At 45.9% G+C, this 110,954-nt stretch overlaps 3 protein-coding genes across 10 annotated transcripts; 1 reads left to right on the forward strand and 2 right to left on the reverse strand.

Moving 5' to 3' along the window:
• Window positions 1-4,997: 4,997 nt before the first annotated feature.
• Window positions 4,998-18,696, reverse strand: LOC124024229 (serine/threonine-protein kinase ULK4-like; the record flags this gene model as incomplete). Its single annotated transcript, XM_046338227.1, has 15 exons — window positions 18,462-18,696; window positions 13,042-13,179; window positions 12,770-12,869; window positions 12,486-12,625; window positions 12,070-12,235; window positions 10,371-10,472; window positions 10,072-10,155; window positions 9,905-9,980; window positions 9,393-9,503; window positions 7,952-8,112; window positions 7,798-7,867; window positions 7,562-7,628; window positions 5,803-5,907; window positions 5,362-5,422; window positions 4,998-5,182 (listed from the first exon to the last, which is right to left on the reverse strand). Coding segments are annotated over exons 1-15 (1,572 nt in total), but the record flags the coding sequence as incomplete, so codon positions are not given.
• Window positions 18,697-34,940: 16,244 nt separating this feature from the next.
• Window positions 34,941-97,471, forward strand: trak1a (trafficking protein, kinesin binding 1a). Of its 8 annotated transcripts, none has more exons than XM_046338225.1 (17): window positions 34,941-35,133; window positions 54,367-54,561; window positions 71,620-71,696; window positions 71,921-72,037; window positions 73,024-73,124; window positions 76,960-77,068; window positions 77,476-77,554; window positions 77,913-78,043; window positions 78,325-78,399; window positions 78,981-79,118; window positions 80,468-80,503; window positions 81,792-81,868; window positions 82,109-82,342; window positions 83,292-83,599; window positions 84,682-85,407; window positions 87,162-87,264; window positions 96,376-97,471. In XM_046338225.1, the coding sequence occupies exons 3-17, from the start codon at window positions 71,646-71,648 to the stop codon at window positions 97,199-97,201; spliced, it is 3,111 nt and encodes a 1,036-aa protein (XP_046194181.1). In that variant the 5' UTR covers window positions 34,941-35,133; window positions 54,367-54,561; window positions 71,620-71,645; the 3' UTR covers window positions 97,202-97,471. The 8 variants fall into 8 exon arrangements, with proteins under 8 accessions (XP_046194181.1, XP_046194174.1, XP_046194182.1 ...); XM_046338218.1 differs by lacking the exon at window positions 34,941-35,133 and adding an exon at window positions 50,087-50,192; XM_046338226.1 differs by lacking the exons at window positions 34,941-35,133; window positions 96,376-97,471 and adding exons at window positions 50,087-50,192; window positions 87,889-87,986.
• Window positions 97,472-102,086: 4,615 nt separating this feature from the next.
• Window positions 102,087-105,521, reverse strand: LOC124024230 (cholecystokinin-like). The gene is made up of 3 exons (XM_046338228.1): window positions 105,423-105,521; window positions 103,886-104,146; window positions 102,087-102,436 (listed from the first exon to the last, which is right to left on the reverse strand). The coding sequence occupies exons 2-3, from the start codon at window positions 104,142-104,144 to the stop codon at window positions 102,297-102,299; spliced, it is 399 nt and encodes a 132-aa protein (XP_046194184.1). The 5' UTR covers window positions 104,145-104,146; window positions 105,423-105,521; the 3' UTR covers window positions 102,087-102,296.
• Between the last annotated feature and the right edge of the window lie 5,433 nt (window positions 105,522-110,954).

Below are 110,954 nucleotides of genomic sequence, written 5' to 3' on the forward strand. Positions count from 1 at the left end.
ACTTTCTCTACCTACCGCTCCCATTGGATGATCATAATGCTGCATAGAGACTAGACTTCTATGCCTCTGCTGCGTGTGTAACAGATTTAGGGGATTTTAATTCAACAGATTTGACTGTTGTTGTGATGTTGTAGGGGTCTTTCACATAGTTAGAATTGTGTGTGTGTAAACGATTGTGAGATGTTTTATTGAGACTACTACACTGTCTGCTCTGGTTCTAACAGTTAAAGTGATGTTCAAACTATTCAGCAGCTCATGGCTTTGACAGTTATATGTGACCACCGATCGAATCCCAAATGGCAGCCTATTTCCTACATAGTGCACTTTGACCAGAGCCCTATGCATTTGGGACACATACACCATTGATACATAGAGGACAAGCATAGGTGCTGTGACAACAGGGTGAAGGGGCCCGGGGCAGTGCTGCTGGACTATGCCAGTCTCAGCAGTGTGACAGACTATATCATTAACCTCAGCAGTGTGACAGACAGTACCACTAACCTCAGCAGTGTGACAGACAGTACCACTAACCTCAGCAGTGTGACAGACAGTACCACTAACCTCAGCAGTGTGACAGACAGTACCACTAACCTCAGCAGTGTGACAGACAGTATCATTAACCTCAGCAGCATGACAGACAGTACCACTAACCTCAGCAGTGTGACAGACAGTACCACTAACCTCAGCAGCGTGACAGACAGTACCACTAACCTCAGCAGCGTGACAGACAGTACCACTAACCTCAGCAGTGTGACAGACAGCGTGACAAACAGTACCACTAACCTGAGCAGTGTGACAGACAGTACCACTAACCTCAGCAGTGTAACAGACAGTACCACTAACCTCAGCAGTGTGACAGACTATATCATTAACCTCAGCAGTGTAACAGACAGTACCACTAACCTCAGCAGCGTGACAGACAGTACCACTAACCTCAGTGATGGGGGTCTCCTCTCTGAGCTCAGTGCAGTGGGATGCCAGCAGCCCCAGCACCCGCATCACCTTAAACTTCCTGGAATACACACACACACACACGCACACACACACGCACACACACACACAGGACACAGTTCTAACCATAAATATATGACACTGTTTTAACCTGAAATACAAAAACATCCATAGACATAGGCTACTAATGTCATAGTCTTCCTGGAATAGACAGACAGGTCTGGTGTAAATACATGGAAAACATACACAGAAATAACACTGCCCTTTTTACATCATTTTTCACTATTTAGTAATAAGTGTTGCTGTAATTATATTCATTTAATCTATACAACATCCTTTCTTAATTCCTTTCAAAAAAAATATAAATCACGTCAAAAGTGTTTTTATGATCCTGATGATGGACATCTCTCTACCAGTGATTTACAGCATATCCAGACCAGGCATCAGATCATTGTAAAGGCTAACAGTGATTTACAGCATATCCAGACCAGGCATCAGATCATTGTAAAGGCTAACAGTGATTTACAGAATATCCAGACCAGGCATCAGATCATTGTAAAGGCTAACAGTGATTTGCAGCATATCCAGACCAGGCATCAGATCATTGTAAAGGCTAACAGTGATTTACAGCATATCCAGACCAGGCATCAGATCATTGTAAAGGCTAACAGTGATTTACATCATATCCAGACCAGGCATCAGATCATTGTAAAGGCTAACAGTGATTTACAGCATATCCAGACCAGGCATCAGATCATCAGATCACTGGCGCATTGAGTGAGTGAGTGACCAGTGAGTGAGTGAGTGAGTGAGTGAGTGAGTGAGTGAGTGAGTGAGTGAGTGAGTGAGTGAGTGAGTGAGTGAGTGAGTGAGTGAGTGAGTGAGTGAGTGAGTGAGTGAGTGAGTGAGTGAGTGAGTGAGTGAGTGAGTGAGTGAGTGAGTGAGTGAGTGAGTGAGTGAGTGAGTGAGTGAGTGAGTATGTATGTATGTATGTATGTATGTATGTATGTATGTATGTATGTATGTATGTATGTATGTATGTATGTATGTATGTATGGGGTCGGACAGGTGGAAGCTAAAGGAACTCACACATCCCAGTTAGGTGCTAGACGCAGCTGCTGGGTCAACACAGGAACTGTCACAAATGGAGAGAACACAACAGCAGTTGGTTAACACTGCAATATATCTACTGTACATATCATTCTTAGTATATATTTCAGTGGATATATGCACAGATTGCATTTGGATTACTGATACAGTGTTATTTGCATTGTCAACTGGATTGGTTCTGACAGTCATGACTTCTTGACTTTATTTATTTATTTATTATTATTATTATTTGTGTACTTGATTGACATTTTTGCTGCACTGTTAGGAGCTGGTAACACAAGCATGTCGCTTCACCCACTATAACGTCTGTGTAGGTGACCAATAAGCTTTGATTTGACTGAACTACCAATGTCTAGGCTGCATCTCAAATGGTATCCTATGTCCTATGTAGTGCACTACTTTTGACCAGGGCCCATGCTATATAGGGAATAGGGTGACATTTGTGACGGACAATATGTGACGCACTTATATGTACATTGCCTTCAGAAAGTATTCAGATCATGGACTTTTTCCACATTTTGTTACGTTACAGCCTTATTCTACAATTGATTAAATAAATACCCCATAATCACAAGGCGAAAACAGGTTTTTAGAAAAAATTAAAAACAGAAATACCTCATCTACATAAAAGTATTCAGATCTTTTGCTATGAGACTGTAAATTGAGCTCAGGTGCACCCTGTTTCCATTGATCATCCTTTAGATGTTTCTACAACTTGATTAGAGTCCACCTGTGGTAAAATCAATTGATTGGACACGATTTGGAAAGGCAGACACCAGTCTAGATAAAGTCTCACAGTTGACAGAGCAAAAACCAAACCATGAGGTCAAAGGAATGGTCCGTAGAACTCTGGGACAGGATTGTGTGGAGGCACAGATCTGGGGAAGGATATCGAAACATTTCTGCAGCATTGCAGAGTTCCCCGTGAACACAGTGGCCTCCATCATTCTTAAGTTGAAGACGTTTGGAACCACCAAGACTCTTCCTAAAGCTGGCCGCTAGGCCGAACTGAGCAATCGGGGAAGAAGGGCATTTGTCAGGGAGGTGATCAAGAACCCAATGGTCACTCTGACAGAGCTCTAGAGTTCCTCTGTGGAGATAGGAGAACCTTCCAGAAGGACAACCATTTCGCAGCACTCCACGAATCAGGCCTTTATGGTAGAGTGGATTGAACCTGGGATCGAACCCGTTCCTGTAGTGATGCAGTGCCTTAAACCGCTGCACCACTCAGGATGATAGAAACAAGATTCTCTGGTCTGGTGAAACCAAGATAGAACTCTTTGGCCTGAATGCAAAGCATCACGTCTGGAGGAAACCTGGCACCATCCCTACAGTGAAACATGGTGGTGGCAGCATGGTGCTGTGGGGATGTTTTTCAGCGGCAGGGACTGGGAAACTTGTCATGATTGAGGCAAAGATGAACGGAGAAAAGTACAGAGAGATCCTTGATGAAAACCTGCTCCAGAGTGCTCAGGACCTCAGACAGAGGCGACGGTTCACCTTCCAACAGGACAACGACCCTAAGCACACAGCCAAGACAACGCAGGAGTGGCTTCGGGACAAGTCTCTGAATCTCCTTGAGTGGCCCATCCAGAGCCCGGACTTAAACCTGATCGCACATCTCTGGTGAGACCTGAAAATAGCTTTGCAAAAACACTCCCCATCCTACCTGACAGAGCTTGAGAGGATCTGCAGAGAAGAATGAGAGAAACTCCCAAATACAGGTGTGCCAAGCTTGTAGCATCATACCCAAGAAGACTCGAGGCTGTAATCGCTGTCAAATGTGCTTCAACAAAGTACTGAGTAAAAGGTCTGAATACTTATGTAAATGTGATATTTCAGTTCTTTATATTTAATAAATTAGCACAAATTTTAAAAATCTGTTTTTGCTTTGTCATTATTGTGTGTAGATTCATGAGGAAAAATAACAATTTAATAAATGTTTGAATAAGGCTGTAACGTAACAAAATGTGGAAAAAGTCAAGGGGCCTGAATACTTTCTGAAGGAATTACTTTTCCATGATTTTTTTCAGTCCAGTCGTCTTTCAGTAGTACAATACTGAATTAGTCAAGTTGCCAATACATCAGTCATAAACTCAGTCACGGCTGGCTATAGTGTCCGAATATGTCTAAAGAAATGATGTACTAAAGATACCATGAGGTCTAATGATTGTGGTGATGTCATTTTCAGTTCAATCTGAGTGAGTGATGGAATGCCATCTAGTGGTTAATAGTTATAGAAATATATTTACTACGGTTGAATCAATCCTCAGTCTGGAAATTTCATTAATAAACAAATGAAGAGATTTGATCTTAAAAATTTCACCAGATTATGTCACAACGTAATACCTCATCACTGTAACGAGGAAGTAACTTTATGATATCTGTGCGTCCAAATGGAACCCTATTCCCTATATAGTGCAATACTTTTGACCAGACCTCTATAGACCCTGGGACGTCATTTGGGACATCCTCCTGGTCTTTGTGCTCTCATAAATAACTAGGGTCATTGAACATATTACAGCTGAGCGGATCTCAGTAATAAAAAGTAAAGGAAATAGGAAGTTCATTTTATTATCTTGAGGAAAGCGTTAACTTCCTGGTCCCACCTAGCTGACTACTGTTTCAGCTTCCCGCTGATCAACAGAGGCCAACACGTACTGTAGCTATGCTAAGGAGCTCGGGTCACATGGTAAATATAGGAACCCTTTGACGGCGTTGTAGTGCCGCGGCCTTTCACCTTTCTAACACTTGAGAAGCCTCAGCAAGGCCAGAGGTTGTGTTGTGATTCTAAGAATTCTCTTCTGAGAGCCTAAGTTCTGAACACTTAAATTAGCCTAGAGGGGCCCATGTCTTGTTAAAAGCAGCAGCCCTGGGAGGAATGGCAGGCATGCTGGGCATGTGGTCAGACCGTCAGGCAGCGACCCTTCCCTTACCAGCTCGGAGTTGATAAGCCTGGTAGCTGTGTCCTTGTGGGCAGCTATGGTACACAGATAGCAGAGGAGGTTGAGTTTAGAGCGGACCGCCGCCGTGGTCTTATCAGCCTGGGCCTCCAGAGAAGAGCACAGCTGCTGCAGAAACACCCTCCAGTCCTCAGAGCTCAGACAGGACAGCTTCTCATCTATAGGGGGGGTCAGAGGAGCTCAATAATCACACAGCCCAAACCGTTTTAGCTTTCTGTCTAACCTGTGTGTGTGTATATTAACACCTGCTAAACACCTGTCAATTTCAGAGTGTGTCCATGTGTTACTCAGCAGCGGCACAGCAGTGGAGACTTTCCTATTTGTTCTTCTTCATTACCTGAGTATGCTCGGACACACAAGGTCTTCAGGTCATATCGCACTGGAGCGGTCTTCAGAATCTGAAAAAATATACACATCTTTGTTACTAGAATGTACAAGAGTTGTGGATTGCCCACCTCTGTTCTTAAGAACAAAGTCCAAAGCCGAGGACCCGTGATAGACAATGGGACGCTGGACTATCTGGTTCCGAGTCCACCGTCCATGGGGGACGCACAGCGGAACCGCGCACCTCCCTACAATCCCCCATCAGCATGGGCACTGGAACTATTGCTTAAATACAGGGAACGTTTTAATGTCACATTCACAAATACAGTGACATGCCTTTCATGAAAACTCAAAACCCAACAATGCAATAATTAATAACAATGTATTACTAGAAAGAAAACTTTTTTTTTTTAATAGGAGAAAGAGCACAGTTACATGATGTAGTTTGTGGTACCTTTGGGTTGTCCATAATAGGTGTGACTGCCAGGTCAGAGTCAGTGTACACCAGGTCCTTTATACAGTAACTGATGTCATTCAGACCACTGGCCACCACACTGTCCTGGAGATGACAACGACCACAGTGATGTCATCATTACAAATGAGCACAATTACAGTATGTGATCATGTAGAACATCAAATCTAATCTCATTTTAATTGTCACATGCTTATACACAACAGGTGTACACTAACAGTGTAATACTTACTTCCCCAACCTTCCCAACCATGAACAGAGTTTTTCTTTTTAATAATACAAAAACAATAACAAAGAATAAATCCACAATGAGTACTGATAACTTAGCTATAGAAATGCTACTAGTAGTACTGATAACTTAGCTATAGAAATGCTACTAGTACTGAGTCCATGTGTAAGGATACGAGGTAAAGAATAAATCCGCAATGAGTACTGATAACTTAGCTATAGAAATGCTACTAGTACTGAGTCCATGTGTAAGGATACGAGGTAAAGAATAAATCCGCAATGAGTACTGATAACTTAGCTATAGAAATGCTACTAGTACTGAGTCCATGTGTAAGGATACGAGGTAAAGAATAAATCCACAATGACTACTGATAACTTAGCTATAGAAATGCTACTAGTACTGAGTCCATGTGTAAGGATACGAGGTAATGAATAAATCCACAATGAGTACTGATAACTTAGCTATAGAAATGCTACTAGTACTGAGTCCATGTGTAGGGATACGAGGTAGTTGAGGTAGATACTGTATGTACATATAGGTAGTTAGAAAGTAGTCAACAGGCAACAGGATAGATAAGTCAGGAGTTACTGCAGATAGTTAAATAGTTAACCAATAGCTACCCGGACTAACTATTTAGCAGTCTTAAGGTTTGGGGGTAGAAGCTGTTCAGGGTCCTGTTAGTTCCAGACTTGTTGTATGGGAACCGCTTGCTGTGCAGTAGCAGAGAGAACAGTCTATGACTTGGGTGGCTGGAGTCTTTGACCATTTTTAGGGCCTTCCTCTGACACTGCCTTGTATAGAGGTCCTGGATGGCAGGAAGCTGGGCCCCAGTGATGTACTGGGCCGTACACACTACCCTCTGTAGCGCCTTGAGGTTGGATGCCAAACAGTTGCCATACCAAGCACTGATGCAGCCAGTCAAGATGCTCTCAATGGTGCAGCTGTAGAACGTTTTGAGGATCTGAGGGCCCATGCCGAATATTTTCAGCCTCCTGAGGGGGAAGAGCCGTTGTTGTGCCTTCTTCACGACTGTGTTGGTGTGTGTGTGTAATTCCTTAGTTATGTGAACAGCAAGGAACTTGAAGCTATTGACCCACTCCACTACAGCCCAATAATCAAACATTACTCACACACCAGACTTTAAAACATCTCATAAATTAAAGTGGCTAAAGCGGCTAAATGAAAGTGAAGTTTGTAATACATAAGAATGTCCAATGTCTTTATGCTTACAGGAAATCCATCTGGAGAAAAAATATGCACTTCACTGAGAATGCTGTAGAGGGCGCCAACGGTTAACAAACAACTGTAACCGAGAATAACCTTTCAAAATAATGAATTCTCAACTACCAGTTTCTGCAGTCTACAGGCGCCATGGTAATAGTCTGATTACTATTACCATGTTTCTGATTACAGACATCTCACAGAAAGATTACACTTCAAATGTAATTGTGGAGAAGGTTGCAGAGGTATGGCAGAGCTCTCCTTTGGCTATTTGATAAGAGAAGAACTCACTTGAGGTAATGGTGTCCTGTTGGGTGGATCTCTTGCAGTGCAACTCATTCTTGGAGTTGGACGAGAGCTGATTGATGAAAAAGATCACATAAAACATGCTTCATTTTGAGATTTTAAAAAACATTTTAAAAATTTAAAGACATGAGATTAGTATTTTCCAGTTTGACTTAGTCAAATTGTTGATCCAACACAATGTTCAGTAAATGATCAGAACAACTGGAGATGAACACTGATACCTGAGGAGGAATATGGACTCCCTGGTATCTTTGTCCAGTGCACTCTTTGGTCTAAGCTCTGTCATTTTGTCTAGGAGAAGAATAGAACTATGTTCAGACATAGCACCTACACTGTCATCAACATGTCTTCTTCCACCTTCCCAGAAAGCATTACCTAATCGGAATGATTTGTTGGGGTGCATGCGGACAGGCTCCTCTGCCCCTGCGGCCCCTCCCTGTACCCCTCTGTATCCCCCTCCTGGTCCCTGGGAGGTCGCTGAGACAGGTGTCACTGCTGATGACTGGCTAGAGGCACAGACACCACTCCTCCCCACACTGCAGCCAAACAAAAGGTCAGATATCAGCTAGTGCATATCAAATAGTAAACTAGTAAAACATCACCAGACTACAAACAGCAAGGAAACGCATGACCTTAGACTTATGTAACTACACAGTAATAAGACACCTATAGTAGCAACACTGTAGTTACAAAGAACCTGCTGTGTTATTACATGGTTATAGAGTTTAGAGGTATAGGTTATTACACAAGTGAAACTGTTATCTTATGCTCATGTTGCACTTAGTAAATCATATTCAACATCAGCAACACGTTTGTGTCTGTGTGTGTGTGTGCTCTGTGAAGTCCTTTGTCTTCCTCCCACTAACTGCTCACAGTACAACCCATCTGATCGGGCAGGTCCAGGCTCCATCCTGAACACACAGGCATGGTTTATGATAACATCAGACCAACATGCATTCTCAAGAAGTTATGTCATGAGAAAAGGCCGGGAGGAAGATATGCAACTGCACAACAGTGTTTGGCGTTGAAACAGGTGAGACAGAGCTCCTCAAAGTTTATAAATTACCTGTCTATGTACATTAAACTAACATTGGCAGACAAATGCTTGCTGTACAAGTCCATTTCCTACAATTGCAGAACAAAGGTTTAGACTATAAAGGGATACTTTGGGATTTTGGCAATGAGGCCCTTTATCTACTTCCCCAGAGTCAGATGAACTTGTTGATACCATTTGTATGTACAGTATCTGCATCCAGTATGAAGAAAGTTAGAGGTAGTTTTGCAAACTAATGCTAACAAGCAGTCTATGGTATCTGTTAGCCTTATAGACTTCTAGTCGTTGTGCTAGCGCTAGTTAGCAACTTCCTTCAAAATGCATGCAGAGATAGAAAAATGCTATTCACGAGTTTATTGCCAAAATCCTGAAGTATCCCTTCAATAAAAAGCTACAATTCAGCATGTTACAAATCAACTTGGATTTGATTTGAAATTTGATTTGATGTTTAACATGTAATCCATGTCCAAACATGAAAGACCCAACATCATGCTTTGTGTTGAGGCCAGGGGACACAATTCGAGGAAATGGTGCATACCATCAGGGACTGTAATGAGGTAACTCCTTTGAGGAAACGAGACTGAGAGGCCTGTATTCACAAAGCATCTCAGAATAAGTGTACTGATCTAGGATCAGTTCCTCCAGTCCATGTAATCTTATTAATTGTGATCTAAAAGGCAAAACAGATCCTAAATCAGCACTCCTACTCCGAGACGCTTTGTGAATAAATTCCCTGATGGTTATATGAAACATAAACATTACCTGGAGCTGAATGAGACATCTTCTTCTTCCTCCTCCTCCTCCTCGCTGGTGTGGACCTCAGAGAACACTCCTCTCCAGAATGGGTGGACCAGTAACTGAGTCCAGTTTATCCTGAGAAGAACAGTTAAAAACTGAAGTCTAATAAAACCCTCTCTTTCTGACCAAACTTATGTCGGCCCACTTGTCCTACACAGGTAGCCTCAGTGGTTAAGAGTGTTGGGCCGGTCACTGAAAGGTCGCTGCTTCGAATCCCTGAACTAGCAAGGTGGAAATCTGCCGGCAATTAAACCCCAACAACAACAACTGCTCCTTGGGCACCGATGACTTTGATTAAGGCAGCCCCCCACACCGCTCTGATTTAAAGGGCTTGGGTTTCTGTTGAAGGCATTCAGTTGTGTAACTGACTAGGTATCGCCCATTCCAAAGGTCATATGTCAAAGGGATAATATGAATTATCCATCATAGAAACTTCAAACCAAGAATCTGATTTGGTGAAGGGAGTAGGGACGTACCTCTTCTGAGGGTCTTTCTGAAGCAAACCTTGAAGCAGGCTTTGGAACTCTTGTGTAGGCTTGCAGGAAGAAGCCCCTTTAACAACAAAGACAATATGGACTATAATTAAGATGCTCTTGTGACAATAAAAACATATTTTGTTAAGCAATAAAAATGGGCATTTTACCCGTTTGCCTTGGAGATTGAGGATCCTGAAGTAATATCAGCTCAATCAACTCAGAAAACGTCTCGGAGAAGAATGGTGGTTTTCCTGACAAATGACCGCAAAACAAGACAGAAGGTCTATTTAGGTATGAAATGAGTACTGTTATTAATGTCAATAAATCAAGTGATTTGATAGTCTGACTGCCTGTCTGTTTGTGCTACTGTGCCAACTACTTGTCACTAATTATAATGACAATGAGCAAAGGAGTTGGCAAGAGGACAAACAGATCTGGGACACAGCCCAAGTGATTTGATGAGTACCTGAAAACATCTCATAGAATATACAGCCCAGGGCCCACAGATCACTACTGATACTGTGGTCCCCCCCTTTGACCACCTCTGGTGCACAGTATATTGGAGACCCTGAAGAAAGACAAAGACATCTCCATTATACAACATATTGAAAACCGTGATATGATACAGGCATATGATATATGATATTGTGGCGACCCTGTGCCACTTGAGCATGCTTTTGTGACTTTGGGCCAGAAGGTTGAGGGTTCATCAACCACCGCAGGAAAGCTCACTCTCCCTGCCTGTTTCATTACACTGGGGTCAGAAGTTGGATCCCTCTCCCTGCCTGTTTCATTACACTGGGGTCAGAAGTTGGATCCTCTCCCTGCCTGTTTCATTACACTGGGGTCAGAAGTTGGATCCCTCTCCCTGCCTGTTTCATTACACTGGGGTCAGAAGTTGGATCACTCTCCCTGCCTGTTTCATTACACTGGGGTCAGAAGTTGGATCACTCTCCCTGCCTGTTTCATTACACTGGGGTCAGAAGTTGGATCCCTCTCCCTGCCTGTTTCATTACACTGGGGTCAGAAGTTGGATCCCTCTCCCTGCCTGTTTCATTACACTGGGGTCAGAAGTTGGGCCTGTTTCATTACACTGGGGTCAGAAGTTGGATCACTCTCCCTGCCTGTTTCATTACACTGGGGTCAGAAGTTGGATCCCTCTCCCTGCCTGTTTCATTACACTGGGGTCAGAAGTTGGATCACTCTCCCTGCCTGTTTCATTACACTGGGGTCAGAAGTTGGATCACTCTCCCTGCCTGTTTCATTACACTGGGGTCAGAAGTTGGATCACTCTCCCTGCCTGTTTCATTACACTGGGGTCAGAAGGTGGATCCCTCTCCCTGCCTGTTTCATTACACTGGGGCCAGAAGTTGGATCCCTCTCCCTGCCTGTTTCATTACACTGGGGTCAGAAGTTGGATCCCACTTCTCTTCTGACACCAGTGTAATGAAACAGGCTGAGTTTGTCCTGCGAACAATGTAGCGACCCTGTGTAGCGACAATAGGATATGTGATAGAACATTCTAGTAAACATCCAATAAGTAAGGGATTATCAATGAGGGGCTATGTGTTCTATGGAAAATCAGGAACGACGCGCTAGTGGAGTGGAACTAACTTTCCACGCAGTTGCATTATTTTCCAGAGAATCCATTGAGTCCTGAGTTGATTATCCCTTTTATACCATGGCTATAATTTAACACATTTGCCGGTAGAAATGTGTTAATTTACCGGTAGAAATGTGTTCAACATCTACTGACGTACATTTACATTACATTTAAGTCATTTAGCAGACGCTCTTATCCAGAGCGACTTACAAATTGGTGCATTCACTACTGACGTAGCTAGCAAGTTTACTAGATAGCTACAGTAGTTGCCTTGGTAACCAAACAAACAGACTTCCTAGTTTAGCTAACCAAACCATCAGTCCTAGCTTGCTATTATGAGAATAGAATTCAACAATGCCAATAATGTTTTCAATTCGACTTATGCATTCAAAAGCAGCTCAAACATAGAACATGTAAGAATGAACTAAAGCCATTGAATTCTACCGTGGGGATATACCGTGCGTTATAGGGAAATTATGCACGCTCTAGAATGCCCTTGAAGCCAATCAGATACAAGTATTCAACAATGCCGTGGTATAACAATATGTACTGTAAGGGTCACCTTGGATTCTGCTCTTGATATTTCTTCTTGATGTGTTTTCTTTGCCATCCCCTCCACCGGTTTCCTCTGCTGTGACTAAAGCAAAAAACTCCTCCAGATTCTCCCCCTCAGCTTTAGACAGGCAGAAGTTAGAGTACTTCAAAGTGCCAGGGCCATCCAACAAGATCTATAGGAGGAAAAAACCACAAGGTCAGAATCAAATTCCATTGACTTCATGAAATCAAAACTGAGACACAGAATAAATGTTGGCTAGAAATAATCAGCATTGCTTAGTTGACAAAAGGAGCTCATTGGGTGTAAAGTGTTAGGATGGTTTGATCTATAAACTGTATTAAATGTCAGATGAGCCTCGATATAGAGTTGATTGTTTGACCAATTGAAAATGAGAGATTCAGGACATCTATACTGTACCGCACCTTGGAGGGAGTGAGGTCAGAGAACACGATACCAGCATCATGGATGTATCTCAAGCCTTTGACCAGATCGATGGCAAATTCCCTCACTACATCTTCTGACAGGCACTCATCCTGGGTGATGACTGACTCCAGTGAACCCCCTAAAATGTAGAGAAATGATGAATGATTATTATTATCCTACTATTATACACTATCAAATCACATTCATGCTTTGTAAAACATAAAGGTAAAAGGTTGACATAAGGTAACGATGGTATTCTTACAGAACCAAATAAGCATCTCACCTGTGCACAGTTCCACTACAAGCCAAAGATGGTTGCTGGTTTCATACCACTCATAGAAGGTTACCACATTCTCATGTTTAATGTCATGAGTTAGCCGTACCTGTGGATACACCATGGGCTCAGTCGGTGTTCAAATCAAATCAAATTGTATTGGTCACATACACGTTTAGCAGATGTTATTGCGGGTGTAGCAAACTGCTTGTAAAATGTTACTCAGTCAAACCAGTTGAAAGGGATGTGTGTACTATTAGGAAGTGATGCTGGATACTTACGCGGTTAGTAATTTCATGTCTTTTTGACTTGTCACTGCAAATAATTGCAACAAAATTGATGCTCCCTTTCCTCCTCCCCTTATAAACCACTGACTTGGGTCCTGTTCCAATTTCCTCATACAGGATGAAGTTCTCCATCTGCACAGAAGATTCTCAAGTTAGGGAGAGTGGTTGGTCACTTTCTGGGGGTGAATAGCACATGTGTATAGGTTAGAACTAGTAAATGGCATTTGCATTAAGCTAGTTAAACTAGGTCGCTAACTGCTAGCTAATTTGCTAGGTAACGCTAACTTGAACTGTTTTACTGACAGAAGCAAGCTGTGCAGACCAACTGTACGGTCCATGCAAGTTCTATCATAAAACCAGACAGCACATTCCCATAAACAGAGAAACAGGTTAATACATGCAAGAATCCACAAACTAACTGTAACTATATCACGGACTAGTTCAATTGCTTTATAATAAAAATACATTTAAAAGCGCTATTTTTACCTTCAAATCCCCCCTTGAACTCAAACTCAAAGCGCGAAGTTTGTTACCGGATATCACTTTTGGATCATTTCAATCCTACTGTAGGGGGGTAAAAATACATGGTTTTAAGAAAAATGAAGCTAATAATTTTATTTATCTTTTACATTTGATGGATGTAAAACTAATATTAAACTTTAAAAGTTGTATGAAAAGGATCCATAACAAGCATTTACTTGTGTCTTACTGTATTTCATTATTTTGCTTGAATACCTCTGACTGAGCTATTCCTTGGTTACCAGGATACAAGGAAGGACGCGGCGATAGTGCACACACAATGCAAGGTTACGCGTCTTCTTGTGTACAGAGACAGACAAAGCACAGAGTTTTCATACTGAAACATCTTTGGACAAAGCAGGCACACATAATGTTGACTGCCTACTCAAACTGTGGACATAGATCTAGCTAGCATTCGCAAATATGGTGATAGTTATTGGATCCATCCCTCCAACCTGGGTTAGACCCATACCCTAAAATATTATATTATATTTTATATAAATTAGCTAAATATTTTATTATATTGTTATATTCTGTGTAAAATAAATCCCTGGAACCTGATAGATTGTATAGTAGCTAACTCTCCCTTTCTTTCTCTAGTGCTCTGTCTTTTTGTCTGTCTGCCTGTCCCCACCCATCTCTGCCCACCTCCTGGTTCTCAGAAAACTCCTAACCTGACTTTGATAGCTATTGAGGGAAAACTGTAGAGGGAAAGCAAGGTTAAATGCACAGGGCAATGCACTTCAATCTGAACTGTTACTGAACTGGTGTGAACATGGAGGAGGTGAGGGCCCTGGCAGGAGTGGTGCCTGGAAAATAACCTCTTCCTCAACTTCAACAAAATGAAGGAGCTGATCGTGGACTTCAGGAAACAGCAGAGGGAGCATGCCTCTATCCATATCGACTGGACCGCAGTGGAAAAGGTGGAAATCTTCAAGTTCCTCTGCGTACAAATCACTGACAATCTGAAATGGTCTACCCACACAGACAGTGTTGTGAAGAAGGCGCAACAGCGACCGAGAGACTGAAAAACAGCTTCTATCTCAAGGCCATCAGACTGTTAAATAGCCATCACTAGCCGGCTACCACCCGGTTACTCAACCCAGCACCTTAGAGGCTGCTGCTCCATATACATTGACATGGAATAACTGGTCACTTTAATAATGGAACACTAGTCATTTTAACAATATTTATATACTGCTTTACTCATTTCGTATGTATATACTGTATTCAATTCTACTGTATTTTAGTCAATGCCACTTCAACTTTGCTCATCCTAATATTGATATATTTCTTAATTCCATTATTTTACTTTTAGATTTGTGTGTATTGTTGTGAATTGTTAGATACTACTGCACTGTTGGAGCGAGGAACACAAGCATTTAGCTACACCTGCAATAACATCTGCTAAATATGTGTATGTGACCAATAAAATGTGACTTGAATTGATTTTGAAGACATTAAGTGAAGCTTGTTGCCGGGTAGAGCAAGTAGATAAAGGTCAGATGTTCTTTTGAGTGGTCAAAGGGCCTTTTATTCTCTGGTGTTTTCAGACAACACACATACAGTAGGCATAATCTCTCTCCTTCTCTCTTTCCCTTACTCTTTCTCTCTGTGTGTGTGTGTGTGTGTGTGTGTGTGTGTGTGTGTGTGTGTGTGTGTGTGTGTGTGTGTGTGTGTGTGTGTGTGTGTGTGTGTGTGTGTGTGTGTGTGTGTGTGTGTGTGTGTGTGTGTGTGTGTGTGTGTGTGTGTGTGTGTGTGTGTGTGTGTGTGTGTGTGTGTGTGTGTGTGAGAGAGAGAGAGAGAGAGAGAGAGAGAGAGAGAGAGAGAGAGAGAGAGCATGCACATGCTTGCGTGTGTGACAGATACAGATCAATGAAATAGGCCATGGAGGCAAAATAATTACAATATAGCTTTAACACTAGAGTGATAGATGTGCAGATGATGATATAGAGATATTGGGGTGCAAAAGAGCAAGAGGATAAATAACAATATGGGGATGAGGTAGTTGGTTGTGCTATTTACAGATTGGCTGTGTACAGGTACAGTGATCGGTAAGCTGCTCTGACAGCTGATGCTTCAAGTTAGAGAGGGAGATATAAGACTACAGCTTCAGTGATTTCTGCAATTTGTTCCAGTCATTGGCAGCAGAGAACTGGAAGGAAAGGCAGCCAAAGGAAGTGTTGGCTTTGGTGGTGACCAGTGAGATGTACCTGCTGGAGTGCTTGCTACGGGTGGGTGTTGCTATGGTGACCAGTAAGCTGAGATAAGGTAGATTATAGATGACCTGGAGCCAATGGGTTTGGTGACAAATATGTAGTGAGTGCCAGCCAACGAGAGCATACAGGTCGCAGTGGTGGGTAGTATATGGGGCTTTGGTGACAAAACTGATGGCACTGTGATAGACTACATCCAATTTACTGAGTAGAGTGTTAGAGGCTATTTTGTAAATTACATCGCTGAAGTCAAGGATTGGTAGAATAGTCAGTTTTACAAGGGTATGTTTGGCAGCATGAGTGAAGGAGGCTTTGTTGTGAAATAGGAAGCCGATTATAGATTTAATTTTGGATTGGAGATGCTTGATGTGAGTCTGGAAGGAGAGTTTACAGTCTAACCAGACACCTAGGTATTTGTAGTTGTCCACATATTCTAGGTCAGAACCGTCCAGAGTAGTGATGCTAGTCGGGCGGGAGGGTGCGTGCAGCAATCGGTTGAAGAGCATGCATTTATTTTTACTTGCATTTAATAGCAGTTGGAGGCCACTGAAGTAGAGTTGTAATGGCATTGAAGCTCATCTGGAGGTTAGTTAACACAGTGTCCAACGAAGTGCCAGAGGTATACAGAATGGAGTGGATCAGAGAATCACCATCGCCAGACATCATGTATATATACAGAGAAAAGAGTCGGCTCGAGAATTGAACCCTGTGGCACCCCATAGAGACTGCCAGAGGTCCGGACAACAGGCCCTCCGATTTGACACACTGAACTCTATCTGAAAAGTAGTTGGCGAACCAGTCGAGGCAGTCATTTGAGAAGCCAAGGCTATTGAGTCTGCTGATAAGAATGCAGTGATTAACACAGTCAAAGGCCAGGTAGATGAAGACGGCTGCACAGTACTGTCTTTTATTGATGGCCATGACCAGGTCGGAAACCAGATTGCATATTGGAGAAGGTACGGTGAGATTCGAAATGGTCGGTGATCTTGGCATTCGAAGATTTTAGAAAGGCAAGGCAGGATGGATATAGGACTGTAGCAGTTTGGGTCTAGAATGCTTTCCAATCTTTGGGGATCTCAGACAACACAAAAGAGAGGTTGAATAGGTTAGTAATAGGGGTTGCAAACACTTTCGGCAGATCATTTTAGAAAGAGAGGGTCCAGATTGTCTAGCCCAGCTGATTTCTAGAGATCCAGATTTTGCAGCTCTTTCAGAACATCAGCTGTCTGGATGTGGGTGTAGGCGAAGGGGGTCCTTGGGCAAGGTGATGCAGGGGGTGCTGAGATGTTGACCGGGTAGGGGTATTCAGGTGGAAAGCATGGCCAGCCGTAGAAAAAGGCTTCTTGAAGTGATCGATTACCGTAGATTTATCGGTGGTGACAATGTTTCCTATCCTTAGTGCAGTGGGCAGCTGGGAGGAGGTGCTCTTATTCTCCATGGACTTTACAGTGTCCCAAAACATAGTGTTTCCACACAACCATATCTCCATGTCGGCCATCTGTGCTAATTAGTTATCTAGCCTAGCGTGTCTTCCTAACAACTGTGTAAATGTAACTGTGGAGAAAGTGTAGTTCGTCAACTGGCACACAGCTTATGGATCTGTGCAGTAGGCTAAGTGTTGTTTTTATTTGAAATATTATTTCTCACTGATATGAAGGATAAGGAGCATATGTTTTGAAAACCGTTTTGCAAGTGATGATTATTGATGCTTCTAAACGTTAAAGCACAATGTCGGAATTGTAGTTCACACATCCAACAAAGTGCGAAGCTAACTGCTGAAAACCCAACAGATAACAAGGGTTTTCAAGAGCTACAGCACCCTCCAGCTGTGAGGAGAGTGATGTCATCATGTTCGATGCGTTCAAGTGGAATGTGCCACCGGTAGCGATCAGCGTGGATTTTGGACACACTCACACCCGGCTTTCTCTTCAACATTTCCAACTTCATGAAATCTACTTGAATACGATTCTGTGTTATAGTACTGCACAATTATTATTTTTTAGCAATAACTTGGAGGCTTCTCTGAGACAGTGTACGCTAAACGAACCAAGAAAACGACACAGCATGCTGCGTGCGCTACTTTTCTTTCATCCATAGGCTACATTTGCTTCAGAAGTTTTCTCCCCAAATGTAAGCGACGGCGAAGGTGTTTTGTACGTTTCTTTGGTTGTTCATGCACTTTTACGTGTTGTACTATTTAGTATTTGTTCTACAAAACAGACCAACAGTTCCATGGACGATATTTGAGAAAAGCGGATGGTCTCCATTACGGAATACAATTGGCGACTGAATGAATTGAGGCCGAACACAGAAAGGAAACAGTTGATTCCGCTCTACGAACTGAAATCATTCGCATTCTTTGTCGCTATTCACGTGGTAAGTGTCATCACAGTTAATTGAGTATCGACTGCCTACAATTGGAAACATTGTGTCAATGTAAATAAATACTGATGTATGTAGCATTTGTGTTACACTACTACCTCATTTGCACACACTATATAGACTTTTTCTACGGTATTGTTGACTGTATGTTTGTTTATTCCATGTGTAACTCTGTGTCGTTGTATGTGTCGAACTGCTTTGCTTTATCTTGGCCAGGTCGCAGTTGTAAATGAGAACTTGTTCTCAACTAGCCTACCTGGTTAAATAAAGGTGAAATAAAATAAATAGTTCACTGACCGACATTTTGACAGGTTACTTTATGTGCACGAGAGTTCCCCAGCTTCTAGTTCAGTAGAATGTGATGTGACATTCTGATTCCATTTCTCTCCCTCCTTAAATCCAGATGAAAAATCGAAGCCGTGTGTCTGGAGGCAGGGTTTAATAAGCTTTCTTATACAAAGCAGATTGTGATCTGATTACATTGTGATCTGATTACATTCAAGCTTTCTTAACGTTTAACTGAACCAAACACTTCGGCCTAATGGCTTGCTTTCTTCAAGGTATATTTGGTCAGTTTTTCATGCAGTGGCTGGTGGACTGGGATTCTTCTTCTTGAGGGTCACCGTGGACTATAAATGAAGCAATCGAGAAGGCACATGATCTGCCTGTAAACATACTCCCTATTAGTCAGTTTCATTCCAAAAATACTTTTAAACATTTTTTTTGTATCACAATGACACCTTCCTTTTATTTCCATTACATGAGCAGTGAGGTAATGGTTCTTAACCGCTGCATAGCCTAACACATATTGGTTAACTTTGTTCCTTGTCTCCAGATGTGCAAGCGTTCCACATTGCTGGCTATGTTTGACCATAGTACACCATCCCAGACTTTAAAAGCAGATATGCTGAGACCACCTGGACTATTTACATTGACCCCCCCTTTGTTTTTACTCTGCTGCTACTCGTTGTTTATTATCTATGCATAGTCTTTTTACTTTAGTTTTTACTTTAGTTTATTTAGTAAATGTTTTCTTAACCAACAATGCAGTTCAATAAATAGAGTTAAGGGCTTGTAAGTAAGCATTTCACGGTAAGGTCTACCTCATTTTATCTGATTTTGATTTGCTCTTAGCTGTTCACACACACACACACACACACACACACACACACACACACACATAATTTCTAGCTGATACACTGGCATTTTGAGATCCAATATTCAAGGCCACATTAAGTTCAACCAATCATGTGTATCCTAATCATGCCCTATTGACCATTGTGAAACACGTGTCACATAGGTGCCCTTACTAAATCTCCCTGGTGTCTGAAAGTGAAAGCAGCCTATACTCTACTGGTGTGTGTGTGTGTGTGTGTGTGTGTGTGTGTGTGTGTGTGTGTCAGGATCAGCCGGGGCCATGCCATCCATTCGTGATTTATAATCCCTGTGTTTTAACAGATTGCATCCGAGCAGCTCAATAATTGTACCATCCCATTCCCTGCAGCAGAGAGAGATGATGGGTTGTATAACCAACCATACAGCTGAGCATTTGGACTGGATATTGTTCTTAGACATAGTTTGTTGATCTCAATGTGATTTAGTGTGGAGAGACTTTCGAGGGTCCATTGCTTTCCTACTCATTTCACAATCTCTGGGAAAAGCCACTGGCCTTTATTACGGTCTCTTGCATTTTCTCATCCTCTTAATGCATATGAGTGATGTCTTCTTCTCTGCTCTTCTGTGTTTTGGCCTGAATGCCTGGAGAGCTTGGTTGTGTTCCCCTGTTCAGACGTTGCGTGCATCAACCAATGGTTGCGTGTCGCATCATCGACTGTGCCGTTGGGCACCAGATTGCTACAACATATGATGTGGTAAACTGATGCCTATCCAGGCGTTCTTAGATCTGGTATGCTTCAGCAACACCTGGGCAGAGGAACTCTCCCCTCGTCTCTCTCTAGCTCCTCATCCCTCTCTCTCTCACCCCTAACCTCACTCTCTCTCACCCCTAACCTCACTCTCTCTCACCCCTAACCTCACTCTCTCTCACCCCTACCTCTCTCACCTAACCTCTCTCTCTCTCCCTAACCTCACTCTCTCTCTCTCTCTCACCCCTAACCTCACTCTCTCTCTCTCTCTCACCCCTAACCTCACTCTCTCTCTCTCACCCCTAACCTCACTCTCTCTCACCCCCCTAACCTCACTCTCTCTCTCACCCCTAACCTCACTCTCTCTCACCCCTAACCTCACTCTCTCTCTCACCCCTAACCTCACTCTCTCTCTCACCCCTAACCTCACTCTCTCTCTCACCCCTAACCTCACTCTCTCTCTCACCCCTAACCTCACTCTCTCTCACCCCTAACCTCACTCTCTCTCTCACCTCCTAACCTCTCTCTCTCTCTCTCTCTCTCTCTCTCTCTCTCTCTCTCTCTCTCACCACTAACCTCACACTCTCTCTCTCTCTTTCACCCCCAACTCTCGCTGCTCCTATTTATGGCAGCCAGTATCACTCAATCACTATAATTAGGTGGTTCATGTTGTGTCTGTATGTCCAGTCCAATCCTGCTAATGCAAATGTGTTAGGCTGGATTTGTTTGGCCTGCATTCTAACTTGCCTAAAGCTGAGGTATAGACATGCCTAATGGACTGATGAAAATAAGACGATCCACTCTTGCTCTTGCAGTCACTTCTCTCTATTCTTACATTCAGTAATTATGAAGCATGTTTTACTAGTTGAATGTCTACTGCCTAAGTAATCAACACTTACTGGGCACAGTTCACTATCTATTTAGTCTAATACAGTTCGGCCTCTCCATTTAGTCTAATACAGTTCATATCTATTTCTACAGTCTCTCCATTTAGTCAGGCATATCTACATCTCTCCATTTAGTCTAATACAGTTCATATCTATTTCTACAGTCGGTCAGGCGCTACATCTCTCCATTTAGTCTAATACAGTTCATATCTATTTCTACAGTCGGTCAGGCACTACATCTCTCCATTTAGTCTAATACAGTTCATATCTATTTCTACAGTCGGTCAGGCACTACATCTCTCCATTTAGTATAATACAGTTCATATCTATTTCTGCAGTCGGTCAGGCACTACATCTCTCCATTTAGTCTAATAACATCAATTCATTCTCTCTATTTCCCAGTTGTCAACAGTCGGTCAGGCACTACATCTCTCCATTTAGTCTAATACAGTTCATATCTATTTCTTAAACTAAGTCGGTCAGGCACTACATCTCTCCATTTAGTCTAATACAGTTCATATCTATTTCTAAGTCGGTCAGGCAAACATCTCTCCATTTAGTCTAATACAGTTCATATCTATTTCTAGTCGGTCAGGCACTACATCTCTCCATTTAGTCTAATACAGTTCATATCTATTTCTACAGTCGGTCAGGCATTAATCTCTCCATTTAGTGTAATACAGTTCATATCTATTTCTGCAGTCGGTCAGGCACTACATCTCTCCATTTAGTCTAATACAGTTCATATCTATTTCTACAGTCGGTCAGGCACTACATCTCAACATTTAGTCTGACTAACAGTTCATATCTATTTCTCAGTTGTTGGGAAATCAGGCCCTACATCTCCTGGTTTAGTGCTGGCAGCAGTTCATATCTATTCCACAGTCGGTCAGGTACTACATCTCTCCATTTAGTCTAATACAGTTCTATATCTATTTCTGACAGTCGGTTCATCTCTCCATTTATTTACAGTTCATATCTATTTCAGACAAGGCAGGAGGATCTCTCCATTTAGTGGGGGACACAGTTCATATCTATTTCTCATCGGTCAGGCACTACATCTCTCCATTTAGTCTAATACAGTTCATATCTATTTCTACAGTCGGTCAGGTACTACATCTCTCCATTTAGTCTAATACAGTTCATATCTATTTCTGACAGTCGGTCAGGCAGTACATCTCTCCATTTAGTCTAATACAGTTCCCATATCTATTTCTACAGTCGGTCAGGCACTACATCTCTCCATTTAGTCTAATACAGTTCATATCTATTTCTGCAGTCGGTCACTGTTACATCTCTCCATTTAGTCTATTATAAATGTCCCTGAAATCTATTTCTGCAGTCGGTCAGGCACTACATTCCTAGTGGAAAGTCAGGCACTACACTATTTCTGACGGAGAAAATCCATTACAGTCGGTCAGGCACTACATCTCTCCATTTAGTCATTCAGCTCTATAAATAGTCAGGCAGGCTAATGTATCTAGTAATGCATCTATTTCTTCGGTCAGGCACTACATCTCTCCATTTAGTCTAATAAGTAGGCTATTTTGTCAGTCAGGTCAGACCTATCTCCCTTTGAGGTTGTTTTCCCTCATATCTAGGTCTGCATCCAGGCACTACATCTCTCCATTTAGTCTAATACAGTTCCTATTTCTGCAGTGCTCTGTCAGGCACTACATCTCTCCATTTAGTATAATACAGTTCATATCTATTTCTGCAGTCGGTCAGGTACTACATCTCTCCATTTAGTTAATACAGTTGACTGTCTATTTCTGACAGTCGGTTCAGGCATGTGTTTCCATTTGTTTCTAATGAGGGTCAGTGGAATACATATTGGATTTCTGCAGTCGGTCAGGCACTGACATCTCTCTTTTTGTAAAATAACAGATATCTGATTCTCTTTTGGTGCTGTAGTCCTGGTAGAGGGATCATTACACTGAAAGGCAGTTATTATCATTCAAAGAATCTGAAGCAAAGCAATTTCTGCCTCCAGATGACTGCACATATTCATTCATCCCTCGTATAAATGTTACACTAAATGGTTATTCTTATTATTTAAGTTGAATGTCTTCAAAGTTTTTTTAATCAAATTGTTTTGTTCCCATCTGTCTAATCTCACAAACATTCACATTTGAAATATATATGCATGTTTTGTTGATAGTTTATAGTTGATATCCTGAGGCACCATTAGCCTAATGCTAGCGTTAGCCATGGCAGAAATGACATGGAGACTCTTCCTTTCAGCAAGTCCAGATTAACTGCCTGCCTCATTATGGTGTGACTGAGTCTCCTGCTGGAATGAGGCATGCTGGGGCTCTGAGCTCAGCTCCATTCCACTCCTTTGTAAATAAAGCTTTTGTTTTTTGGGGGCAATATGCATCCCACTTTCTGCCTTTCTACCCAATCACAGCTACAGACTGCAGCTTCAAATATTGCTCAACACACAGCTGACTGCTTGAACAGGAGGGACAACCCTTTTCCTCTAGTTGTTGGGAAATGTAGGCCCTGTGTCCTGGTAGTTAGCTGCTGGCAGCAGAACACTGTCCGAGGGTCCAATTAGAATGAGCACGTATAATTTCTAGTTGACCTCTTGCCCCCCCACTTCTATATGACAGATTCATCGCAACATTTATTCCATGGCAGACAAGGCAGGAGGACAAGTGGGGGACACAAAGTGATGATTAATCATAGCAGAATGAGCAGTTTCACTGTAAGACTCTACACAGCCACAGATAAAGGATCCCACCATCCCACCACCTTTCCTCAGAAAGTGTTCCTCTGTGTGTGACTGAGGCTGTCATCAGTAGCAGGCCTTTGACTTGATCCCATAATGCCTCCACGCACGTTGCTCTCTACTTTGTTCAGTTAGTTTCAGGGGGACTGTTAAGAAAGAGTTGCATTACTTTGGAAATGTGCCCTGAAATATAATAACAGGGAGCAGACCAGAGTTCCTGTGGAAAGTCTGACACCTCGCTGACGGAGAGAAAACCCATTACAGAAACTACGTATGGCCATTTGTCATTCAGCTAGCTATTAATAGTCAGGCAGGCTAATGTATCTAGTTGAATGCATCATTTTTCTGGTGATATAAGTAGGCTACTTTGTCATCAGGTCAGACCTGTGTCCCTGTTGAGGTTGTTTTCCCTCATATCAGGTCTGCGTCCCAAATGGCACCCTATTCCCTATATAATGCCCATAGTGCTCTGGTCAAAAGTAGTGCACTATATAGGGAATAGAGTGCCATTTGGAACACAGCCCATGTGCTAGTTGGAAAAGAAGTTGACTGTTTGAGTGTCTGACTATGGTTCAGCATGTGTTTGTTTGTTTCCAATGAGGGTCAGTGGAATACATGATTGGATTTCGGCCTACTCTTGACGTGACAGTAAAATGAATAGATTGTGCTGATCTCGGGTGGTGCTGTAGTCCTGGTAGAGGGAGGTCATTACACTGAAAGGCTGTTATGTTCGTAGTCTGGTTCAGACGGAGACCTCTGGTATGTAAGCATATCATACGTAGAATGTATGCACACATGACTGTAAGTCGCTTTGGATAAAAGCGTCTGCTAAATGGCTTATTATTATTATTTACCATGTGAATGTCTTCAAAGTTATTTTATTTTGTATTGTTTTGTTGGGGTCCCCATTAGCCTACGTCAATGGTGACAGCTAGTCTTGTTGGGGTCCCCATTAGCCTACGTCAATGGTGACAGCTAGTCTTGTTGGGGTCCCCATTAGCCTTGCTGGGGTCCCCATTAGCGTCAATGGTGACAGCTAGTCTTGTTGGGGTCCCCATTAGCCTACGTCAATGGTGACAGCTAGTCTTGTTGGGGTCCCCATTAGCCTGGAATGGTGACAGCTAGTCTTGTTGGGGTCCCCATTAGCGTCAATGGTGACAGCTAGTCTTGTTGGGGCTCCCCATTAGCCTACGTCAATGGTGACAGCTAGTCTTGTTGGGGTCCCCATTAGCCTACGTCAATGGTGACAGCTACATGTTCGTCTTGTTGGGGTCCCCATTAGTCTTGTTGGGGTCCCCATTAGCCTCGTCAATGTCTTGTTGTGTTTACAGCTAGTCTTGCTGGGGTTCAACATATAACGGAAAATACATCACTGTCAAAATACTTAACAATTTAGTTCATCAAGATAACTGGTGTTTATTACTGGAATGGTCTCAGGGCAGCCTGGTTCTAGATGTTCTGGTGTTTATTACTGGAATGGTCTCAGGGCAGCCTGGTTCTAGATGTTCTGGTGTTTATTACTGGAATGGGCTCAGGGCAGCCTGGTTCTAGATGTTCTGGTGTTTATTACTGGAATGGGCCTGGTTCTAGATGTTCTGGTGTTTATTACTGGAATGGGCTCAGGGTAGCCTGGTTCTCTGGTGTTTATTACTGGAATGGGCTGTTAGCCTGGTTCTAGATGTTCTGGTGTTCTATTACTGGAATGGGCTCAGGGTGGGTTCTAGATGTTCTGGTGTTTATTACTGGAATGGGCTCAGGGTAGCTAGAGATGTTCTGGTGTTTATTATTACTGGAATGGGCAGGGTAGCCTCTGGGTAGCCGAGTGGAATGGTCTCAGGGTAGCCTGTTCTAGATGTTCTGGTGTTTATTACTGGAATGGTCTCAGGGCAGCCTGGTTCTGGAATGTTCTAGCCTGATGTTCTGGTGTTTATTACTGGAATGGTGGTTCTAATGTTCTGGTGTTTATTACTGGAATGGTCTCAGGGTAGCCTGGTTCTAGATGTTCTGGTGTTTATTACTGGAATTCTGGTTCTAGATGTTCTGGTGTTTATTACTGGAATGGTCTCAGGGTGCCTGGTTCTAGATGTTCTGGTGTTTATTACTGGAATGGTGGTTCTAGATGTTCTGGTGTTTATTACTGCAGATGTTCTGGTGTTTATTACTGGAATGGTCTCAGGGTAGCCTGGTTCTAGATGTTCTGGTGTTTATTACTGGAATGGTCTCAGGGCAGCCTGGTTCTAGATGTTCTGGTGTTTATTACTGGAATGGTCTCAGGGCAGCCTGGTTCCAGATATGATTTTATATTCAGCCAACTTCTCTGACTTTGATTCCATCAGATATGGGACCAGGCTAGTCTCTGAGTGCATTGAACATGTTGAGAGGATCATTTAAGGTACTCATTATTTTCTATCCTTCTAGTTGCCAGTGTCTATCATTTGAGGACCAGTAGAGACATTTAGTCATGTAAGACAAACACAAGTGGATTCAGAAGAGGTCAATAATGTTGTCACAATGTGTTGTGTGTTCTTATCAAATGTATTTATAAAACCCTTCTTACATCAGCTGATGTCACAAAGTGCTGTACAGAAACCCAGCCTAAAACCCCAAACAGCAAGCAATGCAGGTGTAGAAGCTCAGTGGCTAGGAAAAACTCCCTAGAAAAACCAGAACCTAGGAAGAAACCTAGAGAGGAACCAGGCTATGAGGGGTGGCCAGTCCTCTACTAGCTGTGCTAGGTAGAGATTATAACAGTACATGGCCATTAAGGCCAGATAGTTCTTCAAGACGTTCAAAGATGACCAGCAGGGTCAGATAATAATCCCAGTGGTTGTGACTGTTGAGCTGTTCTCCAGGGTGTTATGAACCTTGTTTAGATTAAACACAATGCCCTCGTGACACTTTAAAGAGTTTCCCCTACAGTGAACTCAGGACCTGGTTGGCTGCAGGTAGTGTCCTGCACGGGTCAGTTCTTCTGGAGCTGCACCCGCCCCACACGCAATTAATTGTTCCTAGTTGATCCATGACCTGCCAAATAACATCGGTGTAATTGTTTTTATTACTCTAGAGTAGTAGGTTATTATACCCTTCCCTGAATAAATGAATTTATCTGCATGTCTATTCAACATTTGGAGAAAAGGAAAGCATGCTATGCCAGGTACGTGGTCCAAATTCAGTTCCCCGACGGGCAGTGCTGATGTGTCTATCCTGTATCTCTCTATAACGGACACAATCAGATTCATTCAGAATCACTAGGAGACTTTGCAGCATGTCTTAAAGCAACAGCTGACTGTCCTCAAGGGGTGTTGCTTTCTATGACTGTAATTCCTCCATGAAATAGCCTGCTGGGTCTTTGAGTCCACAGCAGGGTTGGGCTCATATTCAATTCATTCAGGAAGTAAACTGAAATTACAATTCAATTATTGAAAAAGGATCATCTAATTTTAATCACCTCAATAAGTTGAAAAGGAGAAGCTACTTATGTGGAAAGTTTTTAAATGTGTGTTTTTTAAAATTCATATCACTGAAATGAATTAGAATTGAGTCCAACACTGGTCCACAGTGCAATGAATGAGAGGGTTGAAAGGGAATATCTTTTGTGATCACGAGTCCTTTCTGAGAAGCTCTGTCTATGGATTTGTATTGATTTTATGGCTAGGGAGTGTCTGTCATGGGGGCAGTGTGTAACCACTCAGCACCAGATGGGAGATGGTAGGTGGTTATCATATGACATATGACCCCTTAAGGTCATAACACAATACAACCCCTGGGAAGCCTTTGTCTCCCGGGACCTTCATTTTAGGGTTGTCACGATACCAGTATCACGATACTCACAAGTATTGTGGCAAGGAAACAAAGCTTGAAGCGGATTTAATTTCTTGAGAAAACAGCATGATGTTGTCACCTATAGTCACATTTAGTTTATTTTGCAAGCTATAGCATCCACAATTTTACATAAAGTAGGGTTTTATCAGACCGTAGAGTTTAGTCTGGTATTTTCTTTTTTGTCATGGAAAATCTGTTATCGTAGTATAGCGATACTGGTATTCATTTCACCTTTAGATGTATCTCTATGATGTTTGTTGTGTCTACATCAGCCATCTGTCTGGACTAGATCAGTCCATGTGTGGGCACTGTCATAGAATCTCATTCTGTTGGCACGGTTACATGTTGTGTGTTGTCTTGTCAATGTTTTATTAGCCACTGGCTGCTGCTCTCAGATGATATATCCTCCTCCAGTCATGTTGGTGTGTCATGGTGTGAGCAGCATTCTGTCAGGGGTCATAGCCCAGGAACCTTATGGGTGGGGGTTTAGACACTTCTGTGTTCTAGTTCAATCACCATTTTAACTGGTTGAACTAAAAAGTGTGTGATTGTTCAGCTGCTGTATCTAGTTATGTTGTACAGTCTTTTATACCACATGAAAGGGTAGGCTGGGCGTGGTGCGAAGCCCTGGGTTACAAATACTTGAAAAAATTAAAATACTTTATCTGTATCTATTAGAGCTTTCCTGACTTAATGAACCAATAGGAAAAAGTCCTAAAACTGCAAACCCCGCCCAGGTTTTTAGGTCTAAATGGTCTAAATGGTGACTGGGCTTGGGTTTACATCCCAAATGGTACCATCCCCTGGTTATAAGTAGTGCACGATGTAGGGAGTGAGGTGTCATTTGGGATGCACACTTGCCCCGTCGGGATAAGAATGGACTGGGCCAGATAATGTGTTGTTTTGTTGACTCTGTAATGTAAAGATATTGTACCTTTTTTAGTTTTCATTATTTAAACACAACGATGTGGATCTTGAGCGATGGCCTCAGGTGACATGTCTGCCATCATTAGAAAGCTCTTTATTTAGACATATGAAAAGTACCAGGATTTAACTGAACTGGCAAAGGGAAGGCAAAAATGGCCCATGATTATGTCTACTTTACAAAATGTATATTATAAGCCTCATTAGTGTTACATAGTAGTAACAATTCATTGGAAACACTTCATTATATATGTCTTGGAGGAGACCCAGGAGTCATTATGACCTGACACATGACATGGGCCCTGAACCTCATCCCTACTTGTGTTACTAAGTGTGCCCCGAGGCTAACGGTCAATAAAGTACGGCCTTGCAACTCCCAATGTGCTTTCCAGCTATCGCTAAGTGGTGCCGGGCTGGTCAATGGAACTTCTAGGGAATGCTAATGTGGAGCAGTTTGTTTGTGTAACACAGAGAAGTCACAGTGGAGTTTCTGGGCTGTGTGTCCTGTTGGAGAGTTATTGTGTGGGTGCTGATGTTCCAGAACCATCAGACTGGAACAAATCCTTTCACTAAAGAAACAGCATGGTGTGGAACACACTTTTTCTGAGACCATTCCTGTACTGATCTCGCTCTCTGCACTCTTGATAACAATCCTGACCTTGAGTCTGTGATACAAGCTGCTTGACCCATGTACTGAGAGTCAGTGAGTCAGAGTAACTGACAGAGAGGTGTGTTTAAAGTGCCAGGCTTGGCCATCCATCTGTGTAATGTCCCTGGGGTTGTCCAGGCTGTCATAAAGGTAATGGACTGGGACAATGTGTTTTAGAGGGAGTAGATGAGGCATCATCACCACATGAAAACAGGGCATTGAGTTGAATATTGATTCATTGAGTAGAGCAGACATTTCCCCGTGTGTGTGTGTGTGTGTGTGTGTGTGTGTGTGTGTGTGTGTGTGTGTGTGTGTGTGTGTGTGTGTGTGTGTGTGTGTGTGTGCCCTTTTTTGTGTTTTGTTGATGACGTTTACAGTAAAGAGTCAGCTGCAGGATCCTGCTGCTGTGCATCTCTGGCGGTATCACTGCTGCGCTCAAACACTCACGTGTGTATTCAGTATGTGTAGACAGCTATAGCAGCAGGGATGTCTGGCACAGCAGCACCGGCCCTCTGAGCTCACGGCCCCCTAACATACAGGCTGATGATACGATGGTGATGTGATCAGTGTGCGCTTGGCTCGGCTTTCCCCACGTGGAGGCTCGCTGCCTGGGCTCAGTGTGGCTGCTGACGAGGGGAGGGGTACAGGCTGCCTGGCCCACAGAGTGTGTATCCCAGATAGCACCCTATTCACTACGTCATGCACTACATTTGAGCAGGGCCCTATGGGCCCTACCTGCACTACTATGTACTACATGGGGAATAGAGTGCCATTGGGGACAGTTGCTACACTACATCGCCCTCCAAACAAGGTGTGTGTCTGTTCTCCTTCCCCGGCACCTGTAAATATCCTCCTGTAAATTAGTGTCTCCCTGTATTTATATTTCTGGTCAATTTACTGATTTTATATCATTCCTTATTATGCAGCATTGTTGAGAGTGGACCTGTAAGTAAGCATTTCATTGTACTGTGTACCATGGTTATCCTGTGCATGTGACAAATGGACTTGACGTGTGTGTGTGTGTGTGTGTGTGTGTGTGTGTGTGTGTGTGTGTGTGTGTGTGTGTGTGTGTGTGTGTGTGTGTGTGTGTGTGTGTGTGTGTGTGTGTGTGTGAGTGAGATCTGCTTTCACATACACACATGTATGATGACCTCAGTTGACCTTTGTTTAGGTTTAGCAGCTGAATTAACAACACAAAATAGTGACAAGTAACAGCACAGCCTTGTCTACTGCATATAAACTCAGCAAAATAAGAAATGTCCTCTCATTGTTAACTGTGTTTATTTTCAGCAAACTTAACATGTGTAAATATTTGTATGAACATAAGATTCAACAACTTAGACAAACTGAACAAGTTCTACAGACGTGTGACTAACAGAAGTTGAATGTGTCCCTGTACAAAGGGGGGTCAAAATCAAAAGGAAAAGTCAGTATCTGGTGTGGCCACCATCTGCATTAAGTACTGCTAGTGCATCATCTCCTTATGGGCTGCACCAGATTTGCCAGTTCTTGCTGTGAGATGTTACCTCACTCTTCCACCAAGGCACCTGCAAGTTCCTGAAAATTTCTGGGGGGAATGGCCCTAGCCCTCACCCTCTGATCCAACAGGTCCCAGATGTGCTCAATGGGATTGAGATCCGGACTCTTTGCTGGCCATAGCAGAACACTGGTAATCCTGTTTTGAAGGAAATCACGCACAGAACGAGCAGTATGGCTGGTGGCATTGTCAGGATGAGTCTGCAGGAAGGGTTACCACATGAGGGAGGAGGTTGTCTTCCCTGTAACGCAGAGCGTTGAGATTACCTGCAATGACAACAAGCTCAGTCTGATGATGCTGTGACACACTGGCGCAGACCATGACGGACCCTCCACCTCCAAATCGATCCTGCTCCAGAGTACAGGCCTCGGTGTAACGCTCATTCTTTCGACGATAAACGCGAATCCGACCATCACCCTTGGTGAGACAAAACCGCGTCTCGTCAGTGAAGAGCACTTTTTGCCAGTTCTGTCTAGTCCAGCGACGGTGGGTTTGTGCCCATAGGCGATGTTGTTTTCGGTGATGTCTGGTGAGGATGTGCCTTACAACAGGCCTACAAGCCCACAGTCCAGCCTCTCTCAGCCAATTGTGGACAGTCTGAGCACTGATGGAGGGATTGTGCGTTCCTGGTGTAACTCAGGTAGTTGTTGTTGCCATCCTGTACCTGTCCCGCAGGTGTTATGTTCAGATGTACCGATCCTGTGCAGTTGTTACACGTGGTCTGCCACTGCGAGGACGATCAGCTGCCCGTCCTGTCTCCATGTAGTGCTGTCTCAGGCGTCTCAGTACGGACATTGCAATTTATTGTCCTGGCCACATCTGCAGTCCTCATGCCTCCTTGCAGCATGCCTAAGGCACGTTCACGCAGATGAGCAGGGACCCTGGGCACCTTTCTTTTGGTGTTATTCAGAGTCAGTAGAAAGGCCTCTTTAGTGTGCTAATTTTTCATAACTGTGACCTTAATTGCCTACCGTCTGTAAGCTGTTAGTGTGTTAACGACCGTTCCACAGGTGCATGTTCATTAATTGTTTATGGTTCATTGAACAAGCATGGGAAACAGTGTTTAAACCCTTTACAATGAAGATCTGTGAAGTTATTTGGATTTTTACAAATTATCTTTGAAAGACAGGATCCTGAAAAAGGGCTGTTTCTTTTTTTGCTGAGATTACCAGGTCTGTCCTCAAACAGTACAACTACAGCAAGATGTAGACTGGATACATAGTATATTTAACACATTTCAATGTTAACATTGAAGTAACTCACATTTGCCCAGTAAGCTCCCGTGTCTACTCTTGTTTTCTCTGGCAGAGCTCACAAAGGGAGGCAGCAGCCTGACCCAACAGGTCATAGTGAACAGTACCTGGGAGTGGCTGATCTATCACTGTGCATCGCTATGCAAGCTGTAATGAAGTCAGTAAGGAAATTAACTGCAGCTTAGAATGGAAAACTAACATCACTCTTGGGTGGGGTTGGGATAAGAACTAACATTGTAATTCATTATATTTATTGGTTGTCTTGACTTTTAAACGTATAAACTTATCCAATGTATTTAGTAGACTCATCATAGCAGGTAGAATGATCATAGACTCATCTCGCTCAAGTGAATAGAAATGCTGTGATTCAATTTAGTCTTGATAGCCTGCAGGAGTAGAGACCGACAGAGCCTCCTGCTTTAACCTGACCTCTGACCTCTGCTTTAACTACAGACAACAGGGAGAAATAGAGGAGGTAAGGAAAGGAGGGAAGTAAAAAGCAAAGTGGTCTGCTATTTATAGCAAGCCTTTCAACATCACTGGTCTTGAGTTCAGTCTGCGATATGTTGTGTAATGTCACCTAGCTAACCAGTAACCTCTTACTGTATCTAGGTAGATATGGTGTGTAATATTGTCTGTAATGTCCCCTAGCTAGCCAGTAACCTCTTACTGTATCTAGGTAGATATGGTGTGTAATATTGTCTGTAATGTCCCCTAGCTAACCAGTAACCTCTTACTGTAACACTCTTACTGTATCTAGGTAGATATGGTGTGTAATATTGTCTGTAATGTCCCCTAGCTAACCAGTAACCTCTTACTGTATCTAGGTAGATATGGTGTGTAATATTGTCTGTAATGTCCCCTAGCTAACCAGTAACCTCTTACTGTATCTAGGTAGATATGGTGTGTAATATTGTCTGTAATATCCCCTAGCTAACCAGTAACCTCTTACTGTATCTAGGTAGATATGGTGTGTGATATGAACATGTGTTGATGTGTAGTGTATATATCTTTGAAAGAGACTTTGGTCTCAGCATGACCCCCTGTTAAAATAAAGATGAAATATATCAGCTATTTGATCCTCTGTGATGTTTAAGAGATCATTGGCAAAGACTTACGACTTCGTTTCCCCCCTTCATTTAATCACTTTTCATTTTCAAGTTTGTTTGTTTTGCCGCGCTTACACCGGCCGGTCCCGTGATCAGCTGTGTGTTGTAGTGCGCATGTGAATGCTTGCCAGTATTTACTGTGCACAGGGGGACGTCGAGCACCTTGTGTTGTTAGTTGTTGACTTGGGTAAGGGTTTTGTTAGTTGTGGACCTGGGTAAGGGATTTGTTAGTTGTGGACCTGGGTAAGGGATTTGTTAGTTGTGGACCTGGGTAAGGGATTTGTTAGTTGTGGACCTGGGTAAGGGATTTGTTAGTTGTGGACCTGGGTAAGGGATTTGTTAGTTGTGGACCTGGGTAAGGGATTTGTTAGTTGTGGACCTGGGTAAGGGATTTGTTAGTTGTGGACCTGGGTAAGGGATTTGTTAGTTGTGGACCTGGGTAAGGGATTTGTTAGTTGTGGACCTGGGTAAGGGATTTGTTAGTTGTGGACCTGGGTAAGGGATTTGTTAGTTGTGGACCTGGGTAAGGGTTTTGTTAGTTGTGGACCTGGGTAAGGGTTTTGTTAGTTGTGGACCTGGGTAAGGGTTTTGTTAGTTGTGGACCTGGGTAAGGGTTTTGTTAGTTGTGGACCTGGGTAAGGGTTTTGTTAGTTGTGGACCTGGGTAAGGGTTTTGTTAGTTGTGGACCTGGGTAAGGGTTTTGTTAGTTGTGGACCTGGGTAAGGGTTTTGTTAGTTGTGGACCTGGGTAAGGGTTTTGTTAGTTGTGGACCTGGGTAAGGGTTTTGTTTGTTGTGTGGGAACATTTTTTTCTCAAGGCCAGACAAAGTTCAGGAGCCGACGTGAATGTCCCTTCGTCCATGATTGGTCAACTGTAAGTATTCTTCAATAAAGTATATGTTGTCGTTCAACGAGAGACGACTAGTTTTCATGCACATTTTTTTATTGAGAAATACTGAACCTAACATCTTAGATGTGGCGGCTAGCTACCAGCCCAACTGAAGCATGCTGACGCCTTAAGACCAACAGACATGTTACCTTCACAACGTGGCTTTAAGTTTATAATCATTTCCTACATTTCATGAAGAATTTTCTCATTTCACACTGTTGATGTTCTGTTTCTCAGTACTAGCAAAACTGGGACAGGGAGGTTGAAAATCTTCTCTGCATCACTGCATCCTAAGATGAATAGAAATAGTTTTTTATTTGATTTTACTGTCTCACTTTATCTTGACATTCTCACAGCTTAATATCAGTCTTGTAACTTCTTCTGAAGTGTGAAAAGGACATCAACACTTTTTCTGTTGTTGATATATCTTACCAGTCTCTCAGGTGGTTTGATAGGGCTATAAATACTCAAACGGACTTCTGCAAGTACCAGACAGTAAAAGAGAAAGTTGAGGCCCACCAACATGTATGTTCTGAGTGTAAAACGGGTCCTTCCTTCCTACACCGCTCCCATAGTACATCCTGCTGACTGCTACCCATCTTACATGGCCCTGTTCCATAAACAAGCCCTAGTCCATAACTCCTAGCCCCTATAGGCCCTAACTCCTAGGCTCTTGTTTATATACATGAAGTTCCTCCAACTGAGAGGTAGTTTCTGAACAGAGCCACAATAGAGGCTGGTTATTTTCCCTCCTGAACCAGGGGATACAGTGACCTGCTGTGACCTGACCTGCTTTCCTATTGATTATTTAAACGTCTGTCCTGTGGGTCTTTTGAATTTGCCTGGCAACCCAATTCATGTTTCTCTTCTCTCCTCCCAGGTTCCGTCTACAGGAAGTGATCTGGTCTGGTGGTGGTGTAGTCAGGTGGTGGTGGTGTAGTCAGGTGGTGGTGGTGTAGTCAGGTGGTGGTGGTGTAGTCAGGTGGTGGTGTAGTCGGGTGCGGTGTGGTCCAGGGTGTATAGCGCTGCTGCTTCTCTCCCTCCACCTGACGCCCTCTGCCCGCTGCTGGCCCTGCCCATGGCACATACTGCTCTCCTGTGAATCTCATCCAGCAAGCTGGACACCGCAGCTTCACACCACAACACCTCTGCCTCCACCTCCACCCCTCCCCACAGGGAAACCTCCAATCCACAGCCAGACTACCCCAGCGTGCACGGCCCCCGCGAAGAGCAGTATGTGAGTGAGGTCGCGCCCCCCGATGACATCACCACCGTCTACAGAGATGCCGGGACCATCACTGGTACGTGCAGCACAGCCCTGACAGTAGGAGACTAAATCCAATTCTGATTGACAGAAAATGGCTCTGACTTGTCTTGAATTCAGTGTAACTGAAAGACATAAACAGCCTCCACTGCATTGTTTATGGATTTCACTGATGGCATAGGGCCCTGGTCAAAAGTAGTGCACTATATAGGGAATAGGGTTCCATTTGGGATGTATGGTCTGGATAAACTACACTGCAGGAAGAGCGAGAGTGAGAGAGAGGGCAGTATCCGTTACACTGAAGCCTGCTATTGACAGGTATAATGCAGCTGGAAGGTAAACAAGTGAATGTAAACCCTCTCAATGCTTCTGTCTGTGAATAGAAATGAAAAGTGGCTTCTCAAGATGTAAGAATAAAATTGTGGCGTCAGTGTTTCAGTCCCAGGGGACTGGCAGGGATCGTGCCCAGCAGATAGCACAGCCTCGCAGAGCACAGCGCTTCACTGAGCAGAGCAATGCAACCCAGCAGTCCCTTTGTGTGGGTATCGGGGAACCAACCCAGCAGTCCCTTTGTGTGGGTACCAGGGGAACATTTACATTACATTTTACATTTAAGTCATTTAGCAGACGCTCTTATCCAGAGCGACTTACAAATTGGTGCATTCACCTTATGACATCCAGTGGAACAGTCACTTTACAATAGTGCATCTAAATCTTAGGGGGGGAGGGTGAGAAGGATTACTTATCCTATCCTAGGTATTCCTTAAAGAGGTGGGGTTTCAGGTGTCTCCGGAAGGTGGTGATTGACTCCGCTGTCCTGGCGTCGTGAGGGAGTTTGTTCCACCATTGGGGGGCCAGAGCAGCGAACAGTTTTGACTGGGCTGAGCGGGAACTGTACTTCCTCAGTGGTAGGGAGGCGAGCAGGCCAGAGGTGGATGAACGCAGTGCCCTTGTTTGGGTGTAGGGCCTGATCAGAGCCTGGAGGTACTGAGGTGCCGTTCCCCTCACAGCTCCGTAGGCAAGCACCATGGTCTTGTAGCGGATGCGAGCTTCAACTGGAAGCCAGTGGAGAGAGCGGAGGAGCGGGGTGACGTGAGAGAACTTGGGAAGGTTGAACACCAGACGGGCTGCGGCGTTCTGGATGAGTTGTAGGGGTTTAATGGCACAGGCAGGGAGCCCAGCCAACAGCGAGTTGCAGTAATCCAGACGGGAGATGACAAGTGCCTGGATTAGGACCTGCGCCGCTTCCTGTGTGAGGCAGGGTCGTATTCTGCGGATGTTGTAGAGCATGAACCTACATGAACCAGCAGTCCCTTTGTGTGGGTACCAGGGGAACGAACCCAGCAGTCCCTTTGTGTGGGTACCAGGGGAACGAACCCAGCAGTCCCTTTGTGGGTATCAGGGGAATGAACCCAGCAGTCCCTTTGTGGGTATCAGGGGAACGAACCCAGCAGTCCCTTTGTGTGGGTACCAGGGGAACGAACCCAGCAGTCCCTTTGTGTGGGTACCAGGGGAACGAACCCAGCAGTCCCTTTGTGTGGGTACCAGGGGAACGAACCCAGCAGTCCCTTTGTGTGGGTACCAGGGGAACGAACCCAGCAGTCCCTTTGTGTGGGTACCAGGGGAACGAACCCAGCAGTCCCTTTGTGTGGGTACCAGGGGAACGAACCCAGCAGTCCCTTTGTGTGGGTACCAGGGGAACGAACCCAGCAGTCCCTTTGTGTGGGTACCAGGGGAACGAACCCAGCAGTCCCTTTGTGTGGGTACCAGGGGAACGAACCCAGCAGTCCCTTTGTGTGGGTACCAGGGGAACGAACCCAGCAGTCCCTTTGTGTGGGTACCAGGGGAACGAACCCAGCAGTCCCTTTGTGTGGGTACCAGGGGAACGAACCCAGCAGTCCCTTTGTGTGGGTACCAGGGGAGCGAACCCAGCAGTCCCTTTGTGTGGGTACCAGGGAACAACCCAGCAGTCCCTTTGTGTGGGTACCAGGGGAACGAACCCAGCAGTCCCTTTGTGTGGGTACCAGGGGAACGAAGTCCCTTTGTGTGGGTACAGCAGTCCCTTTGTGTGGGTATCAGGGGAACGAACCCAGCAGTCCCTTTGTGTGGGTACCAGGGGAACGAACCCAGCAGTCCCTTTGTGTGGGTACCAGGGGAACGAACCCAGCAGTCCCTTTGTGTGGGTACCAGGGGAACGAACCCAGCAGTCCCTTTGTGGGTATCAGGGGAACGAACCCAGCAGTCCCTTTGTGTGGGTACCAGGGGAACGAACCCAGCAGTCCCTTTGTGTGGGTACCAGGGGAACGAACCCAGCAGTCCCTTTGTGTGGGTACCAGCGGAACGAACCCAGCAGTCCCTTTGTGTGGGTACCAGGGGAACGAACCCAGCAGTCCCTTTGTGTGGGTATCAGGGGAACGAACCCACGCAACACATCTGTCCGAGTCACTGGAGAGATCCGCTTGTTCACCACAACAAACCCAACCACACCATACTCCTGCGCCTTACTATGTACCTGTACCCATCTCACTTTGTTATGGCCTAGCTTTGTCAAATCATAGAACTACATGTAGAACCATTGAATTTTAGGATCACAGTGGGAAAAATCATATGCTCTGGGTGGTGTTTCATGAGCATTTCTGTTGAACAGTACCAGTATTGGCAACCTGACAAACAAAGCCCATGGGGAAATGAATGTCACAATTCACTGTGATGACAGTTTCATCTAACGTACGGCTGCATTATTGTGGCTTCTGCTGAGTACTTTAAAATGACATTCTTATTGATTCAAACACATCTCAGGAGGGAGTTAGAGGGTCTCCGTCACAAATGGCATCCTATTCCCTTTATAGTGCACTACTTTTGACCAGGGTCCATAGGGTCAGAAGTAGTGCACTATATAGATAATAGGATGTTATTTGGGACTAGGCTGTAACCCAGGAAATGCTGGGGGAAGGGGCTGCTTAACGGGCCGTAGTGAGGGAGATGTGGTGAGAATGAGAAACCGAACTCTATTATGACCTGTCACTTCCTGTCATGAGGCCAGTTAGGGGACCAGATTATGCTGTTTGCTCAGTGTGAATCCCAAATGGCACCCTATTCCCTATTGACCAGAGGCATATGGGCCTTGATGAAAAGAAGTACATTGAATAGTGTGGTATTTGGGACACACCCTCAGTGTTCACTCAACAAATTCCCAGGGGGCAGTGGGACTGCATTTCTCATCATTCTGCTGGGTCCTGTTCAGTAGAGAAGAAACACTTTGAAACGGAGTCAAACAGGAGGTGCTATGCTGTATCTAACACTTGTTCAATGAGCACACAGATTTTTTGTTTCCATTTACAAACTCACCCAAATCCAGATAGCTGATGTTCTGAAAGAGCTACAAAATCTGGACCCCTACAAATCAGCCGGGCTAGACAATCTGGACCCTCTCTAAAATTATCTGCCAAAATGATTGCAACCCCTATTACTAGCCTGTTCAACCTCTCTTTCGTATCGTCTGAGATTCCCATAGATTTGAAAGCTGCCGCGGTCATCCCCCTCTTCAAAGGGGGAGACACTAAAGACCCAAACTGTTACAGACCTATATCTATCCTACCCTGCCTTTCTAAGGTCTTTGAAAGTCAAGTTAACAAACAGATTACCGACCATTTCGAATCTCACCATAATTTCTCCGCTATGCAATCGGGTTTCAGAGCTGGTCATGGGTGCACCTCAGCCACGCTCAAGGTCCTAAACGATATCATAACCGCCATCGATAAGAGACATTACTGTGCAGCCGTATTCATTGACAGAGTCGAAAGCCTTAGCCAGGTCGATCACAATATTCTTATTGGCAGACTCCACAACCTTGGTTTCTCAAATGATTGCCATGCTTGGTTCACCAACTAGTTCTCAGAGTTCAGTATGTCAAATCGGAGGGCCTGTTGTCTGGATCTCTGACAGTCTCTATGGGGGTGCCACAGGGTTCAATCCTTGGGCCGACTCTTTTCTCTGTATACATCAATGATGTTGTTCTTGCTTCTGGTGATTCTCTGATTCACCTCTATGAAGATGACACCATTCTGTATACTCTGGCCCTTCTTTGGACACTGTTATTAACTAACCTCCAGACGAGCTTCAATGCCATACAACTCTCCTTCTGTGGCCTCCAACTGCTCTTAAATTCAAGTAAAACTAAATGTATGCTCTCCAACCAATCGCTGCCCACACCTGCCCGACCGTCCAGCATCACTACTCTGACTTAGAATATGTGGACAACTACAAATACCTAGGTGTCTGGTTATACTGTAAACTCTCCTTCCAGACTCACATTAAACATCTCCAATCCAAAATTAAATCTAGAATCGGCTTCCTATTTCGCAACAAAGCATCCTTCACTCATGCTGCCAAACATACCCTCGTAAAACTGACCATCCTACCGATCTCGACTTTGGCGATGTCATTTACAAAATAGCCTCCAACACTCTACCAACAAATTGGATGTAGTCTATCACAGTGCCCTCTGTTATGTCACCAAAGCCCCATATACTACCCATCACTGCGACCTGTATGCTCTCGTTGGCTGGCCCTTGCTTCATACTCGTCGCCAAACCCACTGGCTCCAGGTCATCTACGAGTCTTTGCTAGGTAAAGCCCCGCCTTATCTCAGCTCACTGGTCACCATAGCAGCCCCCATAGCATGCGCTCCAGCAGGTATATCTCACTGGTCACCCCCAAAGCCAACACTTCCTTTGGCTTCCTCTCCTTCCAGTTCTCTGCTGCCAATGACTGGAACGAACTGCAAAAATCACTGAAGCTGGAGACTCTTACTTCCCTCACTAGCTTTAAGCACCAGCTGCCAGAGCAGCTCACAGATCACTGCACCTGTACATAGCATCTTCTGCACATCCTACCATTCCAGTGTTTAATTGCTATATTGTAATTCCATCACCACTACGGCCTATTTATTGCCTTACCTCTCTTATACAGCATGTGCAAATGAGGTAGGATATAGGTTTTTCTACTGTGTTATTGACTGTATGTTTGTTTATTCCATGTGTAACTCAGTGTTGTTTTTGTCGCACTGCTTTGCTTTATCTTGGCCAGGTCGCAGTTGCAAATGAGAACTTGTTCTCAACTAGCCTAACTGGTTAAATAAAGGTGAAATAAAATTGTACAAATCTGTATTTCAGCTGAAGACAGCCAAGCTGACATACATACATACAGACTGCAGTGTATGGCAGTGACACTGACTGCAACTTCCCCAAACTGTTGGAAGCAGCTTTGAGTTACCCACAATGAAACGTCTGTTGTGCCCTTTACCTCTATGCTGATGAATGAATGGCAACATGTAGTCTCTTTTCTGGGGTTGGACCCTTTACTATGAGTACAGGAAGCAGCTCAATGGCATTAAAGGACTGAGAGCTGTGCTGCTGTGGTTCAGTGCTGCCCCCTGGTGGGGGTAGTGTCCTAGCATTGTTCTGAAGTTTCCCCTAGGTACAGATCTAGGATCAACTTCCCTTCCCCCAATCCTAACCTTAACCATTATTTGGGAAAATACAAAACTGACCCAAGATCAGCATCGAAGGGTAACTATCCCTTCCGTTGTTCTGTTCCTCATCAGACAGACAGTCTCAACGCCAGGCCAGTTGATTATCTGAGGAGATGGACGTTTTTAATTTGTTTTCTAGACAGGGATTCACTACAAGGTGGATTATATTCCCTTTTATTGTAGTAAGGCTTATCCAAAAATAATCTTACGTCCTATAATTCTGTCTCTTTTTAGTTAGTTTCATACCATGCTGATTTAATTTATTGGTACAGTGCTGTATTCTTCCGGTTGTAATAGCAACATACGCCAGTGGATGTTCCTGAACCCTCCTGTGTTCACTCCCAAACCCGTCTCTCCCACTGTGTCCCACATGGTTCCATTTGGGATTCACCCTCAGTCCGTTCTGAAGCCTCCACAACCGTTTCCCTGCTCCCCATGTGTCCCAGTGGTTGCCATAGGAGCCGTGGATTTGCCATGCTTCAGTGTGGTGATGTAGAGTATTAAGTAACATGAATGGGGTTTGGTGACGAACCACACACGGGGTTAATATCCATTCATTAGACTGTTTTAGCCTCTGTCTCAGGCTTCCATCTCCTGAGTAAAACCAGGGCATCGGAGACTAACTAGGCCGATATCATGCTGCTGGGCGATGTAGTACATACCCAGACTGTGGTAGGTTGGGTTCAGTAAGGTTGTAGTGAACAGAGATGTACTGTAACTACAGTGGGTACCCAGACTGTGGTAGGTTGGGTTCAGTAAGGTTGTAGTGAACAGAGATGTACTGTAACTACAGTGGGTACCCAGACTGTGGTAGGTTGGGTTCAGTAAGGTTGTAGTGAACAGAGGAGATGTACTGTAACTACAGTGGGTACCCAGACTGTGGTAGGTTGGGTTCAGTAAGGTTGTAGTGAACAGAGATGTACTGTAACTACAGTGGGTACCCAGACTGTGGTAGGTTGGGTTCAGTAAGGTTGTAGTGAACAGAGATGTACTGTAACTACAGTAGGTACCCAGACTGTGGTAGGTTGGGTTCAGTAAGGTTGTAGTGAACAGAGGAGAGATGTACTGTAACTACAGTAGGTACCCAGACTGTGGTAGGTTGGGTTCAGTAAGGTTGTAGTGAACAGAGGAGATGTACTGTAACTACAGTAGGTACCCAGACTGTGGTAGGTTGGGTTCAGTAAGGTTGTAGTGAACAGAGGAGATGTACTGTAACTACAGTAGGTACCCAGACTGTGGTAGGTTGGGTTCAGTAAGGTTGTAGTGAACAGAGGAGATGTACTGTAACTACAGTAGGTACCCAGACTGTGGTAGGTTGGGTTCAGTAAGGTTGTAGTGAACAGAGATGTACTGTAACTACAGTAGGTACCCAGACTGTGGTAGGTTGGGTTCAGTAAGGTTGTAGTGAACAGAGGAGATGTACTGTAACTACAGTAGGTACCCAGACTGTGGTAGGTTGGGTTCAGTAAGGTTGTAGTGAACAGAGGAGATGTACTGTAACTACAGTAGGTACCCAGACTGTGGTAGGTTGGGTTCAGTAAGGTTGTAGTGAACAGAGGAGATGTACTGTAACTACAGTAGGTACCCAGACTGTGGTAGGTTGGGTTCAGTAAGGTTGTAGTGAACAGAGATGTACTGTAACTACAGTAGGTACCCAGACTGTGGTAGGTTGGGTTCAGTAAGGTTGTAGTGAACAGAGGAGATGTACTGTAACTACAGTAGGTACCCAGACTGTGGTAGGTTGGGTTCAGTAAGGTTGTAGTGAACAGAGGAGATGTACTGTAACTACAGTAGGTACCCAGACTGTGGTAGGTTGGGTTCAGTAAGGTTGTAGTGAACAGAGGAGATGTACTGTAACTACAGTAGGTACCCAGACTGTGGTAGGTTGGGTTCAGTAAGGTTGTAGTGAACAGAGGAGATGTACTGTAACTACAGTAGGTACCCAGACTGTGGTAGGTTGGGTTCAGTAAGGTTGTAGTGAACAGAGGAGATGTACTGTAACTACAGTAGGTACCCAGACTGTGGTAGGTTGGGTTCAGTAAGGTTGTAGTGAACAGAGGAGATGTACTGTAACTACCGTTGTGGTACCCAGACTGTGGTACCCAGACTGTGGTAGGTTGGGTTCAGTAAGGTTGTAGTGAACAGAGGAGATGTACTGTAACTACAGTAGGTACCCAGACTGTGGTAGGTTGGGTTCAGTAAGGTTGTAGTGAACAGAGGAGATGTACTGTAACTACAGTAGGTACCCAGACTGTGGTAGGTTGGGTTCAGTAAGGTTGTAGTGAACAGAGGAGATGTACTGTAACTACAGTAGGTACCCAGACTGTGGTAGGTTGGGTTCAGTAAGGTTGTAGTGAACAGAGGAGATGTACTGTAACTACAGTAGGTACCCAGACTGTGGTAGGTTGGGTTCAGTAAGGTTGTAGTGAACAGAGGAGATGTACTGTAACTACAGTAGGTACCCAGACTGTGGTAGGTTGGGTTCAGTAAGGTTGTAGTGAACAGAGATGTACTGTAACTACAGTAGGTACCCAGACTGTGGTAGGTTGGGTTCAGTAAGGTTGTAGTGAACAGAGATGTACTGTAACTACAGTAGGTACCCAGACTGTGGTAGGTTGTTCTACAGTAGGTACCCAGACTGTGGTAGGTTGGGTTCAGTAAGGTTGTAGTGAACAGAGATGTACTGTAACTACAGTAGGTACCCAGACTGTGGTAGGTTGGGTTCAGTAAGGTTGTAGTGAACAGAGGAGATGTACTGTAACTACAGTAGGTACCCAGACTGTGGTAGGTTGGGTTCAGTAAGGTTGTAGTGAACAGAGATGTACTGTAACTACAGTAGGTACCCAGACTGTGGTAGGTTGGGTTCAGTAAGGTTGTAGTGAACAGAGATGTACTGTAACTACAGTGGGTACCCAGACTGTGGTAGGTTGGGTTCAGTAAGGTTGTAGTGAACAGAGGAGATGTACTGTAACTACAGTAGGTACCCAGACTGTGGTAGGTTGGGTTCAGTAAGGTTGTAGTGAACAGAGGAAATGTACTGTAACTACGTCTTGTGGCAAAACATGATCTTTTCTCCGAGAGACATCTTTCAAAGACAGACATAAATAAGCACATCACATGATTATGTTACTAAAGGTCATGGGATGTTTACAATGTTTAGGGCTCATCTTGTGCTGTTCTCAAAATAACATTCGTGATATTAGCTAATCAAGCTCAACAATATCATGCAGGATGATGCATCACACCAGTGTGCATCCTTTTCCCATTGGGAAAATATGGGAAAATATGAATTTTGTTCAACATGTGTATCCAATTGTAATCTTCTCCAGTAATGTCAGTAGAAGGCTATTTTATTGATACAGATATGTCTTATTGAGATGCACACTGAGGTAAAAATATCATGCAAATACTGCTACTATATTACTGCCCACAAGATATAGACAGGAAGTTGAAGTCATTAACACATATATGCAGTACTGTTAGTAGTTAACGGATAACGGATGCTATATCGTAGTGTTGGACTTAAGATACTTTAAATATTACAATTTGCCATGTGAACTGAACCCAAAGTTCATGTCAGGGGGCTGTGTGAGTGTTGATTTCTGGCTTGGTGGACTTTGTTTGTCATGAAGTCTGTCAGTGTCCGTGTGTCCACATGCCATTGTTGCTATAATCTCTCGTGGGCAGACTACGGTAACATAGCAGCTGACCAGTTACACAAGACTTTTAGTTCCGGGTTAGCGGAGATTGTTCGGCTTCTCTTCCTGTCAGATATGCAGTTTTAGCCACACGCCACAGATATTCCCACAGCCTGATGTATCCATGGGAACAGTTTGTGGATAGACAAAACAGTTGGAATCAGCCAGAGCTTTTCCATTAGTCCAGTGAGCAGTGGTCAGGCCAGCTGAATGGAATGGACTGAGACTGACTCATAGCCTGGCCCTGCACTGTTCACCAAGTTCTGCTTTTCCTCTGGGACAGACCAAGACACACTACAGCACAGTTGCCATGGCGTCAGGAGCCGTTGAGCAGTGTCATCTGTCTGGTGGATCTGTGCCAGACCCAGCCTCTTGGCAAGACGACATGAATTCCAACCATAACCAGTGTAATGTAGGAGGCTTATTACAACCATAGCCAGGGTAGTGGAGGGGGATTATTACAACCATAGCCAGGGTAGTGGAGGGGGATTATTACAACCATAGCCAGGGTAGTGGAGGGGGATTATTACAACCATAGCCAGGGTAGTGGAGGGGGATTATTACAACCATAGCCAGGGTAGTGGAGGGGGCTTATTACAACCATAGCCAGGGTAGTGGAGGGGGATTATTACAACCATAGCCAGGGTAGTGGAGGGGGCTTATTACAACCATAGCCAGGGTAGTGGAGGGGGCTTATTACAACCATAACCAGGGTAGTGGAGGGGGATTATTACAACCATAGCCAGGGTAGTGGAGGGGGGGGCTTATTACAACCATAGCCAGGGTAGTGGAGGGGGCTTATTACAACCATAGCCAGGGTAATGCCAGTGTAGGGAGGGCTTATTACAACCATAGCCAGGGTAGTGGAGGGGGCTTATTACAACCATAGCCAGGGTAGTGAGGGGCTTATTCCAACCATAGCCAGTGTAGGGAGGGGCTTATTACAACCATAGCCAGGGTAATGGAGGGGGCTTATTCCAACCATAGCCAGGGTAGTGGAGGGGGCTTATTACAACCATAGCCAGGGTAGTGGAGGGGGATTATTACAACCATAGCCAGGGAAATAGGGGGCTTATTCCAACCATAGGGTAATGGAGGGGGCTTATTCCAACCATAGCCAGTGTAGTGGAGGGGGCTTATTACAACCATAGCCAGGGTAAATAGGGGGGCTTATTACAACCATAGCCAGGGTAATGGAGGGGGCTTATTACAACCATAGCCAGGGTAGTGGAGGGGGCTTATTACAACCATAACCAGGGTAGTGGAGGGGGATTATTACAACCATAGCCAGGGTAGTGGAGGGGCTTATTACAACCATAACCAGGGTAGTGGAGGGGGATTATTACAACCATAGCCAGGGTAATGGAGGGGGCTTATTACAACCATAGCCAGGGTAGTGGAGGGGGATTATTACAACCATAGCCAGGGTAATGGAGGGGCTTATTACAACCATAGCCAGGGGGGCTTATTACAACCATAGGAGGGGGGCTTATTACAACCATAGCCAGGGGTAATGGAGGGGGCTTATTACAACCATAGCCAGGGTAATGGAGGGGGGGGATTATTACAACCATAGCCAGGGAAATGGAGGGGGCTTATTACAACCATAGCCAGGGTATGGAGGGGCTTATTACAACCATAGCCAGGGTAAATGGAGGGGCTTATTACAACCATAGCCAGGGTAGTGGAGGGGGCTTATTACAACCATAGCCAGGGTAATGGAGGGGCTTATTACAACCATAGCCAGGGTAATGGAGGGGCTTATTACAACCATAGCCAGGGTAATGGAGGGGCTTATTACAACCACAGCCAGGGAAATGGGGGGGCTTATTACAACCACAGCCAGGGAAATGGGGGGCTTACAACCACAGCCAGGGAAATGGAGGGCTTATTACAACCATAGCCAGGGTAATGGAGGGGGATTATTACAACCATAGCCAGGGAAATGGGGGGGGGCATTATTACAACCATAGCCAGGTAATGGAAATGGGAAATGGGGGGCTTATTACAACCACAGCCAGGGAAATGGAGGGGGCTTATTACAACCAGGCCAGGGAAATGGAGGGGGGCTTATTACAACCACAGCCAGGGAAATGGAGGGGGCTTATTACAACCACAGCCAGGGAAATGGAGGGGGCTTATTACAACCACAGCCAGTGGAGGGGGCTACAACCACAGCCAGGGAAATGGAGGGGGCTTATTACAACCATAGCAGCAAATGGGGGAATTACAACCACAGCCAGGGAAATGGCTTATTACAACCATAGCCAGGGTAATGGAGGGGGCTTAGCAACCACTGGGTAATGTGGGGGCTTATTACAACAGCCAGGGTAATGTAAGTGAAATGGATGCTTGATTAAACAGGCAGGTTTAATGGATGTGTTGAGTAACACACAGTACGGTAGTGTTCCCAAATGGAGATGTGGCTTGAGGTAAACACAGCCAGTACGGTAGTGTTCCCACAGGAGATGTGTTGAGGTAACACACAGTACGGTAGTGTTCCCCAACCATAATGGAGATGTGTTGAGGTAACACACAGTACGGTAGTGTTCCCTAATGGAGATGTGTTGAGGTAACACACAGTACGGTAGTGTTCCCCTAATGGAGATGTGTTGAGGTAACACACAGTACGGTAGTGTTCCCCTAATGGAGATGTGTTGAGGTAACACACAGTACGGTAGTGTTCCCCTAATGGAGATGTGTTGAGGTAACACACAGTACGGTAGTGTTCCCCTAATGGAGATGTGTTGAGGTAACACACAGTACAGTAGTGTTCCCCTAATGGAGATGTGTTGAGGTAACACACAGTACAGTAGTGTTCCCCTAATGGAGATGTGTTGAGGTAACACACAGTACAGGTAGTGTTCCCCTAATGGAGACGTGTTGAGGTAACACACAGTACGGTAGTGTTCCCCTAATGGAGACGTGTTGAGGTAACACACAGTACGGTAGTGTTCCCCTAATGGAGACGTGTTGAGGTAACACACAGTACGGTAGTGTTCCCCTAATGGAGACGTGTTGAGGTAACACACAGTACGGTAGTGTTCCCCTAATGGAGACGTGTTGAGGTAACACACAGTACAGTAGTGTTCCCCTAATGGAGATGTGTTGAGGTAACACACAGTACAGTAGTGTTCCCCTAATGGAGATGTGTTGAGGTAACACACAGTACGGTAGTGTTCCCCTAATGGAGACGTGTTGAGGTAACACACAGTACAGTAGTGTTCCCCTAATGGAGATGTGTTGAGGTAACACACAGTACGGTCCCATTCCTCCACTGAACTCTTATTTCAGGTCAGCCTGCTGGAGGATGGGACATTTGTCCACCTTGACATTGTGACTACAGTAGTCAAACAGCTGCTTTAAACACTAGTTCCCAAGTTCAGCAGCCTGGAGAAACGTGGTCAGCTAGTAGTGGCTTGGCACAAGATGATTTGAACAGTTTTGATATACTGTACAGCCAGGTCTGTGTGTGTATAGGGCTCTGTGTGTGTATAGGGCTCTGTGTGTGTATAGGGCTCTGTGTGTGTATAGGGCTCTGTGTGTGTATAGGGCTCTGTGTGTGTGTATAGGGCTCTGTGTGTGTGTATAGGGCTCTGTGTGTGTGTATAGGGCTCTGTGTGTGTGTATAGGGCTCTGTGTGTGTGTATAGGGCTCTGTGTGTGTGTATAGGGCTCTGTGTGTGTGTATAGGGCTCTGTGTGTGTGTATAGGGCTCTGTGTGTGTGTATAGGGCTCTGTGTGTGTGTATAGGGCTCTGTGTGTGTGTATAGGGCTCTGTGTGTGTGTATAGGGCTCTGTGTGTGTGTATAGGGCTCTGTGTGTGTGTATAGGGCTCTGTGTGTGTGTATAGGGCTCTGTGTGTGTGTATAGGGCTCTGTGTGTGTGTATAGGGCTCTGTGTGTGTGTATAGGGCTCTGTGTGTGTGTATAGGGCTCTGGAGTGTGTGTCAGGGCTCTGTGTGTGTGTATAGGGCTCTGTGTGTGTGTATAGGGCTCTGTGTGTGTGTATAGGGCTCTGTGTGTGTATATAGGGCTCTGTGTGTGTATAGGGCTCTGTGTGTGTATAGGGCTCTGTGTGTGTATAGGGCTCTGTGTGTGTGTATAGGGCTCTGTGTGTGTGTATAGGGCTCTGTGTGTGTGTATGTGTGTGTGTATAGGGCTCTGTGTGTGTGTATAGGGCTCTGTGTGTGTATATAGGGCTCTGTGTGTGTATATAGGGCTCTGTGTGTGTGTATAGGGCTCTGTGTGTGTATAGGGCTCTGTGTGTGTATAGGGCTCTGTGTGTATATAGGGCTCTGTGTGTGTGTATAGGGCTCTGTGTGTGTGTATAGGGCTCTGGCTAACAATCTGAATTTGTACTTGACATTTTTCATTCCTTATTGTAGAGGGAAAGTTCCCAGAGTGCCTACAGTTGATCTTTGCTGTTATGATCTGTGGTGGATATTATCCTGTCTGAGGAGGCCATCTTCTCCCCTGCTGGCTTCCAGCTGCACTACAGTACATCCTGCCTATAGTTAGTCTCACTTGTCAGACTCATGGAGATCCTGCAGCTGTGGGAAGAGACCGGCCTGTAGTATAGAGAGATCCTGCAGCTGTGGGAAGAGACCGGCCTGTAGTATAGAGAGATCCTGCAGCTCTGGGAAGAGACCGGCCTGTAGTATAGAGAGATCCTGCAGCTCTGGGAAGAGACCGGCCTGTAGTATAGAGAGATCCTGCAGCTCTGGGAAGAGACCGGCCTGTAGTATGGAGAGATCCTGCAGCTCTGGGAAGAGACCGGCCTGTAGTATAGAGAGATCCTGCAGCTCTGGGAAGAGACCGGCCTGTAGTATAGAGATCCTGCAGCTCTGGGACTGCTTCGGAGACCAACCTGTAATCCAGTTGACAGTCCTTTAGCAGCTCTGGGAAGAGGGCCTGTGTATGCCAGATCCTGCAGCTCTGGGAAGAGACCGGCCTGTAGTATGAGAGGTCCTGCAGCTCTGGGAAGAGACCAGGCCTGGTAACATAGAGGACAATGAGTGTTCCAGTCCACTGCACTCTCCGGGCCAACAGTAATCCAGTTGACAGTCTGTTTAGGCAGCTGGGTGGGGTGGGGTGGGGGGCTGTGCTGCCATGCTGGCTACAGTATGGGGAGGTTGTGGGGGTTGAGGGCCCCATGTGACCACCGTCAGTGGCATGCCAGGCATGGTAACACAGAGTAGCTGGGGTCGCTTTCCTGCGACTGCCTCTCTTCTTCCCTCTCACTCTTTATTATTTCCCTCCCTTCTCTCTCTTCCCCCTCCCTCCCTTCTCTCTCTATGTCCCTCCCTTCTCTCTCTTCCTCCCTCCCTTCTCTCTCCTCCCCCTCCCTCCCTTCTCTCCTATGTCCCTCCCTTCTCTCTCTTCCTCCCTCCCTTCTCTCTCTTCCTCCCTCCCTTCTCTCTCTTGTCCCTCCCTTCTCTCTCTCCTCCCTCCCTCTCTCTCTTCTCCCTCCCTTCCTCCCTCCCTCTCCTATGTCCCTCCCTTCTCTCTCTTCCTCCCTCCCTTCTCTCTCTTCCCTTCTCTCTCCCCTCCCTTCTCTCTCTTCCTCCCTCCCTTCTCTCTCTTCCCCCTCCCTCCCTTCTATCTCTATGTCCCTCCCTTCTCTCTCTTCCTCCCTTCTCTCTCTTCCTCCCTTCTCTCTCTTTCCCCCCTCCCTCCCTTCTCTCCCTATGTCCCTCCCTTCTCTCTCTTCCCCCCCTCCCTCTCTTCCCTCCCTCCCTTCTATCTCTATGTCCCTCCCTCCCTTCTATCTCTATGTCCCTCCTCTTCGCCCTGCCCTTTCCTGGAGAAGCGGAACATGTAAGTCGAGGTGAGAGGACACGGAGTAGGGGGCAGAGGAGCCATGAGTGAGTACTGGGCACCGTGACTTTGGGTTGGATCTATGGGGTGGTTTGGGCTTGTTTGGTGTTTAAAACTACTGAGATTCCTCACTTTATTTGGACTTACATTTTAGTTTTCTACTTAATGTCTGATTTCTTGCCATTTCTATGGAATAGTAAGAATGATTTCTCCTCTGGAAATGATTCATGGTTGCTCAGCATGTTTTTGTGAAGGGGATGATTACACTATATAGCCTGGTTTTTAATGAGTACTAGGACAGTAGGTCACCAACTGATTTACATCATCTTACTGGTATAGATTGTGAAAATACATCGAATTCAAGTACACACATTATTGTTCAGTCATTTGTTTCAGTCATCTCTTGGGTAAACATGATGGGGTTGGATATGAAGACTAGTAACGTGAACTAGACTAGAGTTAGACACCCTTTGTAGTACTGCCCCCATGTCTGTCTCTCTAGCACCCTGTCTGTCTGTTTGTCACCATGAGGTCTAGTTTTCTGTGTAGCTGGATGTCGGTTCTGCCTGTATTGGCCCTGTGCTACAGTAGTGTACTGTCGCCTGGGGATTTGAAGTGAAAGCCAGAGAGGTAGAGGGGACAGGAAGGACAGTGGGCCAGCGGGTGCAGAGCAGAGTGCCAGGGCCTTACAGATCTGACTATAAATACAGTCCAGGAATAATCAACAGCAAATGGTCTAGCTAGTAGCTGTCAGCACTCAGGGGCTCTCTGCAACCTTCATACAACATTTATACAACATCCCTTCATTCCAGCTGTTGCATGGCGACAGAGAAGGCATGACACAGGTGTTGTCATACTGTATCAGTGAATATGATGTTGTGATGGATAGTAGAGACTGTTTAATGCCTGTGAATATACAGTATGTCTGGCTGCCCTTATCCAATTCATGTGACACTTCCAGCCATTGTTGTTATTTTGGTTTGCATGTCCTGGCTGTTGTTGTTCAGGAGCTTTTTATAGCTCTGAGTATAGTTGGTCGTCCCAGTTACACTTCGGAGATCTGAGCTGAATATGAAGAAGAGGCCTATAATCGGCTCTATTTAACAGAAATATGGGATTTAAGGAGTTAACTATGAATTTGTATGTTTTTACTACTTTTGATGGAAATGGACCATAACAGTAGTGTGTCCCCAACGTGTTGTTGTCTGTGTGTGACTGTCTGTGGCAGACTCCCCTGTTGTAGTCTGTGTGTGACTCTGTGGCAGACTCCCCTGCTGTAGTCTGTGTGTGACTCTGTGGCAGACTCCCCTGCTGTAGTCTGTGTGTGACTCTGTGGCAGACTCCCCTGCTGTAGTCTGTGTGTGACTCTGTGGCAGACTCCCCTGCTGTAGTCTGTGTGTGACTCTGTGGCAGACTCCCCTGCTGTAGTCTGTGTGTGACTCTCTGTGGCAGACTCCCCTGCTGTAGTCTGTGTGTGACTCTGTGGCAGACTCCCCTGCTGTAGTTTGTGTGTGACTCTCTGTGGCAGACTCCCCTGCTGTAGTCTGTGTGTGACTCTGTGGCAGACTCCCCTGCTGTAGTCTGTGTGTGACTCTGTGGCAGACTCCCCTGCTGTAGTCTGTGTGTGACTCTGTGGCAGACTCCCTGCTGTAGTCTGTGTGTGACTCTGTGGCAGACTCCCCTGCTGTAGTCTGTGTGTGACTCTGTGGCAGACTCCCCTGCTGTAGTCTGTGTGTGACTGTCTGTGGCAGACTCCCCTGCTGTAGTCTGTGTGTGACTCTGTGGCAGACTCCCCTGCTGTAGTCTGTGTGTGACTCTGTGGCAGACTCCCCTGCTGTAGTCTGTGTGTGACTCTGTGGCAGACTCCCCTGCTGTAGTCTGTGTGTGACTCTGTGGCAGACTCCCCTGCTGTAGTCTGTGTGTGACTCTGTGGCAGACTCCCCTGCTGTAGTCTGTGTGTGACTCTGTGGCAGACTCCCCTGCTGTAGTCTGTGTGTGACTCTGTGGCAGACTCCCCTGCTGTAGTCTGCTAATGCTGCTAGGTGTTGCTGGAGACAGCCAGTAGCATAGTGTCAGTCAGTTTAGCCTCTCAGCAACCTGCCAGCCCGTTCTGTCTGGATTAAGGCCTGGCTGTCTGGGACACCATTGTCTGATGGAGCTTCGCCACCACAGATATGCAGGCCTTATGAACGCAGCTGTTGAACAAATGGATTGGAAACACGCCTGCTCACATAAACTGAGACGTTCCATATTCCCAACTCAGTCACTTCTTAGTGTGTGTGATTCTGGTGAAGTTATCTAGGAGTTTTACAGTGATGAGCTGTAACAGTCTTTGTATGGGAGTCTGATGGACATCTGGATCTGCTGAGGGAAGGAGTAAATCCCATGGCAGGAAGTGCTGGTAAGATGACTTCACTATGTTCCAGTGAAGCACAGAGTTTACTGTCGCAAACTAGTATCTCAAAGGAGAGCTTCTTCCCAGTTCCCAAGCCAATATGTTCCCCAGTCTGTGGGTTTATGCAGATTCTCCTTGTTTATATAGTATACTGTATGCCCTCTTCATAAAGCAGCTCCAGGATCTGTTATTCTGTAAATCACTGTCATATCTTGTTGTTCTGTAGCACTGTTGTGATACATAGACATCAGCAGGATTGTAGTTCCTCAATGTGCCACAAGATGTCCTCCTACGCTGCTTTCAGTAGCTCTTGCTGTACTCCCTTTATGTAAACAGACTGCTACGAAGATTCTGATGTGTAAACAAGATACAATGACACATCATCACGTATGACCATAGTTCAGAGGTCGTTGTGTTTGATTATGGTTTAGAAAAGCAGATTGTTCAGAGGGATAGCCTACTGAGGAGCTAAAATGTTTTGTTTGAAAGGTATGTGTATGTCTTGAGCAAGACTGTTGTCGTCGTTCTCACTAGATCAGGGATCATTAACTAGATTCAGCCGCTGAACCATTTTTTTGGTTCAGAACATAATTACAAATCATCTGTAGACTACAAATTGACCACAAGAAGCCCAAACAGATACAACATTTCACTAAAACAATATCATTTCAAACCTTGCTTACATTTGTATACCATCACATACAGAGTGTGCAAAACATTAAGAACACCTCCCCAATATTGGTTTGGCCACAGGCCACCAGTTGGGGAACCCTGCTCTAGATGAAGTTTAAACATAAACAGCCATTGTTCTGGTGTTTTTCAACCAGGCACCTGTTTACATAACCTCCTGCTACTGTAGCGGGCTAAAACTAACCTCTAGTCTCTTCCTCTCCACTTCTCTTCCTTCTTCTTCCTCTCCCTCTCCTCCCCTCATACCATCTCCTCTCCTCCTCCTCCCCTCTCCCTCTCCTCCCCTCATACCATCTCCTCTCCTCCTCCCCTGTCCTCCTCCTTTCCTCCTCCCCTCATACCATCTCCTCTCCCTCCTCCCCTGTCCTCCTCCTTTCCTCTCCTCCTCCCCTGTCCTCCTCCTCCCCTGTCCTCCTCCTCCCCTGTCCTCCTCCTGTCCTCCTCCTCCCCTCTCCTCCTCCTCCCCTCCACACCGTCTCCTATCTCCTCTCCCTCCCACCCCTTCCCTCTCCTCCTCCTCCCCTGTCCTCCTCCTTTCCTCCTCCTCTCCTCCCCTCATACCATCTCCTCTCCTCCTCCCCTGTCCTCCTCCTTTCCTCCTCCCCTCATACCATCTCCTCTCCCTCCCCACCCCTTCCCTCTCCTCCTCCTCCCCTGTCCTCCTCCTTTCCTCTCCTCCTCCCCTGTCCTCCTCTTTTCCTCCCCTCCTCCCTGTCCCCTCCCCTCCTCCTCCCCTGTCCTCCCCCTCCCCTCTCCTCCCCCCTCTCCTCCTCCCCTCCCCTCCTCCCCTCCTCCTCCTCCTCCCCTCCTCCTCCTCCCCTCCTCCACACCGTCTCCTATCTCCTCTCCCTCCCCACCCCTTCCCTGTCCTCCTCCTCCCCTCTCTTCCTCCCCTGTCCTCCTCCTCCCCCTCCCTCTTCCTCCCCTGTCCTCCTCCTCCCCTCTCCTCCTCCCCTGTCCTCCTCCTTCCCTCTCCTCCTCCCCTGTCCTCCTCCTCCCCTCCACACCGTCTCCTATCTTCTCCCCACCCCTTCCCTCTCCTCCTCCTCCCCTGTCCTCCTCCTCCCCTCCACACCGTCTCCTATCTCCTCCCCACCCCTTCCCTCTCCTCCTCTTCCCCTCTCCTCCTCCTACAGATGTGTGTAACAGTACTGATCTTCCAGAGGTGGAGATCATCAGTCTGCTGGAGGAGCAGTTGCCCCACTACAAGCTGCGAGCAGACACCATCTACGGGTATGACCACGATGACTGGCTCCACACCCCTCTCCTCTCCCCCGACACCAACCTGGACCTCAACGTGGAGCAGATTGAGGAGACTCTGAAGTATTTCCGTAAGCGCAGCGTTTGTATTTTTAAGCTGATTCAGACAAGGGGGCGAAGACTTCCACAATCCCTCTGCTGGTTACTTCTCTTTCTATTCTCCCTTTTATGTGATCTGTTCTACACTGCTACACATTTCATATTCAACTGGTTCATCGCTTTAACCTTGACATTAATACTTGGATTGAGCTCATATTACAGTGTATTTTTGGAAATGGTGCCGTTTAGAGCCGATATCAAGGATTTAAAATGAGGGTGATGTGGGTAGAAGACTAACAGCGGAGATTCTGGTGCTGTAATGAGACTGAGGAAGTCTGAGATAAATACAGGCAGACAGAGCGATACAAACACAGAGAGACAGACAGAGGTTGAGACAAAGGGAATGAAAGGTAGAGACAGTCCTTTTAATATGGTCATGAGCCCATATGGGTCAGCGACAGACAGCTGGGCCCGGTTCACACAGCAAACATACCCGCTGAGCCGTGGGTGAAGCGCCACGTGCCAGTCTGCTCGGCTGCTGGTCCTATCAGCTCAGTGGGAGACGTCTGTCCTAACGTCTGTCTGTGTCTCAACCAAACATGAGGCTGGACAGACACAAGGCCGTGTGCGTGTGATAACTCTGGCTTCTTGTTTTTTTCTATCTTTATTTAACCAGGCAAGTCAGGTAAGAACAAATAGTTATTTACAATTACGGCCTACCCCGGCCAAACCCTCCCCTAACCCGGACGACGCTGGGCCAATTGTGCGGTGGTTGTGATACAGCCTGGGATTGAACCCGGGTCTGTAGTGACTCCTCTAGCACTGCGATACCAGTGCCTTAGACCCCTCTGCCACTCAGGATCTGATCTGATCACATTCTGATCTGTCCTTGTGTATGACCTTTATGTCAACTGGTTATCAGCAGCCTTCACGACGCCAGGACAGCGGAGTCAATCACCACCTTCCGGAGACACCTGAAACCCCACCTCTTTAAGGAATACCTAGGATAGGTTAAGTAATCCCTCTCACCCCACCCCCCCTAAGTTTTAGATGCACTATTGTTAAGTGACTGTCCCACTGGATGTCATAAGGTGATTGCACCAATTTGTAAGTCGCTCTGGATAAGAGCGTCTGCTAAATGACTTAAAATGTAGGTCATACTGTAGTCAGGAAGTTTAACAGCATCAATCAGCAGGTATGTGTTGATAAGTATTCTGTTGTGAATGTAGGTCATACTGTAGAGCTCAGGAAGTTTAACAGCATCAATCAGCAGGTATGTGTTGATACAGTATCTGTACTGTTGTGAATGTAGGTCATACTGTAGAGCTCAGGAAGTTTAACAGCATCAATCAGCAGGTATGTGTTGATACAGTATCTGTTGTGAATGTAGGTCATACTGTAGAGCTCAGGAAGTTTAACAGCATCAATCAGCAGGTATGTGTTGATACAGTATCTGTTGTGAATGTAGGTCATACTGTAGAGCTCAGGAAGTTTAACAGCATCAATCAGCAGGTATGTGTTGATACAGTATCTGTACTGTTGTGAATGTAGGTCATACTGTAGAGCTCAGGAAGTTTAACAGCATCAATCAGCAGGTATGTGTTGATACAGTATCTGTTGTGAATGTAGGTCATACTGTAGAGCTCAGGAAGTTTAACAGCATCAATCAGCAGGTATGTGTTGATACAGTATCTGTACTGTTGTGAATGTAGGTCATACTGTAGAGCTCAGGAAGTTTAACAGCATCAATCAGCAGATATGTGTTGGTGTTGATACAGTATCTGTACTGTTGTGAATGTAGGTCATACTGTAGAGCTCAGGAAGTTTAACAGCATCAATCAGCAGGTATGTGTTGATACAGTATCTGTTCTGCTGTGAATGTAGGTCATACTGTAGAGCTCAGGAAGTTTAACAGCATCAATCAGCAGATATGTGTTGATACAGTATCTGTACTGTTGTGAATGTAGGTCATACTGTAGAGCTCAGGAAGTTTAACAGCATCAATCAGCAGATATGTGTTGATACAGTATCTGTTGTGAATGTAGGTCATACTGTAGAGCTCAGGAAGTTTAACAGCATCAATCAGCAGGTATGTGTTGATACAGTATCTGTTGTGAATGTAGGTCATACTGTAGAGCTCAGGAAGTTTAACAGCATCAATCAGCAGGTATGTGTTGATACAGTATCTGTACTGTTGTGAATGTAGGTCATACTGTAGAGCTCAGGAAGTTTAACAGCATCAATCAGCAGGTATGTGTTGATACAGTATCTGTACTGTTGTGAATGTAGGTCATACTGTAGAGCTCAGGAAGTTTAACAGCATCAATCAGCAGGTATGTGTTGATACAGTATCTGTTGTGAATGTAGGTCATACTGTAGAGCTCAGGAAGTTTAACAGCATCAATCAGCAGGTATGTGTTGATACAGTATCTGTTGTGAATGTAGGTCATACTGTAGAGCTCAGGAAGTTTAACAGCATCAATCAGCAGGTATGTGTTGATACAGTATCTGTTGTGAATGTAGGTCATACTGTAGAGCTCAGGAAGTTTAACAGCATCAATCAGCAGGTATGTGTTGATACAGTATCTGTACTGTTGTCTGAAAGACGGCACTGTAGGATGCTTTAATAACAGATGCTGTGGTACTTTAATACTCTGATTCCATTGTCGCAGATGTAGAACTACAATGACAGTCCTGCAGCGTTGGTTCAAATAGTTACTGATACTGACGTGAGGATAGACTCCAGTGTTCTCACAAGACAAGACTTTGTTCCCAAACTGATATTCTTTTATAGATGGTTTTAGATATTGTACTCCTTGATTAAATTCACAACTAGGCTGTAGAGATGTATATCACCAATCTGGTTTTGTCAATTCCGTTCTTGTCACTTGTCTTGTCATTTCCCGTCTTGTCACCTGTGATTGTGATGTCACAAGGAGGATAGGCAGCAGGGTGGTTCATTGGTCTTCTGGCTAGTCAGCTGATCCCTGATAGGCCACTCCTACTCTGATGCATCTTCTACCACGAACACATTACACTCCATATGATGCAATACTGATGGCATTATACACCGTTGAATCAGTCAGCAGGCAGGTTGATGCAGTGTTTCTATAGTCGCTGAAATAATCATCCTCATTGGTTGATTAATGGCTGTCTATTAAATGACATCTGACCTTTTGATTGTCTGACTGTCAAGTGGTGTTAGAATTAGTCAGTGTGCCCTTTATCAAAGGGACATGCTATTAAAGAAGTAGAAGCATCTGATGTTATCCTGCTGTAAATCAGTGTGGGGGAGAGAACTATATTCCCCACTATAAACCTATTGAATGATTTCTTAATATCATTCAGCAGGGTGAACTCCCTGCCCTGTAGTAGAGGTGTTGTACCAGACCAGGCAGATATGAACAGAGAGCTGGTCACCGAGGCAGCAGCAGTAGCAACACTAGCCTGCATTCAGATGCTACTCAGTGCTGGAGTAGGGAGCCTGTCTCCATGGCAACCTCACAGAAGGATGTACTGTTGGGAGAAGGGGAGGGTGGGCCAAGGAGAGAGGAGGGACAAAAGCAGGCTGCTAGGAGGAGCATGCCTCTGACATTTCCCTTCCTCATTGGCTCGTGGCCCTCCCCAGGCCCCTCCCCCATATGTGATACAACCTTGACTCACCACCAGGCAGCAACACATCCCTGCTGCATAACTGTGTTTTGGGCTGCGTTGCTTTTTGGGAAATATCTCTCTCTCTTTCCTCTTCTCCATCCCATCCTTCCGCTCTGGTACCAGTGATAAAATGTGCTGTTCCACGTGGTCTCCTCATCATGGTAAACTCCTAGAGAACTCAGAGTATGTAATGAAAGGATGGGCAGGTGTTCTCGTGACCTCCGCAGCAGGACAGGAGAAGATGGTGGTGCTCCTCTCAGCTGAAGGGGACTGAGTATGCAGAAATTTGTGGAGGCGGATTACTATGAGCTAGACTGGTACTATGAGGAATGCACAGATGGTAAGCCTGATGGGGACGGTTATCCATCTAGCTGTTATCTAACTGTGTTGTTAATGGGGCTATATGTGGGAAAGGGGAGGGGGGGGCAGGGAGGAGGGCTAGAGGGGATGATTTTGCTGGTAGGGTGGTTATATACTATTGACTGTATAAATCTGCCAGTCTCTCTCTTCGCTCCAGTATGTATTGCGTCATTCACATGATGCTGGAACTACTGAGCCAGGGGCTGCTGTGTTGCTTCACTTTGCTCTGGTCCGTCTGATAACAGGTGCATTTAACTAAGTTTACCTCAGCCAAGGAGGCCATGGCTTTAGGACGAGGCTGTAGCTAATTCTCTTACTATCATTTTGTTGTGTTGGATGTGATATCAGCTTCTGTTGATTGTAACCAGGGTAAATTAGGAGCAACAAACTGTGGCACCACAAAACAAGGCTGCTATGTAAATGTAGCAACGAAGGGGAATGACAAGGTGGTTTTTCATAGAGCGCACTGACTACCCATGGAGCTTTAGTATTGCCCTGCCATTGTGTGTGTATGTGACTGGGAGTAAAGGGATGTATAGCAGTCCTATAGATCTGTACAGTCAGACTAACAGTCCTATAGATCTGTACAGTCAGACCAACAGTCCTATAGATCTGTACAGTCAGACCAACAGTCCTATAGATCTGTACAGTCAGACCAACAGTCCTATAGATCTGTACAGTCAGACCAACAGTCCTATAGATCTGTACAGTCAGACCAACAGTCCTATAGATCTGTACAGTCAGACCAACAGTCCTATAGATCTGTACAGTCAGACCAACAGTCCTATAGATCTGTACAGTCAGACCAACAGTCCTATAGATCTGTACAGTCAGACCAACAGTCCTATAGATCTGTACAGTCGGACCAACAGTCCTATAGATCTGTACAGTCGGACCAACAGTCCTATAGATCTGTACAGTCGGACCAACAGTCCTATAGATCTGTACAGTCGGACCAACAGTCCTATAGATCTGTACAGTCGGACCAACAGTCCTATAGATCTGTACAGTCGGGCCAACAGTCCTATAGATCTGAGTCCTGTACAGTAGCAGCACATAGCATCACACAGCAATATAATATGGAAATGTTTTACAGCAGCTTCACCAAGCAGACTACAGCTATCCCTGTATCCCCTGATTCTTTAATGAGCCATCCAACGTGATCAGGGGCTCTATATACAGAACAGCGGCCTATACCCTTGGCTGAAGATGTTTCCATAGATGATGGTCATATATAATGACAAGAGGCCTGTTCTGTTGGATAAGACCTCTTTGGTAATGCTGTTTATATATGATGTTATATATGATGTTTGAGGACTCATTCACTACAGTAGATTGTATAGCGAGGGCCTCTTGACATTTTAATGTCCACCTCCCCTACTACCGGTCTACTCCAACAGTTAGGACAAGTCTAAATGACATGGTTTTATATTCACATGGTTGATAAACACTCTGCAGTGCTGTACTGTGGATATCTCTTTCCAACTATCCACACGTCTCCAGAGATCTCATCCAACAACATGATTGGACAGTCAGCCAGGAATGGCCTAGCCACTAGCCTGGTCCCAGAGACTTTGTGTAGCCAACCTTCCTGTCGTTCATTATCACGCCAAACCACCGCTAGCAGAGCTGACGGGGGCTCATAATGAAGCAGACAGTACATGGAAGGTTTGGAGGGGAGGCTGTGCTGTGGAGACTGGGGCTCATAATGAAGCAGACAGTACATGGAAGGTTTGGAGGGGAGGCTGTGCTGTGGAGACTGGGGCTCATAATGAAGCAGACAGTACATGGAAGGTTTGGAGGGGAGGATGTGCTGTGGAGACTGGGGCTCATAATGAAGCAGACAGTACATGGAAGGTTTGGGGCTCATAATGAAGCAGACAGTACATGGAAGGTTTGGAGGGGAGGATGTGCTGTGGAGACTGTGCTGTGGAGACTGGGGCTCATAATGAAGCAGACAGTACATGGAAGGTTTGGAGGGGAGGATGTGCTGTGGAGACTGGGGCTCATAATGAAGCAGACAGTACATGGAAGGTTTGGAGGGGAGGATGTGCTGTGGAGACTGGGGCTCATAATGAAGCAGACAGTACATGGAAGGTTTGGAGGGGAGGCATGGGAGAGGGGCTTTGGAGGGAAGGTTTGGAGGGGAGGATGTGCTGTGGAGACTGGGGCTCATAATGAAGCAGACAGTACAGGAAGGTTTGGAGGACTGTGGAGACTACATGGAAGGTTTGGAGGGGAGGATGTGCTGTGGAGACTGGGGCTCAGGTTTGGAGGGGAGGATGTGCTGTGGAGACTGGGGCTCATAATGAAGCAGACAGTACATGGAAGGTTTGGAGGGGAGGCTGTGCTGTGGAGACTGGGGCTCATAATGAAGCAGACTGGCTGTGGAGACTGGGGCTCATAATGAAGCAGACAGTACATGGAAGGTTTGGAGGAGGCTGTGCTGTGGAGACTGGGGCTCATAATGAAGCAGACAGTACATGGAAGGTTTGGAGGGCTCATAATGAAGAGGCTGTGCTGTGGAGACTGGCGGCTCAGTGGGCTAATGCCAGACCATCTCCAGGGCTCCAGAAGGCCAGGGACAGCCTGGCCAGGCTCAGAGCTGCCTGGATGGGCCTAGCTCCATGATCACATGGCTGGGAGTCTGGCAGGGACACAGCCCTGGGTGATGCTCAGAATATTGATCACTTCAGCAGTGAGGAGGGCATGGACCATGTATGTACATCTCCCCACTGGAGCAGGGAGGGAAGGCTGCCAGCCAAACTCTGCCAGCCTCCCCTCTTCCTACAGTACCCCTCTCCTCCTCCCTCTCCGCTACCCCCCTCCATCTCCATCCTGCTCACAAAGCACAGGGCCTACAGTTCTATTGGCCTGGGAGGGGGAGTTGGAAGGAGGTGAGAGGGGCTGTCCTCCTCCCTCTCCGCTACCCCCCTCCATCTCCACTCTGCTCACAAAGCCCAGGGCCTACAGTTCTATTGGCCTGGGAGGGGGAGTTTGAGGGAGGTGAGAGGGGCTCTCCTCCTCCCTCTCTGCTACTCCCCTCCATCTCCACCCTGCTCACAAAGCCCAGGGCCTACAGTTCTATTGGCCTGGTAGGGGGGAGTTGGAGGGAGGTGAGAGGGGCTCTCCTCCTCCAGTCTCTCCATGCTGGGAACTTTTATCAGTGCACACATAAAGGGCCTCTGAGGCAGACAGGGAGGCTGAGGTGGGGGTTGTTTTGGGGGGTTAGCCACAAGCTATTGTGGATACTGTATTGTTTCAATAGGAATGTGTGGTTGCATTCAGTATGCCCACACTAAATCAAATCAAATCAAATCAAAGTACTGCCAAGGATATTGAGCCCTTCGTACATCAGCTGATATCCAGAAGTTAAATGAGATGAATGAAAATGATTTGGACATGGGATAATTGAAGGAAACATGTTTAATTGGAGAGATATGTGAAATATGTGGTGATGGTGTTCTAGGTTCTATGTTTGGGATCATGGTTGTTTTTTGTCAACCGTTTTTATCAGCCGTTATGGGAATAATAATGTTTTGATCAGCCGTTATGGGAATAGGTGGACAATGGAGTTTTTATCAGGGACGTTATGGGAATAACAATGTTTTGATCAGCCGTTATGGGAATAACAATGTTTTATCAGCCGTTATGGGCACAACAATGTTTTATCAGCCGTTATGGGAATAACAATGTTTTATCAGCCGTTATGGGCACAACAATGCTTTTATCAGCCGTTATGGGAATAACAATGTTTTATCAGCCGTTATGGGCACAACAATGTTTTTATCAGCCGTTATGGGCACAACAATGCTTTTATCAGCCATTATGGGAATAACAATGTTTTTATCAGCCGTTATGGGAATAACAATGTTTAATCAGCCGTTATGGGAATAACAATGTTTTGATCAGCCGTTATGGGAATAACAATGTTTTGATCAGCCGTTATGGGAATAACAATGTTTTATCAGCCGTTATGGGAATAACAATGTTTTATCAGCCGTTATGGGAATAACAATGTTTTGATCAGCCGTTATGGGCACAACAATGCTTTTATCAGCCGTTATGGGAATAACAATGCTTTTATCAGCCGTTATGGGAATAACAATGCGTTTATCAGCCGTTATGGGAATAACAATGTTTTTATCAGCCGTTATGGGAATAACAATGTTTTTATCAGCCGTTATGGGAATAACAATGTTTTGATCAGCCGTTATGGGAATAACAATGTTTTGATCAGCCGTTATGGGAATAACAATGTTTTATCAGCCGTTATGGGAATAACAATGTTTTGATCAGCCGTTATGGGAATAACAATGTTTTGATCAGCCGTTATGGGAATAACAATGTTTTATCAGCCGTTATGGGAATAACAATGTTTTATCAGCCGTTATGGGAATAACAATGTTTTATCAGTCGTTATGGGAATAACAATGTTTTATCAGCCGTTATGGGAATAACAATGTTTTTATCAGCCGTTATGGGAATAACAATGTTTTGATCAGCCGTTATGGGAATAACAATGTGTTTATCAGCCGTTATGGGAATAACAATGTTTTTATCAGCCGTTATGGGAATAACAATGTTTTGATCAGCCGTTATGGGAATAACAATGTTTTATTAGCCGTTATGGGAATAACAATGTTTTATTAGCCGTTATGGGAATAACAATGTTTTATTAGCCGTTATGGGAATAACAATGTGTTTATCAGCCGTTATGGGAATAACAATGTGTTTATCAGCCGTTATGGGAATAACCATGTTTTTATCAGCCGTTATGGGAATAACCATGTTTTTGTCACAAGTTAACTGGCTTTCACATCCGTAATAGTTTGTCGAGCCGTTTACATGTGTCACTGGAAGGTTGATGATTAGTTTACTGTTGCATTGCTCTCAATGTGACTAGTTTCATAAAGCCAGTGTGTGTCGATTGATTAGAATTGTGGCCGTATTATTTGTGGTCTGTTACCTTATATGAACTGTTGCATTTATATTTATGTTCAGTATACACTGTTCTTCCTGTATGCTATTTCATCAAGCTCTGTATTTCCTAATGGTTCCTGCTCTGTTTATTTGGCTCGCAGTATGTAGCTTCTGCTTTGAATAAGTAGGCATCTGCAAATTGAGTCACCTGTGGATTTGACTGTGGTGAGGCAGGCTGGGGCCCCACCCTGACAACAGGTGTATGTGTCTTATGGTGTGCTCCGCCTTGCACTGTTTCCATGGAGAGTCTGGTGGAACATACCATTTCAACGCTTGAAAAGGGGGGTGAGCAAATAGACACATTTAGACTTGATAGGGATAAAACTATAACTTATTATATGGTTATATTAGTCCTTGTCAGATAGCTGACATTTTGAATTAACTCCATGCTCTAATCTAAACATTCAAAGTCCTGTCAGTCTGAGAATAGTTCAGTGCCACTCCCCTGCTCTGGTTCCACAGTGGGCTGTCTTCTAGTCATGGACAATAGAGGGAGAGAGAGCAGGAGGAGGGAGTGTCTGTGACTGGGTGACAGACGTGCCTTGCTGTCCTCACACAAACACACACACACTGACTTAGACACACACAATCTCTCGCTGACTGAAACGGACTGTCACACACACACACACACACTTAGACATGGCTTTGGACTTGAGACAGCTGGCCTCTGCTGGGCCCCACTAGCCTAGTGTTGGTGTTAGCATGTCACTGCTCTGTCACAGCACCCCAGAGGACAGCTTGGAGTATGTCTGTTCACCTGACCACTGTGATGGAGAGGAGGAGGAGGAGGAGGAGGGGAGGAGGATGAAGAGCAGCATACTCTGCAAGAAGGTATACTAACTGGAGTTATGGGAGCTTTGCTGGTCCTCTCATTCACATAGTGGTTTTGAACCACATTGTTAGACTGCTGTGTCTCTCCTGCTCCCTGTGTGTGTCTCTCCTGCTCCCTGTGTGTGTCTCTCCTGCTCCCTGTGTGTGTGGCTCCTGCTCCCTGTGTGTGTGGCTCCTGCTCCCTGTGTGTGTCTCTCCTGCTCCCTGTGTGTGTCTCTCCTGCTCCCTGTGTGTGTCTCTCCTGCTCCCTGTGTGTGTCTCTCCTGCTCCCTGTGTGTGTCTCTCCTGCTCCCTGTGTGTGTCTCTCCTGCTCCCTGTGTGTGTCTCTCCTGCTCCCTGTGTGTGTCTCTCCTGCTCCCTGTGTGTGTCTCTCCTGCTCCCTGTGTGTGTCTCTCCTGCTCCCTGTGTGTGTCTCTCCTGCTCCCTGTGTGTGTGGCTCCTGCTCCCTGTGTGTGTGGCTCCTGCTCCCTGTGTGTGTGGCTCCTGCTCCCTGTGTGTGTGGCTCCTGCTCCCTGTGTGTGTCTCTCCTGCTCCCTGTGTGTGTCTCTGTGTGTGTGGCTCTGCTCCCTGTGTGTGGCTCTCTGCTCCCTGTGTGTGTGCTCTTGCTCCTGCTGTGTGTGGCTCTCCTGCTCCCTGTGTGTGTGCTCTCCTGTGTGTGGCTCTCCCTGTGTGTGTGCTCCTGCTCCCTGTGTGTGTCTCTCCTGCTCCCTGTGTGTGTGGCTCCTGCTCCCTGTGTGTGTGGCTCCTGCTCCCTGTGTGTGTGGCTCCTGCTCCCTGTGTGTGTGGCTCCCTGCTCCCTGTGTGTGTGGCTCCTGCTCCCTGTGTGTGTCCCTGCTCCCTGTGTGTGGCTCTCCTGCTCCCTGTGTGTGCTCCTGTGTGTCTCTCCTGCTCCCTGTGTGTGTCTCTCCTGCTCCCTGTGTGTGTCTCTCCTGCTCCCTGTTGTGTCTCTCCTGCTCCCTGTGTGTCTCCTGCTCCCTGTGTGTGTCTCTTGCTCCCTGGAGTGTCATCCTGCTCCCTGTGTGTATTATCCTGCTCCCAGTGTGTGTCTTTCCTGCTCCCTGTGTGTGTCGTCCTGCTCCCTGTGTAAACATGTCTCTCCTGCTCCCTGTGTGTGGCTCCCTGCTCTGTGTATCCAGCTCCCTGTGTGTGGCAGCTCCCTGTGTGTGGCTCCCCTGCTCCCTGTGTGTGGCTCTCCTGCTCCCTGTGTGTGGCTCCCCTGCTCCCTGTGTGTGGCTCTCCTGCTCCCTGTGTGTGGCTCTCCTGCTCCCTGTGTGGGCTCTCCTGCTCCCTGTGTGTGGCTCTCCTGCTCCCTGTGTGTGGCTCCCTGCTCCCTGTGTGTGTCTCTCCTGTAACTGTGTGTGTCTCTGTCTCTACTACACTGATTGGTTTTAAATATTTGTCAAAGATTTTCAGGGCTGGAGGTCCCAGGATAACCAGTGAGTACTTTTAGTATGTTGTTTGTATTCAGCTGAAGCTCCCTCTGTACCCTACCCAGTAATAGTATCTGTCTCCTATACCCTAGGCAGGTCATCAGTAACTATCAACAGCAGCAGGTCATGTCTGATAGTATCACCCTACCCAGTGAACTATAGCAGCTGTCTCCTTGGTGTTCTTTAAAATGAGCAGTATCACGGTGGGAGTAACAGATAGAAGCTGTCTCCTATACCCTACCCAGTAACTATAGCAGCTGTCTCCTATACCCTACCCAGTAACCATAGCAGCTGTCTCCTATACCCTACCCAGTAACTATAGCAGCTGTCTCCTATACCCTACCCAGTAACTATAGCAGCTGTCTCCTATACCCTACCCAGTAACCATAGCAGCTGTCTCCTATACCCTACCCAGTAACTATAGCAGCTGTCTCCTATACCCTACCCAGTAACTATAGCAGCTGTCTCCTATACCCTACCCAGTAACTATAGCAGCTGTCTCCTATACCCTACCCAGTAACTATAGCAGCTGTCTCCTATACCCTACCCAGTAACTATAGCAGCTGTCTCCTATACCCTACCCAGTAACATAGCAGCTGTCTCCTATACCCTACCCAGTAACTATAGCAGCTGTCTCCTATACCCTACCCAGTAACTATAGCAGCTGTCTCCTATACCCTACCCAGTAACTATAGCAGCTGTCTCCTATACCCTACCCAGTAACTATAGCAGCTGTCTCCTATACCCTACCCAGTAACTATAGCAGCTGTCTCCTATACCCTACCCAGTAACTATAGCAGCTGTCTCCTATACCCTACCCAGTAACTATAGCAGCTGTCTCCTATACCCTACCCAGTAACTATAGCAGCTGTCTCCTATACCCTACCCAGTAACTATAGCAGCTGTCTCCTACACCCTACCCAGTAACTATAGCAGCTGTCTCCTATGCCCTACCCAGTAACTATAGCAGCTGTCTCCTATGCCCTACCCAGTAACTATAGCAGCTGTCTCCTATACCCTACCCAGTAACTATAGCAGCTGTCTCCTATACCCTACCCAGTAACTATAGCAGCTGTCTCCTATACCCTACCCAGTAACTATAGCAGCTGTCTCCTATACCCTACCCAGTAACTATAGCAGCTGTCTCCTATACCCTACCCAGTAACTATAGCAGCTGTCTCCTATACCCTACCCAGTAACTATAGCAGCTGTCTCCTATACCCTACCCAGTAACTATAGCAGCTGTCTCCTATACCCTACCCAGTAACTATAGCAGCTGTCTCCTATACCCTACCCAGTAACTATAGCAGCTGTCTCCTATACCCTACCCAGTAACTATAGCAGCTGTCTCCTATACCCTACCCAGTAACTATAGCAGCTGTCTCCTATACCCTACCCAGTAACTATAGCAGCTGTCTCCTATACCCTACCCAGTAACTATAGCAGCTGTCTCCTATACCCTACCCAGTAACTATAGCAGCTGTCTCCTATACCCTACCCAGTAACTATAGCAGCTGTCACCTATACCCTACCCAGTAACTATAGCAGCTGTCTCCTATACCCTACCCAGTAACTATAGCAGCTGTCTCCTATACCCTACCCAGTAACTATAGCAGCTGTCTCCTATACCCTACCCAGTAACGATAGCAGCTGTCTCCTATACCCTACCCAGTAACTATACCAGCTGTCTCCTATACCCTACCCAGTAACGATAGCAGCTGTCTCCTATACCCTACCCAGTAACGATAGCAGCTGTCTCCTATACCCTACCCAGTAACGATAGCAGCTGTCTCCTATACCCTACCCAGTAACGATACCAGCTGTCTCCTATACCCTACCCAGTAACTATACCAGCTGTCTCCTATACCCTACCCAGTAACGATAGCAGCTGTCTCCTATACCCTACCCAGTAACTATAGCAGCTGTCTCCTATACCCTACCCAGTAACTATAGCAGCTGTCTCCTATACCCTACCCAGTAACATGTGGCCGTGGTGCGTGCTGATGTGTGGCGTGCCGCTAGATGTTTGTCTATTCTATCACATTCCAGATCTATACTATGTGTGTGCTGTTGATTAGTCTCTGGTTGTCTCCATGGTTGAGGTCCACCTCAAAATGTTGACACCACACCCTGGTTATTTGTTCTTTTGTTGTGCCCATTAGGATATTACAATATTCACTTTTCAGTGGTGAGGATCGAAAGTTACATTACAGAACACATGTCTGGCTTTCAGTTTAAATGTTCCTGTCACATCTTCATGCTGCCCTGATTGACAATAAATGTCACATGCTGTTGTGCAAATGGAATAGACAACAGGTGGAAATTATAGGCAATTAGCAAGACACCCCCAATAAAGGAGTGGTTCTGCAGGTGGCGACCACAGACCACTTCTCAGTTCCTATGCTTCCTGGCTGACGTTTTGGTCACTTTTGAATGCTGGTGGTGCTTTCACTCTAGTGGTAGCATGAGACTGAGTCTACAACCCACACAAGTGGCTCAGGTAGTGCAGCTCATCCAGGATGGCACATCAATGCGAGCTGTGGCAAGAAGGTTTGCTGTGTCTGTCAGCGTAGTGTCCAGATCATGGAGGCGCTACCAAGAGACAGGCCAGTACATCAGGAGATGTGGAGGAGGCCGTAGAAGGGCAACAACCCAGCAGCAGGACCGCTACCTCCGCCTTTGTGCAAGGAGGAGCAGGAGGAGCACTGCCAGAGCCCTGCAAAATGACCTCCAGCAGGCCACAAATGTGCATATGTCTGCTCAAACGGTCAGAAACAGACTCCATGAGGGTGGTATGAGGGCCCGACGTCCACAAGTGCGTGTTGTGCTTACAGCCCAACACCGTGCATGATGTTTGGCATTTGCCAGAGAACAACAAGATTGACAAATTCGCCACTGGGGCCCTGTGCTCTTCACAGATGAAAGCAGGTTCACACTGAGCACGTGACAGACGTGACAGAGTCTGGAGACACTGTGGAGAACGTTCTGCTGCCTGCAACATCCTCCAGCATGACCGGTTTGGCGGTGGGTCAGACATGGTGTTGGGTGGCATTTCGTTTGGGGGCCGCACAGCCCTCCATGTGCTCGCCAGAGGTAGCCTGACTGCCATTCGGTACCGAGATGAGATCCTCAGACCCCTTGTGAAACCATATGCTGGTGCGGGTGGCCCTGAGTTCCTCCTAATGCAAGACAATGTTAGACCTCATGTGGCTGGAGTGTGTCAGCAGTTCCTGTAAGAGGAAGGCATTGATGCTATGGACTGGCCCGCCCGTTCCCCAGACCTGAATCCAATTGAGCACATCTGGGACATCATGTCTCGCTCCATCCACCAACGCCACCTTGCACCACAGACTGTCCAGGAGTTGGCGGATGCTTTAGTCCAGGTCTAGGAGGAGATCCCTCAGGAGACCATCCGCCACCTCATCAGAAGCATGCCCAGGTGTTGTAGGGAGGTCATACAGGCACGTGGAGGCCACACACACTACTGAGCTTCATTTTGACTTGTTTTAAGGACATTACATCAAAGTTGGATCAGCCTGTAGTGTGGTTTTCCACTTTAATTTTGAGTGTCACTCCAAATCCAGACCTCCATGGGTTGATAAATTTGATTTCCATTGATAATTTTTGTGTGATTTTGTTGTCAGCGCATTAAACTATGTAAAGAAAAAAGTATTTAAAAGGAATATTTCATTCATTCAGATCTAGGATGTGTTATTTTAGTGTACCTTCTATTCTTTTTGAGCCGGAGGCCTAAACTGCTTTTATATGTACAATCTAAGTCACTGCAATGTGGTGCTAGAGGCATCATTACAGACCCGGGTTCGATCCTAGGCTGTATCACAACCGCCTGTTATAGGGGGGGCAGCGCGCAACTGGCTCAAATTGGCTCAGTAGTGTCTGGGTTAGGGGGAGGATTTGGTGAGGGGGGGCTTTACTTGGCTCATCGCGCTCTAGCGACTCCTTGTGACGGGCCAGACTGACTACGGTCGTCAGTTGAACGGTGTTTCCTCCGACACGTTGGTGCGGCTGGCTTCTGGGCTCAGCGGAACGGTGTTAAGAAGCTCGGTTTGGCAGGTCATATTTTGGAGGACACATGACTTGACCTTTGCCCCCGAGCCCGTTGGGGAGTTGTAACAATGAGATAAGATTGAAAAGGGGGGTAGAAATAGGCTCAGGGCTGTGCTATATATATATATATATATATATATATTAGTCATGTTTTGGCAGTGACAGTGGATCAGCTGGGAATAACATAGCATGGTATTAACAGAGAATGACACTGCAGCTTGGCAACGTGCTGTTATCAGCTCAGCTGGGGTGGGGTTGAGGTGAGGTCAGAGTCCAAACCATCTCACTTGTCACTTCCTCCGTCTCAATAGTCTTTCCTGGATCCCTCCTCTCCTGTCGTCTCTCGTTTTTCCAAAACCTCAGAGGGAAACCTTCCAAACCCGTTTCCTCTCCTGAATCCTTTCCTGGATTTCCTCTGGCGTTTTGAGAAAAGCTATGAGGTGAGGAAGGGTTGAGAGGACACAAGGAATCGAGGAATCAAGGAAACAGTATTGAGACAGAGCCAGTGTCAGTCTACCTGATAACAACAACTTGCTAAAGGTCTCTGAGGTCATCAGGCAGGGCTGTGTGATGTGTACAGTAGGTGGCCCTCTAACTCAGCTATTTCAAATATCCGTCTGTCTGCCCTGCCCCAGCTGTTTAGCAGTCAGGCATACATACAGTACATGACTGCACTCAGATATGGCCAAGATGTTAACTGTGTTTCTCCTCTCTGTTGTCTCTACAGCTGTTAACTGTGTTTGTCCTCTCTGTTGTCTCTACAGCTGTTAACTGTGTTTGTCCTCTCTGTTGTCTCTACAGCAACTGTGTTTCTCTCTCTGTTGTCTCTACAGCTGTTAACTGTTTCTCCTCTCTGTTGTCTCTAGCTGTTAACTGTGTTTCTCCTCTCTGTTGTCTCTACAGCTGTTAACTGTGTTTCTCTCTGTTGTCTCTACAGCTGTTAACTGTGTTTCTCCTCTCTGTTGTCTCTACAGCTGTTAACTGTGTTTCTCCTCTCTGTTGTCTCTACAGCTGTTAACTGTGTTTCTCCTCTCTGTTGTCTCTACAGCTGTTAACTGTGTTTCTCCTCTCTGTTGTCTCTACAGCTGTTAACTGTGTTTCTCCTCTCTGTTGTCTCTCTGTTGTCACTGTTAACTTGTTTCTCCTCTGTTCTCTCTACAGCTGTTAACTGTGTTTGTTCTCTACAGCTGTTAACTGTGTTTGTCTCCTCTCTGTTGTCTCTCTCTGTTGTCTCTACAGCTGTTAACTGTGTTTCTCCTCTCTGTTGTCTGTGTTTCTCCTCTCTGTTCTCTACAGCTGTTAACTGTGTTTCTCCTCTCTGTTGTCTCTACAGCTGTTAACTGTGTTTCTCCTCTCTGTTCTCTACTGTTAACTGTGTTTCTCTCTCTGTTCTCTCTACAGCTGTTAACTGTGTTTGTCCTCTCTGTTGTCTCTACAGCTGTTAACTGTGTTTGTCCTCTCTGTTAACTGTGTTAACTGTTTTGTCCTCTCTGTTCTCTCTACAGCTGTTAACTGTGTTTGTCCTCTCTGTTGTCTCTACAGCTGTTAACTGTGTTTGTCCTCTCTGTTGTCTCTACAGCTGTTAACTGTGTTTCTCCTCTCTGTTCTCTCTACAGCTGTTAACTGTGTTTGTCCTCTCTGTTGTCTCTACAGCTGTTAACTGTGTTTGTCCTCTCTGTTGTCTCTACAGCTGTTAACTGTGTTTGTCCTCTCTGTTGTCTCTACAGCTGTTAACTGTGTTTGTCCTCTCTGTTGTCTCTACAGTTCTATGTGCTGAAAGAGTGGGCCAGATGACTAAGACGTACAGTGACATAGATGCTGTAACTCGTCTGCTTGAAGAGGTAAGAGAACCTGGTCTATCACTTAGAGCACATACATTTACAATGCTGTCTGTTTGGATAGTCAAATCTGCCGTTCAGACATCTCTCTGCCATGCCAAGTTAACCACATCATAGGACAAGTCAAACATTGTCATACAGTAGCAACTGTTTCCCTTTGACCTGATTCCTAGATCATGATGCATGATGCTCAGCCCCTCTAACCAGCCCCTCTGTCTCCCCTGCAGAAAGAACGGGACTTGGAGCTCGCCGCCCGCATCGGCCAGTCACTACTGAAGAAGAACAAAACCCTCAGTGAGAGGAATGAATTCCTGGAGGAGCAAGTGGAGCACATTCGAGAGGAGGTGTGTGTGTATTGTGTGTATGTGTGCTCTTCTCTCTCCGAACCAGGAGAAGATGTGACATAATGTTGATATTTTATCTCTCTCCCCCTTTCTCCCTCATCTCTCTCCCTTCTCACCCACTCTGTCCCCCTCTCTCATCTCTCATCTCTCTCCCTTCTCACCCTCTGTCCCTCTCATCTCTCTCCCTTCTCACCCTCTCTCTCACCCTCTCTGTCCCCCTCTCTCATCTCTATCCCTACTCACCCTCTCTCCATCTCTCATCTCTCTGCCTTCTCACCCTCTGCCCCTCTCTCCCTCCCTCATCTCTCTCCCTTCTCATCCTCTGTCACCCTCTCTCCCTCATCTCTCTGCCTTCTCACCCTCTGCCCCCCTCTCTCATCTCTCTCCCTTCTCATCCTCTGTCCCCCTCTCTCATCTCTATCCCTACTCACCCTCTCTGCCCCCTCTCTCTCATCTCTCTCCCTTCTCATCCTCTCTGTCCCCCTCTCTCATCTCTCTCCCTTCTCATCCTCTCTGTCCCCCTCTCTCATCTCTATCCCTACTCACCCTCTCTGCCCCCTCTCTCATCTCTCTCCCTTCTCATCCTCTCTGTCCCCCTCTCTCATCTCTCTCCCTTCTCATCCTCTCTGTCCCCCTCTCTCATCTCTATCCCTACCTTCTCACCCTCTCTGCCCCCTCTCTCTCTCATCTCTCTCCCTTCTCATCCTCTCTGCCCCCTCTCTCATCTCTCTCCCTTCTCATCCTCTCTGTCCCCCTCTCTCATCTCTATCCCTACTCACCCTCTCTCCCTCTCTCATCTCTATCCCTACTCACCCTCTCTCCGTCTCTCATCTCTCTCCCTTCTCATCCTCTGTCACCCTCTCCCTCATCTCTCTGCCTTCTCACCCTCTGCCCCCCTCTCATCTCTCTCCCTTCTCATCCTCTCTGTCTCCCTCTCTCATCTCTCTCCCGTCTCATCCTCTCGGTCCCCCTCTCTCCCTCTGCAGGTTTCTCAGCTGCGCCATGATCTGTCTATGAAAGATGAGCTTCTCCAGTTCTACACTAGTGCAGCAGAGGAGAGTGAAGGAGATTCGTCCACCTGTACCCCGTGAGTCTATCTGTCATCCCGACCTGTGAGATTATCCTGGTTCCGATAACTGTTTGTGGTTCATAGCCAACTCCTATGGTTGTTGTTCTGCTAAAGGCAGCAACCGGACCTGTTCTCCTCCACTCATCACATCCACGTGTTCCTCTTAAAGCCAAACTCCTTCATTTTGCCGTTGTCAGTAAACCCCCACTATGCCACTATGGTCTGTTCAGGTTCCTCAGCAGAGAACATACATTTAGCTAGAGGAGGTGACTGCTGTATGTGGTCCTGAGGGTTAGTTGTGTACCTTACTGTAATTTTGTTTTCAATTAAAATGGTCAAAAATAGCTACTTAGCAAAGAACAATTTCTCAAGCAAGAATTTAGCTAGGACTGTCTGGGAGTGGTCTGAGTGGGGAGGGGGGACTTAAAACGAGCTGTTTTTGGGAGAGATGTTTGGAACTCTTGTATTGTTCTATTAACAAATGTAAAACTTGTTTTGTGGCTCCTGCTTAAGGACGGCTTCAAGGCTGTTTTCTTTAAGATGAATTAAAGGCCTTTGATTTGTTTGTCCAGAAAATCCCCCTCTTCTCTCAGAGGTACTGTGACCCTGTGTGACACTGGGGCAGCAGGCTGGGTTGGTTTGTTGTGTTCTCTCAGACAGAGGTACTGTGACCCTGTGTGACACTGAGGCAGCAGGCTGGGTTGGTTTGTTGTGTTCTCTCAGACAGAGGTACTGTGACCCTGTGTGACACTGGGGCAGCAGGCTGGGTTGGTTTGTTGTGTTCTCTCAGACAGAGGTACTGTGACACTGAGGCAGCAGGCTGGGGTTGGTTTGTTGTGTTCTCTCAGACAGAGGTACTGTGACCCTGTGTGACACTGGGGCAGCAGGCTGGGTTGGTTTGTTGTGTTCTCTCAGACAGAGGTACTGTGACACTGGGGCAGCAGGCTGGGTTGGTTTGTTGTGTTCTCTCAGACAGAGGTACTGTGACCCTGTGTGACACTGGGGCAGCAGGCTGGGTTGGTTTGTTGTGTTCTCTCAGACAGAGGTACTGTGACCCTGTGTGACACTGGGGCAGCAGGCTGGGTTGGTTTGTTGTGTTCTCTCAGACAGAGGTACTGTGACCCTGTGTGACACTGGGGCAGCAGGCTGGGTTGGTTTGTTGTGTTCTCTCAGACAGAGGTACTGTGACACTGAGGCAGCAGGCTGGGTTGGTTTGTTGTGTTCTCTCAGACAGAGGTACTGTGACACTGAGGCAGCAGGCTGGGGTTGGTTTGTTGTGTTCTCTCAGACAGAGGTACTGTGACACTGAGGCAGCAGGCTGGGGTTGGTTTGTTGTGTTCTCTCAGACAGAGGTACTGTGACACTGAGGCAGCAGGCTGGGTTGGTTTGTTGTGTTCTCTCAGACAGAGGTACTGTGACACTGGGGCAGCAGGCTTGGGTTGGTTTGTTGTGTTCTCTCAGACAGAGGTACTGTGACACTGAGGCAGCAGGCTGGGTTGGTTTGTTGTGTTCTCTCAGACAGAGGTACTGTGACACTGAGGCAGAAGGCTGGGGTTGGTTTGTTGTGTTCTCTCAGGGGGAAAATACAGACAAACTGACCTGTTTCTCTTACCCCTCAAACACAGAGCGGTTGGGTGAAAACCAGGACCGTGGCGTTCCCACTAGTGTCTTAATGGCAGACACTACCAGACGTCCTGTTACACTGGTGGTAAAACATTGATTAACTGTTCCATCTATCCTTGTTGTCTAAATTATGCAGAAGGTTCCAGTCTGGTCTGTATATGGTGTTGAACCCCTCTGCCAGCTCTGCCCAGTCATTGTAAAGTCTTCGAAAGCCAAGTGAACAAACAGATCACCGACCATCTCGAATCCCACCGTACCTTCTCCACTATGCAATCTGTTTTCCGTGCTGGTCAGGGGTGCACCTCAGCCACGCTCATCGTCCTAAACGATATCATAACCACCATCGATAAACAGTACTGTGCAGCCGTCTTCATCGACCTGGCCAAGGCTTTCGACGCGGTCAATCACCGTATTCTTATCAGCAGACTCAACAGCCTTGGTATCTCAAGGCCCTCTGGCAGTCTCTATGGGGGTGCCACAGGGTTCAATTCTCAGGCCGACTTTTTTCTCTGTATATATCAATGATGTCGCTCTTGCTGCGGGTGATTCTTTGATCCACCTCTACGCAGACGACACCATTCTGTATACATCTGTCCTTTCTTTGGATACTGTGTTAACAACCCTCCAAACGAGCTTCAACGCCATACAACACTCCTTCCGTAGCCTCCAACTGCTCTTAAAGGCTAGTAAAACTAAATGCATGCTGTTCAACCGATTTCCTGCCCACCCGCCTAGCATAACTACTCTGGATGGTTCTGACTTAGAATATGTGGACAACTATAAATACCTAGGTGTCTGGCTAGACTGTAAACTCTTCTTTCAGACTCATATTAAGCATCATTGGGGCGGCAGGGTAGCCTAGTGGTTAGTGTTGGACTAGTAACCGAAAGGTTGCAAGTTCAAATCCCCGAGCTGACAAGGTACAAATCTGTCGTTCTGCCCCTAAACAGGCAGTTAACCCACTGTTCCTAGGCCGTCATTGACTTGCCTAGTTAAATAAAGATAAAATAAAATCTCCAATCCAAAGTTGAATCTAGAATCAGCTTCCTCTTTTGCAACAAAGCCTCCTTCACTCATGCTGCCAAACATACCCTTGTAAAACTGACTATCCTGCCGATCCTTGACTTCGACACTGTAATTTAAAAAATAGTCTCCCAACACTCTACTCAGCAAATTGGATGCAGTCTATCACAGTGCCATCCGTTTTGTCACCAAAGCCCCATATACAACCCACCACTGCGACCTGTATGCTCTCGTTGGCTGGGCCTCACTACATATTCGTCACCAAATCCATTGGCTCCAGGTCATTTATAAGTCTTTGCTAGGTAAAGCTCCGCCTTATCTCAACTCACTGGTCACCATAGCAACACCCACCCGTAGCAAGCACTCCAGCAGGTATATCTCACTGGTCATCCACAAAGCCAACACTTCCTTTGGCCGCCTTTCCTTCCAGTTCTCTGCTGCCAATGACTGGAACGAATTGCAAAAATCACTGAAGTTGGAGACTTATCTCCCTCACTAACTTCAAACATCAGCTGTCAGAGCAGCTTGCTGATCGCTGCAGCTGTACACAGCCCATCTGTACACAGCCCATCTGTACACAGCCCATCTGTACACAGCCCATCTGTAAATAGCCCATCCAACCAACTACCTACCTCATCCCCATATTTTTTTCTTTTTTTTCCTGCTCTTTTGCACAAAAGTTTTTCGACTTGCACATCTATCACTCGTGTTAATTGCTAAATTGTAATTACTTTGCCAGTTTGGACTATTTTTTGCCTTACCTCCTTACTTCATTTGCACATACTGTATACAGATTTTCCATTGTGTTATTGACTGTACGTTTGTTTATTCCAGGTGTAACTCTGTTGTTTTTGTCACACTGCTTTGCTTTATCTTGGCCAGGTTGCAGTTGTAAATGAGAACTTGTTCTCAACTAGCCTACCTGGTTAAATAAAGGTGAAATAAATTAAAAAATGATCCTTTGGTGGATATGATTCCCTGTTTTTACAAATGTAGGGCTCTGTCCCAAATGGCAACCTAATCCCTATGTAGTCCACTTCCTTTGACCAGGGCCTATAGGGCTCTGGTCAAACATAGTGCACAACATGTTGAACTACAGGCCCTGGTGGTCAAAAGTAGTTAACTTCGTAGGGAATAGGATGCCATTTGGGACGAAGCCTATGTCTCTTGTCACTTACTGACTGGTCACTGTGTCTCGTCCACACAGCATCCGCCACAATGACTCCACACTGTCGGTGCCAAGATACTTCCCCCTGGACTCACTGCAGAAGAAACTCAAAGACCTGGAGGCAGAGAACATCTCTCTCAGATCAGAGGTAAAGTCATGTCGCTAACTAACCCTGTGTGTAGTTCTGTGGTGGTGTCCTGCTGACCATACTGTGAAGGAGAGGTCAGATATTAATGTCATTGCTTTGGGGACCGATCATGGCTCTGCACCCTGAGGTTTAGACTAAACTTAGACAGTGAAGAGATGGTAACTGGGAAATACTTTGTTACAGTCAGATAATAATATGGAAGTTAACAAAAAGACAACCTAATGAAATACTTATTACCGGGTCACATGGGAGGTCATTGTAATAAATACCATAATGTTAGCAAGAGTGAGCTAATTTGATTGAATAACCTCAGATGCTTACCAGAAAGATTCAGTAGAGTATTTTCATAGTAAACCAGAGGTACCAGTGATGATGATGTGTGGCTGCATCCTGTCATCCCCTACCAGGCCAGTCACCTGGAGACTGAGACAGAGGAGTACGAGGAGAAGGAGCAGCAGCTGGTCAACGACGTCGTCAAAGAGCTGAGTGAGTAACATATACACACACACACAGACGCACACATGGCTCAGGGCTCACCTCCTCTGTCCCCTGGGCCCTCTGAGAGAAAGCAAAACAGGGCAGTGTTTCATTCCAATAAGGATGTTCTCTCTGCCCTTGTTCACTCCCCTTCACACATCTGATAGGACTGGATGTGTGAGAGCCATATGGAGAGAACTAGGTGGAGATATTGCTAACACCTAGCTAGGCAGTTAACATCATGTATCACTGGAGCTATATTTAAGTGTTGCTATGCAGGAGGTCTATGAGAGGTCAACAACACTGATTCATGGTGGATGCTCATTGCTCATGTCATTTCTTTCGCCCCGTCCCGTGCGCCCACTAGGAGATGCCAACCACCAGATGTCCACCCTGGCGGAGGAGCTGGCGAGGAAGACGGACGACGGGTCTCGCCAGCAGGAGGAGATCACACACCTCCTGTCCCAGATTGTAGACCTGCAGAAGAAGTCCAAGTCTGTGAGTGGCCAGGCCAGTAATGACCCAGACTGCCTGCCACAGTCCAGGCCAATTGACACGTTCCAGGTCACCTTTCTTTCAGTCCCGCTCTCCAGATTTTTCTGATGTCACAACGCCTGGAGAAGTAGAACCATATTCATAATATAGACCTCTTCAGAAAGGCACAGCTGCAAAGACGCCGACCTGGAACACAACTAGTCTTATAGCTGTTATCAGTGTGTCGATGATGATGTGTGTGAGCTTATAGCCCTAAGGGACTAACAGTCACGTTTGTTCCACAGTATGCAGTGGAAAACCAAGAGCTCACCCAGCATCTAGGTGCTGCCAAAGATGCCCAGCGCCAGCTCACTGCTGAGGTACAGTAAGGCCTCATTAATCAATTACCAAGAGGACAATAAGCACTGCCTAACGAGACCCAATTACCACGCTAGGGATGTTTTCCATTATGCCAGGGGTGTCAAACTCATTCCATGGAGGGCCTAGTGTCTGCTGGTTGTTGGTGTTTCCTTTCAATTAAGACTGAGACAACCAGGTGAGGGGAGTTCCTTACTAATTACTGACCCTAATTCATCAATCAAGTACAAGGGAGGAGTGAAAACATGCAGACACTCGGCCCTCCATGGAATGAGTCTAGTGGAAGTTGGGTTATATAATCTCTAACCATATTTAAATAGAATAGTGTTTGATGTCTGATGCTGAAGCTTGATCCCTGATGCTTCAACAGCATATGATTATCACTGACATTATTTACAACAATTGTGATATTGTCCATATAGTTTTCTGATAATCTCTTGCTCCTCTTCTCTTGCACTTTCTTTTCCCTCTCCTCTCCTCTCCTCTCCTCTCCTCTCCTCTCCTCTCCTCTCCTCTCCTCTCCTCTCCTCTCCTCTCCTCTCCTCTCCCTCTCCTCTCCTCTCCTCTCCTCTCCCCTGTCTAGCTGAGGGAGTTGGAGGATAAGTATGCAGAGTGTATGGAGATGCTCCATGAGGCCCAGGAAGAGCTGAAAAACCTCCGGAATAAATCACTACCTCTCAGTACACCCCGACGCTTCCACTCCCTGGGCCTGTTCCCTATGGTGAGACACACATACACAGGGGTCAGAGTAATAAATCACTACCTCTCAGTACACCTCAACACTTCCACTCCCTGGGCCTGTTCCCTATGGTGAGACACACATACACAGGGGTCAGAGTAATAAATCACTACCTCTCAGTACACCTCAACACTTCCACTCCCTGGGCCTGTTCCCTATGGTGAGACACACATACACAGGGGTCAGAGTAATAAATCACTACCTCTCAGTACACCTCAACACTTCCACTCCCTGGGCCTGTTCCCTATGGTGAGACACACATACACAGGGGTCAGAGTAATAAATCACTACCTCTCAGTACACATTTACACTTCCACATCCCTGGGTCTGTTCCCTATGGTGAGACACACATACACAGGGGTCAGAGTAATAAATCACTACCTCTCAGTACACAACTTTCTCATGGACAGACTAAGTCAGGGAGTAGCAGACACAGGGAAGGAGGGAGCATGAGAGCAGGGAGCCACTCCTGGGGAGGGAGACATGAAGAGGAGAGAGAGGGATCACCTTATGACATCCAGTGGGACACACAGACACAGGGCATCTAAAACTTAGGGGGGGGGAGAGAGGAACTGTTCATGGACAGACTAGAGGGATACCTATGAGAGAGGAAGGGGGAGGGAGCATGAGGAGGGAAGGAGGGAGCATGAGGGGGGGGGAGGGAGCATGAGAGAGGAGAGAGGGATAGAGTATGAGAGAGGAGAGAGGAGCATGGGGAGGGAGCATGAGAGAGGAGAGAGGGATAGAGCATGAGAGAGGAGGGGAGAGGGAGCATGGGGAGGGAGTATGAGAGAGGAGAGAGGGAGCATGAGAGCGGAGGGAGGGAGCATGGGGAGGGAGCATGAGAGAGGAGAGAGGGGATAGAGTATGAGAGAGGAGGGGGGGAGGGAGCATGAGGAGGAGAGAGGGATAGAGCATGAGAGAGGAGAGAGGGAGCATGGGGAGGGAGCATGAGAGAGGAGAGAGGGATAGAGTATGAGAGAGGAGAGAGGGAGCATGGGGAGGGAGCATGAGAGAGGAGAGAGGGAGCATGAGAGCGGAGGGAGGGAGCATGGGGAGGGAGCATGAGAGAGGAGAGAGGGATAGAGTATGAGAGAGGAGGGGGGAGGGAGCATGAGGAGGGAGCATGAGAGAGGAGAGAGGGAGCATGGGGAGGGAGCATGAGAGAGGAGAGAGGGATAGAGTATGAGAGAGGAGGGGGGAGGGAGCATGAGGAGGGAAGGAGTGAGCATGAGGAGGGAAGAACTGATTAATGGTGAGAGGGCTGTAACTGGTATAGAGGGGAAATGGATTTCCTTTCATCAGGTTTTGTTTTCAACCCCATTCCTCAGGTGTCAGATGGTAACAGCATTGTTTATGCAGAGGGGGTGAGTGGAGAACTTGTCTATTGCATCTCTGACTGCTTGATGTGTTGCTACTCACCACCAGTGAGGAGCAGGGAGGTAACCCTAATGCCCTGGCCCCAGGCCCTGGCCACGTCGTAACTCCCCAGCCCCAGAACTGTGATGTAAATGTAACGTAGAGAGACTTCTTATCTGTATTAGCGTCTAGCTGTAGTGAATGTGGTCTGTGGGGAGGAGGAGATGGCTGATATTGACCCTGTAGAGAGAAGTCATGTTTTGAGGTGTTTACAGTAGGATTAACAGGCTGGGTTAGTTCCCATGTAACCCTGTTACGTCCGTGTGATGGATCCTGTCTTGTTTTGTTTGTCCAGAATCGATTGGCTGTTTTTGGGGCCGAGAAGATTCTCTAACAAATTAACCCAATTCAGTCACATAGTCTCTCTAGAACATGGGTCTCTAACCCTATTCCTGGAGAGATACCCTCCTGTAGGTTTTCACTCCAACCCTGTTCCTGGAGAGATACCCTCCTGTAGGTTTTCACTCCAACCCTGTTCCTGGAGAGATACCCTCCTGTAGGTTTTCACTCCAACCCTGTTCCTGGAGAGATACCCTCCTGTAGGTTTTCACTCCAACCCTGGAGAGATACCCTCCTGTAGGTTTTCACTCCAACCCTGTTCCTGGAGAGCTACCCTCCTGTAGGTATTCACTCCAACCCTGTTCCCGGAGAGATACCCTCCTGTAGGTTTTCACTCCAACCCTGTTCTAGGAGAGATACCCTCCTGTAGGTTTTCACTCCAACTTTGGCTTTATTTACAATGTTCCAGTTTGGCATTAGGGTTTATGACCCTGTCAGTTTGGCATTAGGTTTTCACTCCAACCCTGTTCCAGTTTGAGAGATTTACAATGTCAGTTTGGCCTGTCAGTTTGGCAGGTTTTTAGGGTTTACAATGTCAGTTTGGCATTAGGGTTTACAATGTCAGTTTGGCATTAGGGTTTATTTACAATGTCAGTTTGGCATTAGGGTTTATTTACAATGTCAGTTTGGCATTAGGGTTTATTTACAATGTCAGTTTGGCATTAGGGTTTATTTACAATGTCAGTTTGGCATTAGGGTTTATTTACAATGTCAGTTTGGCATTAGGGTTTATTTACAATGTCAGTTTGGCATTAGGGTTTATTTACAATGTCAGTTTGGCATTAGGGTTTATTTACAATGTCAGTTTGGCATTAGGGTTTATTTACAATGTCAGTTTGGCATTAGGGTTTATTTACTCATCATCATTACTAGTATTATTATTGTCTGTCCTCCCAGGACTCTCTAGCTGCTGAGATTGAGGGCACCATGAGGAAGGGGCTGGCTATGGATGACCCGGAAGTGGAAGAGCAGAAGTAGGCCCTCATTCAATAACAATATCTACTGAAGTACATCTAACCCCATTTTAGAGCTATGCTGATATTGTGTGTGTGTGTGTGTGTGTGTGTGTGTGTGTGTGTGTGTGTGTGTGTGTGTGTGTGTGTGTGTGTGTGTGTGTGTGTGTGTGTGTGTGTGTGTGTGTGTGTGTGTGTGTGTGTGTGTGTGTGTGTGTGTGTGTGTGTGTGTGTGTGTGTGTCTATGGTATGTGTGTGTAGGTTGCACCCCAAGCGTGTGTTTGAGACTGTGAAAAACGTTAACCTGATGCGTCAGCGCTCCTCTCTGGCCCCGTCTCCCATGAACATCCCCGGCTCCAACCGGTCGTCCTGTCTGAACTCTGGCCGCTCCAGCTGCCTGTCCACGCCCCGCTCCAGCCTGTACGGAGGAGATATGGGGAGCATCCTCATAGACAACCACACCAACAGCTTCATACTGGAGACGCCTGACCACAGGTGCTGCAACTGGGACTGAGACATGACTCTACTCGCTGGCTGGCTCTCTTTCACATTGAAGATGAAATCTCTTTCTCTCTTCTCTCTTCTCTCTCTCTCTCCTCTCTCTCTCTCTCTCTTGCTCTCTCTTGCTCTCTCTTGCTCTCTCTCTCTCTCTCTCGCTCTCTCTCGCTCTCTCTCGCTCTCTCTCGCTCTCTCTCGCTCTCTCGCTCTCTCTCGCTCTCTCTCGCTCTCTCTCGCTCTCTCGCTCTCTCTCGCTCTCTCTCGCTCTCTCTCGCTCTCTCTCTCTCTCTCTCTCTCGCTCGCTCTCGCTCTCGCTCTCTCGCTCTCGCTCTCGCTCTCTCTCTCTCTCATAAAGTCTATCAGAGTGTTAACAAGACGGTTCCCATGGTTTCCTGAATGCATATCTGCTATCATTGTAATTGAATAGATCAGGGTTAGGGTTACTAAGCACTTTGCTGACTCTACAACAACACCACTGACAGCAATATCCATGGCTTTGCTGTGTAAACCAAGAGAAAAAGGAAGAAGTTTGTCTTTACTAGTTCCCATAGCAACCATGGTACAATACAACCAAACAGTTTCTCCTGTAACAACTGATTATGTTGTGGGCCCTGCACATAATGCTAGGAAAGTCAAAACGTTTTGTGTTGATGTCAAATGACCATTGGTGATTTTTGTTATTAAGTTTGACAGCCGCAAATAACTGTTGACTTTTTTTGTTGATGTCATCAGCCAGTCTTGTTGCTATTCACGTTGTTATGTACGTTGTTATGTATGTCTCATTGAGTACAGCGAACCAGTTATAGGACCTCTTGATAGACTTGTAGCGTTGAATAGGACTAGATTGAATAAATAAATACAATGTACACAGTTTCTCCTGTCCTCAGCAAATGCAGGTTGATGGCCATGACTCATGTTGTCTTCTGCTCTATCCCCCCCCCCCCAGTATGGATGACTCCAACAAGAAACCAGGGACCCCTGGAACACCGGGCTCTCAGGATCTGGAAGCAGCCCTGCGACGTCTCTCCCTGCGACGGGACAACTACCTGAGCGAGCGGCGGTTCTTCGAGGAGGAGAGGGATCGGAAGCTCCAGGGGCTGGTGGAGAAGGGAGAGGTGTACAACGGCAGTATGACCCCCACAGAGAGCATCATGTCCCTGGGAGGAACCCACCCCTCTTCCATCTGGTCTGGGTACTCATTCAGCTCCCGCTCCTACCTGCCGGAGAAGCTGCAGATCGTCAAGCCACTGGAAGGTGACTCCTCCCCCACCACCTTTCACCCTGCTGCTGGTTGACACAGTACTCCTTCTACTTCTGACTCACCCAGCCCCCGCTGCTGGTTCCACATCTACAGTTAGTTGAGGCTCACACACATCACACCGAATGTGGATCTAGTCTACGTCTGCTGATCGTTCAGCACGCTGTGTTTTAGGGACCACCCGCTGTCGACATCTGCCTGCCAAAACTCTTTAAGTGATTCTACATAATAAATATGCCAAGTTCCAGAAACTGTTATTGGTGTGTCTGAGCCTTTACTTAGTTAGACCGGCCCACCTCTAGCCCTGCCAAACACATTAGTTTAACCTGGTTTAGTTATCATCATGCACAGCAAATCCAGACCTGTTGCTGGTCTTTTCCACGGCATCGTTGAGGCCCTGTGCCTCTCATCCTATGTTTTATCAAGGAGAGATTACATTAAACAGCCATACAGCCTGTTACTCTAATGTCCATGTCAAATCATCTCCAAACATATCAGGCATCTTCAAAAAGCTGTCGAGAGATTTGCTACACATTTGTGTTATATCTCCTGAAAGAACCTGAATGCAACTGTTTGAAATACAAGTTGGATTCTGTGTTTGACTCGATAGATGCACTTATACATCAGGTATGAAGCACACAATTAACCAAATAAAATAAGTTCTTGGGACGTAGTCACTGTCAGGTTATACAGTAGTAGGAAACATCTAGTAGAGTATCTAATCTGGGTCTCTAGTGCCACCTGGTGACAACACTATTAACATGCACAATGAATCAACACTTGTGAGTTCATTACATTATTACACTGTTATTACAATATCGTTACACTACCATTTATTACATTATTACGCTATAATAATACACAGATTAATTACATTATCATTGTAACTATAATTTATTACATTATCATTACACTGAGATTAATTGCATTGCCATTACACTATAATAATATATAAATAATATATACTCATAGTTATTACATTATCGTTACACTATAATAATATATGCTCATATTTATTACATTATCATTACACTTTAATAATATATGCGTGTCTAACGTTTGATATTCTCCCTTCCAGGCTCGGCCACCCTGCACCAGTGGCAGCAGCTGGCCCAGCCCAACCTGGGTGGGATCCTGGACACGCGGCCTGGTGTGGTCACTAAGGGCTTCCGTCCTCTGGAACTAGACCTGGAGCACATGTACCTGTTCACTGACTTTGAGGAGGAGGACTTTGAGGTAGTGGAGGAGTCTGACCACCTGTCTGTCTCAGGCTCTACCCCGACTGTAGTGGCATCTCCATCCTCAGCCGGCAGGGCCTCCGTACCCGCTCCTCCTCCTGCTCCTCCTCCTGCAGTGGCAGATTCATCAACAACAACCTTCCAGAGGGAGAAGCCAGGGAAGAGGGCGAGACAGGCCCAGGCAGCACATCACTGTCGTCCCCTGCACCTCCAGACAGCAAGAACCAGGAGAACCAGGATCAGGCTGCAGCCGCTGACGGGGTGCCCGGTGAGGGAGCCTGCTAAATGGGTCACACAGGCACCGGACGTCCCTAGCCCTCCCTTCTACCTCAGGATATTGGGGCATTCATTGGCCATAGCCATCCCCTCCTCGCCTGCCCGTCGGTCCCCGATCCCTCCACGCTCATGCACACATCTCCAGACACACCCACCTCATCCAGATGTGTCCAGACATACCCACCTCGTCCAGACACACCCACCTCATCCAGACGTGTCCAGACATACCCACCTCGTCCAGACACACCCACCTCATCCAGACGTGTGCTACTGTCATACCCCTTTTGAGTGTATTGAGTTGAATTTATTTCAGTATTGTGTTTAATCGCCACCTCATATTTGCACGGTTCCTAAAATCTCAAGATCCTTCCTTCCAAATTCAGATTCATTTGAATTCTCCAGTTCTGATCACCACTTCCGTCCACTCAAGTCATTTGTGTCCCATCTGGTGTCAAATCATGTTGTTGTGATTTTGTTCTCGTCTTCCATCACAACATTCTTCATCTCAAAGGCATGAAGAACACTCAAAAAGCCAAGTATTAGAGATGTCCTATGTTAGTGTAAACCTACATAGTGATGTAGTATATACGTATTACACACACACACACACACACACTCTCCAGATGGAATATGTACAACCTATGGCCAGTGTCCAGGTCTCTGTGGTTTGGTTGTCGTGATATCAGATGACGTGATCTGTTAACAACGTGCTCTCACAGCTGTCCAGTCCACATGACACTACTGTCATCCCAAATGGCCCCCTATTCCCTATACAATGACCTATTTCAACCATGGCCCATAGTGCTCTGGTTAAAAGTAGTATACTATATAGTGAGTAGGGGACCATTTGGGAAACATGTTCAGTCCATGACCCTGTTTTCTAGGAATGATTATGGAGTGGTGTGAATTTCACCTCATCTCCTGCCTTTGACATTAAGCTGCAGAGTCCCCACACAGCTCCAAACAGTCAACACTGCAGAGTCCCCACACAGCTCCAAACAGTCAACACTGCAGAGTCCCCACACAGCTCCAAACAGTCAACACTGCAGAGTCCCCACACAGCTCCAAACAGTCAACACTGCAGAGTCCCCACACAGCTCCAAACAGTCAACACTGCAGAGTCCCCACACAGCTCCAAACAGTCAACACTGCAGAGTCCCCACACAGCTCCAAACAGTCAACACTGCAGAGTCCCCACACAGCTCCAAACAGTCAACACTGCAGAGTCCCCACACAGCTCCAAACAGTCAACACTGCAGAGTCCCCACACAGCTCCAAACAGTCAACACTGCAGAGTCCCCACACAGCTCCAAACAGTCAACACTGCAGAGTCCCCACACAGCTCCAAACAGTCAACACTGCAGAGTCCCCACACAGCTCCAAACAGTCAACACTGCAGAGTCCCCACACGCTCCAAGCAGTCAACACTGCAGAGTCCCCACACGGCTCCAAACAGTCAACACTGCAGAGTCCAAGCAGTCAACACTGCAGAGTCCCCACACGGCTCCAAGCAGTCAACACTGCAGAGTCCCCACACGGCTCCAAACAGTCAACACTGCAGAGTCCCCACACGGCTCCAAACAGTCAACACTGCAGAGTCCAAACAGTCAACACTGCAGAGTCCACACACGGCTCCAAGCAGTCAACACTGCAGAGTCCATACAGTCAACACTGCAGAGTCCACACACTGCTCCAAACAGTCAACACACCACTTCTCTCCAGTGCTTTTAGTTCAACCTGCATTGTGTTCCCTATGGAGAATCCCTATGTTAGAGTGGAACACTAATTCATGCCTGGGATATTAGGAATCTGCTGAGATCATTGAGATCTAATTGTTTTCAGTGGTTTAAAACGGCTTCTTCAGGCAAAAATACAGCGGTTTCATCTTTGCAATTGATGCAGCTTTAAACCATCCACTCTGTCTTTGAGTGTCTGATTTTAAGTTTTGTGTTTAAAAGAATATTGGTTCCTCTGCCCAATACTAACCCTCTACCCTTCCCCTCTCTCTCTCCCTCTCTTCCCTTCTCTCTCTTCCTGTCTACAGCCCACTTCCCTGGTAAATGCATGTCCAACACCAGCTCCACCTATACCTTCACCACCTGTCGGATCATGCACCCCTCAGACGAGCTGACCAGAGTCACCCCCAGGTTAGACAACCCTCTTACCCCACACTGGTGGAGTCCCAAATGGCTTCCCTATCCACTGTGGGACCTGGACCAAAGCAGTGCACTACGTGGTCCTTCTGTAGCTCAGTTGGTAGAGCATGGCGCTTGTAACGCCAGGGTAGTGGGTTCGATCCCCGGGACCACCCATACGTAGAATGTATGCACACATGACTGTAAGTCGCTTTGGATAAAAGCGTCTGCTAAATGGCATATATTATTATTATATTATACAGCATATAGGGAAAAGAGTGCCATTGGAGATGCATGCTGACACTGCAGTGTACCCCTGTAGCCACTAGGTGGCAGTGTCTGTCAACCGCTACCACTGCAGACAGTGGAAACCTCCTTGGCTTTCAGCATTGGGCTGAGAATGATAATACAGAGAGGATCATAATAAACCCATATTGCTGAAGGAAATAGTGACTTAGATTTTACAGTAATTCATATTATTAATCTAAGTTAGTCTTGATTTCGTTCACAAGTACGTTTTCCTTTGCCCTGGCTGAGCCATGGTGTGTTTAACACATGCCCACTGTCTGACAGCTATAATTGCCCCTCCTGAATAAAGATGATTGAATTGTATTGAATTGCCCCCATCCCTTCCAGGTCATGTGATGAGGAAGAGGAAGCCGCTCTCTATCATGTTGTTCTGAAGGCTGATTTAGAGCAGCAGGCCCACTGAGCCACGCCCCCCCGCCCTGTGGGTGAGACCTGTCGCATGTCACATGACTAGTAGCGTGGCCTCATTGTAGGGGATTTGGGGTCTGACTCTGTAGTGTTGGGGTTGTTCCGGGGAATAACAAAGCCTGCCTCGCTGTCCCCTTCTAACTATTCTGCTTCCTTTGGTCTCTAAACCCTCTAACCCCCTCCTGCCAACTGTCAATCAAACAAATCTAGAACAGCTCTGCCCCAACGGGCTGAGACTCTAATCAATGACGATCAGATGAAAATGTCTTCCATAATATAATGATTGGGCCCTGGCCTTGATTCATACAACTTGATTGTGGTCTGATGATTGATGCTAAAAGCTTGTGGGTGTTCATTGCTTCCAGAACTATGTTTGGAACAGTGTTCATAACACTGGTTTGTATAATTACCGGTGTGTTAGCACTGTGTCTCTGATTTCCTTTGGGGTTTTCCAGGAAACGTTATCTGGGGTTGAAATAGCATGTGTTTGGGGTAACATCCAGATAACCTTGTCAAAGTGTCCCATTGATTTGTCTGTTGGTTTCTGAATCAAATAGTCAGTGAGGTGTTAATATTGTTTTCTATTTGATCTGATATTGATATGGGCAGTGATTGGTTAGTTCATTTACATTGTACCAGGAAGCTCCATTTTATTGTACTAGTCTGCATCAGTTTGTGTGCTAAAAAAGGAAACTAACATTGATGATCAATGATGGTCAGACTAAAATCAACCTATTGAATAGCTATTGTGTGGTCTAGGCTCTAGAAGGATCTATTGTGTGGTCTAGGCTCTAGAAGGATCTATTGTGTGGTCTAGGCTCTAGAAGGATCTATTGTGTGGTCTAGGCTCTAGAAGGATCTATTGTGTGGTCTAGGCTCTGGCTGTGTCTGTCAAAGCTGAGGAGCATAGCTGACTGTATGGCAGCATGGCTGACTGTATAGCTGACTGTACAGCTGACTGTATAGCTGACTGTACAGCTGACTGTATAGCTGTATAGCTGACTGTGTGGCAGAATGTATAGCAGTATAGCTGACTGTAAAGCTGACTGTATAACAGTTTAGCTGACTGTATAACAGTTTAGCTGACTGTATAACTGTATAGCTGACTGTATAACAGTATAGCTGACTGTATAACAGTATAGCTGACTGTATAACTGTATAGCTGACTGTATAGCTGACTGTATAGCTGACTGTATAGCTGGCTGTATAGCTGACTGTATAGCTGGCTGTATAGCTGACTGTATAGCTGACTGTATAGCTGACTGTATAGCTGACTGTATAGCTGTATAGCTGACTGTGTGGCAGAATGTATAGCAGTATAGCTGACTGTAAAGCTGACTGTATAAACAGTATAGCTGACTGTATAACAGTATAGCTGACTGTATAACAGTATAGCTGACTGTATAACAGTATAGCTGACTGTATAACAGTATAGCTGACTGTGTGGCAGAATGTATAGCAGTATAGCTGACTGTAACAGTATAGCTGACTAACAGTATAGCTGACTGTAAACAGTATAGCTGACTGTATAACAGTATAGCTGACTGTATAACAGGCTGACTGTATAACAGTGACTGGCTGACTGTATAACAGTGTGGCTGACTGTATAGCAGTATGGCTGACTGTGGCTGACTGTATAGCTGTATGGCTGACTGTGGCTGTATGGCTGACTGTATAGCGCTATGGCTGACTGTATAGCAGTATGGCTGACTGTATAGCGCTATGGCTGACTGTATAGCGCTATGGCTGACTGTATAGCGCTATGGCTGACTGTATAGCAGTATGGCTGACTGTATGGCTGACTGTATAGCAGTATGGCTGACTGTATAGCAGTATGGCTGACTGTGTAGAGCTATGGCTAGCAGTATAGCTGACTATATTGCTGACTGTATGGCAGTATGGCTGACTGTGTTGCTGACTGTATAGCTGACTGTATTGCTGACTGTATAACAGGATAGCTGACTGTATAGCGGTGTGGCTGACTGTATAACAGTATAGCTGACTGTAACAGTATAGCTGACTGTATAACAGTATAGCTGACTGTATAACAGTATAGCTGACTGTATAACAGTATAGCTGACTGGCTGACTGTATAGCGGTGTGGCTGACTGTATAGCAGTATGGCTGACTGTATAGCTGACTGTATTGCTGACTGTATAACAGGATAGCTGACTGTATTGCTGACTGTATAACTGGATAGACTGTACTGTGTGGCTGACTGTATAGCTGTGTGGCTGACTGTATAGCTGTGTGGCTGACTGTATAGCTGTGTGGCTGACTGTATAGCTGTGTGGCTGACTGTATAGCTGTGTGGCTGACTGTATAGCTGTGTGGCTGACTGTATGGCGGTATAGCTGACTGTATTGCTAACTGTATGGCAGTATAGCTGACTGTATTGCTGACTGTATAACAGGATAGCTGACTGTATTGCTGACTGTATTGCTAACTGTACGGCAGTATAGCTGACTGTATAACAGGATAGCTGACTGGCTGACTGTATTGCTGTGTGGCTGACTATAGCTGTGTGGCTGACTGTATTGCTAACTGTATAGCAGTATAGCTGACTGTATTGCTAACCGTATGGCAGTATAGCTGACTGTATTTGTGACTGTATAACAGGATAGCTGACTGTGTGGCTGACTGTATAGCGGTGTGGCTGACTGTATAGCGGTGTGGCTGACTGTATAGCGGTATGGCTGACTGTATGGTTGACTGTATGGCAGCATAGCTGACTGTATAGCTGACTGTATAGCTGGTTGTATAGCTGACTGTGTGGCAGAATGTATAACAGTATAGCTGACTGTAAAGCTGACTGTATAACAGTATAGCTGACTGTATAACAGTATAGCTGACTGTATAACAGTATAGCTGACTGTATAACAGTATAGCTGACTGTATAGCTGACTGTATAGCTGACTGTGTGGCAGAATGTATAGCTGACTGTGTGGCAGAATGTATAGCTGACTGTAAAGCTGACTGTATAGCTGACTATAACAGTATAGCTGACTGTAACAGTATAGCTGACTGTAACAGTATAGCTGACTGTAACAGTATAGCTGACTGTAACAGTATAGCTGACTGTAACAGTACGCTGACTGGCTGACTGACTGTATAGCAGTGTGGCTGACTGTATAACGCTATGGCTGACAGTATAGCAGTATGGCTGACTGTGGCTGACTGTATAGCTGTATGGCTGACTGTATAGCGCTATGGCTGACTGTATAGCAGTATGGCTGCCTGTATAGCAGTATGGCTGACTGTATAGCAGTATGGCTAGCAGTATAGCTGACTATATTGCTGACTGTATGGCAGTATGGCTGACTGTATTGCTGACTGTATAGCTGACTGTATTGCTGACTGTATAACAGGATAGCTGACTGTATAGCGGTGTGGCTGACTGTATAGCAGTATGGCTGACTGTAACAGGACAGCTGACTGTATAGCGGTGTGGCTGACTGTATAACAGTATAGCTGACTGTATAACAGTACGCTGACTGGCTGACTGTATAGCGGTGTGGCTGACTGTATAGCAGTATGGCTGAGTGTATCACAGTATAGCTGACTGTATTGCTGACTGTATAACATGATAGCTGACTGTGGCTGACTGTATAGCTGTGTGGCTGACTGTATAGCTGACTGTGGTGTGGCTGACTGTATAGCTGTGTGGCTGACTGTATAGCTGTGTGGCTGACTGTATAGTGGTATGGCTGACTGTATGGCGGTATAGCTGACTGTATTGCTAACTGTGGTGGCAGTATAGCTGACTGTATTGCTGACTGTATAACAGGATAGCTGACTGTATTGCTAACTGTATGGCAGTATAGCTGACTGTATTGCTAACTGTATGGCAGTATAGCTGACTGTATTGCTAACTGTATGGCAGTATAGCTGACTGTATTGCTAACTGTATGGCAGTATAGCTGACTGTATTACTAACTGTATAGCAGTATAGCTGACTGTATAACAGGATAGCTGACTGGCTGACTGTATAGCTGTGTGGCTGACTATAGCTGTGTGGCTGACTGTATTGCTAACTGTAGAGCAGTATAGCTGACTGTATTGCTAACCGTATGGCAGTATAGCTGGCTGTATTTGTGACTGTATAACAGGATAGCTGACTGTGTGGCTGACTGTATAGCGGTGTGGCTGACTGTATAGCGGTATGGCTGACTGTATGGCAGCATAGCTGACTGTATAGCTGGTTGTATAGCTCAGTTGGTAGAGCATGGTGCTTGTAACGCCAGGGTAGTGGGTTCGATCCCCGGGACCACCCATACGTAGAATGTATGCACACATGACTGTAAGTCGCTTTGGATAAAAGCGTCTGCTAAATGGCATTTTTTTTTTTTTTTTTTTTTGACTGTGTGGCAGAATGTATAGCAGTATAGCTGACTGTAAAGCTGACTGTAAACAGTATAGCTGACTGTATACACAGTATAGTACTGTATACACAGTATAGCTGACTGTATACACAGTATAGCTGACTGTATACACAGTATAGCTGACTGTATACACAGTATAGCTGACTGTATACACAGTATAGCTGACTGTATACACAGTATAGCTGACTGTATACACAGTATGGCTGACTGTATAGCAGTATGGCTGACTGTATAGCAGTGTGGCTGACTGTATAGTGTGGCTGACTGTATAGCAGTGTGGCTGACTGTATAGCATGGCTGACTGTGCAGTCTGACTGACTGTATAGCATGGCTGACTGTGGCTGACTGTATAGCAGTATGGCTGACTGTGCTGACTGTATAGCGCTATGGCTGACTGTATAGCCCTATGGCTGACTGTATAGCGCTGACTGGCTGACTGTATAGCAGTATGGCTGACTGTATAGCAGTCTGACTGACTGTATAGCGCTATGGCTGACTGTGGCTGACTGTATAGCGCTATGGCTGACTGTGGCTGACTGTATAGCTGTATGGCTGACTGTGACTGGCTGACTGTATAGCTGTATGGCTGACTGTATAGCTGTGCTGACTGTATAGCTGGCTGACTGTATAGCTGCTATGGCTGACTGTATAGCAGTATGGCTGACTGTATAGCAGTATGGCTGACTAGCGCAATGGCTGACTGTATAGCGTATGGCAATGGCTAGCAGTATAGCTGACTATATTGCTGACTGTATGGCAGTATGACTGTATGGCAGTATAGCTGACTGTATTGCTAACTGTATTGCTGACTGTATAACAGGATAGCTGACTGTGGCTGACTGTATAGCTGTGTGGCTGACTGTATAGCTGTGTGGCTGACTGTATAGCTGTGTGGCTGACTGTATAGCTGTGTGGCTGACTGTATAGCTGTGTGGCTGACTGTATAGCTGACTGTGGCTGACTGTATAGCTGTGTGGCTGACTGTATGGCTGACTGTATGGCAGTATGGCTGACTGTATTGCTAACTGTATGGCAGTATAGCTGACTGTATTGCTAACTGTATGGCAGTATAGCTGACTGTATTGCTAACTGTATGGCAGTATAGCTGACTGTATTGCTAACTGTATAGCAGTATGGCTGACTGTATTGCAAACTGTATGGCAGTATAGCTGACTGTATTGCTAACTGTATAGCAGTATAGCTGACTGTATTTGTGACTGTATACCAGGATAGCTGACTGTGTGGCTGACTGTATAGCGGTGTGGCTGACTGTATAGCGGTGTGGCTGACTGTATAGCGACTGTGTGGCTGACTGTATAGTGCTGGTTGTACTGTATTGCTGACTGTATAGCAGTATTGCTGACTGTATAGCAGTATTGCTGACTGTATAGTGGTATGGCTGACTGTATAACAGTATAGCTGACTATGGTATGACTGTATAACTGTATAGCAGTAGCTGACTGTATTGTAACTGTATGGCAGTATAGCTGACTGTATTGCTAACTGTATGGTATAGCAGTATGAGCTGACTGTATAGCGCTGTGGCTGACTGTACTGTACTGGCTAACTGTATGACTGTATAGCAGTATAGCTGACTGTATTGCTGACTGTATAGCAGTATGGCTGACTGTATAGCTGACTGTATAGCTGTGTGGCTGACTGTATAGCTGTGTGGCTGACTGTATTGCTGACTGTATAGAGCTAGTATAGCTGACTGTATTGCTGACTGTACTGACTGTATGGCAGTATAGCTGACTGTATTTGTGACTGTACTGTGTAGCTGACTGTATGCATTGCTGACTGTATAACAGGATAGCTGACTGTGGCTGACTGTATAGCTGTGTGGCTGACTGTATGGCTGACTGTATGGCAGCATAGCTGACTGTATAGCTGGTGTGGCTGACTGTATAGCTGACTGTGTGGCTGACTGTATAGCTGACTGTATAGCTGACTGTAAAGCTGACTGTATAGCACAGTATGGCTGACTGTATAGCTGTGTGGCTGACTGTATAGGCTGACTGTATACACAGTATAGCTGACTGTGGCTGACTGTATGGCAGTATAGCTGACTGTGGCTGACTGTATAGCAGTGTGGCTGACTGTATAGCAGTGTGGCTGACTGTATAGCAGTGTGGCTGACTGTATAGCAGTGTGGCTGACTGTGGCTGACTGTGCTGACTGTATAGCAGTATGGCTGACTGTATAGCTGTGCTGACTGTATAGCTGTGTGGCTGATGTATAGCTGAGGCTGACTGTATGGCTGACTGTATAGCAGTATGGCTGACTGTATAGCGGTATGGCTGACTGTATAGGACTGTATTGCAAACTGTATGGCTGACTGTATAGCAGTCTGACTGACTGTATAGCGGTATGGCTGACTGTATAGGCTGACTGTATAGCAGTATGGCTGACTGTATTGCTGACTGTATAGCGGTATGGCTGACTGTATAGCGGTATGGCTGACTGTATAGCGGTGTGGCTGACTGTATAGCTCTATGGCTGACTGTATAGCTGTGGCTGACTGTATTGCTGACTGTATAGCAGTATGGCTGACTGTATAGCGTAATGGCTGACTGTATAGCTGACTGTATGGCTGACTGTATAGCAGTATGCTGACTGTATAGCTGTGTGGCTGACTGTATAGCAGTTGGCTGACTGTATGGTATGGCTGACTGTATGGCAGTATAGCTGACTGTATAGACTGTATAGCAGTGTGGCTGACTGTATAGCAGTGACTGTATTGTGGCTGACTGTATAACAGTGTGGCTGACTGTATAGCTGTGTGGCTGACTGTATAGCTGTGTGGCTGACTGTATAGCTGTGTGGCTGACTGTATAGCTGGCTGTGTGGCTGACTGTATAGCTGTGTGGCTGACTGTATAGCTGTGTGGCTGACTGTATAGCTGTGTGGCTGACTGTATAGCTGTGTGGCTGACTGCTGACTGTATAGCTGTGTGGCTGACTGTATAGCTGTGTGGCTGACTGTATAGCTGACTGTGGCTGACTGTATAGCGGTGTGGCTGACTGTATAGCTGTGTGGCTGACTGTATAGCTTACTGTATAGCTGACTATTGCTGACTGTATAGCAGTATGGCTGACTGTATAGCAGTATGGCTGACTGTATAGCACTGTATAGCTGACTATTGCTGACTGTATAGCTATGGCTGACTGTATAGCAGTATAGCTGACTGTATAGCTGACTGTATAGCTGACTATTGCTGACTGTACTGTATGGCTGACTGTATAGCAGTATGGCTGACTGTATAGCTGACTGTATAGCTGACTATTGCTGACTATATAACAGTATGGCTGACTGTATGGAAGACTGTATAACTGTATGGCTGACTGTATATCAGTATGGCTGTGTGGCTGACTGTATAGCTGTGTGGCTGACTGTATAGTGTGGCTGACTGTATAGCTGTGGGCTGACTGTATAGCTGTGTGGCTGACTGTATAGCTGTGTGGCTGACTGTATAGTACTATGGCTGACTGTATAGCAGTATGGCTGACTGTATGGCTGACTGTATAGCGGTATGGCTGACTGTATAGCGGTATGGCTGACTGTATAGCGGTGTGGCTGACTGTATAGCGGTGTGGCTGACTGTATAGCGGTGTGGCTGACTGTATAGCGGTGTGGCTGACTGTATAGCGGTGTGGCTGACTGTATAGCAGTGTGGCTGACTGTATAGCAGTATAGCTGACTGTATAGCTTACTGTATAGCTGACTATTGCTGAGTATGGCTGACTGTATAGCAGTATGGCTGACTGTATAGCAGTATGGCTGACTGTATAGCTGACTGTATAGCTGACTATTGCTGACTGTATATAGCAGTATGGCTGACTGTATAGCTGACTGTAAGACTGACTATAACAGTATGGCTGACTGTATGGAAGACTGTATAACTGTATGTGACTGTATCAGTATGGCTGTATGGCTGACTGTATAGCAGTATAGCTGACTGTATTTCTGACTGTATAGCGGTGTGTGACGTTCTGTGTGTGTCCCTCTCATCTCCCTCTTTCAGCCTTATGTCGGGCCCTACTGCCTCCTGCGTCATGACCAGCAGCAGCAGCGTCAGATCTACACCCTGCTCAACTCCTTGCACCCCGCGTCGCCTCAGCCTGGCAGCCGAGTCCTTCACCAACCTGAGAGACTCCACCAAGACCATGAGCACTAGTGGAGGTCTGGTGCGGCTCCTCCAGGAGCGAGGCATCTCTGCAGCAGTCTACAACCCTCAGAGCTGGGACCGGGCAGACTGTAGCACCTCCATCCCCACTGGGGGGCTACCGTCGCTTCTACCGCCGCGGCCCCCTGACACCCTACCCTCCACGCCGCCCAACTCCCCAACCCACCGCTCCCTATGTGCCAAACCCAGCAGCCCCGTTGGCCCCTTCGAACTCAGTCCCAGCGCCCCGCCCTATGACAACTTCCTGGCATCGAAGCCGGCCAGCTCCATCCTGAAGGAGGTGAGGGCAGAGGCCCAGAGCAGTGAGTCAGCAGACAGCGAGTGTCAGACTGACGTCAGCGTCCACAATCTGAAGCTGGTGGACAAGCTGAAGCGCTTCAGCGTGGCTGGGGCCAGCCCCTCTTTATCAGGGGCCACGGGGCCCACCATGCTGGGGCCCCTCAGCGGCCTCCACCGCCCTTCCCACTTCTGCCCTTCTGTGGTGACCAGTCCCATAGGGGGCCTCGGCCCCGCTCTGAACGCAGGCATCCGCCGTAACCGCAGCTACCCGGCCATGGTAGGGGCCGGCATGGCTATGAAGGGCCCGGGGCCCCAAAGCCCCACAGACATGCTCCTGGCTTCTTCCTCCAAGCTCCCCAGACAGACTAGTCTCAATGATGGGTGAATGAATGTTGACTTTTCTCTTCTGTCTGTCACCTGTCAGATGAGTTGGATGTATATATAGCTGCTGTATGAGTCCCCGGTCTGTGACAAATCAACTCTGTGCCTGAAAGAGATGCCCTTTCTTTTTACAGTGCATTTTGTATCAATGCTAATTATTTTGTCTTTCTTTCTCTATTCTGTCTCTCTCTCCTCTCCTGTCCCCTTTCTCTATTCTGTCTCCCTCTCCTGTCCTCTCCTCTATTCTGTCTCTCTCTCCTCTCCTGTCCTCTTTCTCTATTCTCTCTCTCTCTCCTGTCCTCTTTCTCTATTCTCTCTCTCCTCTCCTGTCCTCTTTCTCTATTCTGTTTCACTATTCTGTCTCTCTCTCCTCTCCTGTCCTCTTTCTCTATTCTGTCCTCTCGCTCTATTCTGTCTCCATCTCCTTTCCTCTCCTCTCCTCTGTCCTCTTTTCTCTCTGCTTACAAGCCTCAGTAAATAGTACCTTGATGTGTTATTGTTTAGTTGTTGATTGGCCCTGCAGATCGGTAGGCTGAAGATGTACTGTAGCACCTGTTATCTGTTTAGGAAACGGAGCGCTTCCAAGCCCAGGTAAACTCATATTAAACATCTATTTATTTTATTCCCAGGTCCAAACGTATACATGTAGAGATAAAGCACTGTCTCTTCCTGTTAATTAGCTAATGAGTGGCAAGCAGTACCAACGATCACACCTTAACTGGTATTTAAGGGTGTTCAGTGACATCATGACAATATGCACATAACGAAGACCTTTATTGAGGAAACGAAATGTTGGAGGTACAGTATTCATACTACTAGCTAGCACAATACTGGGCAACAACACATGTTATTCACCTCAAAGTTGATCCAAATAAAGAGTGGGAAGGAGCCACACTTGAAGCCAAGAGGGATGCATGGATGTTTGCCGTGAATGAATAGGCTGTGGTTTGAACTTGGATACATTGTAACAGACCAACATGATTTATAGACATTTGTGTGCAGTGCGAGTATGTGAGCATGTGTGTGTGTATAAAGTTGTTGAAAGATTTACCTATAGGCCTATATAGTCTAAGAAAGGCTTGAGTCATTTGGTTAAGGTGATAATCAGATATACAGGACATTTCAACCAGGGCCCACTAACTGCTGTCTCCCATTACAAAAGGTGTGTAGAAGAGTTCTCTGGAATGGACGCGGTTGACTTTTATGAGAGAAACATTATACAAGTTAGATTTTTCTTCTGACTTTCATCTTTCTGGTAACAAGCTTTGGTGACTGAACTGTTAGCTTTAAACTAAAGCCTCTGTACTGTAAATGAAGTTGTGGAATGGAGAGCTGGAGGGAATACGTCCTAGTGCCTCATACTTTACATAGTTCCATTGTTGTTGGACTGACTGATCTGTCTGGTTCCTCCCTGGTATGAGCAGACAACTGCTTTGTGTTCTGAGGTTATCCTCCTCCTCGAGTTTTAACTTGAACTGCAGAGAAGATGAGCTCTCATTACATCTTGGATAGATGCAGTATATGTGTTGAAATAAAGAAGAAACGCCTAGTATTTATCATTAACTTCTGACAAAAGTAGAGATTGGTCCTTGCTGACATTGTGTGTAACTTGAAAAGCCTTTGAATGTATTGATTAACAGCAGAAAATATGAAGTCCATGTGTGTCTGTTGATTTAAATGATGCTTTTACTGCATTTCAACCACAAAGGGAATTATTATTATACTACTTGTACATTGTAAATGGTATGTATGCAATGCATTTAGCCATGTTAACTCTTTTTAATAAACTAGAATATATATATATATATAGGGACAAAAATGTTGTTCAGGCCATGAAGTGGTCAGAACACTGGTTTAAAAACAAGGGTTTTGTGTTCCAGAATTTCAAGAGCACCAATTTGCAAAAAGGCTTTTATCAATAAAACAATTGATATGACCTGCTTGCTTTCATGTCTTTTATTTATCTGTCTATGTAGTGTTGGTTGGAGTTCACTACAGACAAAATAATAACATCATGTTTGGAGCACAAATCACCAGAAATCCTCATGATAATGAACCGTGTTTGAAGACATGTACTTGACAACTGTTGTTTCATGGTGTTTCACCATACTGGTGCCCACACAGCTTTATGAGGACAATATGGACCGAGCTACAACACGTGTTCACATGGGAAAGATCTTAATAATAATAATAATAATAATATATGCCATTTAGCAGACGCTTTTATCCAAAGCGACTTACAGTCCTCAGTTTCATGGTGTTTCTCCATACTGGTTCCCACACAGCTTTATGAGGACAATATGGACCGAGCTACAACACGTGTTCACATGGGAAAGATCTTGTCCTCAGTTTCATGGTGTTTCACCATACTGGTGCCGACACAGCTTTATGAGGACAATATGGACCGAGCTACAACACGTGTTCACATGGGAAAGATCTTGTCCTCAGTTTCATGGTGTTTCACCATACTGGTGCCCACACAGCTTTATGAGGACAATATGGACCGAGCTACAACACGTGTTCACATGGGAAAGATCTTGTCCTCAGTTTCATGGTGTTTCACCATACTGGTGCCCACACAGCTTTATGAGGACAATATGGACCGAGCTACAACATGTGTTCACATGGGAAAGATCTTGTCCTCAGTTTCATGGTGTTTCACCATACTGGTGCCCACACAGCTTTATGAGGACAATATGGACCGAGCTACAACACGTGTTCACATGGGAAAGATCTTGGCCTCAGTTTCATGCAATTAGATGACTATTTGAGAATTTCAGTGTTGTTGGAACCAAGTGCATTGTGTTGAGGGTCCATTACTACAGACAGCAGCAGAAATAAACCCCCATTCAGCTGTTCCCCTAAGTGCTCTTTCAGTGCCCCTTTCTCCATGTTCAAGGAAGTCCTCTCTTTTGTTTGTAATTAGTGGGAACATCTGGTATGATCACACATCCACTTGAACAACAAGCCACTTGATATTCACAGATGGATCCAGCGTAGCAGGTAGCCTCATGGTTAAGGCATTGGGTCAGTAACTGAAAGATTGCTGGTTCGAATACCGGAGCCGACAAAGTGAAATAAATCATCTGTCACTGTGCCCTTGAGCAAGGCACTTAACCCTAATTGCTACAGGGGTGCTGTACAATGGTGACAATGGCCATGATTCCACTCCCTTAGAGGTCTTAGGGGAATTATTTATTTATGTTGATGTATTATATGCATTATTATAAGGTCGTTCAATGAAATATGCTGGAGCTCTTGTTCTATTCAACATATTCACATTTTCTTAGTGATATTTTTGGTGTCTTACAAACAAATTGATGATCAAATTGACGTTTGACTTGCATTATCATGGACTTCAAAGAAGATTGTTAATGCTCAGAAAAATATATTAAAGGAACTGAAATGATTCATCCTTTTTGGGATCTGCACAAGTATTCTGAAATGTTTAGTGGTCCTACATAATCCCCCCTACCTGCCATCTCTCTCTAGGCCTGTCAAATCACTGTCTCCCTGTGGGGTCTCACCATCCCCAGTCCCAACCTTCTAGCATCTCATTGAGCCTAATGTGGACCCAGCAGTTAGCCACTGTCTGTTGTAAATGGGCACCAATACATGTAATTGCCCAGCAGCAGCAGCAGCAGATGTTTCATGTTTTTCTGTATTTTTTTGCCATGCTTTATTATGCAACAGATCCCTCCCTACTCCCTCCTCATCCTCCCCTTCTCCTCATCCTCTTCTTCTCCACCTCCCCTCATCCTCCTCTTCTCCTCCACTTCCCCTCATCCTCCTCTTCTCCTCCACCTCCCCTCATCCTCCTCCTCATCCTCTTCTTCTCTTCCACTTCCCCTCATCCTCTTTCTCCCCTCATCCTCCCCCTGCCTGCTCTCTGCCCCCATTCTCCCCTCCTTCACCTCTCCTGATTCTCCCTCCCATTTTCCTCTCCACATCCGCTCATCCTCCCCTCATCCTCCTCCTCACCCTCCCATTTCCCCTCCTCACCCTCCCCTTCTCCCCTCCTCTGCTTCCCCTCCTCCACCTTCCCTCTGCCTCCTGCCTCCCATCCCACAACGAAAACCTGTCGCAAATAATTAAATCAGCTCATTGAGGGACACCTGCGCTAGCATTAGTGCAGCGCTAGCCAAGCTTTATGCTCACAACAGTGCAATCCAAGCCAAGCCATTGTCTCCAATGCACCCAAGTGGTACTCCATCCAATATTTGTTAAGCTGCGTGCTTTGTCTAATGTAAAAACCCAGGCTCTATTTGTCTCCTGTGTGTTCCGGTTGATCTATTTAGTGACTGAGATGTGATATTGCCTCTGTTATTGCCGCTAAAATCACACTCTAGGGCCGTGTGTCTGAAAAAGTAGATTTGGAGGACGGCTCAGGAACAAAAATGCTCTTGCTCTTTAATTCAGTCCGAGTGATGTGCTGGGCTGCTGTAGGTACAGTGGGTCCATAAGAAGACAAGTTGCTCAGGGAGGTATCACTTTCAGACCTAAATGGTGTGTGCTGCTAATACACCCACTGTCGTCTCTCACGGTCTAACCTCCCTGTACCTTCTGCATTAAGAGGAGGATCTTGCTGTATGTTGCTGCATCCCTGTGGCTCAGTGATGACTAGAGCTGTGAACAATGTGTGGCAACTGTGGTCCAGCATAATGGGGGAGCAAATATGAGTCAGATGAGCCGTTGTGTAACATTATTTGTAAATGACAAATAGAGCAAGTCATGAGCCCACTAAACGCACTAGACTGCATGGCACTTAGGAATACAATGAACCCAAGGCCTTAGTGTTTGGAAACACTATGGAGAAGGATGTTATATATAATGCAGACTTGGTTGATTCTACTACAAAATCTGTCTGATTAGGTGTCTGTGTGTTTTAAGGACATGGGACTGTGTATAGGGTACATGTAAGAAAAGCATCAAACCTTTTTGTTTTCTTCAAAAATCTGTTTACGTACTGTATATATATATTGCTTCATATCAGTTTTACAAACACATTTACATCAAATACATCATAATAAATCTAGCTGTTGGGGACAATGATTTTTTTAGTTTTCTGATAATTGAGATGGATTTAGTGGTGTCTGTTTCTATGAGGAGTACTCCTCGTACTCCTCTGCACTGCGGCGTCCGAAGTCCATCCAGCCCAGGTAGTCTCTGTCCTTTATCTTGTGGCTGGGACCCGGACCACTGGCTCTGCTGCTCAGAGACGAGCTCCTCTGCAATGATCCTGAAAGCAGGGAATTTGAGGGGTTACTTTTCTCAGCACAATCCTTCAGCTTTTACCAAAGAAATGGTGCTTGTGCATTGTTTGAATCCTAGATTGCCCTTTTAAATACTACATTATATTCTCATGGATATAATATATATTTCTGTCTGGCACAGAGACTGATGTCACAGCATCTCTACTGTAACAGGCACTGGAGTCTCCTGTGGGTATAACCTTATTCATTTGATTGTATCATTAGATGAAAGAACATAATATAATTATTCCTAGAAAGCATCCCATCCTTATGACTGTTTGGGATCAGGATAACACAACGCCTTGGTATGTTGGATCAGAACATGTTTCTTAAACATTTTATGTTCCAGGGATCAGGGAAGAACTATTGGATTAAAACAAATGAGCACTTGTTAATTGACTAAATCAGTGTTGGCTAGCTATCTGATGGGACCATTCAGCAACATCTGCTCAGCAACATCCGCTCAGCATCATCCGCTCAGCATCATCCGCATCATCCGCTCAGCATCATCCGCTCAGCATCATCCGCTCAGCATCATCATCCGCTCAGCAACATCCGCTCAGCAACATCCGCTCAGCAACATCCGCTCAGCATCATCCCAGGGACTGGTGCCGGCCGTCATTATGAATCCACTGGAGACACTGACTGTTTCATTCTTTGGCATGTACTTCTGTGTGTAAATGTTCATTATTATGTGTACAGATGTTCTGGCCCTCTTCAGAGGAGTTAAGGATATCTACAAACCGCACTAACCTACACAACGTTTGTAGAGGTCCTTTTAAAATGGCAAAATATAGCCATTTATTTGATTGTTTCTAAAAGTCTAAAAGTCCAGTTTGAGCAGGGCCAGACAACAGCAGCATGACACAGCCATGACTGGATTGTGACAACACCCAGAGAGATGAATGATGACAGAGGAGAGAGAGGAAGGATGGAGGGAGGCTTTCTTTCTCTAACAATCTTATATTTCTTCATCTCTCTGTTACGTGATGAAAACCACTGGAGGAAGGCCTCCTCTCAGTCTGGATAATTCCCACTATCAACTTTCTCCTCCATGGCTGTCTCTCGTACTGTGGGACTTCTCTTCCTTCTCAGAGGAAAAGTGCTTTAACTATAGAGATGGGAAAGCTATCAGAGTGGAGATGATGCCAATCCAAAACTCATACAAGGTTACTGTCCTGAGGCCCAAATGGTACCCTATTCCCTAAATAGTGCATTACTTTTGATCAGAGTGCTATGTGCCCTGTTCAAAGTAGTGCACTACATAGAGAATACGGTGACTTAATACATGACTTAATATAATTGGTGACTTAGTTCATGAGTGAGGGATACCAGGATTGTGATAACATACAACCCTAGAATATGATATTTAGGAACAAACCTTTAACATTGGTCTATTTTATTTGAACAAACATGTAACAGATGCCATGGCTTACCTTTCCTGGATATCAATCTTCCCAGTAGTTCACGCAGGCTGGTGCGGGGGTCCTCTGCCTCGTCCTCTGCCGGTTTGGAGAAGGGGATGAGCTGGCCACTGGAGGGTGCTGAACGGGTGTGGCGTGTGTGTTGGGGAGACATAACGCTGTCGAGCTGGGGGGGCTCAGGCTTGTCCTCATCCTGCGAGTGCGATGGGCGCCCCAAACTGCTGCCAGAGAACGCAGCCAGCAGTACACATACACAGATGCCTGCATTCATTGCTGAGGGAGGGGACACAGAGAGAGGGAGGGGACACAGAGAGAGGGAGGGGACACAGCACAGAGAGAGGGAGGGGACACAGCACAGAGAGAGGGAGGGGACACAGAGAGAGGGAGGGGACACAGAGAGAGGGAGGGAGGACAGAGAGAGGGAGGGGGCAGAGAGAGGGAGGGGGCACAGAGAGAGGGAGGAGAGGGGAGGGGGCACAGAGAGAGGGGGCACAGAGAGGGGAGGGGGCACAGAGAGAGGGAGGGGGCACAGAGAGAGGGGGGCACAGGGAGGCACAGAGAGGGGAGGGGGCACAGAGAGAGGGGAGGGGACACAGAGAGAGGGAGGGGGCACAGAGAGAGGGAGGGGGCACAGAGAGAGAGATGGACAGAACATCAGAAAAGATTAGCATCAAAAGAGAACATGAATTAACATCTCTGCATAGATCTGTATTACATTTGAGTCTATTTAAAAAATGTATGTTTTACAAGGAATACCATGATATTTTTCCTCGTGACACAGCTGAAACTTTTTTGTTGCATTATGCAGCACAGGGGTAGAAGGCAATTAGCCAAAACAATACATTTTGTTAAAACAAAATGAATGTGCCCTTTCCCACCCAATATGAATTGACCAGTCATATAAGTTGTAGGAAAGTAATACTGATGGATGAGTCTTTCCTGTTGAAATATAATCCTGGAGGAAAGAACCAACACAATTAGGCAGCGATCCATGTTATCGGCTTCTTCAGCTTCCAGTCAGGAGAATTAACTTTTCTACCATAAGACGCCTCAGAGGCAGAAAAAACAGACTCTTCTCTGTTTAAAGAGCCATTGAAAAGTTCTCTCCCGGGTGAAGATGTCTTCATTCCACCAATGGACTAGTGAATATTTCATGTAGATTCAACAAACAAGAACTGTCTGGGTTGTATAGAATGAAAACAAATATAGGACAGCATTCCAAAGGAAGGTTTATTCAGGCAGAAATAATAAATCAGATGTTAAACAGGAGTCAGGACACACCATCATTTCTCAAACTAGCTACAGTGAATGAATGTCTACATGAATTCAAGACAGATTTCATATGAAAAACACAATTACGTCCTCACATAGTTGACTGGAACCCAGTTGGATTATTGACCTGAACTTAAACCCTGTACTTCAATTGTAGAGAACCCATTGTGCAAGGAATCAGTCCCATGCTTCAAGTGTTCAGCTTCTTTACTGATAACCACAGCGACCTCACAGCAGAAAAATTAGAAAAATAAATAGCCACACAAAGTTCAATTACCTTCAGTCAGTCCACACAGGCTGGGCTCAACAGTCTGATAACAGTAGAGGAGAGGAGTGTACAGTAGAGGGAGTACAGCTGGAACAGACAGCGGGACACTTCTCCTGAAGGTGCAGGACTGACCCTTATATACCCGGAGTGGGAGGGCCGGTCCCTGGAGCGGAGCGTTTGCATCGTGTCGTGTATTTGCTCATCGCTGACGCAGTAACGGGATAGACGCACTCTCCGCCTCCTTCAGAGAGGGACAGGGCACCACCCTGGACCCACTACACTCCCCACGCTCCTCTCTCCTCTCCTCTGATGCTGACACACTAGGGAACAAGAGGGGAGAGGGTCAAAGATCATAACAACCACTCCCCACACCCCTCCCCCAAAAACAAGGTCGTATTCATTAGGACACTTTTTTATATTGGGTGTGTTCAGGTATAATCACTCATAGTTTCAGTCCATTTTCTTCCGTTTGGTTCCTAATGAATATGACCCAGAAGTAAGCCCCTCTCCTAGACCCCAGTCAGCAGCCTCACCACCCCCACCCCATCAGCCTCCGTCTCCAGACAGTGATAGGCTAATCCTTCTCCCTCATTAGAGAGACTGCTGCCTGATTAATATGGGGATGCACATCTGGCTGTGTGCCTGGGAATGAAACACAAGGCACGATCTCTTAAAGGTCTTTTAAAGTTGTCTAACTGAAGGACATGGAGATTATGTTTCTTCAGGATTACGTTCATACCACAGGAGGTTGGTAGCACCTTAATTGGGGAGGAAGTGGTAATGGTTGGAGTGGAATAAGTGGAATGTTTTCAAATACATCAGACACATGATCTCCATGTTTTGGACATTATTATGAGCCATCCTCCCCTCATCAGCCTCCTGTGATTCATACACTGTATCGTTAGAGAATTAAACAGTCCTCCCCTCATCAGCCTCCTGTGATTCATACACTGTATCGTTAGAGAATTAAACCGTCATCCCCTCATCAGCCTCCTGTGATTCATACACTGTATCGTTAGAGAATTAAACAGTCCTCCCCTCATCAGCCTCCTGTGATTCATACACTGTATCGTTAGAGAATTAAACAGTCCTCCCCTCATCAGCCTCCTGTGATTCATACACTGTATCGTTAGAGAATTAAACAGTCCTCCCCTCATCAGCCTCCTGTGATTCATACACTGTATCGGTAGAGAATTAAACAGTCCTCCCCTCATCGGCCTCCTGTGATTCATACACTGTATCGCTAGAGAATTAAACAGTCCTCCCTCATCGGCCTCCTGTGATTCATACACTGTATCGTTAGAGAATTAAACAGTCCTCCCTCATCAGCCTCCTGTGATTCATACACTGTATCGTTAGAGAATTAAACAGTCCTCCCTCATCAGCCTCCTGTGATTCATACACTGTATCGTTAGAGAATTAAACAGTCCTCCCCTCATCAGCCTCCTGTGATTCATACACTGTATCGTTAGAGAATTAAACAGTCCTCCCCTCATCAGCCTCCTGTGATTCATACACTGTATCGTTAGAGAATTAAACAGTCCTCCCCTCATCGGCCTCCTGTGATTCATACACTGTATCGTTCGAGAATTAAACAGTCCTCCCCTCATCAGCCTCCTGTGATTCATACACTGTATCGTTAGAGAATTAAACAGTCCTCCCCTCATCAGCCTCCTGTGATTCATACACTGTATCGTTAGAGAATTAAACAGTCCTCCCCTCATCAGCCTCCTGTGATTCAGACACTGTATCGTTAGAGAATTAAACAGTCCTCCCCTCATCAGCCTCCTGTGATTCATACACTGTATCGTTAGAGAATTAAACAGTCCTCCCCTCATCAGCCTCCTGTGATTCATACACTGTATCGTTAGAGAATTAAACAGTCCTCCCCTCATCAGCCTCCTGTGATTCATACACTGTATCGTTAGAGAATTAAACAGTCCTCCCCTCATCAGCCTCCTGTGATTCATACACTGTATCGTTAGAGAATTAAACAGTCCTCCCCTCATCAGCCTCCTGTGATTCATACACTGTATCGTTAGAGAATTAAACAGTCCTCCCCTCAGCAGCCTCCTGTGATTCATACACTGTATCGTTAGAGAATTAAACAGTCCTCCCTCATCAGCCTCCTGTGATTCATACACTGTATCGGTAGAGAATTAAACAGTCCTCCCCTCATCAGCCTCCTGTGATTCATACACTGTATCGTTAGAGAATTAAACAGTCCTCCCCTCATCAGCCTCCTGTGATTCATACACTGTATCGTTAGAGAATTAAACAGTCCTCCCCTCATCAGCCTCCTGTGATTCATACACTGTATCGTTAGAGAATTAAACAGTCCTCCCCCTCAAGCCTCCTGTGATTCATACACTGTATCGTTAGAGAATTAAACAGTCCTCCCCTCATCAGCCTCCTGTGATTCATACACTGTATCGTTAGAGAATTAAACAGTCCTCCCTCATCAGCCTCCTGTGATTCATACACTGTATCGTTAGAGAATTAAACAGTCCTCCCCTCATCAGCCTCCTGTGATTCATACACTGTATCGTTAGAGAATTAAACAGTCCTCCCCTCATCAGCCTCCTGTGATTCATACACTGTATCGTTAGAGAATTAAACAGTCCTCCCCTCATCAGCCTCCTGTGATTCATACACTGTATCGTTAGAGAATTAAACAGTCCTCCCCTCATCAGCCTCCTGTGATTCATACACTGTATCGTTAGAGAATTAAACAGTCCTCCCCTCATCAGCCTCCTGTGATTCATACACTGTAAGAGAATTAAACAGTCCTCCCCTCATCAGCCTCCTGTGATTCATACACTGTATCGTTAGAGAATTAAACAGTCCTCCCCTCATCAGCCTCCTGTGATTCATACACTGTATCGTTAGAGAATTAAACAGTCCTCCCCTCATCAGCCTCCTGTGATTCATACACTGTATCGTTAGAGAATTAAACAGTCCTCCCCTCATCAGCCTCCTGTGATTCATACACTGTATCGTTAGAGAATTAAACAGTCCTCCCCTCATCAGCCTCCTGTGATTCATACACTGTATCGTTAGAGAATTAAACAGTCCTCCCCTCATCAGCCTCCTGTGATTCATACACTGTATCGTTAGAGAATTAAACAGTCCTCCCTCATCAGCCTCCTGTGATTCATACACTGTATCGTTAGAGAATTAAACAGTCCTCCCTCATCAGCCTCCTGTGATTCATACACTGTATCGTTAGAGAATTAAACAGTCCTCCCCTCATCAGCCTCCTGTGATTCATACACTGTATCGTTAGAGAATTAAACAGTCCTCCCCTCATCAGCCTCCTGTGATTCATACACTGAGAGAATTAAACAGTCCTCCCCTCATCAGCCTCCTGTGATTCATACACTGTATCGGTAGAGAATTAAACAGTCCTCCCCTCATCAGCCTCCTGTGATTCATACACTGTATCGTTAGAGAATTAAACAGTCCTCCCTCATCAGCCTCCTGTGATTCATACACTGTATCGTTAGAGAATTAAACAGTCCTCCCTCATCAGCCTCCTGTGATTCATACACTGTATCGTTAGAGAATTAAACAGTCTTCCTTTTGGTTCTCCTCCTGACCCTAAAATTGCATCTCAAATATCTATCAACTGAATTACTGTCTTTGTTCAATCAAATCCTTTGTCCAGCTTCTACGATTAGTGGAGGAAACATAATATAATATATATGCCATTTAGCAGACGCTTTTATCCAAAGTGACTTACAGTCATGTGTGCATACATTCTACGTATGGGTGGTCCCGGGGATCGAACCCACTACGCTGGCGTTACAAGCGCCATGCTCTACCAACTGAGCTACAGAAGGACCACATGCTTCCTGTCATTTGAATTAATATGCAGTATTCAGAGTATCTAATATTCCGATTATCTTTCATTTCACCCAGTGAACACTATTTTATAGGAATGTAGTTTTATCTTACCATTATACATCCAGATAGTGGTTTTAAATATAGGTTCCTTTAATATTTGTATAACTAACACATTACTCATTGCTGTTGTAACAGTATTTAATTCATTGTTCTTAAGCCCAGTTGACTTTTCTAACGAGGGAAATTAGAATTCCACTGTACACCAATTAGCTGTCCCACTGGGGATGTAGGATTCAATCTCAGATAAACAGGAATAGTGTTGTATCTACACTCTCTCCTGTGTATTTTAAGCATGGTCCTCTATGTAAATGGGTTAGCATTAGCGCTTCGTTGCTCTTCAGAATGTCATCGGCATGCGGTTGTCCTCTTGGAGTGATGTGGCTGTTACACGGAACAAGCTGCCACTCAGCTCTGCACGCACAGAGACCGAGAGAGAACAGACCCTTGTTGTTATAACAACAACAACATTAAGGAGAAAGACAGCATCTAGAAGAACATCAGTAACATCACCGACACAACTTAAAGAGCTGATATTGTTTGCATCCCAAATAGCACCCTTTCCTATATAGTGCACTACTTTTGATCGGGGCCCATAGGAGTCTGATCAAAAGCAGTGCACTACAGGGCAGGGGTGTTCAACTTTACCCTATGAGATCTGGAGCCTGCTGGTTTTCTGGTCTACCTGATAATTAATTGCACCCACCTGGTGTCTCAGGTCTATGTCAGTCCCTGATTAGAGGGGAACAATGAAAGAGAAAACACAGTGGAACTAGTTTGTGGTCCAGAGTTGAGTTTGAAGGCTTCGGGGAATAGAATGAGATGCACCCAAACTTTCTGATGTGAATCTTTGAAGGCAGGGGGCCCAGGCGGGCTATCACTGGCCAGCAGGGTGTCCCCATACACCCTATCAGATCAGCCTGACAGAGCTAAGCAGGTCACCATACACCCTGTCAGATCAGCCTGACAGAGCTAAGCAGGTCCCCATACACCCTATCAGATCAGTCTGACAGAGCTAAGCAGGTCACCATACACCCTATCAGATCAGCCTGACAGAGCAAAGCAGGTCCCCATATACCCTATCAGATCAGCCTGACAGAGCTAAGCAGGTCCCCATAGATCCTATCAGATCAGCCTGACAGAGCTAAGCAGGTCACCATACAACCTATCAGATCAGCCTGACAGAGCTAAGCAGGTCCCCATACACCCTATCAGATCAGCCTGACAGAGCTAAGCAGGTCCCCATAGATCCTATCAAATCAGCCTGACAGAGCTAAGCAGGTCACCATACACCCTATCAGATCAGCCAGGGTTGGCTTTATCTGTGCACTAACATCCAATAAAGAGAGGTCTCTCTCTCAATCCAGAGCTTCCAGCCAAACGCCTGGATGGATTAGAGAGGGATACATCTGATCTGATTCCTTTCAGCAGTGGTGATGGAAACATAGGAGATAGGCAGAGCTCGTGTCCCAACTGACACCCCATATGGCTCTGGTCAAAAGTACTATGTAGGAAATAGGGTGCCACATGACGCAGCCACAAAAATGTCTTGTCCATGATGACTCCATCCCCTCCTCTCAACACATTCCCTTCATCTTTTCATCCTCTCCTCTCAACACATTCCCTGCATCTCTCCTT

Source organism: Oncorhynchus gorbuscha, unplaced genomic scaffold (genome assembly GCF_021184085.1).
Source record: "Oncorhynchus gorbuscha isolate QuinsamMale2020 ecotype Even-year unplaced genomic scaffold, OgorEven_v1.0 Un_scaffold_1796, whole genome shotgun sequence".
Lineage (NCBI taxonomy): Eukaryota > Metazoa > Chordata > Actinopteri > Salmoniformes > Salmonidae > Oncorhynchus > Oncorhynchus gorbuscha.

Bases quoted from the DNA above. Each gene is read 5' to 3' on its own strand.
- LOC124024230 (XM_046338228.1), bottom strand. From the start codon at position 104,144: ATGAATGCAGGCATCTGTGTATGTGTACTGCTGGCTGCGTTCTCTGGC. The intron at 102,437-103,885 runs GTAAGCCATGGC...CCCTGCTTTCAG, and splicing joins AAGATTGATATCCAGGAAAG to GATCATTGCAGAGGAGCTCG.
- trak1a (XM_046338218.1), top strand. The intron at 78,044-78,324 runs GTGAGTGGCCAG...TTTGTTCCACAG, and splicing joins TGCAGAAGAAGTCCAAGTCT to TATGCAGTGGAAAACCAAGA. The intron at 82,343-83,291 runs GTGCTGCAACTG...CCCCCCCCCCAG, and splicing joins CTGGAGACGCCTGACCACAG to TATGGATGACTCCAACAAGA.